The sequence below is a fragment of the Cibotium barometz genome, chromosome 36 (assembly GCF_041138505.1).
Source record: "Cibotium barometz isolate CiBa-2024 chromosome 36, ASM4113850v1, whole genome shotgun sequence".
Lineage (NCBI taxonomy): Eukaryota > Viridiplantae > Streptophyta > Polypodiopsida > Cyatheales > Cibotiaceae > Cibotium > Cibotium barometz.
In genome coordinates, this window is record NC_141081.1 from 32,258,717 (window position 1) to 32,402,895 (window position 144,179).

Genomic DNA, 144,179 nt, shown 5'->3' on the forward strand with positions numbered 1-144,179 from the left:
AACGCTCACCACACCTGTCCCTCAGGGGCCTTTTTCGATAGTTTCTAGCTCATAGTACCCGACAATATATTCACTTATAAAAATCAAGATGGAATCTCCGTTGAAGATGAGCAAGATCAACCAACAAATCCGTATAAAAGAGCCATGGACTCATCCGTTGAGGACCAGCAAGGTCAATGAACTAGATCCATGCCCGGTTTCAGAAAACAACTCTTACTCCTTGTTCCAATATCTTCCATGATGCACGTGTGGGTATCTTCGCCGACCGAGCACCGTATCCTTCGCAGGTCACCTAGCGCTTCACTCATAGGCCGCTTCCTTGGTCCCTCATCCAGCGTACCGGAAGCTCACCATTTAAATCAAACTGAGGCTGGTCAAGACCTCGGTCGACCTTGCTATGCGAGACGTCCTTCGTTGACTCCCGTCAGCTGTTGCAACTTTATCAGTTAGGTCTCCACATCCTCATTCTTAAGACGGTCAAAATGCTTCCCCAACATTATTGACATAAAACAGTAATTTAAAAACAGGTCATAAATACAGTTTCTATAATGAACTCTCATCTTTCACATTGTTCCACATCTGTCCACATTACTTAATCCGTATCCAATTCATAAGTATTCCTATTCTCATCCAATCACATCATTTTTCATCTCATCACATCTTTCCTCATTTATCCTCATCACATCTCTTCCACTCGCATCTACCCATATTCACATCCCATCACACATCATTCATTTACATCACATATCATTCATTCACATCTATCTCAATTTACATCACATTCATTTCATCTCATCTCGTTCATTCTTATCCCAATTCACATCACATCACATCTCATCCATTCACATCCCATATCATTCATTTACATCTGATTCACATCCCATATCATTCATTTACATCCGATTCACATGACATCACATCTCATTCATTCACATCCTGATTCACATCTCATCCATTCACTCACATCGACATCACATCCTTTCACATACATATCCACATCCATTCTTCCACATACACATCCACATCCATTCTTCCACATACACATCCACATCCACATCCATTTCCATTACATCACATCTTATTTTCATCTTATCACATCTCATACACATCTTATCGCATCCTATTTACATCTTATCACATCCATTTCATGCTATTCCCATTTAGTAGCTTTTTCTAGTTTGATTCCGATAATGGGACTTTTTCTAAATTTCTACCAATTGCTTGGCCTAATTAAAGGTTCCTTTTCTCGAACGACTATTTCTATATTCCTTCTCAATTCCTTAATTGAATTATATTCAATATTCCTCTTTTTAATAAAAGAATTCATGGGATTTACAGAAATCAATTCTACCCATATTTTCACTTTTGATAAATAATCATAAATTGAATTATACTAAAAATTCCTCTTCTTTCCATTTAATTTCTTGGATCTCAAATACCATGGGAATTCCTTTTTTTTGCATTTAATTATTTGCATTCCAATGTCATGGGAATTTCTCTTTTATCATCAATATTTCTCATAATAAAATACCCATTAATTCAATATACTAGGAGTTTCTCCATCTAAATGATGGAATTTCAAATGTCATAGGAATTCCTCTTTTACCATTTAAATATTTCTCATAGATAAAATAAATTTATCTAAAATTTATCTTTGAATTTAAATAAAATACCCATTAATTTTAATATGCTAGGAATTTCTCTTTTCCCATCTAAATGATGGAATTCCAAATGTCATAGGAATTCCTCTTTTACCATTTAAATATTTCTCATAGATAAAATAAATTTATCTAAAATTCATCTTTGAATTTAAATAAAATACCCATTAATTTCAATATGCTAGGAATTTCTCTTTTCCCATCTAAATGATGGGATTCCAAATGTCATAGGAATTCCTCTTTTACCATTTAAATATTTCTCATAGATAAAATAAATTTATCTAAAATTAATCTTTGAATTTAAATAAAATACCCATTAATTTCAATATGCTAAAAATTACACTTTCCTCATTTAAAGATTTGAATTCCAATATGGTGGGAATTTCTCTTTCATCATTTAAATTTATCTATGCATAAGGATAAATTTAACTAAAATCCTTCTTTCATTTTTAAATAAAATATACATTATTTTAGCATCCTAATTTTTCTCTTACTTCATTGGAATACATGGATTACTCTTTTAATATAAAAATAAATTACTAGAAATTTCTCTTTTTTTTATTAACTATTTATGCATAAACATAAAAATCAAATTTTCCATGATTATAATGAGAATCATTCAATTAATCTAGGATTATTAATCCTAGAATATGGTAGGAAGTCCTCTTTTCATATTATGAATGAAAGTGATTTATGTGTTAATTTTTTAAAAATTTTACCATAGCTTCGCTGCTATTACTGATAATTCTCAATAATTTTGAAAACATAAAGTTTAGTAATATCATATGATAGAATAACCATTAATTGGATGAGTATCCAATTATGGACTTGATTCCTAATTTTTCCATGAATTAAATAGCATAAAAGTATTAAAAAGCTACTTATTTGGCCTCAATTTGGCAAGAATAGAAATTACTTTAAGATTAGAGAATTGCTTCATGCGAAGCTTCATTTGAATATAGAATAGGTCATAGGAATGACCATTCTTTGGGGGAGAGAGAGACATGCTTTAAAAAAAACATTTAATTTAAGCATAAATAAAAATTTATGTGTTTTATCACTACAATTCATTAAAAAACTTCAATTGTATTAAAAAGCCATTCAATTGAATGCTTCTCAAGCTTGAGAGGGGTTGAGAAGAGAGAACATTTGGAGATTAAAAAAAAAAAGACCATAAACCACACTTTACCTCCTAGATTGCTTGATTCTTTAATCAATGTAGAGGCCCCCAACCAATCAATTGGGTTTGGTATGTTGATGAAGACTCCAAGAAAGATTGAAGAGAAAGAGAAACTCCAATCTCTCCAATTTGTAGAGGATTTTTAGAGGATAATAGAAAATATCATTATTTCAGTATAATACTGGCATGGTATAGTCCTCATATTTTTTTACAAAGAGCTAAGGATCTATTGATAGGTGAGGGAGGCCTCTAACCAAGTCCAACTAGTTTTTAGAATTTTCCAGGTTCAGTTTGGCTGAATTTGGACAAGATTTGGACCTAGTTTGGCTCCCTCCTGATTTGGTTTGATTTGATCCAGGAGAGAGGAGAGATAAAAATATCACAATATTTTTGAGTTTAAAACTCCACCACACATGTGAAATAGGTGCCTCCTTGAAGAGCCCCCTTCTCTCCAAGGTGTCAAAATTGAATCATTATACCCAAAATATCTCATTTTTTTAGTAATATTCATAGTTTTTTACTAATAAATCTTGTACTCAATCAACTCTTCATCTTAAGTGGGCATTTACTCATTTTTGGGTATTTTTCTTTTATAAATTGGATTTATCTCCTCCCCACACTTGGATTGATCCTATTGGCCCATAAGAACCTTAATTGGACCATAATCCAATTTTTTTTTAAAATCTAGACCCTTAGGCTAAGGTCCTTTATACTTATTTTCAATTAATTCCAAATGCACATTGGAAAGTTCTTTTTGAATTTCTGTTTCAGGGGAAACCATTGTAGACACTAGGAAGATTTTTATATCAAAAAATATCTCAATTTTGGATTACCTCTCTCTAGGTCAAAACAGGGTAAATTAAAATCTTTCTTTTATTTCAAAGAGGGGAATAATTACAAGATCAGAAGGGGAGGTTCTTACACCTGTACACCTCAAAAGCTGGAGGGAGGAATCTTACATCCTACCCCACTTAAAAAACGCGAGATGTCCTCATCTCGTAGGTGGAGTATGATCTCTTTCATCTTCGTCTTCTTCTTCAATCACTTCCAGCGTTACTGCCTTGGAAGTGGACGGCCGATTTGGGAAGATCTCTCTTTGACTTCCCTTATTCTGAGGCGGAGGTCTTGCATTACTTTGGATTAAAACTGCGGGTTAGTTGGAGGGTCTACCTCTGGGACTTCTCTGATTTTGGCAGAAACAAACTTGATTACTCTGGAAGGAAGGAGCTGGAGTCTCGAATCTTGATCCTCCCTGATTTTCGCGCTGCCCTGAAAACCTTGTTCTAAAAGGAGTTGGGCAATCCATACTGTGATGTCCAAATTCTTGACAATTATAGCATTTCACTCCCTTGTTCAAGGGTGGAACTTTTGAAGTTGAATTCTAAGGGATTGAGTTCCGGGAAAAGGACATTTCTTCCATTCTTCTAGAACTTCCCATATCCTGGGCTTGACCCTTATAGATCTCTTGTTGCTTCAATCTTTCGAAAAATCAGAGAGTGGGACTAAACGTTTTGGGCTATGGTGAATTCATCCGGCTTGAGCCTTATATATCTTAGATGGTGGAAGGTTGCGATCACCTTCTGGAGCTAAAAACCTTTTGAAAGGTGATGGTGCTGGCTTCGGTGGGACCTTGACATCAAAGGCCTTGGTAAAATCCTTCATCATCCGCATTGCTTCAGCCATGGAAATTGGCTTGGCATTCTTCACTAGGATATTCAAAGGTTCGTTCAGTCCCCAAATGAACCTGGCCATCAACTGTTCTTTATCCAGCGGTGGCGAGTATTTGAGGAGGAGAGCGAACGCTTGGTGATATACTTCAATAGTTCTGCTCCCCTAGGTTAACTCTAAGAATTCGTTCATCTTTGTTTCCAAAAGGTCGGGAGGACAGAATCTCTTCCTTAGGTAAATTTTGAGATCATTCCATGTCTGAGTGTTTCGATCCACACGGTTTGTCTCGCACTAGCTGTTTCTACTATCTTCAACCTTGCAAGAGCCATTTTGCTCTTCTTATTGTACCCGGTGACATCGAAGTACTCTTCCATTTCTTCAATCCACTTCTCCACAGTCTCACCCAAGTTTCCCCCTTCACCCTTGAAAGGTCCAGGCTATGATCTATGAAGAGTTTTATGAACATCCAAGTCGAGATCTTCCTCATTGAGTTGGGGGTTATCATTCCTACTCCACAACAACCTCGATCCATGATCCTATCAATACGAAAATTCTTGTTAAGTCCTTTTTTTTTTACAATTCAAATCCGACTTTAGATCTAACTAATTCTGGGGTTCTTTAGATTGGTCAGCTCTCCATAGAATCATGGGATAAAGATCCCTTATATAGCTCATTATCAGATAACAATTCATTCAAAACATATCATTCATATTCTTAACACAATAATGGTCCATCAGACCAAAAATTCCATCTGAACATTCCTCCATGGAAGCTTCAGTTATGCAGGTATTTAATTTGTCATCCCTTAACTGGATCCACTAGGTCAAGTGTTAACACTAGCAATCTATCAGCACAATCCACTAATCTGGTAGTGATTTGCTAAAGTCATTATCGTCATTCCAGTTATACGAACATCATCACAGGGACTCGTCCCATTCATCCTCATTGTGACTTTGTTCAACTGATCGCTTTTCAACCAAAATTCAAGAATCATCTTTTTTTTTTCTTTTCAAATCAGAATCCAAATCAACTCATCAATTCTCAACCAAAGTTTTAAAATCATATCAACCACATTCAAATTCATTATCTGGATAGCATTTTTACTTATAATTCATTCCGAATATCAATTTGTATGAATTTTATCACACAATTATAACCTTTTACTGTTACTTCACAAATTTTTGACATTTTTGGCTTTTCAGTTGATCCACTTTAGTCAATTCGCTTTGATACCAGCTGAAAGATCCCTGTCCCCTTCGCGCAACGGATTCGGGGGTGCTAGCAGCGGAAGTAGCACTTCTTGCGCGGGGCGCGATCCCTCACTCGAGGCCTTGCCCACGGATATCTGGACAAGAGACTAATCCCTTGGTTCTTCAAAAACTGAACCCGAAAAAACTTCCCCCTACCAAAAAGCACAGGCGATTGTTGGAATTAGGGTTGCAGGAATGCACACACAACTTCAAGAAGATGAGGAAGCTTGAGCACAACACAGTAATGTATTATGAGTGCCAAAAATGAAAGATAACAAGCCCTAGAAGATAATGGGCGTATATACAATGCACGGGGGAAAAAACCTCCTAGTGAGGGAAAAAGTGCCCCGGCGGTCCTAAGTGTGTTCACACACATCACTACTATAATATGGTAACAAATCCCCCCTGGAGTGATGCGGTGAACAAGAGCTAGCACTCATGTATAGGGAAGTGTCTAGCTATGTGGACGAATCCACAAAAGGGAGTAAGCCCAAAGCTTTGCGAAAAGCTTCGAACTTCTCACGAGGCAGAGCCTTTGTGAAAAGGTCTGCAAGGTTATCCTGTGTTGGCACATAAGCCAAATTGATCTCTCCTGCAGAGAGTCTCTCCCTGACATAATGGTAGTGCACCTCAATGTGCTTCGTACGAGCATGGAACACTGGGTTCCGCGCAACTGCCAATGCGCTCTGACTGTCAGTGAAGATGGTGGTGGCAGATGGCTGCCCAACACCCAAATCAGCCATAAGGCGTCTGAGCCACACACACTCAACCGTAGCTGTGAAAGCTGCCCTGTACTCAGCTTCACAACTAGAAGTGGCCACAGTAGGCTGCTTCTTGCTCAACCATGATATGCATGAGCTTCCAAGCATGAAGCAAAAACCACTCGTGGACACGCGTGTGTCATAACAACCAGCCCAGTCAGAATCTGAAAAAACATGTAAATCTGGCGGCAATGATCCCCCCTTGGGATAAAACAACCCAAGATGCCGAGTACCACTCAAATAGCGAAAGATACGCTTCACTGCCTGCCAATGCTTAATGCCTGGGCTATGCATAAATCTGCTCACCTGTGAGACTACAAACTGAATGTCTGGCCTCGTAATGCATACATAAATGAGGCAACCAACAGCTGTCTGATAGAGTGTGACATCAAAGTGATCTCCAGCATCATGAAGACTCAACTTCAAACCTGTCTCCATTGGAGTAGCAATAGGCTTGCAGTCTTCAAGGCCAAATCTCCGCAACAATGTTTCAATATACTTTGTCTGACACAAAGCAATACCTCCATCACACTGCTTAAATTGTATCCCCAAATAATGATGCAAATGCCCCAAATCTGACATCTCAAAAGAGGCATTCAAATCAGCCTTAAAATCAGCAATATGACTCTCATTTGGTCCTATGAGCAGCATGTCATCGACATAGAGAGCAATGATTAGATGTACACCATCCACACGTTTAACATACAAAGTGCTTTCTGTTGGACTATTCTGAAACCCATGTGCAGTCAAATATGCATGTATTTTTTCATACCAAGCTCGTGGAGCTTGCTTTAAACCATATAAAGCCTTTTTTAACCTGCACACTTTGTTTTCCTGCCCTCTTTGAACAAAACCACGAGGCTGCGATACATACACCTCCTCATGCAAATCTCCATTTAAGAACGCAGTCTTTATGTCCAGCTGATGTACATTCCAACCATTATGAGCTGCTAATGCACAGATGCTACGAACAGTGGTCATACGACATGTGGGAGCAAAAGTCTCATCAAAATCAATGCCCTTCTCTTGAGCATAACCTTTTGCAACAAGCCTAGCCTTATGGCGATCCACTGTGCCATCAGGCTTACGCTTCAATTTGTATACCCACTTAGTGCCAATGGCCTTCTTGCCAGGGGGCAAGTCACATAAAGACCATGTACTATTCTTCATAATAGCATCGTATTCTGCTTGCATAGCAGCCATCCAATTTTCTGAACTTTGTGCCTCATCAAATGAAACAGGCTCACTTTCATCGCACATACTAGAAACAGCCAATGCATAACAATCTGACGCATAAGAGGCACCATGAGAGCCAGAACGAGTGCGACTAGACAAAGGGGCATCCAACTTGCTGTCACGCAAAGTCTGCACCAGCCATCTAGGCATGTTCCTAGAGCCCTCAATCTCTTGTCTCTCATCCTCAAGTGCATCATGCACATCTGCATCAGATATAGGCTGATCTGTGCCATCATTTAAAACCTGCATAGGCTGAAAAACTGCCTCATGAGGTATTGCACTTGACTGTGCACCACTGAAAAGAGGCAACAATGTATCATAGACATCACGTGAGCTGATATCTGTCTCCTTAGGACATGAAACCAAGGGCTGAACTGCATCTTCCACAAATACAACATCACGGCTAACCAAAATGCGCTTTGTCTGTGGATGATACAAACGATAGCCTTTGCTCTCAGCACTATATCCAACAAAAATACATTTGACAGCTTTGTCATCCAATTTTCTGCGATGTTGCACAGGCACTAATGCATATGCCAGGCAACCAAAAACACGTAAATGGCCAACAGATGGCTTGCGGCTATGCCAAGCCTCATATGGAGTGACAACCTGTAATGCTTTGGTGGGACACCTGTTTAGTACATAAGTGGCACACATGACAGCCTCAAGCCAAAAACCATGTGGTAGACTTTGACTCTTAACCATACATCTTGCCATTTCCATGAGAGACCTGTTTTTTCTCTCAGCCACACCATTTTGCTGTGGTGTATACGGCACTGTACATTGGTGTTTTATCCCACGCTCAGCCAGAAATGCATTAAATTCTGAAGACATATACTCCCCCCCTCGATCTGAACGGAGGGTGCCCATCTTACTTTCTGACACATTTTCAGCCATAACCAAAAACTGTTTGAAGCACAAAAACACTTCGGACTTTGCCTTCAAAGGATATACCCATGCATGCCTGGTAAAATCATCAATGAAAGTCACGAAGTAAAGGTAGTTTCCAAATGATGGAGTTTGCATGGGACCACAAACATCACTGTGAACAAGCTGCAATCTGCGTTCAGCTCTCACTGATCCATCTTTGGGAAAGGAAGCACGCTGCATTTTACCCAATATGCAGCCCTCACAAACATGCTTGACAGGTGCCTCAAGCTTAGGCAAAGAAGACACCATTTCAGATTTCTGCAGGCGCAGCAAACTTGCAAAATTCAGATGACCAAAACGTGCATGCCACAGTTTTGCATTTGAAATAGCCTGCGTATCCATAATAGCACATGCTGAATCCTCTACACATTTGCCATCCATATTGAGCTTATACAGCCCTCGACATAGTGAACCAGATGCTACAATGATGTCACCACAAGAGAGATCATGAACAGTACATCTGTCATCCACAAATTTTACAACCAAACCTGTTTTGGCAAATGCGGAGACTGACAGCAGATTCTTCTTGATCCCTGGCACATACAATGCATCAAAAAGTGTAAAGGTGTTGCAATTTGCAACATTCAGCACAATCTGTCCAACTCCTTTAACGGGATAAGAGGAGTTATTGGCACAAGTGACAGTATTCCCTGTGGGAGCAGACTCAAGGAAAGTGAATAAACTGCGCTGCGAGGTGATATGCTTAGTGGCACCACTGTCAAAGTACCATACATCTGAATCTACTGCAGACATACATGTGTCATGCAAAGATGGGTCATAACTGCACTGCGCATTGAATGCCCATTCTGTATCTTGAACAACATTAGCAGATTCATTGTTAGAAGGAGAGGCATCTGCAACAGCCATACCAGCCTCTTTCTTCTTAGCCTCTTTCGCAGCCAGCTTAGGACACGCTTTGATGACATGATCATTTCCCTTACAGTACTTGCAAAATGTCTTCTGTTTGTCACTCTTCTTCTCATCTTTGTCTTCCTTCTTTGGTTGCGCAGCATTTGCAGATTTATGCTTACTAGAAGAAAAGCCAGCTTTACCTTTCCCGCTTCTCTGACTAGCAACGAAAGCTTGATCTGCGACACGCATAATATTCCTGTTTTGCCTTGACTGGTCTTCTTGCAGCAAAACAGAAACTAACTCCTCAAATGATAAGGCATTGGGATTGCCTTTCATCATCAAGCGAAGAGTGGAAGCAAAACCCTGATAAGAATCTGGTAGACCATTCAAAACAGTCTGCACAAGTGAACTGTCTGACAGGATTTCATCTGCAGAAATGAGCTGCTCTTTGAAATCCTTGATCTTTGTCAAAAAGCTATCCATAGAATCACCTTCGTTCATATGCTCACTCTCCAACTGTTTTCGGAGGTAAGCAACACGAGCCTCATTTCTTGCCTGATACAATGTGGCAAGTACATCCCAAGCATCCTTAGAAGTCCTGCAGGAGCGAATATGTGGGATAATGGTACGTTTGACAGACAGCGCAATCAAGGCATGAGCCTGCGCATCTCTACCATCCCAACGAATCTGCTCTGCTGAAAGTGGTGGTTCTCGAACAGCTGCTACAGCACTTGTGCCTGCACCATCATCAACAGTACCTGTTTCTGATGTGTTTGCAGCATTCCCAGCCACAATAGGACGTGCATCAATACCCTGCACAATGTTCCATAACCCCTTTGCTACCAATACATGTCGCATTATATATGCCCACAATGGATAGTTGGTGCCATCCAACTTATCCTCAGCAGCCAACATGCGGAATACATCATTGTTGTCAGCCATGGCCAATGACTGTACTACTAGATGTAAATGCTGTCTGTAAGAGGTAAACCTGTATAAAATCGACCTGTGCTATATAGCACAGCCCAAAACAGACGAATGGGCACCTGTCCTGCAGATTTTAATCTTGACAGAAAATCTGCACAGTAGGACGATTTTGCCTGCGCAGTACTTGGAATGCAAAAACGGAGGGCGAAATGACTTCAGATCAAAATTCTGAAACGAACGAGTCCTATGGGCTCTCCCACGGCATATACTAACCTGCAGACGCTCGTGAAACCTCGTCGCAATCGGAGGAGATGAAGCGGCAGGTGCCGGTGATGCTGCCCGGGAGGAGGAAGCCTGCTCTGATACCAATTGTTGGAATTAGGGTTGCAGGAATGCACACACAACTTCAAGAAGATGAGGAAGCTTGAGCACAACACAGTAATGTATTATGAGTGCCAAAAATGAAAGATAACAAGCCCTAGAAGATAATGGGCGTATATACAATGCACGGGGGAAAAAACCTCCTAGTGAGGGAAAAAGTGCCCCGGCGGTCCTAAGTGTGTTCACACACATCACTACTATAATATGGTAACAGCGATTCCTCCAAGATATTTGTACTCTAACGTAATCAGGGTCATTACTGACCAAACTGATCCAACCCTTGGTCAGATCAAGGAAGAAACTTGCACTTGGATCATAGAAACCAATGCTTTTTTCCCCATTGAGAGGCACAACCGTTGATTCTTTTTCCATAGAACAATTACTTTCCGAGATTTACTACATCTATCATACTATAACAGAATTGAGTCTCATTTTACGGATCCATCAGTCCAGCCTAACCCCATCCAGATGGGTTGGCCAACCGCCCAACCACTATATTGATGGGATCCAATTAGGAATTTGGTTAGGTTTAATCCCGAGTACTAGAGAAAAGAGTTCCCTGGCTCCCTAGCCGGATATTCATGCAAATTTAACGCTAGTCACACCACTTACACACCCAATATGAAATTGCCTTTTTCACAGATTCAGCTATCTTTAAAACAATCATTTAATGAAACCATAGTGTCACTGATCATAATCCCTCAAAATATCTGGTTAAATCCTAATTTCCAATCATTCCTTCATCGGTGTACCTATGGCATCATTGGCAACCAGAACGCTCACCACCTGTCCCTCTCAGGGGCCTTTTCTATAGTTCCTAGCTCATAGTACCCGACAATATATTCACTTATAAAAATCAAGATGGAATCTCCATTGAAGATCAGTAAGATCAACCAACAGATCCATATAAAAGAGCCATGGACTCATCCGTTGAGGACCAGCAAGGTCAATGAACCAGATCCATGCCCGGTTTCAAAAAACAGCTCTTACTTCTTGTTCCAATATCTTCCCCAATGCACGTGTGTCTCCTTCCCACACTTGGATTGATCCTATTGGCCTCCCATGGTGTAAGATTCCTCCCCCCTCCAGCTTTTGAGGTGTACAAGTGTAAGAACCTCCCCTTCAGATATTGTAATTATTCCCCCCCTTTGAATTAAAAGAAAGATTCTATTTTATCCTGTTTTGACCTAGAGAGAGAAAATATCTAGAGAGAGGTAGTCCAAAATTGAGATATTTTTGGATATAAAAATTCTCCTAGTGTCTAAAATGGTTTTCCCTGAAACAAAAATTCAAAAAGAATTTTTCAATGTACAATTTGAATTAATTAGAAATGGGTTTAAAGGACCGTAGCCTAAGGGTCTAGATTTTCAAAAAAATTTGGATTATGGTCCAATTAAGGTTCCTATGGGCCAATAGGAGGAGATAAATCCAACTTATAAAAGAAAAATACCCAAAAATGAGTAAATTCCCACATAAGATGAAGAGTTGACTGAGTACAAGGTTTATTAGTAAAAAAACTGAGTATTACTAAAAAAAATGAGATATTTTGGGTATAATGATTCATTTTTGACACGTGTAAGGAAAAGGGGAGCCCTTCAAGGAGGCACCTATTTCACATGTGTGGTAGAGTTTTAAACTCAAAAATATTGTGATATTTTTATCTCTCCTCTCTCTTGGATCAAACCAAATCAAAAGGGAACCAAACTAGGTCCAAATCTTGTCCAAATTCAATTGGTCCAAATCTTGTCCAAATTCAACCAAACTGAACCTAGAAAATTCTAGAAATTAGTTGGACCTGGTTAAAGTCCTCCCTCACCTATAAATAGATCCTTAGCCCTTTGTAAAAAAAATATGAGAACTATACTATGCCAGTATTATATGCTGAAATAATGATATTTTCTATTATCCTCTAAAAACCTCTACAAAATTGAGGAGATTGGAGCTTCTCTCTCTCTCTTCAATCTTCCTTGGTGACTCCTACAACATACCAAACCAATTGATTGGTTGGGGGCCTCTACTGTGATCAAAGAATCAAGTAAATTAGAAGGTAAAGTGTGGATTATTATCTTTTTCTTATTAAAACTCCAAATGCTTCTCTTCTCAACCCCTCTCAAGCTTGAGAAGCTTTAATTTGAATGGCTTTTGATTACTATTGAAGTTCTTTTATGAATTGTAATAAAGAAACACATAAATTTCTATTTATGCTTAATTTTAATGGTTTTTAAGCATTTCTCTGTCTCCCCCCAAAGAAAGGTCATTCCTATGACCTATTCTCAATCCAAATGAAGCTTCTCATGAAGCATTTCTCTAATCCAAAAGTAATTTTTATGCTTGTCTAATTGGAGGCTAAAATAATAGCTTTTTAATGCTTTTATGATATTTATTTCCTAGAGAAATTATGAATCAATCCATAATTGGATAATGATCCAATTAGTGGTCATTCTAATCATATCAATAATATTAAACTTTATTCTTTCAATTAAATTGAGAATTATCGGTAATAGCAGCAGAGCTATGGCAAAATTTTTGTAAAATGAACACATAAAACATTTTCATTCATAATATGAAAAGAGGACTTCCTACCATATTCTAGGAATTATCATCCTAGATTAATTGAATGATTCTCATTGAAATCATGGAGAAATTGATTCTTATGTTTATGCTTAATTTAATAAATTAGAAAAAAGAGAAATTTTAGTAATTTATTTTTATGTTAAAAGAGTAATCCCCATGATCATGGAAATCCATGTATTCCAAAAAGAATTAAGAGAAAAAATTAGAATACTAATATAATGTATATTTTATGTAAAAATTAAAGAAAGATTTTAGTTAAATTTATCTTTTTGCATAAAAGAGAAATTCCCACCATATTGGAATTCAAATAATTAAATAAGGAAAGTTTAATTCCTAGTGTAAAGGAATTAATGAAGATTTTTATTTAATTTTCAAGAGAAAATTTAGTTAAATTTATCTTTTTACATAGATAAGTTTAAATGATAAAAGTGAAATTCCCACTACATTTGGAATTCCATCAATTGGATGGGAAAAGAGAAATTCCTATCACATTGGAATTATTGGATAATTCATTTAAATTTAAAGATGAATTTTTAGATAAATTTATTTATCTATGAGAAATAATTAAATGTTAAAAGAGGAATTCCTATTACATTTGGAATTCCATCATTTGGATGGGAAAAGAGAAATTCCTAGTATATTGGAATTATGGGATAATTTATTTAAATTCAAAGATAAATTTTTTAGATAAATTTATTTATCTATGAGAAATATTTAAATGTCAAAAGAGGAATTCTTATGACATTTGGAATTCCATCATTTAGATGGGCAAAGAGAAATTTCTAGCATATCGAAATAATGGATATTTTAATTTAGATAAATTTATTTTATGAGAAATAATTGATGGGAAAAGAGGAATTCCCATGACATTGGAATGTAAATAATTAAATGCAAAAAGAGGAATTCCCATGGTAATCGGGATCCAATAAATTAAATGGGAAGAAGAGGAATTTTTAGTATAATTCCATTTATGATTATTTACCAAAAGTGAAAATATGGGTAGAATTGATTTCTACAAATCCCATGAATTCTTTTATTCAAAAGAAGAATATTGAATATAATTCAATTGAGGAATTGAGAAGCAATATGTGTTGTCAAAAAAAGAATCTTTAATTAGGCCAAGCAATTGGCATAAATTTAGAAAAAGTCTTATTATCGGTATCAATCTAGAAAAATCTATTAAATGGGAATAGCATGTGAATGGATGTGATAAGATGTGTATGAGATGTGATAGGATGAGAACGGATGTGATAAGATGAGTATGGGATGTGATTGGATGTGAATGCGGATGTATATGTGAAAGAAAGGGTATGCATGTGTATGAGAATGAATAAATGTGGATATGGATGTGGATGTGGATGTATGGATGTGGATGTGGATGTGATTGGATGTGAATGCGGATGTATATGTGAAAGAAAGGGTATGCATGTGTATGAGAATAAATAAATGTGGATGTGGATGTGGATGTATGGATGTGGATGTGGATATGGATGCGGATGCGGATGCGGACGTGGATGTGGATATGGATGTAGATGTGTATGTGAATGTATGGATGTGGATATGGATGTGGATGTATGGATCTGAATGTGGATGTGGATGTATGGATGTGGATGTGGATGTGTGTATGTGGATATGGATGTAGATGTATGGATGTGGATATGGATATGGATATGGATGTATGGATGTGGATATGGAGGTGGATGTATGGATGTGGATGTGGATGTGTACGTGGATATGGATGTAGATGTATGGATGTGGATGTGGATGTATGGATGTGGATGTGCATGTGGAAGAATGGATGTGGATGAATGGATGTGGATGTATGGATGCGGATGTGGATGTGGATGTATGGATATGGATATGGATGTGGATGTATGGATGTGGATGTGGATGTGGATGTATGGATGTGGATGAGTATGTGGAAGAATGAATGTAGATGTGTATGTGGAAGAATGAATGTGGATGTGTATGTGGAAGAATGGATGTGGATGTATAGATGTGGATGTGTATGTGGATGTATGAATGCGGATGTGTATGTGAAGAATGGATGTGGATGTGAATGTGTATGTGGAAGAGTGGATATGGATGTGTATGTGGAAGTACGAATGTGGATGTGAATGTGGAAGAATGAATGAGGATGTGTATGTGAAAGGATGTAATGTCGATGTGAGTGAATGGATGAGATGTAATGTGATGTGATATGGGATGAGAATGAATGAGATGTGATGTCATGTGAATCAGAATGTGAATGAATGGTATGGGATGTGAATGGATGATATGTGATGTGAATGAATCTGATATGATGAGATGGAAAATGATGTGATTGGATGAGAATGGGTACACATATGAATTGGACGTGGATTAAGTAATATGGATTGATGTGGAACAATGTGGAAAGACGAGAGTTCATTATAGAAACTGTATTTGTGACCTCTTTGTTGTAAATGACTATTTTATGTCAAGAATGCTAGGGAAGCATTTTGACCGTCTTGTGAATAAGGTCGTGGAGATCTAACTGATAAAGTTGCAACAGCTGACGAAGAGTCAACGGAGGACGTCTCGCGTAGCAAGGTCTCGGCCGAGGTCTTGACCAGCCTCAGTTCGATTTAAATGGTGAGCTTCCAGTATGTTGGATGAGAGACCAAGGAAGCGGCCTATGAGTGAAGCGCTAGGTGATCTGTGAAGGATCCTAGAGGGTGCTGACCATACGGTGCTCGGGCTCTGGGTCGCCAAAGATACCCTCACGTGCGTCGTGGAAGATATTGAAACAAGGAGTAAGAGTTATTTTCTGTAACCAGGCATGGATTTGGTCGATTGACCTTGCTGGTCCTCAACGGATGAGTCCATGGCTCTTTTATATGGATCTGTTGGTTGATCTTGCTGATCTTCAACGGAGATTCCATCTTGATTTTTTTTAAGTGAATATATTGCCGGGTACTATGAGCTAGGAACTATCGGAAAAGGCCCCTGAGTGGACAGGTGGTGAGCGTTCTAGTTGCCAATGACGCCATAGATACTCCGATGAAGGAATGATTAGAAATTAAGATTCAACCGGATATTTTGGAGGATTAAGATCAGTGATACTATGGCTTCATTAAATGATTGTTTGAAAGATAACTGAATTTGTGAAGAAAGCAATTTCATATTGGGTGTGTAAGTGGTGTGACTAGCTTTAAGTTTGCATGAACATCCGGCTAGGGGGCCTAGGAACTCTTTTCACTTGGTACCCAGGACAAAACCTAACCAAATTCTTAATTGGATCCCATCACTACAGGTAGTTGGCTAACCCATGGGGTTAGGCTGGACTGATGGATCCATCAGTCCAGCCTAGCCCCATCCAGTCCCATGGGTTAGCCAACCGCCCAACCACTGTAGTGATGGAATCCAATTAGGAATTTGGTTAGCTTTTTTCTCGGGTACCAGGGAAAAGAGTTCCCAGGTTCCTAGCTGGATATTCATGCAAATTTAACACCAATCACACCACTTACACACCCAATATGAAATTGCCTTTTTCACAGATTCAGCTATCTTATAAACAATCATTTAATGAAACCATAGTGTCACTGATCATAATCCCTCAAAATATCCGATTGAATCCTAATTTTCAATCATTCCTTCATCGGTGTACCTATGGCATCATTGGCAACAACCAAAACGCTCACCACCTGTCCCTCAACAGGGACCTTTTCAATAGTTCCTAGCTCATAGTACCCGATAATATATTCACTTATAAAAATCAAGATGGAATCTCCGTTGAAGATCAGCAAAATCAACCAACAGATCCATATAAAAGAGCCATGGACTCATCCGTTGAGGACCAGCAAGGTCAATCAACCAGACCCATGCCCGGTTTCAAAAGACAACTCTTACTCCTTATTCCAATATCTTTCCCGATGCACGTGTGGGTATCTTCGGCGACCCAGAGCGCGAGCACTATATGGTCAGCACCCTCTAGGATCCTTTGTAGGTCACCTAGCGCTTCACTCATAGGCTGCTTCCTTGGTCCCTCATCCACCGTACTACCGAAAGCTCACCATTTAAATCGAACTGAGGCTGATCAAGACCTCGGCCGACCTTGCTACGCGAGAAGTCCTCCGTTGACTCTCCGTCAGCTGTTGCAACGTTATCAGTTAGGTTTCCACGACCTCATTCTCAAGACGGTCAAAATGCTTCCCCAGCATTATTGACATAAAACAGTCATTTAAAAACAGGTCATAAATACAGTTTCTATAATGAACTCTCATCTTTCACATTGTTCCACATCTGTCCACACACATCTGTCCACATTACTTAATCCATATCCAATTCATAAGTATTCCTATTCTCATCCAATCACATCATTTTTCATCTCATCACATCTTTCCTCATTTATCCTCATCTCATCCACTCGCATCTACCCATATTCACATCCCATCACACCTCATTTATTTACATCACGTATCATTCATTCACATCTATCTCAATTTACATCACATCTCATCACATTCATTTCACATCTCATCTCGTTCATTCTTATCCCGATTCACATATATCTCAATTTACATCACATCTCATCACATTCATTTCACATCTCATCTTGTTCATTCTTATCCCGATTCACATCACATCACATCTCATCCATTCACATCCCATATCATTCACTTACATCCGATTCACATGACATCACATCTCATTCATTCACATCGTGATTCACATCACATTACATCTCATCCATTCACTCATTCCAACATCACATCCTTTCACATACACATCCACATCCATTCTTTCACATACACATCCACATCCATTCTTCCACATACACATCCACATCCATTCTTCCACATAAACATTCATTCTTTCATATACACATCCACATCCATTCTTTCACATACATATCCACATCCATTTCCATTACATCACATCTTATTTTCATCTTATCACATCCATTTCATTCACATCCTATCACATCTCATACACATCTTATCACATCCTATTTACATCTTATCACATCTTATCGCATCTCATAAACATCTTATCGCATCCTATTTACATCTTATCACATCCATTTCACATGCTATTCCTATTTAGTAGCGTTTTCTAGTTTGATTCTGATAATGGGACTTTTTCTAAATTTCTACCAATTGCTTGGCCTAATTAAAGGTTCCTTTGCTTGGCCTAATTAAAGGTTCCTTTTCTCGAACGACTATTTCTATATTCCTTCTCAATTCCTCAATTGAATTATATTTAATATTTCTCTTTGGAATAAAAGAATTCATGGGATTTACAGAAATCAATTCTACCCATATTTTCACTTTTGATAAATAATCATAAATTGAATTATACTAAAATTCCTCTTCTTTCCATTTAATTTCTTGGATCTCAAATACCATGGGAATTCCTCTTTTTTTGCATTTAATTATTTGCATTCCAATGTCATGGGAATTTCTCTTTTATCATCAATATTTCTCATAATAAAATACCCATAAATTCAATATGCTAGGAATTTCTCTTTTTCCATCTAAATGATGGAATTCCAAATGTCATAGGAATTCCTCTTTTACCATTTAAATATTTCTCCTAGATAAAATAAATTTATATGAAATTCATCTTTGAATTTTATTTATACCCATTCATTTCAATATGCTAGGAATTTCTCTTTTCCCATCTAAATGATGGAATTCCAAATGTCATAGGAATTCCTCTTTTACCATTTAAATATTTCTCATAGATAAAAATAAATTTATCTAAAATTTATCTTTGAATTTAAATAAAATACCCATTAATTTCAATATGCTAGGAATTTCTCTTTTCCCATCTAAATGATGGAATTCCAAATGTCATAGGAATTTCTCTTTTACCATTTAAATATTTCTCATAGATAAAATAAATTTATCTAAAATTTATCTTCAAATTTAAATAAACTACCCATTAATTTCAATATGCTAGGAATTTCTCTTTTCCCATCTAAATGATGGAATTCCAAATGTCATAAGAGTTCCTCTTTTACCATTTAAATATTTCTCATAGATAAAATAAATTTATCTAAAATTCATCTTTGAATTTAAATAAATATCCATTAATTTCAATATGCTAAAAATTACACTTTTCTCATTTAAATATTTGAATTTGAATATGGTGGGAATTTCTCTTTCATCATTTAAATTTATCTATGCAAAAAGATAAATTTAACTAAAATCGTTCTTTAATTTTTAAATAAAATATACATTATTTTAGCATCCCAATTTTTCTCTTACTTCATTGGAATACATGGATTCCCAGTGTCATGGGCATTACTCTTTTAACATAAAAATGAATTACTAGAAATTCCTCTTTTTCCTAATTAACTATTTATGCAAAAAACATAAAAATCAATTTTTCTATGATTATAATGAGAATCATTCAATTAATCTAAGATGATTAATCCTAGCATATGGTAGGAAGTCCTCTTTTCATATTATGAATAAAAATGATTTATGTGTTAATTTTTTAAAAATTTTGCCATAGCTTTGCTGCTATTACTGATAATTCTCAATAATTTTGAAAACATAAAGTTTAGTAATATCACATGATAGAATAACCATTAATTGGATCAATATCCAATTATGGACTTAATTCCTAATTTTTTCATAAATTAAATAGCATAAAAGCATTAAAATGTCACTTATTTGGCCTCAATTTGACAAGCATAGAAATTACTTTTAGATTAGAGAATTGCTTCATGAGAAGCTTTATTTGAATATAGAATAGGTCATAGGAATGACCATTCTTTGGGGGAGAGAGAGACATGCTTTAAAAAAAACATTTAATTTAAGTATAAATGGAAATTTATGTGTTTTATCACTACAATTTATTAAAAAACTTCAATTGTATTAAAAGCCATTCAATTGAATGCTTCTCAAGCTTGAGAGGGGTTGAGAAGAGAGAACATTTGGAGATTTTAAAAAAAAAAGACCATAAACCACACTTTACCTCCTAGATTGCTTGATTCTTTAATCAATGTAGAGGCCCCCAACCAATCAATTGGTTTGGTATGTTGATGAAGACTCCAAGGAAGATTGGAGAGAGAGAAACTCCAATCTCTCCAATTTGTAGAGGATTTTTAGAGGATAATAGAAAATATCATTATTTCAGTATAATACTGGCATGGTATAGTTCTCATATTTTTTTACAAAGAGCTAAGGATCTATTTATAGGTGAGGGAGGCCTCTAACCAAGTTCAGCTAGTTTCTAGAATTTTCCAGGTTTAGTTTGGCTGAATTTGGACAAGATTTGTACCTAGTTTGGCTCCCTTTTGATTTGGTTTGATTTGATCCAGGAGAGAGGAGAGATAGAAATATCACAATATTTTTGAGTTTAAAACTCCACCACACGTGAAATAGGCGCCTCCTTGAAGAACCCCCTTCTCTCATTTTTTTACTAATATTCATAGTTTTTTACTAATAAACCTTGTACTCAGTCAACTCTTCATCTTAAGTGGGCATTTACTCAGTCAACTCTTCATCTTAAGTAGGCATTTACTCATTTTTGGGTATATTTCTTTTATAAATTGGATTTATCTCCTCCCCACACTTGGATTGATCCTATTTGCCTATAGGAACCTTAATTGGACCATAATCCAAAAATTTCTAAAAATCTAGACCCTTAGACTAAGGTCCTTTATACTTATTTTTAATTAATTCCAAATGCACATTGGAAAGTTCTTTTTGAATTTTTATTTTAGGGAAAACTAGGAGGATTTTTATATCCAAAAATATCTCAATTTTGAAATACCTCTCTCTAGACATTTTCTCTCTCTAGGTCAAAACAGGGTAAAACATAATATTTCTTTTATTTCAAAGAGGGGAATAATTACAAGATCAAAAGAGGAGGTTCTTACACCTATACACCTCAAAAGCTGGAGGGAGAAACCCCACTTAAAAAACGCGAGATGTCCTCATCTCGTAGGTATAGTATGATCTCTTTCATCTTCTTCTTCTTCTTCAATCACTTCCAGCGTTACTGCCTTGGAAGTGGACGGCTAATTTGGGAAGATCTCTTTTTGACTTCCCCTATTCTGAGGAGGCAGAGGTCTTGCATTACCTTGGATTAAAACTGCGGGTTGGCTAGACGGTCTACCTCTGGAATTTCTCTGATTTTGGCGGAAAGAAACCTGATTACTCTGAAAGGAAGGAGTTGGAGTCTGGAATCTTGATCCCTGATTTTCTTGCCCTAAAAACCTTGTTCCAAAAGGAGTTGGGCAATCCATACTGTGATGTCCAAATCCTTGACAGTTATAGCATTTCACTCCCTTGTTCAAGGGTGGAACTTCTAAAGTTGAATTCCAAGGGATTGAGTTCCGAGAAAAGGACATTTCTTCCATTCTGGAACTTCCCATATCTTGGGATTAACCCTTATATCTCTCTTAGACTGTGGATGGTTGGGATCACCTTCTGGAGCTAAAAACCTTTTGAAAGATGATGGTGCTGGCTTCGAGCGGGACCTTGACATCAAAGGCCTTGGCGAAATCCTTCGCCATCCGCACTGCTTCAGCCATGGAAATTGACTTGCCATTCTTCACTAGGATATTCAAAGGTTCGTTCAGTCCCCGAATGAACTTGGCCTCAACTATTTTTCATCCAGCGGTGGCGAGTATTTGAGGAGGAGAGCGAACGCTTGGTGATATACTTCAATAGTTCTGCTCCCTGGGGGGGTTAACTCTAAGAATTCGTTCATCTTTGTTTCCAAAAAGCCGGGAGGACAGAATCTCTTCCTTAGGTAAATTTTGAGATCATTCTATGTCTGAGTGTTTCGATCCACACGGTTTGTCTCGGAGTGGTTTCTCCATGCTACTCTAGCTGTTTCTACTATCTTCAGCCTTGCAAGAGCCATTTTGCTCTTCTCATTGTACCCGGTGACATCGAAGTACTCTTCCATTGCTTCGATCCACTTCTCCACAGTCTCGCCCAAGTTTCCCCCTTCACCCTTGAAAGGTCCAGGCTGCTGCGATCTATGAAGAGTTTTACAAACATCCAAGTCCAGCTCTTCCTCATTGAGTTGGGGGTTATCATTCCTACCACAACGACCTCGATCCATGGTCCTATCAATACGAAAATTCTTGTTAAGTCCTTTTATTTTCAATTCAAATGCGAGCGACTTTAGATCCAACTGATTTTGGGGTTCTTTAGATTGGTCAGCTCTCCATAAAATCATGGGATAAAGATCCCTTATACAGCTCATTATCAGATAACAATTCATTTAGAACATATCATTCATATTCTTAACACAATAATGGTCCATCAGACCAAAAATTCCATCTGAACATTCCTCCATGGAAGTTTCAGTTATGCAGGTATTTAATTTGTCATCCCTTAACTGGATCCACTAGGTCAAGTGTTAACACTAGCAATCTATCAGCACAATCCACTAATCTCGTAGTGATTTGCTGAAGTCATTATCGTCATTCCAGTTATACGAACATCATCACAAGGACTCGTCCCATTCATCCTCATTGTGGCTTTGTTCAACTAATCGCTTTTCAACCAAAATTCAGGAATCATCTTTTTTTTTCTTTTCAAATCAGAATCCAAATCAACTCATCAATTCTTAACCAAAGTTTTAAAATTATAGCAACCACATTCAAATTCATCATCTGGATAGCATTTTTAATTATAATTTCAAGGTCTTAGATTTACTCGTATATACTGCCAGTAAAGAGCTACAGTTATACCCTTGGTATATACGGGTAGTCACGGTCCTTGGAATTATAAGGTAAATACCATCATGACTAGGTCTCAAGCAAGTTAGGGATTTTCATACAATTGTGGTACATCTAAAGACCCACTTTCAATTTTATGAATTTTCACATAATTACAACCTTTTACTATTACTTCACAAATTTTTGACATTTTTGGCTTTTCAGTTGATCCACTTTAGTCAATTCGCTCTGATACCAGCTGAAAGATCCCTACCCCCTCCGCGCAACGGATTCGGGGGTGCTAGCACAGCGGAAGTAGCACTTCTTGTGCAGGGCACGATCCTTCACTCCGGGCCTCGCCCACCACAGATATCCAGACAAGAGACTAATCCCTTGGTTCTTCAAAAACTAAACCCGGAAAGACTTTCCCCCTACCGTAAAGCACGGGCGATTCCTCAAGGATATTTGTACTCTAACGTAGTCAGAGTACAAATATTTGTACTCTAACGTAGTCAGGGTCATTATTACTGACCAAACTGATCCGACCGAACCTGTGAGTCACTTGGTCAGATCAAGAAAGAAACTTGCACTTGGATCATAGAAACCAACGCTTTTTTACCCATTGAGAGGCACAACCATTGATTCTTTTTCCATAGAACAATTACTCTCCGCGATTTACTACATCTATCGTACTATAACAGAATTGAGTCTCATTTTACGGATACATTAGTCCAGCCTAACCCCATCCAGTCCCATGGGATAGCCAACCGCCCAACCACTGTAGTGATGGGATCCAATTAGGAATTTAGTTAGGTTTTGTCCCGGGTACCAGGGAAAAGAGTTCCCAAGCCCCCTAGCTGGATATTCATGCAAATTTAACGCCAGTCACACACTTACACACCCAATATGAAATTGTCTTTTTCACAGATTCAACTATCTTTAAAACAATCATTTAATAAAACCATAGTGTCACTGATCATAATCCCTCAAAATATCCGATTGAATCCTAATTTCCAATCATTTCTTCATCGGTGTACCTATGGTCTCATTGGCAACCAAAACGCTCACCACCTGTCCCTCAGGGGCCTTTTCGATAATTCCTAGCTCATAGTACCCGACAATATATTCACTTATAAAAATCAAGATGGAATCTCCGTTGAAGATTACCAAGATCAACCAGTAGATCCATATAAAAGAGCCATGGACTCATCCATTGAGGACCAACAAGGTCAATCAACCAGATCCATGCCCGGTTTCAGAAAACAACTCTTACTCCTTGTTCCAATGTCTTCCCCGACGCACGTGTGGATATCTAAAATACCCATTAATTTCAATATGCTAGGAATTTCTCTTTTCCCATCTAAATGATGGAATTCCAAATGTCATAGAAATTCCTCTTTTACCATTTAAATATTTCTCATAGGTAGAATAAATTTATCTAAAATTCATCTTTGAATTCAAATAAAATATCCATTAATTTCAATATGCTAAAAATTACACTTTCCTCATTTATATATTTGAATTCCAATATGGTGGGAATTCCTCTTTCATAATTTAAATTTAACTAAAATCCTTCTTTAATTTTTAAATAAAATATATATTATTTTAGCATCCCAATTTTTCTTACTTTATTGGAATACATGGATTTCTGGGGATTACTCTTTTAACATAAAAATAAATTACTAGAAACTCCTCTTTTTTCTAATTAACTATTTATGCATAAACAATTAAAATCAATTTTTCCATGATTATAATGAGAATCATTGAATTAATCTAGGATGATTAATCCTAGAATATGGTAGGAAGTCATCTTTTCATATTATGAATGAAAATGATTTATGTGTTAATTTTTTAAAAATTTTACCATAGCTTCGCTGCTATTACTGATAATTCTCAATAATTTTGAAAACATAAACTTTAGTAATATCATATGATAGAATAACCATTAATTGGATGAGTATCCAATTATGGACTTGATTCCTAATTTTTTCATGAATTAAATAGCATAAAGCATTAAAAATGCCACTTATTTGGCCTCAATTTGACAAGCATAGAAATTACTTTTAGATTAGAGAATTGCTTCATGAGAAGCTTCATTTGAATATAGAATAGGTCATAGGAATGACCATTATTTGGGGGAGAGAGAGACATGCTTTAAAAAAAATATTTAATTTAAGCATAAATAAAAATTTGTGTGTTATCACTACAATTCATTAAAGAACTTCAATTGTATTAAAAAGCCATTCAATTGAATGCTTCTCAAGCTTGAGAGGGGTTGAGAAGAGAGAACATTTGGAGATTTAAAAAAAAAAGACCATAAACCACACTTTACCTCCTAGATTGCTTGATTCTTTAATCAATGTAGAGGCCCCCAACCAATCAATTGGTTTGGTATGTTGATGAAGACTCCAAGGAAGATTGAAGAGAGAGAGAAACTCCAATCTCTCCAATTTGTAGAGGATTTTTAGAGGATAATAGAAAATATCATTATTTCAGTATAATACTGGCATGGTATAGTTCTCATATTTTTTTACAAAGGGCTAAGGATCTATTTATAGGTGAGGGAGGCCTCTAACCAATTCCAACTAGTTTCTAGAATTTTCCAGGTTCAGTTTGGCTGAATTTGGACAAGATTTGGACCTAGTTTGGCTCCCTTTTGATTTGGTTGGATTTGATCCAGGAGAGAGGAGAGATAAAAATATCACAATATTTTTGAGTTTAAAACTCCACCACACATGTGAAATAGGCACCTCCTTGAAGAGCCCCCTTCTCCTTACCAAGGTGTCAAAATTGAATCATTATACCCAAAATATCTCATTTTTTTAGTAATATTCATAGTTTTTTACTAATAAACCTTGTACTCAGTCAACTCTTCATCTTAAGTGGGTATTTACTCATTTTTGGGTATTTTTGTTTTATAAATTGGATTTATCTCCTCCCCACACTTGGATTGATCCTATTGGCCCCATAGGAACCTTAATTGGACCATAATCTAATTTTTTTTTAAATCTAGACCCTTAGGCTAAGGTCCTTTATACTTATTTTCAATTAATTCCAAATGCACATTGGAAAGTTCTTTTTGAATTTCTGTTTCAGGGGAAACCATTTTAGACACTAGGAGGATTTTTATATCCAAAAATATCTCAATTTTGGATTACCTCTCTCTCTAGATATTTTCTCTCTAGGTCAAAACAGGGTAAATCAGAATCTTTCTTTTATTTCAAAGAGGGGAATAATTACAAGATCAGAAGGGGAGGTTCTTACACCTGTACACCTCAAAAGTTGGAGGGAGAAATCTTACAGCATATAAAATAGTCCTTTTTGCGTTGCATTCCATTCTAGGCAATAGGTGCTCTTTTTCATGCACTTTTGGATTAGGTAAAAGGGATTATCTCTTAATCTCCTTTTTAATTATTTTTTCTACAAGCCTATAAATAGGTTGGCTACGCATTGAATAAATATATATGAGATTTGTCTCTCCACTCTCTCTACCTTTAAAGTGTGTTGAGCTCTTTGTTTTCTCTCTCTCTCTCATTCACCATGAATTCCAACAATCACTAGTGCACACCCATCGGCGGATGTAAGCACGGAATAGTCTCAAGGCCTCAAGTCTAGGTTTGAGAAGCTCGCCCTCAAACTGACTCATAAAGTTACTTATATAGGCCTCTTATAAACCATGAGCCAAATATAGCACGTGCCTCATAAAATTTAGTAACCCTTGATGGCCCACCTATAGATCCCTCATCTGAGAGGAGATAATGCAAACCAAGGCAGAGTCGCTAATTTGGCACCCATACCAATGTAAAGCCCCCAACCTAACAAAACCTATGATCAAGTATAAATGAAAAGGAAAACACACATACACTAGGCATCTAGGTCACCTCCCAACCATAGGGTCATTTAGGCTCTATGGTTGGGCTAAGAGGCCTTGCAACCAAGAATAAGCAAAAAGGAAAACAGACATAGACTAGGCATCTTGCTCACCGCCCAACACCATAGAGCCATTCATCAGGCTTACCTTTGAGCACAAGGGGATAGTAGCATCTGAGACATGGCTCCACACGCAAAATCCTTGGCATCCCATACCACTAGTACACACTCATCAAAATGTAAGCATGGATTAGTCTCAAAACCTCAAATCTAGGTCTAAGGAGCTCTTCCTCAAATTGACTCATAAATTTACTTATATGTACCTCCTATAAACTAGGAGCCAAATATAACACATGACATGTCTCATAAAAGCTACTAACCCCCACTTAAGATGCCTTACCCATATGCTATGGTTAACCTAACGTGAAGGTCTTAACCTTGATTTGCCTTGGGATGTAACAACCTTCCTTACTATTTGATCAAGTGTTGTGCCAAGATTGTCTAGCACGTTGATCTAGAACCAACTCAAAATACATGGTATGCTGAGACCATCTAGTACGTTGATCCATAACCAACTTGGGCTCCTCCATAGGAATATATCATCATGTCCTCAAGGTTATGGATATGCTCCACTAGCATAACCTCATCACCTTCACCAAGATGTTCTTTCAAACGACTAATGTGAAATACAGGGTGAATCTTCATTTCAGGAGGTAATGCTAATTGGTAAAGCCACATAACTAATCTTCTTTGTGATCTAGTAATAAGGACCACAACATCGAGAAGATAATTTGTAATGGTTGGCCAGTCCTCATCGTCCTCGTAGAGTCCTTTAGGACTCCTTTGGGACTTTAATATACACTCACATGCCTTCTTGTAAAACCCTCTTGTAATGGTTACCTATCCTTATCGTCTTAGAGTTCTTTGGAACTTCTTGCCCTCTTGTAAAAACTCAACATGCCAAAAAGGTCAAAGCAATGCCGCACACCCAGGGTCGGCATTGCCTAGCAATCCATAATTTCATCCCCAAGCCGCGGAAGCTTTGTATTACTTCTGTTCTTCTAGCTAACATCGCCATCCTTCTAGCAAGAAGACCAAAGAGCCACCAACACTTCAAAAAGAGGCTCACAATGCACCCAGATCCATTTGGCTATGTCCAAAAAGCCACTCATAGTTCGCAGCTTACCAAGGTTCCAGCCAACCTGGGTGTCTTAAAATTCTTCCATTCTCATGAACAACCCAACCTCAGCACACTTGTTTTATCGACCAGCCTCATTACACATCAACTACCGATTTCCTATCTCAAACCATATGTAAGTTGAAGAAAACAAAATGAAAACTGTCGAATAGAGTTTTCATCATTAGAAGCTTCTACATAGGCCCACCTTTTGCCCAATGCCCATGCATACCACCTCTAATATCCACGGGCTCTGCATGTAAGAGACACATAGGCACTATTCCTTCATGGACTTACATTGAATCTCATCATCGGCAACCCTCTAGGTACATTTTTGGATGGGGGACCATGGCGAATGCAAGCCCATGGTAGGACCCACCACTGACCATCCTACAATCAGCAGCAGCAGGAACCTTCCATGCCTTTGTCTTTGACCACCCCACCCATTCAATCCACCCTGTCTAGCCTGAGCGCTCGATAACGCCAAGTCTATCGAGCCACAAAGGCTGCTTAGCTCCATTATAGCTATAGGTGAAGCTTGCGCAAACGCACTACCATGCCTTTAACACACTACGGATCTCAACTCCCCAAGAATAGAGATGTCAACTAAATGTCGAAGAAAGCAATAAAGAGAGTCCAAGAAAGCATGTGTGTTGGAGAGGAGAAGTGCACACATTGACTCACCTCGTTGCCCATGCACGTCACCCGCATATCTCATGATGGAAAGCATATCTCATGATGGAAAGCATAATTTTTTCACTCTCGCATCTCATGTCACACACCAACACATGCACTTGCAACTAACCTCGTCAACGCCAACCTTCCAAATACATCTCTAGATGGGGGGACTATGGCGAGCGCAAGCTTGACCCATTGTACGACCCATTGCCTAGAGAACCCTCAATCTTCTAGATACCTCCAACAAGCTCTCATGCCTCTATCTGTTGTTTCGACCCTAATTCAATAACCAACATAACCTCACCCTGGCCGACGTATTTGTAAGCAAAAGCCCCATCTGGGCATACTACCGTGTCGCACACCAAGATGCCATGTCTACCTATGCTAATCATTTCATGGGATCTTAGCACTCACTTTGCCCAACACAGGGTGTGGATCGCTTCTCCTAACTCCCTCACATTATTGAATGGTCCACATCACTTTCACGACCCACAAAGACCTAGCCTAAGGCACCTCTACATTGCTTATCACTTCACATGCTGCCTCGACAAGCTGTATGCCATCAGGGCTACCCAAAGCTACCCTTCGCTTTTCATTGGATTTGGCTGCGGATCGGTCTTGAACTAACCACATAACCTCGACCACCAACTCCATGGCGTATCCTAGACCATCCACACCATCCCAGCAGCTTCACCACCGACTTGGACGATGTGAGAGCGTGGTCACCATTAGGAAGGAGAGTATGTTAACCACTCTGTTGGTTAACATGGTTTCACCCACATGACCTACCGTAAGACGCTTTCCCATCTTACTCGCGTGAACGGACACTTATCTGTCGTAAGACATCGCTAGAGCATATAAAGTGGCCTTACCATATGCTTAATGTCAAATGGGAAAAGTCTACGAACTTAGTTGCTTAAGACTAATAATAGAGATCGGATCATTTTTAAGTTTGGCTAGCCTAGTATAAAAAATTTTACAATAAGCAAGAGACAATCATTCCCTTACAATAGTTTTCTTGTGAGCTCTCCTTCTTCCCTCTTCTTGTTTGCTTGCATGCTATTGTGTTCTTACTTGCTTGATGGATGCTTGTTTGGATAGATGTGATTGTAGGTTTCCCTCTTGCATTAGCTTCTTCTTTTTCCACCTTTTGTGAGAGAGAACCATTACAAAGGACCATCTCTTCTTGCCACTATCTAGGCACTAAGAGTCCTCTCTTCATCCCTTGGACAAGGCGCATTCTGATGTGACAATGAAGTGAGGACACGATAGATGAGCTAGCACACGCACACGAAAAGTTACGGATTGCAACTCTAAGGCAAGGCCCAACGACAAATGCTTTAATAAGGCCGAGGTAAGCTCTCGACTTGAACAATGATGATGATCTTTAGCTTTCGAAAAAACGAAGCCTTTCTCTATTCTTTCCATATATGCTTGATTTTTTACGAGTACCCTTCTCCTTTAAAATTGACGAGTTTAGTGATATATAGCAAGTTTTTTTGTTTTTTTTTGTGTAATTTTTTACAAGCATTTTATAATTTTACAAATATTTTACAACCAAAATGCTCGAAAACATGGGTGACGCCTATCAAAAAGCAAATATGTTTCCATGCTTCTCCTTCCACACAAAAAAAAAAAAAGAAACTATTGTTCTATTACGAATACAAGATAAGGCTTTGAGTAGACTTAGTCTCCACCCAACTTTAACTTTGTAAGTGTAATTTTTTTGTTCTACCACACCATGAGCAATGATTAAGTGTCTCTTCATTCCATGCTCTTTGCAATCGGCATTGTATTCACCTAATGTAAACTCTCCACCTCGGCCTACCTATGACCTTATTAGAGATGTAGTGCAATTTACCTTCCAAATAAGTTAAATTGTGCAAATGATGGTTGTCCTCCTTAACTCTTGAAAAAAGTACCTAAATATTTTTTAACCATGTGGATTGTTAAATTATACAATCTAACCAACCATGTACTCGGATCAATGGAGGTAATGTGACTTGGATCAAAAAGAAAAGCAATTAACACCCACTTTCCCAAAGGGCATGCCCATAAAACCCAAGGGCCCGCCAAATGTCATAGTCACTTGTTACTGTTGAAGAACAATTGTCCACCACCATGCCTTTTTTCACCATCATTGCAGATTCTTGACAAAGTTTGTATATACCGATAGGAATTCAACTTGCTACCTCAGATTTCCAACCTGCCAACGTACCAACTGGGCTAAGTCGACAGCATATGAAGTGTCATGACCAATGCTCTATTTCCCTTAGCCTACTGCCTTTTGTGTTGCTATTTCTTTAGTGCTATTCTCACCAAGATAGGTTTTGCCAACAACAAGATCTAGTACGAACGGTAGCACCCAAGCCTCCAAGCTATTGCAAAATAGTAATCATAATAATAGTAATAAAATTTCCCTCAGATCAAACAAGATTTCAACAGACTAATGACCAATTGTCTTTCCTGATAGCTAACCAAGGCTTAGTCTATGTTTTTTATTTTTTTACAGCTTGTGAACAGCCAATGCACACGACTAGGAAATAGTTTTTTTTGCCAAAGTTGCTTGGGAGATGAGGACAACTGACAGAGAGTGCTAGGACACGGAATTTAACCCATGGTGATGATTGGTTGGGACACTGATCGTTTGGGCTATGCACATTTTCTCAAGAGCATTGCTTAATTAAATTATTATTATTGCTTTGTGAACGGGAGTAGACCCCCCCCCATCCAGCTGCCCAAGGGGGTCTGCATCAGCTGGAGGCATCTGCCCTGTTTTGAGCCCATGACATCTTGCCTCTGGACTCGTACAACCCTTCATAATTTAAAAGAAAGGAAAAACAAAATTTTCAATCATGCTCATCAGACGGGCTTCACAATCAAGGCAGGTCACGACAGCGCCCCATGTTCTATTGAAATGATGAAATTATGTACATTCTCATACATGAAGGTCACGGTGCATGCTAGTGCATCTCTATGACTCTTGGGTGCAGCACCTTAAAAACGGTCAGTCAATTGTGGGAATTTCCTTAAAAGCGCAGCTACAGCTTTGATGGCTACCTGTCCACGAGTAAGAAAACTTTGAGAGAGAGGATACCATTGTAACAACAAAAGTGAAACATGATAGCTGAAGAAAGATGCCACACTTGGAAACACTTCAATGATGCGAGTACACATACCAATGCAGCATCACCGGGCTTTACTACAGGCTCCACACTGTCCCGCCCATAACTGCACTCAAAAGTGCACGTCTGAGGACTTTAACAAATCCTAGTGAAAAAAACGAAAGAAAGATATCCAGATTATGGTTACTACTCAATCTCTAAACAAGCACCAATACATTCAATCAAATGTGTGGAGAATCGATGTACATTTTAAAGGTTTACAAATTGACATAGCACTATTGGTCCGTGGCACTATTATTTGGGCATTGAGTTTTTGCAACGTAATGATGGCATTATTATGCTGCACACACATTCAATTTGATCCACATGACTGTTCTCAAGAGGCAGACGTGAAAAAAACCCTGCAATAAATTTCAACAGATCCTGGTAGGGCAGCTGGAAAGATAAGTGACTGTCAGCATGCTGCTTGACAAAACCAAATTTTGCCAGATGTCTGCTCTCCACACAGCTTGTCCAGGCCAAACACAGTATCAGGCTTGTGCATCTTTGAGTTAGCATCGTGCCTTTGTGAGCACAGGTTCCAACTGACCAACATTTTTGTCTAATATTGTGCTGACGCAATCTCCTAGAGGGACAGGTGCCCCTTTGTGAACCTGACCTTAGCTATGCTAGATTATCAAAGGGATAGACTTACTGTGTACAAAGAACATTAATGGAAACTCTACCATTGACCTACACTACTGTCAAGAGATTCAGGTACGGCCCTATCAAAAATGTTGGGAATAATGCCCAATTACACTTCATTTAGTTAAGTCACAGGTATAGCCTCAACAAGAGCTTTAAGATGATAAATGTTTAGTCCTTGCATGTGTCCATGTAGCCATGATAACTGTGTCATGAATCATGCACACTACACAATGATATCACATAGGTTAGAGGCATGTGTCTATCGTTAGAACCGACGGCCCAAGTTCTAATTGTCATGTGCATGCCATGGACATGTCCTGCCAGTGCAGCTGCCTTTTGGGGAGGATCAGAAGCTGTGTTTGTGCCGATGGACTGCAGTTTTGGGCAGCCAGATACTTGACAGAAGGGTGCCCACGTGTGGAAAGCCCACCACACTTTTTGGGGCCTACTATCAAAGGGAACTCTAGGGTCATTTGTAGGGCATTCAAAGACTAGAGAGCTAAACCATGTGGATCATCAGATTTGCCGTCTTCATTCTCAGCTGGAGGACAGCATGACTTGCATAGCATGGTCGATATGCACAGATGTGCACGACCAATCTTAGTATAGATCTGGTACTATTTGTATATATTCATGTTTTGGCAATATATAGTAGTTTAGGTCTTCTTGGTCTTCTCTATTGTGTGCTTGCTACGAAGGATTAGCATTAGCCTCAGCTTTGCTTAGTGTTAATCCGAATAAGCTTCTGTAGCATGTTAGACTAATGCCAACCTAGCATTTATCCATGAGTTCTATCATATCCAAAATTTTGTGGCAAATGTCAAGAGCAAAGGCAAATCGGTGTTAGAAGTCATCTCCTGTCTATACATATACATCAGGGCCTCTGCTGTGGGTGTGCCCACCCGGATTAGGTGTTCTCTCATTTTTCCCCCCTCACCATATTTTTTCCCTATTTTTCCATGGTGTGGGAGGCTGCCCTGTGCTGGCAGGATGGTCCAGATGCAGGCTGACTCCACACATGTGCATGCTGTCCATTTGGGGCTGGCCGACTGGAGCAGATGCTGGTCGGGTGACTTCAGCAGGCTGTCGGCTCCCTCTTCTACAGGCCGACTGCATATATTGGGCCATATAAAATGGCCCCATGGCCCCCCACTTCTTTGTATCTTGTTTCGGGATTTTATCTTGTGTATAGAGTTACACGCCTCTCTCTCTCCCTCTCCATTGCTGTGTTTTTCTGCAGTGCACTTGCTCTCGTGTTCTCAGATTTTGTCATCATCTCCGCTGCATATTCTGACATGGTATCAGAGCTCTAGGCTCTTTGATAGATCTTGGGAATTGTGTGAGCACGAGGGGGACTGTTGTGTTGCTGATTGGTGGACTGTTTTGGACTGTTCGGGAAGAGAAGAAGCAAGAGGAAGGCGGGCTGATTTGCTGGACAGCCACTTGCAGGTTTAAGTTTTTTTTTTTCCCACCCACCCACCCTTTTCAGTTACATCCCCGCAATGGCAGATTTACTTGAGATGGCTGAGAAGCATGTGAAGATCCCGACACTCCCCACATTCCCAGTGGACCGTCAGTTGGACGGGAATAACAATGGCATCTGGAAGGTAATGATGGAATCTGTTCTAGAGTCTTATGACCTTGCTGATTTCATTGTTGTTGGGGTTCCCGGCCCGAGGTAGAGGAAGGGGAGTTACCCTCGATTCGGAAGGACCGCAAGGCACAGGCACAGGCACAGTCGTGGGATCGTGTCAATGCCAAGGTCCGTTCATTCATCTTCCTCAACTGCACACCGCAGGTAATCAATCATATAAAGCATATGACGCTGGCCAGAGGTATATGACAGCATTTGCCTTCTCTTTATAACAGGGTATCGCCCATGAAGAGGATTTCCTTGGAAGTACAGATGTGGGTTATGAACCCTGCAAAGTCATTGACGATGCGGGAGCACATTAACAAGCTACAGGCTCTTCAGCAAGAAGTTCTTCAGGCTGGGAAGGAGATATCATCGGAGAATATGGCCATCACATTGCTATCGCATTTGCCCTCTCAGTACTCAACTTTCTACTCTTCTTTGATTACCAGTGGTGGCAGGCTCAACACCATTACATGGGAGGAGCTTGTGCCCATGGTCTTGGACCAAGAGAAAAGATTCACAAACCCTCCACAGGGCAGAGGTTCGGAGGCCTTAACTGGCCAACGGTCGAAAGGCCGGAATAACAACAAGGGCAAAGGCAAAGGTAAGGCTTCATCGAAGAAGTCTTCTGAGAAGATGTCCGACTTAGACCGCGAGAAACTCAAGGCAGAAAGGACCTGTAATGATTGTGGCGAGAAAGGCCACTATTGGAGGCAGTGTCCCAAGCGGAGCACCGAGAAGGGTGCAGAATCCTCAGCAGCAACTGTGAAGACTCCAACTTTTGTGCACATGGAGGTTATGGACACCGGTGTTTCATTTTCTTCGTGCAAGGAGGAGGTTGGAGGACTCTCCACTACGGATACTCGGGAGTGGATTCTAGACAGTGGTGCTTCCAGGCACATGACTCCTTCCCGTTCGGATTTACAAGATCTCTGTAGGTATTCTGGTCACATTCTTACTGGGGATACATCCACTATCCCAATTCACAGTGAGGACAGATTGGAGACACTTCCCGATGGCAGAGGGGGGAAGCATTCCTCCCCGGTGTTGTATGTTCCATCACTTGGTTTTCATCTGTTGTCAGTGCATCAGGTTTGCAAGACTGGCATACGGGTGGAGTTTGATGAGCATTTTGTTGCTCTCCGGGACAAAGCAACAGGCCAGGTAGTTTGGGAAGGTGGAGTGGAGAATGGAATTTACAAACTTTCAGCACTCTCTCTCCCAAGTCCTCAGTTTTGTGATAAGTGGCAGTCTGGTGATGGCCACTTAAGTGTGGATACGCTGCAGGTGCAGGTTTTTCCGGACCAGATGGTGGATGGCTTACCAGTTGATGTGGCAGCAGTTGGCAGGAACTTTCCAGTACAGATGTTGGTAGTTCTTGTGTTCATCAATCAGAGGAAACTTTACAGGTAACCTATGCTCTGATGTCTCGTAGTATTCGGGACAAAGAAACCCTATAGATGAGGAAGTTCTTTCCACGGGGACGTATCGGAAGGCCAGGCAGGTGGCAGGTGGTTACTTGCAGGTGGAGGTGGATGTTGCACATTCTCCATGCTTTATGGTTCCGGTTTCAAAGGGATTGGTTACAAGTTTCCGAAGGCCTTGAGTGGTCTTCAGCAGGTTTCCAAGACTTGGCATCCCACCGTAATAGGTGTTGATCTTTGACTCGGAAGCAGAATGGTTCATTGATTTGGTTGATGCATACCAGACCGGACGGGAGCTTCCTGATGAGGCTGTTGAGCTCATGTTTGCAGAGGACTCTTTGGGAGGCAAGATTGCGTATCTTGTGGTTTCTGCAGCATGCGAAGGATCTTGGACTCTTTTACATAGGAGAGGGATTGATGGATGGAGTCAGACTCCACGGAGGGAGTGACTCAGATTGGGGAGGAGAGCCAGACATGAGGACCTTGACATTAGGCTATAGTTTTTCCCTTGGCTTAGGAGCAGTTTTATGGAGCAATAAGAGGCACCCATCTTTTGCCTTGTCGTCGACAGAGGCAGAGTATCGGGCTCCTCGTGGTGCTGCTTGCAAGGTGGTGAGGATGCAGAGGTTACTTGGCAGGATTGTGTTTCCACTGGTGGAACCCACGGTCATCCAGAGGCATTTTGTTCGTGAAAAGATCGTGGCTGGTGACATCTTGCTACTTTACTGTTCGACGGAGGACAATGCGGCCGACCTTCTCACAAGGTCTCTACCTCATGCTATGCTCCGACGGCACTCCAGCTCCCTGGGGTTGGTTCCACATCCAAGAGCTGAGAGGAGGTGTTAGAAGTCATCTCATATACACCAGGGCCTCTATTGTGGGTGTGCCTGCCCGAATTAGGTGTTTTCTCAGTTTTCCCCACTCACCATATTTTTTCCCCATTTTTTTCCTATTTTTCCATGGTGTGGGAGGCTGCCCTGTGTTGGCAAGATGGTCCAGATGCAGGTCGACTCCACATGTGTGCATGCTGTCCATTTGGGGCTGGCCGACTGGAGCAGATGCTGATCGGGTGACTTCAACAGGCTGTCGGCTGCCTCTTCTACAGGCCGACTGCATATATCGGGCCATATCAAATAACACCATGGCCCCCCACTTCTTTGTATCTTGTTTCGGGATTTTATCTTGTGTATATAGCAGAGTTACACGCCTCTCTCTCCATTGCTGCGTTTTTCTGCAATGCACTTGCTCGTGTTCTCAGATTTTGTCATCATCACCGTTGCATATTCTGACAATTGGGTGGCTATAAGCCTAGGGCTGATTCCAGACAGCCATCAAACAAAGACAAGAATGATGTATGCAAGCCCAAGATATAGGAAAAGTGTCACTATTGCAAGAAGCCACGGCATTACATTGATGAATGTAGAAAAAGGATTGCCAAGGAGTGTTGGGGTAAAGGCACTATGCCCACCCTTATAGTGTGTACAAGCCCATAAGTTATAGTACATAGTACACTTAGTACTTTTAATGTACTAAGTGCACTATGTGTACTAGTGCAATATACATGTGTGATAGGGGAGTCACACACTCACTTGATGAGTTGACTTATCCCCACAACTCTCTCTCTCTCTCTCCCTTGCTTCTCTGTGTATGTCTCCCATGAATGAACTCTAAACCCTAATTCAGGTTTCTCCCCATCAACTGGTATCAGAGCTCGGTGCCCGTCGAATCTCTGTGCAAGCAGGCTTGCTCGTGTGAATGTGGTGAGGCGCCTACATCAACTGGTCGTGCTGAATTCTGGTCGCCTTTCTCTTCCCTGTCCAAAGCAAGCAGCATGTCGACCTCAAACGTGTAGAAGGCGCACTAAGCAACAAGCGATTGACTTCAGGCGTGTGAGGCGAGTCAGCGCACAGCAAGGCGCTAGTCGCTAGTCGGCTGGCTACTAGGCGTGAGCAAATCACTCAAACACGGCAACTTTGAGTCGGCGACAACAGTCGCACGTCGTGTTAGCGTTGGTAGCCACAAAAAGCGTAGGCGCCAAAGGAAACGTCAATCTACGCCAAGCGTTTTGCAAAGATCTTGTATGCCTTCTTGCGCGCATCTGCGCGAGCATTGGGTCGTAGAGACATGGCTATGGCGGAAGATACAGGGCGCACAACAGCTACGCAAAAGGCAGGCGAGAGACCGGCTTCGTGTCTTTGAGTGTGAATGCATAGCCTGGGTCACCTTGAGTCGTGTTGGCCAGCAACATTGCTCTGTCAAATGAACACGCCTCATAAGCTTTCAAGCTATGGAGGCGGTGCACGTTGTGATTCAAGTACAAGCCCTCTGATAAATCTGAGAGCTGGCCAGAATTGAAATGGGTTTGTCACAGGAAAAGCGAGTCCCTTATCTGCATCAGTTTTCTGCAGAATAGCACCAAATCATCAACCTGCAAATCAGAGAAATTCAGAAATTTCAGAGGTATTTGCCTTCAATTTTTTGCGAATTTTTTATCAATTAAATCAATTGAGCAGGTACAGGTGCCCAATTGCTCAATTTTTGAGCAAAATTGGCAAAATTGGGTGACATTGGTCACAATCAGGATAAATTTGCAGGAAATTGGTCAAATCAGGATCAATTTGCAGGAAATTGGATGTCGAAATTTGGGGCTTTTGATGTAATTGTGCAATTAAGCACTCATACATGCTGTATGATGTGAAAAATCGCACATTTGGGCAAAATCGCAGCAAATTGCAGCATATTGCAGTGCAAATCAAGGGGCTTTTGTGCCGATTGAGTTGATTTGCATGCAGGCAATCGCATTTGATGCTGTGGTTAATGTGCTGATGCCTTACAAGCACTCAATGTGCCTGTAAATCAAGGGGCTTTCATGTATTTGATGTATATGTGGCCAGGGGGAAGCATCGTGAACACTTTGGATGCCTTCATGTGCGTCAATGTACCATGCATGATCAGAAATTGATCTCAAATCAAGGGGCTTTTCAAGTTCGTATGCTTGTTGAGCTTGGCAAAGCAGCAGGCAAGACTTTTATGCCTTGAATCCTCAGAAATCAGCTTGCAGTCAAGGGGCTTTTGCCCAATTTCTGTTCGGAACTGTTGTATGCAGTGTACAGGACTGTAAAAGTCTGATTTTCACTCATTTGGACAGCCAGGAGAGCATTTATTGCTATTGTACCTGCTGGTACAGATTTGGCACAGCTTTGTGCATGTTTTGACATGGCTGTACACTGTTTTGAGTGATCAAAAGGTTCAAATTCAGCTGCTGAAATTGCCGGTACAGGTTTGGTACATCATTTGGTGAGCGCTTAGTACTGCTGTACAGTACTTTGGAAGGGCAAAAGAGCACATTTAAGGTGCTGTCCAAAATCTGCAGCAACCAGATTTTGGTGTTTTCATCACAAAAAGTGGGAGAAAAGTTGCATTCTTGCTTCCGCAGTGGGAGATAAAGCTTGGGAGAACATTTGTGAGCACTTTGTGTGCTTTGGGTGCAGTGTTTGCACATCTTTTGGTGCAGTGTTTGCACATTTGCAGGGAGTCAGGCATTTACAGGTTGCATATTGCTATGGCAACCACAGGTGAGAGCTCTTCACTGCTTCACATCAAGAAGCTTGAAGGCTCGCAGAATTATGACATTTGGCAAACCCAGTGCTACAATGTGTTGCTTCAGAAAAAGCAGCACAAGCCTATCAAAGAAAGGGGTGTGATGCCCGCTTCTCTTACGGCTGAAGAGTGGGAAGATATGGATGAGCTGGCAAGATCTACTATCATGTTATCTGTGTCAGACTCATTACTTTTCAGCATTCGTGAAGAGAAGACAGCTTGGGGAATGTGGCAGAGATTGCAGGACTTGTATGCCCAACAAAGTGCCTCAAGCAAAGTGTATTGGTTGAAGAAACTCATAGGCCTTCAGATGAAGGAAGGGGCGTCTATGACAGCCCATTTAAATGAGTTTAATGGTATTGTCAGCCAGGTCATCAATCAAAAGTTGGCAATGGACGATGAGTTTAAAGCCACTTTTTTGTTATGCACTTTGCCAGAGAGTTGGGACACATTCAGGACAGCCACTAGCAATTCGAATGCTATGCTGTCATATGCAGATGTTGAGGGTGCTCTTCTTCAAGAAGAGATGAACAGGAAAAACAACTCTGTTGGCAAGTCAAATGCAATGAATGCACGTGGGAGATCCCAGCAAAGGGGGAAAAGCCAAGAAAGGGGAAGGAGCAAGTCTCGCTCCAAAAAGGATTTGGAATGCCATTATTGTGGCAAGAAGGGACACATCAAAAAGCAATGCTACAAATGGAAAAATGATCAAAAGGAAAAGGGAAAAGGCAAAGACAAAGAGAAGGATGAAGCCAAAGATGTAAAGCCGAAGGGCAAAAGTGGAGTCAAGATCGAAGAAATCAATGTGTCACATGCAGGTGGCAGTGAGGATGAGGTCCTCTTTACGTCTTCACTTGATGCCCATTCACTTCTTACAGGTGGTCATGGTATGCACTCATGGATCATTGATTCAGGTGCCTCCTTTCATGTCACAGGTTGCAAAGACTTGTTTGTCAGGTACACTGCTGGCAATGAAGGAGTGGTTTATTTGGGTGATAACCATGCATGCAAGATACTTGGCAGAGGTGATGTAAGGCTTGTATTTTCAGATGGCTCACAGCTTATGCTCCATGATGTCAGGCATGTGCCTGAGATCAAGAAGAATCTGCTTTCTACTGGACAGCTTGATGATGCTGATTATGTTACCACATTTGGTAGTGGAAAGTGGAAGATTAGTAAGGGCTCACTGGTTGTTGCCAGAGGCTCTAAGGTGGACACTCTTTATTTCATGCATGCAGGTGTTTGTCACCATGCTAATGTAAATGCAACCGAGCTGCCGGAAATTTCTATGTGGCATAGCCGGTTGGGACACATGAGTGTCAAGGGAATGGAGCAATTGTCTCGTTTGGGTTACTTGCCTTCTCTAAAGTTTTCAAGTTTTCAGTTTTGTGAGCATTGTATATATGGTAGGCAACTACAGTGCCCCCATAAGAAAGCTCTTGGACAGAAAGATGCTCAGTTAGAGCTTGTGCATACAGATGTATGTGAGATGCCTCAGCTTTCTTTGGGAGGTGCAAAATATTTTGTGTCTTTTATTGATGATGCCACACGCAAGGTGTGGGTTTATCCTCTTCGTTTGAAGAGTGATACATTCTCAGTGTTTCAGAAGTTTGTTGCTCTTGTTGAGAATCAAACTGGCAAAACACTGAAGGCTTTGCGTTCCGACAATGGTGGAGAGTATACGTCCAAACAGTTTCAGGACTTTTGTGATGCTAAAGGCATCAAGAGGGAGCTCTCTACTCCTTATGATCCTCCACAAAACGGGACAGCAGAGAGGATGAACAGGACCATTCAGGAGAAGGTCCGTTCTATGTTGTCACATGCTGCATTACCTCATGGTTTTTGGGCTGAAGCTGTTATGACAGCCGTTCACCTTATAAACAGGTCACCTAACACGAGGCTTGGTGGGAAAGTGCCAGAAGAAGTATGGACAGGGAAGCCTCCGTCATACAAGCACTTAAGAGTGTTTGGTTGCGTTGCGTACGTGCACATACGCAGGGAAATGCGCACCAAACTTGATCCTAAGTCTCATAAATGCATATTCCTAGGATATGGTGACAGAGGTGAAATGGGGTATAGACTTTGGGATCCCATAAATAGAAAGATCATACGCAGCAATGATGTCATTTTTGATGAAACATGCATGTATAAGGAGCCTGCAAGGCAACAGGAGCCTAGCAGAGTCATCTTTGATGATGATGGACATCATGGACAACAACAAAGGGCTGTAAATCAGCCATTACAGCAGGAAAACCAGCCCTTAAATGGTGCTGAAAATGGTCCAAATGGACAGCCAGATATGGCAGAAGATATCCCTATGGATATACCACAGTTGGAGGAGATACCGGGCATGATATTTCAGCCTTATGGCATGGAACAGGAGCCACCAATGGGTGATATGCAGGCTGGACAGCAACCTGCAAATGATGGTCATTGGGTACGGAGGTCCACAAGACCCTCCAGAGCCCCTGACAGGTTTGTTCCAGGGGTTGACTATTTGATGCTTACTGACTGTGGGGAGCCCTCATGTTATAAAGAGGCTTTACAGAGGGCAGACAAAGCTCTATGGGAGCGTGCCATGAAGTCAGAGATGGATTCTCTGCATAAAAATGGAACATGGAAGTTGGTGCCTTTGCCTGCAGGCAAGAAGGTTTTGCCATGCAAGTGGGTATACAGGCTCAAAGTTGCATCAGATGCTAAGCCAAGATACAAAGCCAGGTTAGTGGCTAAGGGCTTCAAGCAAGAATATGGTGTGGACTTTGATGAGATCTTCTCTCCAGTGGTCAAAATGACCACACTTAGAGCTGTATTGGCTTTGGTTGCGCATGATGATCTGGACTTGATTCAGATGGATGTGAAGACTGCTTTTCTTCATGGTGATCTCCATGAGGAGATATATATGCAGCAGCCAGAGGGTTATGCAGTGAGTGGAAAAGAGAAGCTTGTATGCAAGCTGAAAAAGAGTCTTTATGGGCTCAAACAGGCACCAAGAGAATGGTATCATAAATTTGATACATTCATGAAATCTCAGAAATTCAGGAGAAGTGACATAGATCACTGCTTGTACACCAAGAAAGCTTTGGATGGCAGTCTCTTGATTCTCATTTTGTATGTTGATGATATGTTGATTGCCGGGAAATCTCGTAAAGAGATGGATGCATTGAAAAAGAGGCTGCATGAGACCTTTGACATGAAGGATCTGGGTGATGCAAATCACATTTTGGGTATGCGGATACTTCGGGACAGAAATCAGCATGTGTTGTATTTGTCTCAGAAAGAATACATTGGCAAAGTCTTGCAGAGGTTCAATATGGACGGGGGGAAGAAAGCTAGTACTCCTTTGCCTCCATATGTGAAACTCAGTGCTATGGACAGCCCACAGTCAGATAGTGACAGGGCTGATATGGCCAAGATTCCGTATGCTTCAGCTTGTGGCAGTCTCATGTATGCCATGGTTGCTACTAGGCCGGACATTGCATTTGCAGTGGGAGTGGTTTCTAGATACATGGCCAACCCTGGCAAGAAGCATTGGGAAGCAGTGAAAGGTGTCATGAGATACCTGAAGGGCACACAGGATTTGTGCATTTGCTTTGGCAAACAGGATGCATTAGTGCATGGTTACACGGATTCGGATTATGCCGGTCATCCAGATAACCGGAAGTCTACTACCGGTTATGTATTTACATTCACAGGAGGTGCTGTGTCATGGATATCCAGGATGCAGAAGTGCACAGCCTTATCTACTACAGAGGCCGAGTATATTGCAGCCACAGAGGCTTGCAAAGAGGCATTATGGCTATCTCGGTTAGTGGTTGATTTGGGCTATACAGGGGATATTCCATTGTTGCATTGTGACAGTCAGAGTGCCATTCAGTTGGCAAAGAACCCTGTCTTTCATGCAAAGACAAAGCATGTGGATGTGAAGTATCACTTCATCAGAGAGGTGATAGAGAACAAGCAAATTCAGCTTGTTAAGATTCACACGGATGACAACCCGGCTGATCTGTTGACGAAGAGTTTGCCTCCGGAGCGGTTTGCTCATTGCAGACACTTGATGGGCATTGGATGAGGCCATTTTCAGCCTTGATATGGCCTTGTATATTATCATGTACATGCTGATTTTTTTTTCTTTTCCTTTACTTAAGGGCACTTTGCCTTTAAGTGGGAGGTTGTTGGGGTAAAGGCACTATGCCCACCCTTATAGTGTGTACAAGCCCATAAGTTATAGTACATAGTACACTTAGTACTTTTAATGTACTAAGTGCACTATGTGTACTAGTGCAATATACATGTGTGATAGGGGAGTCACACACTCACTTGATGAGTTGACTTATCCCCACAACTCTCTCTCTCTCTCTCCCTTGCTTCTCTGTGTATGTCTCCCATGAATGAACTCTAAACCCTAATTCAGGTTTCTCCCCATCAAGGAGAAGAAGAAAGAGTCCGATATGTCTGTTGCAAACTCCTCGGTTTAACAAGGCTAGGGGCTGCCCCAAAGGGAAAAAGAGTCTCATGTGCTAATAACTCTTCTTATCCCAAGTGACATTGTGCTCACCACAGTGGATGGGTCGGATCTATGCCTTCTTGATGTGGTGTATATGTTCCATGGATAGAGAAGAATCTCTCATCTCCTTACTCTTTTGCTAGAAGAGGCCATGCTGTTAGTTTTGTCACCGTGAGCGAAGGACTCTGTATCATCTTGACAGTTGTGATAGTCACTTCTGGGACTCTGTATCATCTTGACAGCTATGAGAAGAAGATGCATGATGCATGTATGGTAACACTATTCCAACCATGCATGCACGCTTTGGGCATGTAAGTTCGATGCTTTTGCAGGAACATCATATGGTGATGGATATGCCTCATGTGAAGTTGCCATGAGGGATGCATTTTAGGCAAGATGCATCGAATGCCTTTCCCAAGGATGGTTCAGTAAGAGCTGTCAAGAAATTGCAGCTCTTTCACAGTGATGTATGTGGTCCCATGCCGACAGCTTCCTTGGGAAAGCATCATTTGTTGATGACTATTCCAGATTTGCATGGGTTTACCCCATAAAGGCAAAATCTGAGGTCTTAATGTGTTTTTAGCATTATGTTGCCATGGCTGAAAATGAGACAGGATGTAAAGTGTAGACACTTGGGGGAGTATATGTGTGACACCTTCAAGGCATATGGGCATAAAGCATCAATGTACGGTGCCATATACACCGCACCCTCAAGCCCACATGTTGTGCTTCAGCCCCACGAAAGCAACATTAGCATAAATGCAAGCACATGAGGACAACAAGAGCATACCATTTTCAGCCAGCCATGTTGGTGAAGAAAAGTTAAAACACACATCAACACAGGTCAACAACAGATATCTCGTTGCCAACTTGCAAGCATTGTACGCCTCAACCTAGGCAGCCAAATTGTCAAGGAAAGAGGGAAACTCGAATTCCCCATGGGAAAACCTTAATTTCAGGTCAATCTCTGTTGGGACAACAAACAACCTTCTCTTTGTACTCATTCTCTTGGCAATTCAAGCAAAATACTCTCTTCGGAGGGAGAGGCCTTAAGTGCATGTTCCATTCTATGAGAAAAAGAGGAAAGACAATGGTTAGAAAGTTCCTCTTGGAAATGGATGCAAAATGGATGCCAGAGAAGCACTTCAAGGACTATCCAGATATACTACAAGCTTATGAGGAAGTGGTTGGTCCAGATGTATTTGAAGTACAGATATGGACGTCTTGCGATCAAGACAGATTCAAGAGGAAGGGATGGTGCCTCTAGCCCTCTTCATTATATATATATTGGACTGGAATTAATCATTATTCTACTTATTTGGAGGAGGACATGCTCTAGTTTGGGTGGCAACGATGCCCGATAGCCCAAGGAACGAGATTTGTATATGGGAGGCAACGATGCCAGATGACCCATTGGACGGCAACGATGCCAAATATCTTGGACTTCACAGTCGGGCGGTCATTGCGACCACATGGCTATTGATGAACTCTCGGGTGGTCTTAGTGACCAGATGGCCTTGAGCCAACTCTTATGTGGTCCTTGAAACCGGCCTCTAGTAGAAACCAAAGTGCGGTGGACTAGCAGTCACCCTTCCACTTGTAGTCTAGATATGAAAACAAAATAGATTGGAGCTAGAGTGCCCCAAATCTGAAAATGAAACGACACTTGTTGGCCCCAAAGCTTGGAGCCCCTTGCGGTATTTCTTTATTCAATTTCAAAAATATGCAAGGCTGAGTACAACAAAACCAGCCAAGAGATTACACCTAGATGGCCAATCTGGCAGCCCACAATACCTCTTAGCACAGAGGATTCACACACACAGATCTCTGTCTCAAAGCAACACTCTGTGCCTCCCTCTAATCAGCCAAGACCATTTAGCAGGACAGCCTTGGGCATACATCTGGCATATCTCATGCACATGGTTCAACAACTCAGCACAACATACATTCACTGTTCAATCTCTGTCTCCACCCTTTTCAATCTGCCATACCCCTCCTCTCACAAGGGGCCAGATAGCTCAAATCTGCAACAAACATAAGCCAATGGAAAGAGAGATAGATGAACAAATTCAGAGCTTACCAAAATCAGCTCGTGGATCTGCACCGGAGGAAGCGGTTGTACCAGTCTGTACTTGCACACTTGTTTCAACAACTCTGCTTCACACGTGTGAGTGTACCTGTCTGTACCTTCCTCTCTGCATCCACTTCAGTGCTGTACCTGACTCTACAGACCTGAAAATCTGCACTGTACCAGTCCGTACTTGCCACGTGTCATTGTACTTGCATGCGCCGCCTGCCAATCTCTGTATCCGACTGTACCTGCTCAGCCAGTTCAGCGCCGCCAGCACCTGCACTGTCCAACGCCGCCAGCTCCTGCTCTATCCGTACAACTGTACCTGCAGCAAAACCTGCAGCAACAGCTCTGTACCTGTGCGCAGCCTGTACCAGTAGATGCACTTGCAGCAGCCTGTCCGTACAGAGATGTACGGCTGGATTGTACGGCCTGTTTTGCACAGAAATCAGCAGCAAAACCAGTCGACTTGCTTCCTCCTCCTCTCCACGCTTGCAACATGCACCCATGTTACACGCCTCCCAAAAGCAAGAGAGAGAGTGAAGTGAGAGAGGCATGCAACTCCAAAAGTGGAGTGGCCTCTCTCCAAACTTATCCTAGGGCCCCAACTTTAATAAACATTAAAGTTCCCTAGGGGCCACTAAGGCCTAAGGGCAACCATTCATAAAACATTAAAATATTAATGTTCTAGTTCCCCCCTTCACACCTGGAGATGTCCACACATCATTATCTCTGTCCGGGCACCCCAAATGTGAATCATTTAATATTTTGGCTCAGCAACCACCATGTCCACACTTGTGCTGTTCCATTTTCACAGGGCCATGACAGTCCTAGTGACCAAATGGCCTGAGCGAACTCTTGAGCGGTCCTAATGACCAAATGGCCTTGAGCAATCGTCTGAGCGGTTTCCCTCGAGAGCCAAATAGCTCAACACGGTTTTCAATGAAACCAGACAAGACAGTCCATGAACAGGAGGATCATTACTTGTGTATTGCATACTGATGTATGTTTGAATTTTTTGACTTTGTGTGTTGTTTTTGATGCGTGGACAATGCTTGGATTTATGGCATGTGATAGTCCACTGGGCTCCAAACTACCTGGCCAATACCTAGAGCACCCAGTAGACGCGAATGATGCATACTTGGCTTCTGTCTAGTTTTTGCAAAGGGTAAGTATGCATTTATTATATCTAACACATGTGACAAGCCCTAAAGAAGTACCATGAAGAACAAAGACATTGGTCAAAGATAAGGCATAGAGATATTGCCAGATGAGTGTTGGGATAAAGGCATTATGCCCACCCTTATAGTGTGTACTAGCCCATAAGTTATAGTACATAGTACACTTGGTACATTAAAAGTACTAAGTGCACTATGTGTACTAGTGCAATATACAACTCATCATATCATGAGTTGACTTATCCCCACATATGTCTCTCTCTCTCTCTCTCTCTCTCCCCCCCTTCTTCTCTGTGTATGTCTCCCACATGAATAACCCTAATTAATTCTCCCATTCAACTGGTATCAAAGCCAGCCTGCAGCTCTCTGCATGTGCAGTTTCCTTCCAACAAGTTTCATTGCAGTCCGTCCGTCAACCTGCTTACGTTGCTGCACTTGTCGCCTGAACTTCCAACAAGCTTCATTGCAGTCCGTCCGTCAACAGCACGACTCTCTACGCTGGCCGTTGAGAACGTTGGTGTCAACACGTTGATTGTAGAACTGGTTGTTGGTCAACGAGCTGCAGTGCTGGAAGTCGCCTGTGCGCAGAACCAGTCGCTGGTCGCCTGTGCGCAGAGTTATTGAGCCGTAGTCGCCTACAAGCGAGCCGTCGTAGCATCTGAAACTGGCCGAGGCACAACCGTGTGAACGGAGCATACAACAGCAGAGGTCGGGGCCGACGAAACTGGCGGACGATTTTGGACCGACCACGGTACAGATGTCTGTTTTCTTCATCTGTTGCTGGCGCAGATAACGAAACCCTAACGCAGAAAGCAAGCAACAGAAGCTAACGCCATGATCACTCGATCCAACCTTGCGGAGCAGCTCAGAGACTACCAGCTCCGATCGCAGCAAAACTGGGCCTCCCTCACCTTCTTTTCCTCTACGGCAAACATCACCAGGAGAAGCCTTGTACGCCTGCACTTGCCTGACTACAACAGTAGTATACAACAGCAGCATCATCTATACAACAGCAGCAAATTCGACAACCCCTTTCTGCAACAGCATCAACACAAAGAAATTCAGCCTGCAAATTGTAGAAAATCAGAAAATTAAGAGGTATTTGCCTTCAATTTTGGGATTTTCCTTGTCAATTATCATCAATTGAGCAGGTACAGGTTGCAATGGCTCAATTTTGAGCAAAATTGGCAAAATTGGGTGACATTGGTCACAATCAGGATCAATTTGCAGGAAATTGGATGTCAAAATTTGGGGCTTTTGATGTAATTGTGCAATTGGGCATTCATACATGCTATATGATGTGAGCAATCTCACGTTCGGGCCAAAATTGCAAGAAATTGCAGGGCAAATCAAGGGGCTTTTGTGCCGATTGGGTTGATTTGCATGCAGGCACTCGCATTTGATGCTTTAGGCAATGTGTTGATGCCTGTCAAGCACTCAATGTGCCTGTAAATCAAGGGGCTTTTATGTATTGGATGTATATGTGGCCAGGGGGAAGCATCGTGAAGACTCTGGATGCCTTCATGTGCGTTAATGTACCATGTATGATCAGAAATTGATCTTAAATCAAAGGGCTTTTCAAGATTTTATGCTTGTTGAGCTTGGCAAAGCAGCAAACAAGACTTTTATGCTTTGAATCCTCAGAAATCCACTTGCAGTCAAGGGGCTTTTGCTCAATTTCTGTTCGGGACTGTTGTATGCAGTGGTCGGGATTGTAAAAGTCTGATTTTCACTCATTTGGACAGCCAGGAGAGCATTTATTGCTACTGTACCTGTTGGTACAGATTTGGTACAGCTTTGTACAAGTTTTGGCATGGCTGCACATTGATTTGAGTGAGAAAAAATCTCAATTTCAGTTGCTGTACTTGCCGGTACAGGTTTGGTACATCATTGGTGAGCACTTGGTACTGTTGTACAGTACTTTGGAAGGGCAACAGAGCACATTTAAGGTGCTGTCCTAAATCTGCAGCAACCAGATTTTGGTGATTTCATCACATACAGTGGGAGAAAAGTTGCATTCTTGCTTCCGCAGTGGGAGATAAAGCTTGGGAGAACAACTGTGAGCACTTTGTGTGCTTTTGGTGCAATGTTTGCACATTTTGCAAGGAGTCAGGCATTGACAGGTTGCATATTGCTATGGCAACCACAAGTGAGCGCTCTTCATTGCTTCACATCAAGAAGCTTGAAGGCTCACATAACTATGATATTTGGCAAACCCAGTGCTATAATGTGTTGCTCCAGAAGAAGCAACACAGGCCTATCAAAGAAAGGGGTGTAAAGCCCGCTTCTCATACTGCTGAAGAGTGGGAAGATATGGATGAGCTGGCAAGATCTACTATCATGTTGTCTGTGTCAGACTCTTTACTTTTCAGCATTCGTGAAGAGAAGATAGCTTGGGGAATGTGGCAGAGATTGCAAGACTTGTATGCCCAGCAAAGTGCCTCAAGCAAAGTGTATTGGTTGAAGAAACTCATAGGTCTTCAAATGAAGGAAGGGGCGTCTATGGCAGAAGGGGCGTCTATGGCAGCCCATCTAAATGAGTTTAATGGTATTGTCAGCCAGGTTATTAATCAAAAGTTGGCAATGGACGATGAGTTCAAAGCCACTTTTCTCTTATGCACTTTGCCAGAGAGTTGGGACACATTCAGGACAGCCACTAGCAATTCAAATGCTATGCTGTCATATGCAGATGTGGAAGGTGCTCTTCTTCAAGAAGAGATGAACAGGAAGAACAATTCTGTTGGAAAGTCCAATGCAATGAATGCACGTGGGAGATCCCAGCAAAGGGGTAAAAGCCAAGAACAAGGAAGGAGCAAGTCCCGCTCCAAAAAGGACTTGGAATGCCATTATTGTGGCAAAAAGGGACACATCAAAAAGCAATGCTACAAATGGAAAAATGATCAAAAGGAAAAGGGAAAAGGCAAAGACAAAGACAAAGATGAAGCCAAAGATGTAAAGCCAAAGGGCAAAAGTGGAGTCAAGATTGAAGAAATCAATGTGTCACATGCAGGTGACAGTGAGGATGAGGTCCTATTCACGTCTTCACTTGATGCCCATTCACTTCTTACAGGAGATGGTCATGGTATGCACTCATGGATCATTGATTCAGGTGCCTCCTTTCATGTCACAGGTTGCAGAGACTTGTTTGTCAGGTATACTGCTGGCAATGAAGGAGTAGTTTATTTGGGTGACAACCATGCATGCAAGATTCTTGGCAGAGGTGATGTGAGGCTTGTGTTTTCAGATGGCTCACAGCTTATGCTCCATGATGTCAGGCATGTGCCTGAGATCAAGAAGAACCTGCTTTCTACTCGACAGCTTGATGATGCTGATTATGTTACCACATTTGGTCGTGGAAAGTGGAAGATTAGTAAGGGCTCACTGGTTGTTGCCAGAGGCTCTAAGGTGGACACTATTTACTTCATGCATGCAGGTGTTTGTCACCATGCTAATGTAAATGCAACCGAGCTGCCGGAAATCTCTATGTGGCATAGCCGGTTGGGACACATGAGTGTCAAAGGAATGGAGCAATTGTCTCGTTTTGGTTACTTGCCTTCTCTAAAGTTTTCAAGTTTTCACTTTTGTGAGCATTGTATATATGGCAGGCAACTCCAGTGCCCCCACAAGAAAGCTCTTGGACAGAAAGATGCTCAGTTAGAGTTGTGCATACAGATGTGAGATGCCTCAGCTTTCTTTGGGAGGGGCAAAATATTTCGTGTCTTTTATTGATGATGCCACACGCAAGGTGTGGGTTTATCCTCTTCGTTTGAAGAGTGATACATTCTCAGTGTTTGAGAAGTTTGTTGCTCTTGTTGAGAATCAAACTGGCAAAACACTGAAGGCTTTGCGTTCCGACAATGGTGGAGAGTATATGTCCAAACAGTTTCAGGACTTTTGTGATGCTAAAGGCATCAAGAGGGAGCTCTCTACTCCTTATGATCCTCCACAAAACGGGACAGTAGAGAGGATGATCAGGACCATTCAGGAGAAGATCCGTTCTATGTTGTCACATGCTGCGTTACCTCATGGTTTTTGGGCTGAAGCTGTTATGACAGCCGTTCATCTTATAAACAGGTCACCTAACACGAGGCTTGGTGGGAAAGTGCCAGAGGAAGTATGGACAGGGAAGCCTCCGTCATACAAGCACTTGAGAGTGTTTGGTTGCGTTGCGTACGTGCACATACGCAGGGAAATGCGCACCAAACTTGATCCTAAGTCTCACAAATGCATATTCCTAGGATATGGTGACAAAGGTGAAATGGGGTATAGACTTTGGGATCCAGTGAATAGAAAGATTATACGCAGCAATGATGTCATTTTTGATGAAACATGCATGTATAAGGAGCCTGCAAGGCAACAGGAGCCTAGCAGAGTCATCTTTGATGATGATGGACATCATGGACAACAACCAAGGGCTGTAAATCAGCCATTACAGCAGCAAAACCAGCCCTTAAATGGTGCTGAAAATGGTCCAAATGGACAGCCAGAGATGGCAAAAGATACCCTATGGATATACCACAGTTAGAGGAGATACCGGGCATGATTTTTCAACCTTATGGCATGGAACAGGAGCCACCAATAGGTGATATGCAGGCTGGACAGCAACCTGCAAATGATGGTCATTGGGTACGGAGGTCCACAAGACCCTCCAGAGCCCCTGACAGGTTTGTTCCAGGGGTTGACTACTTGATGCTCACTGACTGTGGGGAGCCCTCATGTTATAAGGAGGCTTTACAGAGGGCAGACAAGGCTCTTTGGGAGCGTGCCATGAAGTCAGAGATGGATTCTCTGCACAAAAATGGAACATGGAAGTTGGTGCATTTACCTGCAGGCAAGAAGGTTTTGCCATGCAAGTGGGTTTACAGGCTCAAAGTTGCACCTGATGCAAAGCCAAGATACAAAGCCAAGTTAGTGGCTAAGGGCTTCAAGCAGGAATATGGTGTGGACTTTGATGAGATCTTCTCTCCAGTGGTCAAAATGACCACACTTAGAGCTGTATTAGCTTTGGTTGCTCGTGATGATCTGGATTTGATTCAGATGGATGTGAAGACTGCTTTTCTTCACGGTGATCTCCATGAGGAGATATATATGCAACAGCCAGAGGGTTATGCAGTAAATGGAAAGGAGAAGCTTGTATGCAAGCTGAAAAAGAGTCTTTATGGGCTCAAACAGGCACCAAGGGAATGGTATCATAAATTTGATACATTCATGAAATCCCAAGATTTTAGGAGAAGTGACATAGATCATTGCTTATACACCAAGAAAGCTTTGGATGGCAGTCTATTGATCCTCATCTTGTATGTTGATGATATGTTGATTGCCGGAAAATCTCGTAAAGAGATGGATGCCTTGAAGAAGAGGCTGCATCAAACCTTTGATATGAAGGATTTGGGTGTGATGCAAATCACATTTTGGGTATGCGGATACTTCGGGCCAGAAATCAGCATGTGTTGTATTTGTCTCAGAAGGAATACATTGGCAAAGTTTTGCAGAGGTCAATATGGACGGGGGGAAGAAGACTAGTACTCCTTTGCCTCCATATGTGAAACTCAGTGCTATGGACAGCCCACAGTCAGATAGTGGCAGGGCTGATATGGCCAAGATTCCGTATGCTTCAGCTTGTGGCAATCTCATGTATGCCATGGTTGCTACTAGGCCGGACATTGCATTTGCAGTGGGAGTGGTTTCTAGATACATGGCCAACCTTGGCAAGAAGCATTGGGAAGCAGTGAAAGGTGTCATGAGATACCTGAAGGGCACACAGGATATGTGCATTTGCTTTGGCAAACAGGATGCATTAGTGCATGGTTACACGGATTCGGATTATGCCGGTCATCCAGATAACCGGAAGTCTACTACCGGTTATGTGTTTACATTCACAGGAGGTGCTGTGTCATGGATATCCAGGATGCAGAAGTGCACAGCCTTATCTACTACAGAGGCCGAGTATATTGCAGCCACAGAGGCTTGCAAGGAGGCATTATGGCTATCTCGGTTAGTGGTTGATTTGGGTTATACAGGGGATATTCCATTGTTGCATTGTAACAGTCAGAGTGCCATCCAGTTGGCAAAGAACCCTGTCTTTCATGCAAAGACGAAGCATGTGGATGTGAAGTATCACTTCATCAAAGAGGTGATAGAGAACAAGCAAATTCAGCTTGTTAAGATTCATATGGATGACAACCCGGCTGATCTGTTGACAAAGAGTTTGCCTCCGGAGCGGTTTGCTCATTGCAGACACTTGATGGGCATTGGATGAGGCCAATTTCAGCCTTGATATGGCCTTGTATATTATCATGTACATGCTGATTTTTCTTTTCCTTCATTTAAGGGCACTTTGCCTTTAAGTGGGAGGTTGTTGGGGTAAAGGCATTATGCCCACCCTTATAGTGTGTACTAGCCCATAAGTTATAGTACATAGTACACTTAGTACATTAAAAGTACTAAGTGCACTATGTGTACTAGTGCAATATACATGTGTGATAGGGGAGTCACACACTCATCATATCATGAGTTGACTTATCCCCACATATGTCTCTCTCTCTCTCTCTCTCTCTCTCTCTCTCTCTCTCTCCCTTCTTCTCTGTGTATGTCTCCCACATGAATAACCCTAATTAATTCTCCCATTCAGATGAGCAGATGACACCACAGATATGGGGAAAGACCAGATGCACAAGCTCACCCGACAGGACTAGTACTAGGAAATATTTAAAACATATGGATATACTTGATGTACTTGGAACACATGGATATCAATGGAACATATGGATGTGGTTGGAATACTTGCAATCTGCAGTTGAGGACAGCAATGATATAAGAGAAAGGGATGTAAGTATTTGGTCCTCCTACCTCTTTTTCACATAATGGAACTTATGCCCGGACACATGGACAGATTGATGAAAGCATGGAAACAGGCTTCATGAAGCTTGCACAAGAAAAAGCACCAATTTTGGTTAAGAGCATGGAAAAGCAAAAAAGTCAAACTGAGTTGACCGCGAGCCAATGGCCCCATTGGAAAGAGGAGACTGAGCTGAACCAAAAAACTAAAGGCCGCTTTTCCAAAAAGCAACTCCGGGGCCAAAAAGCAAGGCCCTAAGCTAGAAAAGCATAAATCAAGAACTTTGGCAAAAGATCAGTAATACTTTATTATTATTAAAATATAAAAACAAAGAGACAAAAGCAAAGCTTGGTTAGAGCTTTTTGGCAAAAAGCAAGCCTCTCCCCAAGTATAAAAAGACACTTTGAGTCTCTCTATTGGATCAAGTGCATAAAGTTGTGGAGATCATCATCTTCATCATCTACCTTACCTCCAGCTACACCTCCTTGTGCCCGGCCACCGCCCATCTTTGAGATTCAAGATTTGGACTCCGAACTTGGACTTGGGATTTAGACTTGGATTTGGATTTTGGATCTGGTGAGAGATTCTTGTGGGCCATCCCCGTGGTGTGCTCGGCATCAAAGATCTTGTGCCTAGACATTGACATCGACTTGGATATCCTACATCAGCATATTTGTTTGTTTTGTATTCATTGATTGTATTGATCTTGGCTAGCATGCCCATGGATTGTTCTTGAATAAATTCAAGAAAGGGCCACGGCGGGGCTTGTTCCCCGCCCAGTGTGGTGTACTATGCAAGATCCCTATACCCTTCTCTCTCTACCTCTTGGACACGTGGTTGAATCTCTCACGGCACGCCCCACTCGGCTTTCAGTATGCAATTAGGGTTTGCTCTCCACACAGCCCAAGCACTGAAAAATCAATCCCAAAACATAAAATACAGCCCTCAACAAGCTTCCAAGCACTGCCGTCTTTCCATACATGCGTCTAGGCATCACTGTAGCAACCCTACCAGCCTCAGGATGCTGTAAAAGCCAGCCAACCAACCTTGGAGAGCTTAAAACAGCAGTCGACCAGCTCTAGAGAGAGAAAGAAAGAAAGAAAGAAAGAAAGATTTTATTAACATCTTCCAAAAGACAGAACTCGGCCTATGAGACAAACCGGAGTACCTCTATGGGGTATCCTCTGTCATCCCAACAAAATGAAAAAGTACTGAACAAAAAAGCTCAATCTGGGTGTGCAGGGGATGGAGCTCTACTACTAGGAGAATGCAAAGCTATATGCATGAAGTATACAATCATGATATGCAACCTAGCTAGCTCCATCCTGTACCATACTGGGGGTATAAAATGGTATACATCAGTGAAGGGGGTGTCCACAGCTTCCTGAAGAACATGCCTAGGTGTGCTCTAAAGCGAGCCAGTCGTTCCGCACCCTCTGTGTGAAACTGAGCTCTGATCTCTGTCATCTCTCTCTGGTATAGGCGTGGTGTCCGAAAGCCAGGTGTCCTCTATCTCCTGCGGGCTCTAAGTGTCTCTGCTCTCTGGAGAGTAATTCCCTGCTGTGTAGGGGCTGGGAGGGGGATGGATCTCTGAAAAATGTAGTAATCTGTGTCTCTCGCCCCCCCTCTGGAGCTATCTAAGCCTGTAATAATGTCTCTCTGTGGCGCTGTATTTCTAGAATGTATCTCCCCAGTATGCGCTGGTCTGCTGCCTCAAAGATCTGGCGTAGGGAATGTGGCTCTCTGAATAAAATGGGATATCTCTCTCTGATGGCTGTATATGCTCTGCATCTGCATACATAATGCTCCTCACTCTCCACCTCCTCTCTGCACGATCTGCATACCCTCTCCTCTCGGGGGATCCGTGCTGCTCTGCCAGTCTCAATCTCCAATCGGTGTGATGAAACTCTGAGCTGACCAATAGCCACTCGAGAGCCGTGTGGTAAAAAGCCCTCCATGTATCTAGGGCTCTCTATAAATCCATCATCAGTGATACTCATGAAGTGATCTCTGTAGTATAGCATCTTCGGTGGAAGAGGCTGTGTAGGCGATATCCATGTCTCTCGTGTATAGAGCTGCCATAGATCCTGTCTCAATACTCTGTTCCTCTCACTATGAGAGAGACGGATATGTGGTGCATCCCTGTCATACTGGAATGGTGGTAGATGATCCATGTCTAGGCCATGCTGTGAGAACCAATGTGTGACCTGTGCATACCATGATCCTCTGTCTCCTGCCTCAGCCAACTGTCTAGATGCCTCAAAAGCTCTGTATGATAATCTGTCGTGTGGCATCTCTCTGAATCTGTCTAGCAAGCATATAGTCTGAAATATGGCCTCTACCATCATAGGAGGCGCAGCAAACTCTGCTCGGATAATGTCATGAGGTACTGACGGTTTGCTGCGTATCATGCGTGCCATCATGAGGGCCTGTGGTCTCTCTATCTGTGTCCACCAATGGGTAGCAAGGCCTGGCGCCCATACTGCTGCTCCATACATCAATGCCGGTGTGACTAATGTGTCAAATAGCCACCCCTTCGTCCGGGGCTCCTGAAAATGCGCCTGGTGGCACTGTCTCTCTAGCATAGCCAATGCTGCATATCCCCGTGTCAATCTAGCTCTGGCTGCTGAACCCATGGTGAAGCATGTGGCTGCTGCAGAGAAGGTAACCCCCAGGTACACATATGATGTCACCACCTCCACCTGGCATTCTGCGAGAGTGAATGTCAGCTGACTCCTGCCCTGTCTCGATGTATGAAAGACCATAACCTTGGTTTTCCCAAGGTTCACAGTAAGACCCCTCTGTGTGCAGAAATCATCGAGTGCATGTAGATGCTGCTGTAGACCACCTGGAGACTCAGACACTAATACAATATCATCAGCATAGAGCATAATATGTACTGAGGTACCACCATAACATGCTCCAGTCGTCCAAGCTGCACCCATAGTGAACCATTATAGTTCCATACTGCTATGTGTATCTCTGTCAGTGACCTGGTCTGTGTCCCATAGGCCCCAAACCGCTAATCCATGGGCCGGCCATCGATGATGACCCGACCATCTCGATAGAAGGCCTTCTTGCCTTCTCTCCTCGCGTGTAAGACTCGTGGCATGCAAGTTCTCCTATGCTCAAGCTGCATCCTCGTGAGATCATCATCCAAGAAAATAGGAGCTCCCTCTAAACCCCATAGCATGACCCTCTTCCTCATGAAGGTGACCCTCTCCGTCTCTCCTGCAAACTGTAGGATGAGGGCTCGTTTGCGTGTTGAGTCTTTCCCGGCTCTCCATGCTTTGGTGAAGGGGAGAGGGTGCTCTTCCTTGTAGCCGAGCTTCATGCATAGAAGCTGTCCATCTTTCTCGGGAGTGGAGTCGGGTGTCTCGGCTATACCTGTGACTCGAATGTTGAGGCGACGGGCATGCCTCATCTTCTCCTCCTCAATGGTGGTGTGAATGATTTGGTGTTCCTCCCTTTGAGTCTCCTCCCTCACTTCTTTACGGATGTTCTTCTTCACCACCTCGACCCATCCTGACTACTTGGCTTCGAGCTTTCCCTCCATGTCCTTTGTGATCTCCTTGGAGATCTCTTCTTTGATGGCCGTGAGAGTGTGGTCATTGATCTCCCCTTCTTCCTTCTCAACATTCTTGATGGCTACCATTTCCACTTTCAATGCACTCACCTCCTCCTTGAGTGCCGTGTTCTCTTGTTCGAGGTTCATGAGCCGTGCTTCGAGAGCTATGATGTGCTTGTGTAGTTTGTTTTCCACCTCATCGAGGTTGGAATCGGATGTCTTCTTGTTCTCCTTGATTAGTGCCTTCATTGCTATCTCGAGGGCCTCGAGTTTCTCTTGGAGACTCGGGGCCATTCCTCCAGATCACTCTGCAGTCCTTCCCACAGGCAGGGAAGAGAGAGAGAGAGAGAGAGAGAGAGAGAGAGAGAGAGAGAGAGAGTTATGTTGCTGCCTTGGGGGCCTGAGCAAGGGTGGGTGGGGAAAGGGGACAAGACAGAGGCGAAACGGTGGGCAGAACAGACAGAGGCGAAATGGCGGGGGCCAGGACAGAGGCGAAATGGCGGGCAAAACAAGACAGAGGCGAAATGGCGGGGGCCAGGACAGAGGCGAAATGGTGGGCAGAGCAGAGGCGAAATGGCGGGCAGAACAGACACAGGCGAAATGGCGGGGGCCAGGACAGAGGCGAAATGGCGGGGGCCAGGACAGAGGCGAAATGGTGGGCAGAACAGACTGAGGCGAAATGGCGGGGGCCAGGACAGAGGCGAAATGGTGGGCAGAGCAGAGGCGAAATGGCGAGCAGAACAGACAGAGGCGAAATGGCGGGCAGAACAGACAGAGGCGAAATGGTGGGCAGAGCAGAGGAGAGAGAGAGAGAGAGAGAGAGAGAGAGAGAGAGAGAGAGAGAGAGAGAGAGAGAGAGAGAGAGAGGAACAAGTCAACCAGCCTTGAGTATGCGTATTTTCAGAAAATCAGCCACAAAACCAACAGTTCTCGCGGCAAAATTGCTCCAGAGTCAAAAATCAGCCCCAAAACTGGCACTTCTCGCGACACAAGTGCTCTGAATACACCACAGAGAGTAGTCAACCAGCTTTGGAAACACATCTTGCATCAAGAAACAAGCTCTGGAAATAGTAGAGAAGAAGTCACCCAACTCTGTAGCTTCAAAATCAGCCACCGACTCTCAATTCTGAGCAAAAGAGCCATTAAAAGCACACATTGAGTGCCAAGCAAGCCAAGGTTTGCTTCTTTTAGCTAGGTGCCTCCAGACCCAAAATAAGGGGCTTGTCCAAGTACCCATAATTGAGTTTTGGCCTCGGCACATTAAAATAAGTCCAATCTAGTGTGTATTCACTTACAGATTATTAACTGTTGGCCGCCCAACTTGAGCAAGTGTGTACACACACACTTATAAACCTTATAAACCATATAAATGATTAAATCCTTCGAATCCAAGACTTTAAACCATAATTCTGGCGTGTCCATGCTATAGCATAATTCACCCTGAAGCTCCTGCTTCAGTTTTTGGCCATCCATAGTTCTTCAAGGTGTTGTATGAAATCCACATATCCTGTGTGACAGCCATGTATGAGCAAATCACGATCCATATGAGTTCCAGAGTATCTAGCAACCCATCATAACTTAGATAAATTCCCCATTCACATCCTTTATGTAATAAGTCCAAGCTCACCGAACATTGTCCAGAACGTGAGGGTGGACCAATTGGTGACAACAAAAGGCACCAGGATTGCTTCAGCCGTTGCATGTTCCCACGCAGCCATGGGAAAGTCACGAACCCAACAAGGCAATGATGCCATTTGGACAGGTTTAGCAAGCAAGCTCACTTCTTGTCGGTCAAGAAGACCATCAAAGCTGAGCATATGGTTAAGATATATCTTGCACAAGTGTTCAAGCATCATGGAATGCCGAAGTCCATTGTAGGAGATAGAGATCCCTGGACTACAAGTCTCTTTTGGCAAGCCTTATTTGATAATATGGGCAACAAATTGGACTTCTCATCAGCTTATCACCCTCAAATGGATGGGCAAAGTGAGGCTGCAAATTCAGACGTGTTGGATCTCTTGAAATGTTATGTGGCGGATCAAAAGCCTTCTTGGAAGAAGTACTTACCGCTTGTGAAATTTGCATACAACAGCAGGGTGCATGCATCTACGAGAAAGGCCCCGTTTGAGATTTTATATGGTAAGGTGGTTTTGCCACCCATCCTTCACACAAAGAATGAGATATTTACAGCTGATAAGTACGTAAGAGACTTGGATATTGCCTTTGCTCAAGTGCGGACAGCCATTGCAAAGTCACAAGACAAACATAAAAGGACTACCAACAAGCATAGACGGCAATTTGATCTCAAAGAGAATGATTGGGTATTGCTAAAATTCGAGAAAGCAAGACTTGCAAAGAGACCTGGCAAAGACGGTGTATACCCTAAGCTTGCAACCAAAAACTATGGGCCTTTTCGAGCAATCAAGAAGATCAATTAAGTGGCTTTTAGGTTAGCATTGCCTAGTCATTGACATATACACAATGCTTTTCATGTAAGTTTCCTTTACGAGAATGTAGAGCCCGAGCCCAGTGAACCATCCACCAGAAGTGGATGAGCTTGTGGAGATTTTGTAGCTAGAACAGATTGTATATCACAAGGAACGCAAGCTTGCTCTAGAGGCAAAGTTGTCACGCATTACCTTGTGAAGTTTAAGAACTATCTTCCCATTGATACTAAATGGGTAGATGAAGAGTTCTTTAGTGATTTCCCGCACTTGCTTCAAACGTATATGGATGCTTTTCAATTGCGGACAACTGTTTAGAAGCCAGGGGAACATCACCATTTGGCAACCCAACAGGTCCACCCATGCTTTCTCATTATGTATATACATTAGACTGGCGTCCATGGCAATTGCATATATCGGAAATTGATGCCACTCATGTGATACTATGGACTTGGCTTTCCGTTGGAATTTGTGCATGTGAGTACATGCCCGGAAATACCTAGAGGATTGGTGTTCCATTGGAACACGTCTATTTTGATATAGTCTCATGAACGGAGATTGTCCACACCAATGTTGCTTGCCTGCAAATTGCATTTACATGTTGTTTTGAAGCTTGCTTGACCAATGTGTAGTTTTGGGTGAGGGGATGCCCGCCCATGAACTGTGCATGTGAAATTGTCTACTGACATGGTTATGTGGCATGAGACAAGTGGTAAGTATTGGTCATAATTGAGCCTTAAGATCTATCACTGATTTATAAGTGAGTGTGTACACACTTCATTGTAGTCCAAACTCACTTATAAATTATGACCAGCCCTGTGTTTGCACACACTGATGTCCCGAGACAGACAAAGCTCAATGCCCACCACCCAGACCTTATCCCCATGTGTCCATCCCAACTTGCACCACAAGTCACTTTCCCTCTCTGCCCGACACCCAAGGTATACATCTCTTCATCTCTCTCTTCCTTCTCTCTCTAGAAGTTGGCGCCCACCTTCATAAGGCCTTTTGGCTGTATTTTCTGCACTTTCTCCTTTGCAACACCATATCCAAGCTTGCTAGGGTGTTTTCAAAGCTTCCAAGAGTATTTCTAGGTGGTATTCACTCTCCTACACACTCCCAATGACTAAAATTCAGCAAAACAATCCTTATATTTGCTGTAATTTCTGGTCTTTTGGCTGAAAAACCTAATCTCAACCCTCTTTTCTCAAGTTGAACCATAGGGGAAGCTTTCCCAAGGTTCCCTTCATCCTCTTGAAGACTTTTGTCGCAAAGGATCACAACAAATTGAAGATTTCAACACTCTAGATGCTTCCATCGACGCTACTTGCAATTGGTAAGCTTTAATACTCAATTATGGAAGCAAGTAGCACGAGGAAGGAGCAAGAGTCCCTATGTGGTGTTCTCCTGTCCTACGTGCTCTCTTGTAGACTGTCTTTACCATGTTTTCGTGGAACAATAGAGAGCTGATGGTAGAGAACATAGGCACTTGAGAGGGTAGTGTGAGTTGCAAATCTTAGCAGACAACCATATTGTTTGCAATATTGTATTCATATGAATTGGTATGGAAATCTGGTCAGAAATGCCCATGACACTATGTACTTGATTCTCCCAAGATTAATATACACTACTATTTGAGGGAGAGGCTGGCCGTCCCAGCTCATTGTGCATCTCTTGTCAATTCAGCAAATTACATCTTGTATTGTGCTTGTTGTCCATTAAATCTCAGCGTATTTAGGTGTATTGATAACCAGTGTTCAACCAAGCATTCCACACTGCCCGGTGGAATTACACTTTGTCTTTTCCTCCTCCTTGTTTACGGACTTAAATATGTCGTGACAACACTAATTCTTGTAGGTTAGGGTTAGGGTTAGGGTTTGCACAGGTACAAGCCTAAGCTATGGAGGATCCTATAAGACAAATCTGTATACAACAAGTCCATGTCCTGAGTATCATGGAAAGAAAAACTAAAATGAAAAGCTAATCCTAGTCATATGCAGCTCACTATGCAGTCACTGTCTAGCATGCTATAGATGTACAATCATGATAAGTGGTATACTACTAATTCCACCCAATGGAGATGGTGGGGTGTAGAACATCATACATGGAGCATGGGACGAGGAGGACTCTCACATCTGTTGTGCCCTGCTCTAGCCTCTAGACTCTCTCCTCCATAGCTCTATGGTATCGTGCCTGGATCTGGGCAAACCGAGCCTAATGTAGTGGTGGTCAGCGTCCAAGTAGTCGCGGTCTCGTGGCAGCTCTGATCTCCGAGGCTCTCTGTAGTGTGAGCCCTCGTCGAGAGGTAGATGATATAGGGGGAGGGGGATGTGGCTCGATGATAGGCCTAAAGAAGCTGGTGATCTGTGGCTAGGATCGCTGGCTCTACACCTATAGAAGCCTCACTCTATGTCGGTGTAGCTCAAGGAGGAAAAGGCCTAGGCATCTTTGATCACGATACTCCACCACCCGGCTAAGTGGGCCAAAACCCTCTCTGAACAAGCAATGGTATCTCCCGTTGATCTCATACTATACAAGGCATCTGCATATGTAATGCGCCTCCGACTCTACCTCTCTGTGGCATAATCTGCATACTCTGTCCTCTCTAGGGGTCCGTGCTACTCTCCCTACCTCAATCTCCATAGGGTGAGAGGAAACTCTGATCTGACCAATAGTCACCCTCATAGCGTGAGACGTGTGTCTAACATATCCATCCTCTATGAATCTAAGGAAATGATCTCTGTAGTACTGCATCTTGGTGGGAAGGGGACATGACCAAGTCTCCCTGGTGTGCATATATATACATATATATATATACATACATATACATATATACATACATATATATATACATATATACATACATATATATATACATATACATACATATATATATACATATACATACATACATATATATATATATATACATACACACACACACACACACACACACATATATATATATATATATATATAGAGAGAGAGAGAGAGAGAGAATGCTAAAAGAGAGAGAGTATTGCAAGACTCAATGATATGATTAGATTGATAGAAGTCATGTTCACTCACCAATTACAATGCTTTTGTAAGCTTGCAACCTTATCTTTTGACCCATACAAATATCAAAGTGTATGCCACATGGCACACTTATCTAATCCACTTATAAGAGTGTGTTCACACACTGCTAGAACAATAACCCTTTTAGGGGCTGTTCACACAAAAAAACAACAACCGTTCACACACAAGGAAAAACACACACATGAGGCTCCAAATCCCTACAAATCCCCCTTCGGAGTGAAGGTGGAGATGTTTGAGAAGACCTTCAATAGCCATGGTGATTTGGGCTCTAACCAACAGGTGATACAAAAGAACATAGTGTGTCAACACCTGGAACCCTCCCGTCAGGCATGATGGAAGAGCTTGACCACACACGACTGTGATTGTGCCTACATGAGGCTACCCAAAGACAAACCCCCCTTGCTATAAGCAAGGTATGACACGAAATGATGGAGACTTTTATAAGATTCAGGCTTATTACAAAGATGGAAAGGCTGACACATTCACACAACGTTTATTGCAATCAATTTTGGGAGACCACCTGGGTAGAGAACCCATGACTCAAACATAATAGAAATTAGATAAACCTTTGGAAGTATAAAAACTTCCTGAGGATATATCAATGAAGAACGGTCTCTTTCGGCAATGCTTCCATGCCATTGCTCCTTCTATGGCACTACGAGAACTTCAATTTGATGTAGGAAACTTCAATTTGGAAAAGTTACAAATTTTGGATGCTACAGGTGCTCCTATTGATGCAAAGGGCTAATTTTTGCAAAATCCCCAAAGTTTTGTGATTGCACGAGCTCGAATGTGATAATTTCTACCTGATTACTGAAAAAACCTAATTTTTGCTTGTGTAGCAACTTGCAGGTACATCAACAACGAGCGGCGGCGGCGGCGGCGCGCTCAAGGGCAATAGGTCAGAATCTGCTCTGCAGACAGGTGAAAAGTGACAGCAGTTATGAGGCAGCAGACGGAAGGCAAATGATGGTGATTGTAGCATTGTTGGCGATGGCTGTAGCAGTATAGCAGCAGTAGTGGTGCAGCGCTGCAGCGGCGACACACATGTTGTGCAGAGACAGCTGCTGCTCAAGCAACGGCACACAGGTGGTTTCTACAGAGAACAGCGCAGGGCAGCACAGAATGGTGGAGATGGGCAGCCAGGTGAGCGGACAAAGGCGTGCCGACGCTGGAGATGATGCACCAGCAGGTGCAGATCGTTGCGGCAACGCGTCAACAACGATGCACGGCAGCTGGGCGACTGCGAGACACAGGCAGCAGCAAATCTACAAGTGACGGCTGGCAGCTGAAACCCTAACAACACTCTGATACCAATTGTAGGTTAGGGTTAGGCTTTGCAAAGGTACAAGCCTAGGCCTTAAGCTATGGAAGATCAAAGAGATCCATGGTGTGACTGTGCGCGCAGAGAGAGAGACAGAGAGATTATGCTCAAAGAGAGTATTGCAGGAGTTATGTTCACTCACCAAGGCTTGCAACCTTATCTTTTGACCCATACAAATAACACACTCTAATAAGTGTACGCCACATGGCCACTTATCTTATCCAAGTGTGTTCACAAACTACTAGAACAATAACCCTTTTAGAGGTCGTTCACACACACACACACAAACAGGGGTTCACACAAGGGGACACACACACGAAACTCCAAATCCCAACAATTCTCACAGTTAGCAATATGGTTAGCTAAAGGAAAATGAGTACTACTAGAAACAAGCACACTATTGATACTATTAACAAACTGTGATTGAAATGGAGGATGAAACCTAGCAAACGAGACTCTACGTGTTTCTTCCCATTGCAAACTAGAAATGAAAGGAACTCATGGGGTACCAATTATGCCTTGGATGAGGATTAGATCCTGAACAGTCTTTGTGATGCTCAATAGATGCTTGCTCCAGTCAATATAAGGATGGTACTAAACAAACCACCTCATGCCTAAAATCACGCCGGCACCTATTAAGGGTGCGACTATGAAATTAGGCATGAAACCGACCTTCTAGATCACTAGTCCAGCACTCTGTGCTACTGACTTAACTCTAAGACTCGTGCCTACACCAAACCCTGACTACTGGAGTCAAGAGTTTGTTGGGCAACTCACTTGGAGATAACATCCTCTATACTATCACAATCAAACAAGACTACGACCTACTATGAAACCATGACACTTGAGGACCTCGGGGAACTCCTTGCCTTGGATGGAACTCTGATCTTTTTGATTCACAGAATAACTTGTGGAGTTCCCTTCCTCTATAATGGCAGGCACTATGAGGCTGGTGGGGGAGGCTCTTCTAGATTGGAGTCTGGTCAACAAATGATGCAGTAGCTAGCAGGAGCTCTCTCTCTCTCTCTGCTCTCTCTTCTGCATGCATTTTTGCATCAGCATGTTCCAGGATGTGTTCAGGGCTGAAAGAAGACTCCCAGAGCTTCCGCATGTAACAAAAAGCATGAGATACAAATCATGCATTTATGACTATGCTATGATACACCTAAATCAATACAAAACAAATGTAGACCAGATGCTTTGTTTACAACAAACCATAATGCAAGTAATTTGAGATCATACATGATTTGTTGCTTTCCGTTTGAGGTTGTAAGGCGATAAAAACTGCACCCTTTGCTGAATGGAAACGGTTTCCCTCTCCACTCTACAAGTATGATTTATATCAGCAAAAAGCGTAACACAACAAAATAGACCTCTTAACATATCCAGAGTAAAGCATGTCACCAAAGAGACCTTGCAAGAAGGCACATTTTGGTAGATAAAAAGACTCATGTAATCATTAAAATTCATCTGTTCATAGTCTTCCAAAGTAGTCATCAACTTAAAAGACTTTGGCAATTACACTAAGATTTGCACCCTGGAAGTTTTACACATTCAAAACCTCAAATGGAAAGTGTTAAAAAGGTGAAAAATAACTTGATGTGGAGATTTAAAGCACTTAAAATTACCCATTTGGAGTTTTTTAATACTAAAAAATAAAATGTAAATTTTTAAAATAAAACTCGCTATGTTCACCACTTGTTCATGCTCTCTACCTCTCTTTCCAATTCTCCACGGAACTTCTCAACTCTAACTATGGCCTTTTTAGTTCTTCACAAATTTTTCTAGGTAGCTCCTCCCCCTCATCTTTGACTGTGGCAGGCAACTGCCTCTATCTTGAAGCTGTGAGTGTATACAAAATTCAAAGTTTAATGTTCACGGTACTCTATACATCTTAGGCTTCCTTAAAATCACAAGTTTTCAACATTGAACCCTTAAAATCATAAGTCTTCAACATTGAACCAACCTAAATTTGTGAGGTATTAGGCCCCATAGGTGTGCCACTTATTAGGTAGTGTTTGGTATGCCTTTTTCATCTCACCGCCGTAAGGATACTAAAGACGTGTTATAATTGCTGTAGTACATAATCATGTTCAAGTCAATCTGTGTCTACTCCTTGAAAAAGACATGACCCATTGGTTGCTGGTCTCCTTGCTTCATGGGATTAGTAACTGGATCAAGGAGTAGACACAGATTGACATGAACATGACTATGTACTACATGACATATCATGGCACAATTCATCTGATCCTACCTCAAAAGATGCATAGCTGCATCCACCCTAAGAACCGACAAAATAAGAAAAAATAAGCAATTAATCAATCAACCATAACTGATCAAAATGTAGAGTTCAAAGAACCTCCTTCACAATCTGCAGAGCTCCCAACACAAGCCCAGATTTCGCTTCTCATCTCTGTGAAAAGATGATAGAGAAGCAACCCCTCCATACCCATGACAGGTAAGAGGATGACAAGTGAATATGACTTGTGTTATTTATGCATTGAACTTTTGGCCTGGCATTTATGGATCACCCTCCAAAAAAAGACAAAATGTCTCTACCATCAGTGTCATATAGCAGACCACCTCTTCAAGACTCTATACAACATACATGGAACACTTGTCTTGGAAAGACATGATCTTCTTTTGGCTAAGAGTTCTAAATATGGTATGTTTCCATTAAAGAAGGCGGCACCCTTCACGAAAGACAACCGATTTTACACACGTATATAAAGCAGTCTTGGAGGCACACATGATCTTTTTGCTCAGTCCTAGATATGGTCAGAGTCTAGTGTGTCTTTCTAAAGAAGGTGACTATCCGTGATTATCCTTGATGAAATTTCTAACCAAAAGCAAGGCCCCAATATATTCTTGAGGATAACCATGTAATGTGATGCACATGGATTAAAGCAAAATGATGCAACAAGGTCTACATGATGCCTGTTGGGGTTAAAGGTCCCTGTGCCGTCTAGGCGGTCTCCCGTGTCCGGGCGCCCACATGTGTATACACTTATTCATTACATATAGTGAATAAGGGGAGGGCTCACAGTACCACTACTGGACTACTTTGGTACTCTCCCACCATATCGTCTCTCTCTCTCTCTCTCTCTCTCTCTCTCTCTCTCTCTCTCTCCTATGTGCGTGCTCCGCCCCGGTCCCCTTCAACTGGTATCAGAGCACGGTGTGTCGCCTGCGCGCGTGTGAGCTTGCGGGTGTGCGGAGTCGTCTTCATCGTCGCGAAGAAGAAGCTCGACTATGGAGTCTTGAGCTTGGTAGGAGGAGAAGAAGAACTTGCTTTGAGTTTGGGTCTCAGCAAGGAGGAAGGAGACACAGATCTGATTTGCAGATTTGGTGAGGAGCTTGCAGGAGGCGTGGAGGTCAACCACAGTGTGCAGGGCAGAGCCATGGGCTCGGGTCAACATTGTGGGGCGTGCAAGCAGTGCCCGCAGTGCCCCAGTGTTCGCAGGTGCAGATTTGAGACAAGTGGATAGTGTGTGTGGGCAGCCAGGAGCAAAACCGTGAGCAGCTCATACAAGAGGCAGTTCGCAGGTGCTAAGGAAATTCGCAGAGTCCACCTTGCTGCCGGATTTGGCTGTGCGTTGAGGATTCCGCACATGTTTGCTCTCTGGTGAGAGTGTTTTGGCAGCAGTTTGCTCTCGGATTAGAGAGTGTTTTGACCTCTTGCAGGACACAGCTTCTCAGCAGCTTGTGAGCTTGGTTTAGCTCAGGTTCGACACAGAGATTGTTACATGTATACTTACATGTGGTGCTGCTTGTGAGAGGAATTTGATCCTCGTTTATGCCCTCGCTTGGATGCTATGCACTGTTGCCTCGTATGCATCATTGGATGCGTCGTATGTGAATGCCATGTGCTTTGTTGTTGCATGCCCATTTATGCTCCTCGTATAGATCGAGGGTGAGCGGTTGTTGGTGCCTCGTATGCGCGATTGCTCCAGTGATTCCGGTCGAGAGTTCTCTCGAACAGTACCATTTGGATGCCCGATGGTGTGGGTGACAGTTTGAGAGGTGTGTGATCCTCCTGTCATTACCCACACTTGGATGCCAATTTTGGATGCCCGTTTGTGTGGATGCCTTTGTGAGAGGTGTGCGATCCTCTTGTTGATATTCACATTTGGATGCCCAGTTTTGGATGCCCATATGGATGCGCTTTATGTGTCCTTTGGATGACATGACAGGTAGTTGTTGATGCACTTTTGTATGCAGTTAAGGCAGGTTTGTGACACGGTTAGCTCGTGCTTGAGCTCAGTTACAGCGTGGGCATTTATTGGATGCCATGTATGCATTGTTGGATGCATGACCGCCTCTTGCATGTAAACAAAGTGTGACATTTGTACATGTAAACAAAGTGTGTGAGCTTTGTTGGAGCCATATTGGCATTGTTGGATGCACATTTGCGTCTAGTTCGTCGTGTAGACGAGTCGGGGGTTTCTCCTAGATACAGGGGGGACTCTGTCGAATTTTTTGCAAAATCCGTGCATGTGCATTGGATGCTCGGTTGAGCTAGCACACGCTAGTTGAGAGCATCTTACAGTTGTCTCTATACATTTGGACGCGTTTGGTTCAGGTGGGAGACATTGACAGCCACACTACTCTCTCGGGTAAGAGAGTATATTGTACTCGAGCAGTTTGTCTATCTTGTTTGTGGACAGTCATGGCTTCGGAGATTGCCCACCATGCTGTTGCCCGTTTAGATGGTACAAATGCTACAGGTACAGGGATGGCTGTGGTTGAGACGCCTCATGTGAGAGGCAGGTCTCATACTCATGAGAGACAGAGATCTAGATCACGCCGACAGCAGAGATGTTGGCATTGTGGTCATATGGGGCATATTAGACGTAGTTGCTTCAGGTGTATGAGGCAGCAGAGACGACGGAGTCTTGATGCTAGTTTGGCATTGACAGCAGTTGACAGTGAGATTGACTCAGCGGTTGAGTATCAGTGTGACGGTCAGGTCACCTTTCTCACTAGTGTTCCTTCATCGTATTTCATACATTATCTCCACGATGGTTACTAGATACGCATGCTACTTTTCATGTCACTCCGCAGCGTGACTGGTTTAGTAGTTTTTCTAGTGGGAGACTTGGTTGTGTGCAGCTGGCAGATGGCTCAGTGTATGACATTGAGGGTGCTGGAGATGTATGCATGTCTTTGCCTAGTGGTGCATCGTATACGCTTCGTCATGTACGTTATGTGCCGGGACTCATACAGAGTCTCATCTCAGTCTCACAGTTGAGTGACCAAGGATGCAAAGTTTTACTCGATGAGCATTCGTTTCGGATGCAGTGTGGCTCGCTAGTCATAGCGAGAGGTGCGAGGAGTCACCTAGTATACCCTTTGCATGTCACTCAGATACGAGATGGTCTGGTCTCAGTGATACTCCTTTCATGCAGACAGCGCGACTCTAGACGCATTTCTTTTGCAGATGAGGTGCATGGTTTGTCCAGCGTGGGACATGTTGAGAGCAGTGCTTGCTCTAGAGACGCACTACAGGGGCAGCAGTCGCGAGATGTGACACACGAGCCAGTGCATGAGATGTCTATTGATGGACATGTGGAGCATCTGTCCTCTATGGATGCACAGGGCGAGTCATCATGTGTGATGGCGGAGATGACTGGTTTAGATGCCGATGATGCTTCGGTAGTGCAGTCATTTCTTGACATGCTGATGTCAGACGAGATGCTACAGTCAGAGCATGACGATGGTTCCAGGACACTTGGATTATACGGGGACACTGGCCAGTACCCCGGAGCTAGCACATTCATATGTGGCAGAGTCCAGTCCTGATGCGTCAGCTATGGCTGACATGGTGAGGCTATGCAAGATAGCCAGAGTAGCATCAACGTTCGGGAGTCTCATGTATGAGATACTCATGTCGAGACCCGAGCTTGCATTTGCCGTGGGCGCATTTGCAGTGGGAGTTGTGAGCCGTGCGGTGGCTGCCTCCACGGACATTTAGCATGGGGGAGAGATGCAGGTCATTGCTACATACCTGCATGAGTGCATGAGCTCTCACAGACAGGATGCAGAGATGGGTGATATCTCTGCATGGCTTCCACCGCGCATTGGTCTGCTCGAGAGCCGGATGCACTACGACACAGTGAGCCCGTAGGTGTGGGATGAGATCCGTCGTATCTCGTCCATCTTGTACATACTAGTTGTAGGCTAGTAGGTAGTGGGTTCTCACTTGAAGGCACATTGGCCTTTAAGTGGGAGGTTGTTGGGGTTAAAGGTCCCTGTGCCGTCTAGGCGGTCTCCCGTGTCCGGGCGCCCACATGTGTATACACTTATTCATTACATATAGTGAATAAGGGGAGGGCTCACAGTACCACTACTGGACTACTTTGGTACTCTCCCCACCATATCATCTCTCTCTCTCTCTCTCTCTCTCTCTCTCTCTCTCTCTCTCTCTCTCTCTCTCCTATGTGCGTGCTCCGCCCCGGTCCCCTTCAATGCCAAGAAACTTCTCCTCTGCTTTCTCTCCGCTTATTTTACAAGAGCAGGCATCATCCGGCTGTACGACTTCGCCTGCGAGCTCCGCCTCTCCCCCCCCCCCGCTGCTTCTCGCCGTCGCGCCCCCCTCTCCCCCCCCCCCCCCCCCCCCCGCCAGTCCCCCGCATTCTCCTCCGTCCTCTCCCCCGCCTCCTTCATTGCGCCCTTCCTCGCCTTTTCTCCCCCGCCTTCTGCCTCGCATCCTCCCCCGCCATCGCTCCCCCGCCTCGTTACCTCTTCCGCCTTATCCTCCTCCGCCTCCTTCCACGCTGCCTCTCCCGCCATCCCCCCCCCCCCCCCCCCCCCGCTTGCCTCCTTCCCCCGACTTCTCTTCCCCCGCCTCTCTACCCCCCTCGCCTTCGTCTCCTCCGCCTCTCTTCTCTCCCCCGCCACCTCTCCCCCCTCCGCCTTCTCCTCCGCTGCGCGTTTTTTGTTTTTTTTTGTTTTTTTTTTGGGTTTTTTTTTTGTTTTTTTGTTTTGTTTTTTTTTTCCTCCGCCTTCTCGCTCTCCTCCCCTTCCGTCTCGCCCCTCCCCCCACCGCTAGCTCCCCCCCGCCTCAGCTCCCCCCTCCCCTCCCCCCCGCCCCCGCTATCCCGTAGCCCTCCGCCTCTCCTTTTCCTCGCAGGGCTGTGTCCCTCCCGTTGGTGACCCCGGTTTCTGGCCTTTTCCCTCTGGAGGACTCCATGGAAGCCGCTCCGACTACCCCTGCCGATTCCGGTCTCCGTCTGGAGTTCACAGCTGAAGATCTTCAGTTGTTTGTTTCCACAGTATCCGCTCTTGAGGCCTCCTCCTTGGTCTGCAAGATAGTGGGTAGCCGTCCGATGCGGAGAGAGCTTCGCGACCTTCTGCAAGGCAGCCTTGTTGGCGTGCCCGCCAAGATCGTCAGCATAGATTTTTTGGGACGTGGCTACTACCAGGTGGATTTCGAGCCCCCCCCCAGGCAGCTCAGATGGTGCTGGCTCGGAGCCCCATTGCCCTCCGCTCATCCCGGGCGTTCCTGGCGCGATGGACTCATGGTTTCGACCCCGCTTCTGACCCGCTAGCAGGCGCGACAGGTTTCCCCGTCACTATCTGCTTTCCTGGACTCCGTAGGGAGTACTTGCCCCTCTTGTCATCCATTGGCAAGGCGTTCGGGCAGGTGGTGGAGACGCCTCAGACAGCGGCTTCAGTGATTGCTCGGGCAGCAGGACTCCCGGCCATTCGTGTTGTGGTTCCGTCACCGGAGTCCCTCCCGAAGACGATCCTCCTCCCTTGTCTTTCTGGAGGACATCTGATACAGCGCGTGGAGTATTCGGGCCTCCCCGGCCAGTGTTACACATGTCGGGAGATGGGCCATCTCGCACGCGCCTGTCCCCGCAAGGGGGTTCATCCTTCACGCTATGCCGCCTCTGGACCCCCTGCAGGAGACCCGAGTGGTGGCCATCCACCTCAGAGACCGGACATCCCTGGCTCGCCACAGCAGGCGCCATCATCTGACGAGCAGGCCCCGGCGGAGGATGTCGCGCAGACCCAGGAGGCTGGCGGATGGCAAGAGGTTCGCCGGCGGAAACGCCCGGCCCGCAGGGACTGTCGCAGACGCCAGCAGGCAGCACAGGCTGGCGGACAGGCTCGACTCCGGCTGGCGTACAGGCACCTACCCGCACTTATGCTCCAGTCAGGGATAGGCGGCCAGCAGGTCCCACCCCGATGGACGAGGATTCAGACTCAGTGCCCGTTGAGGCCGCTGGTGGAGCCTCCCACGTGGAGACCCCGCTCCCGCCTCCCCCCGCGGGGGGCCCCGCCCCCTCCTTGGAGCATATTCCTGAGGGTCCCGGGCCGCACTCTGCGACCCCCGGCTCCCCTTCCCCTCACCCGGAGAGCACTCCTTCCACCCCCCCCTCTCCCCCCCCAGCCCCCCCCCTCCCGCCTCCCCCAGCGGCCCCCCCTGACACCTATCCTCTGGCAGATGCCTCTCCATCCTCTCCTCGCTCTCCCCCCTCCTCGCCGCGAGCCCCCATCCCTCCCTCGGCCTCTCCAGGATACTTCGCCAGACCACCCACTGCCCCGGGGCAGTAGGCCAGAGTTCAGTCCAGCGGCTGTTCCACCGCCACTCCGGGCCGGTGGAGATGGCGATCCTAGCTTCGCCCGCCACAGAGTTCTCTCCAGCCTCCCCTGGGGGGCCCCCGCGAGTGATGGGGCTACCAGTGGATTACGGTTTTTTCAGGTGCCTCCAACTGGATGCTGGCCCGTTCGAGACACTGGTCGCGCCCTTGCGAGTTTGCGTGGTGTGCCATCCCTCTCGTTCTCCTTCAGTGGTGAGCAGCATGGTGGCCTTCTCCTTTCCTCTCAGTGTTGCCCCAGACGCAGCATGGGATTGCAACTCTGTAGAGGAAGTTTTGCGTGATCAGATACTGGAGTTTTCTCACCACTTCAGCGACTTGGGGCTCACAGACCTATTGCAGACCCGATTACACTCAGCCCGCATGAGCTTGTTTGGTATAGGAGATTGGCGGGCGGATCCGGTCCACACCTCAGTTGAGGCGGTGCTACTGATTCTCCTCCATGCCGCCCCGAGGGTGCAGCCGACCTTTAGATACATATATGCAGAGGATTGGTCTCACGCCTATGCCCTGGACAGGGCGAAGGCGGAGTGGGGCTGGACACAGAGACAGGTCACCCTCTTTTTGGAGAGACTCCGCACCCGGACAGACAGTGACTATTCTCCCTCCAAGCCGGCGCCCAAGACTCACAGAGTGGAGGGCAGATCATCCGGGCCGGCTGAGAGGGGTATGCCAGTGGCGGCTGCTTCACTTGCCATAGCTCATCCATGAGGATCCTCTCATGGAACATCCAGGGTCTCGATGGACATCGCTGCTACATTGGTCGGGGCAGACTTCGCCAGGAGATATCCTTTTCATCCAGGAGCACCACCTTTCTGCCGGGCGTACCCGCACCTGCGGGAAGATCTTGCCAGGCAGGAGTCACACTTTTTGGTCACCGGCATATGGCTCCCAGGGGAACCAGGGTGGAGTATGCATCTCAGTCAGCGAGAGCAGCTTCTATCCGAGGTTGTGGACTCTGGCACTCTGGTCCAGGGTCGAGCGCAGTGGATCATCCTTCGGGTTGGGGAAGACCGCATTGGCTTCCTCAACTTCTATGCCCCTAATGGGGCGACCGGGAGAGCCGAGTTCTGGAGCACCATTAGGCAGTCCCTCCCCTTGGCAGACCACTGGTGCCTAGGAGGGGATTGCAACATGCTGGAGGATGCAGAGGACAGGATGGGGGGCAGCCAGGAGACCATTCATGGGCCGGAGCTCGTTGCCTGGGAGGAACTAGTGCTGCAGGTGAGAGCCCAGGATCCGTGGACTCTCCCGGAGTTTGGCAGGTTGCAGGGGAGTCTATCTTTTTCGCGCTCGGATAGACGGGCCACAGGAGTTAACCTTTCCCACATCGACAGGTTTTACATTGATGAGTGGGCTTGTGATAGAGGTGGCACTGTGGGCATACTTGCAGGCTCCTCGTTTTCAGACCACTTTCCAGTGCTTCTCCAGATCGAGGACCCTACGAGAGGAGAGCGGGGCCAGAGCGTCCGGATTCCAGATTGTCTCATAGAGGAGCCCGAGATTGCGATCAGAGTTGAGCAGGTCTGGCAGGAGCTGCAGTTCAGGAGAGGAACGGCAGCCAGCGATCTTGCCAGTGGCTTGCAGGAGATCAGTCGGATGCTCAGACAGGCTGCCTTGGACCGTCTGGAGGCCTTCAGAGAGCAGGAGAGGAGCCTACGGAGGAGTCTAGCGTCCCTCCAGAGACTCCAGGAGAGGGATCCTACGAGCCCTTGGATCTCAGAGCAGATGGAGTCAGCTCGCACTGAGATCAGATCCATCGAGGAGAGGAGGGTGGAGTTCCGATTCCATGCTCGGGCTTCTTTTTGGACACAGGCTGGAGACAGAGTGACTCGAGATTTCTTTGAGGCGACAGGGCCTCGCTTCAGACGAGAGGGTCTCAGGCGTCTTCGGCAGGCTGATGGCCAGGTTGTGGTGGATCCCCCTAGGGTTCGGGCGATAGCCACAGATTTTTACAGGGATCTTCTCTCTGCTGAGCCAGCAGATGACAGGGTGAGAGAGGCTCGGGAGGCAGTCTGGAGCTTCACGAGACCGGTTGTGCCGGCCCATTTGCAGCACTCCCTTCTCTCCCCCTTCTTGGATACGGAACTGGAGGAGGCTCTTCAGGCATTACCTCGGGGCAAATGCCCAGGAGAGGACGGTCTCTCAGTGGCTTTCTTCTAGAGGTATTGGGGCCTATTACATAGGGGCTTCAGATTGGCATTCCAGGAGATTATGGAGTCGGGAGTCATGCCGGACAGCATGGCAGAGGGGTTGATTCACTTGATCCCCAAAGAGGGAGGAGACAGACTGGAGATTAGACAGTGGAGACCGATCACCTTGCTAGGCACGGCCTACAAGGTCCTAGCTAAGGCGATCAGCAGGCGGCTTCAGCCTCACCTTCCGGACATCATCCACTCCACGCAGACAGGCTTCATCCAGGATAGGAGCATTCTGGATAACATTTTCTCTTTCTGGGAGGCTACGGCTTTGGCTAGATTTCGGCAGGAGGATCTGGCAGTGCTCCTTCTCGACTTCGAGAAGGCATATGATCGGGTGGACTGGGCCTTCTTGGAAGGCACTATGGAGAGGATGGGCTTCCCCCCTTAGTGGATCCGTGGGGTCTCTGCACTCTACACATCGGCTCATAGCCGGGTGCTGATACAGGGCGTGCGCGGAGAGAGGTTCCAGCTCTCGCGCTCGGTGCGGCAGGGGTGCCCCTTGGCGCCCTTTCTTTTTCTTTTTGTGGCGGAGGCCATGAGCACTTTTTTGACGGCACAGGATACAGGTTTGCGGGGCCTCCAGCTTCCCATCCGCACCTCGGAGGAGCTCCTAGACTCGGAGTTTGCGGATGACACTGCTGTCTATCTTCAGGGAGGTGAGGAGAACCTCCGCCGCTTCGCCTCAGCCATGGACAGGTTTTGCAGAGCTTCGGGTGCTTTGATCAACTGGCACAAGTCGTGTGGGTTGTGGGTCAGTTCTATGCCCCCCCCCGACTTGGAGGCCAGTTGATGGTTTTCAGTGGCTGCCCCCCGGCACTACAGTGTGTTATTTGGGATGCTACGTGGGCATTGACATATCTCCGAAGCAGCAGATAGCCCCCCTTCTTTTGAGCATTCGGAAGAAGCTTCTGTATTGGAGTACCACTCGTTTATCTCTGGCTGGCCGAGTAGTTGTGGCCAACCAAGTTCTGCTTGCTACCATGTGGTACATCACTTCTTGCTGGGCCTTCTCGCGGGCGTGCATTGGCCAGGTGCAGAGGCTCATCAGGAACTTTCTTTGGTCCGGTGGCGACGGGCGGCCCGCCAAGGCCAAGGTGGCATGGGCTGTGATCACTCAGCCGAGGGAGAGAGGCGGCCTGGGCATTGTTGATCCTATTTGCCAAAGCCGAGCTTTGCTTGGCAAGTTGGTAGTTCGTGGCCTCCTGCCAGGCGCTGAGCCGTGGAAGGAGTTTCTTGTTTCCAGGATGCTCAGCCGCACTCCTTCTCTTAGCGGCCCCTGGACCCCCAGCATCAGGTGGATCTTTACAGAGCAGCGATCCAAAGGAGTAGGCCTTGGCTTTGAGGAGCGTTTTGCAGCTAGCCTTCTGAGGGCCTGGGCGCATCTGAGGCCGTCACTCTTCCAGACTCCCCCGGGCACCGATGAGGAGCGCCTGAGGCAGCCATTGATCTGGAACCCCTTGATTAGACTTCCCAGCGGCCATATGGTTGGATCGCGGCCTCACGTGTCGTGGGGCCCGTTGAGCTCCGGCCCAGCCCAGTCCCTAGACGACTGGATATGTTTTCAACAGCTGCCTCTAGAGGCTCAGGAGAGGAGACTCAGTGGGATGAGGGACAGAGAGTCGATGAGACAGGACATTGAGGCGGCCATCCCCCGGGAGTGGCGGACCCCAGTACAGGACCCTCCACCTCCACAGTGGATGGGTGTCTTTACTCGGCATGAGATCCTTCTAGCGGTCTGCGGCACAGCGCAGAGAGTCGCCCCACTCACTTTCGAGGTGGGAGAGGGTGGCCAGCTTCAGAGGACACGACTGGATTTGGATGGGCTCCAGGGTTGTATTCTTCAGAGGGTGCGGGTGGTCGGCTTTCATCAGAGACAGTGGCATGTAGACCCCTCACCGGCCTCGATAGGGGAGGACTGTTCTTGGAGATTATGGGCTTGGGACAGCAGGCCTCTTATTCGCCTTCAGTGGGATCCAGGTGAGTGGTTTTGGCGAGATCCCTACTCGGCCCCCACCAGCCCAGGCATCCCCTTTTTTCAGTACACAGCGAGGCTGGGGCGGCGGATTCAGAGGCACAGGATAGCGAGCACCCCGGCGGCGGCCGAGCATTGGCGGCGACAGGGGCTCTCCCCTGCCTTTCTTAGGGACTTCTGGCAGCGCCTTTGGGCCAGCTTCCGGCCCCGGAAGGTGACGCTTTTTCTCTGGCTCACAGCGCATAGAGGACTGGCTGTGGGGGCTTGGCTAGCTTTTGGCAGACACCCAGCGTCCTGCCCTCGGTGCGGCCATGCACAGGAGTCGCAGCGGCACTGCTTATGGGATTGCCCACAGGCACAGCAGGTATGGCAGTGCGCTCTCAGGATGGTTTTTGCAGGCTCACCAGGTGAGATGCTGGTGACGTGGGGTGCGGTGGCTTGGGCCACGGACAGCGGCCCGGCCCTTGGATATGAGGACGTCCCTGGCAGTGCGACCATCCAGGTCTCTGACAGGGCGATGGCGGTGGTTCCGACGCCAGACTTCTCTTCGGCAGCCCCTCAGGAGGGGGTCGGGCACAGATGGGAGATGATCAGCAGCATGACGGCTTGGCACATATGGAGAGCCCGATGCAGGGAGGCCATTGACCGCCAGGCGACTCCACCGGCGGAGGTCATACAGGCCCTCTGGGTGGACATCATTCACACCTTGAGAGGACACTGGGGGAAACTCCAGGGCGACTCGGACCGCATGAGAGGGCGCCGCAAGGCCTTCCTCCGCACGTGGCAGCCTGGCCCTTTCCTCACCGCGAGGGGCGAGGATGTCACTTGGCACTATAGGCCTCCAGTTTGGCTTTTCTCACCTCCCACATGTACTACTAGGTAGCCCCCCCCCCAGAGAGCGGCCACGGGGGTGGAGCTCAGGTGTTCACTGTGTTTTTATCCCTCCTTGCGAGGTGAGCTTTGTAGCCTTATGGCGTTTTCTCATTAACTAATAGAAGGATCGTTTTTCCCAAAAAAAAAAAACAAAAAAAAAAAAAGGAGAGCAGGCATCATCCATGACCATGGAAGAAAATCATCCTTTTATCATTGAACTCATACATTGTTCAAGGCTTATAATGAAGCCTTCAAGAAGGAAACAACAGCAAAATGAAGAGGTAACTCTCCATGCCTAGACCGCCTCGGTAGGGAGAATATACATCCTTGGGAGGGGGGAAGAGTCCAATAACATCATCAAACTCAATTGGAGCCCTTATCAAGAAGGGACTTGGGCTCGATATGCAAAAAAATGCCACCTTGCACTCCTGCACAGAGTGGGAGTTGCTTATGTAGTTGCTTATGTACTAAAAGCTTGTGATGATATGGATAGCAAGGAAGGTAACTAACACGAGAAGAGCATCTGTTGCAAAAAGTACAGCATGCTTAGCTTCTCAAACGCATGTGAAAGATGCATGGTTATTAAACTGGGGTGCAATCAGGCACATGACACGTAATCAAGATTGGGTTTCTCCTTGGAAGGTGGCAGGCAGTATATCCTGTAAGATAGGAGGGAATGGTGCCCTGCCAATGAAATAACACAAAATAAGCACACCAAATACCAAGTACAAAACTAAGTGTTTCAACTCTCACCAAGATGCCAAGTCACGCCAACACACAAAGGATCATCTCTACTTAGGTCATCGATTGCAAATTGCAAGTCTGAGCCTACGGCCCCTGTGAACTTGCTGAAAAACTCAAGAATTGCCTGCAAAAAATGACAGTTCAGTGTCTCATTAAGCACAAGCATGTAAAAAGGATGGAAGCTTTAATAATCAAAACTTCAAGAGTCCTGCATTCTCACAGCATAGTGATCATTACTACTCACTTCTAATATACATTCTTTTTGTTTTTTTGTGGGATACAAATTATTAACTTACAGATATACTGCATACACCACTGGGTATGGGCAAGCAGGTATCAAACCAAGGTCCTTACCCTACCGGCCGAAATACTTCAACACCAGGTTACATGCCCATGGACAAGCAATACCTTGTTGCAACAAAGTAGCCAGGAAAGAGAGAAGAAATTGTAACAAGTTATAGCAAGGCCAGTCAAAAGCAGGTTTTTTAAAACATACTTGAGTGTCAAGTGGAAACTAAGAAAATCCAATTCCATGCCTCAATGGCTATAAATACTAGCTCAGCTTTTCGATTGGACCTCATGGCAGATTAGTGAGATCAAAGCCCCCGTTGGAGGACTTCAGGGGATGCACGTTACAAAGGGTGAGGGTGATCGGATTCCATGCACATGAGTGGCACATTGACCCACCTCCGGCCAAGGTGGCCAAGGAGGGACTCTGGCGTTTATGGATTTGTTAGAGCCGGCCCATCACGCACCTCCAGTGGGACCCAGGGGAGTGGACTTGGTGTGATCCTGCAGACAAGGAGGAGCCTCCGGGTAACCGATTTTTTGCATGCACCGCACGGCTTGGCCGTAGGATCCAGATGCCCGAGGTCAAGGGTACTCCGGCAACAGCAAGACAATGGCATTATGGCAGTATTGACATTTAGGCTTAGGGCAAATACACCTTATGCCAAATATGATGCCAAGTGTCCTCAGTAAGTGTCATATGCTCACGTAATATCTTAAGAGGGTATTCACACACAACACACACTTTATACAAATCTCCTTTAACATTGACTTTCCCTAACAATCCCTCCCTCAATTAAAAGGAGGCATGAGCCAAAGATAGGCTAACAAAGTGATGGCAACTACTAGATGTCAAGTCGCACGAACAATCTCCAAGAGTAGCCTTGAACAGAATCTTCCTTTTGCACTGATCTTCGAATGTGCCATCGATGAAGATGAGGCCGTGAACAAAGCCCTCCCATAACTGCATCTTCTTGCTCCATCAAAAGAAAGGGAAATTACATGGAGTGATAATAGAAAATATGTGTACAAACTTGGCCCTTGCAAAGTATAAAAGCATACTAGATAAGCCTAAAACCCAATGAAACCTTAACCTGTGAAGCTCAACCTCAAATCTCAAAAGCATTTACACAGCTAGCAGTGATAATGGACAAGTTCTCCAGGTGAGTATTCGGGACCAGTGTACAAGAGTGGCGGGATTCCACAGCCAACAAACTGGTAGAGGTACGAGATCTAGATCAAAACAAGAACTGGATCATCAAATCAAGGCTGGTTGCTTCCCATTACCTCAAGACCAAGGATTGAGGCAGTTTAGCAAGACTGCAACTGAACCAAGTAGAAGAACAAGACTGCTATGTGGTGGCAGGAGCCAGTTGTCTTTGTGATGCCCGGAAAGCCACTGATGTGATCACTGAGCCATTGTCATGGTGCTACAGACAATCGAGAACGAGACAGAGCTACTGTAAACAAGAGTGCTGAGAGCACAGTGCAGACCACTATGAGCAGCATAACCAAACAGGAGTCCCGTAGACAAAATGGCTTAGCAGAGCCGGTGCATGGCCAAGAAATGGGACTGCAAAGCAAGAGGAGCACAAACGCTGAAGGCTAGCTAGGAGAGCCCGGGAAACTTGAAGGAGGAAAGTAAGAGCATGAAGGCTGTCTAGATTGAGCAGATTGAAAAAAATGCCCATGTACATAGAACTGAGCCCTCGTCGAGAAGGACACCAACATGAAGGCCACCCAACAGGTTCAGAGCGTGGCTGCGGCGGATGTGCAAAATTGGCAACGCATGGGGCTGAGGGGTCGACCACAAGGCTGCTCGGGACGTCCACACATAGAGGAATGGTGGAGATGCCACTTAAAGGAGGAGTTCGCCAGGCAAGGTCTCACCTACTTGAGCCATGAAGTGAAGGCCGGAATGCATGGACAAGAACCTAAGGGGAATTCACAATACACGGCCACGAGCTCTAGAGCCACCAGGCGGAAGGCAGTGTTACTCGACTAAAGGCGGCAAGACGTGTTGGAGCCGGTCGCAATGACGTAGTCCCGGAGCGCGCCGGTGGAGCAGCAGGCTGACAGGCACGAACCTCAAGCGTGGACTCAAGTAGAAGTCGGGCGTTGGCAGTGCAGGACAACCACCCCGATGTCGAGGTGTGGCGGTAGCGCGGGTGTCTCCAGAGGAACGAGCAGGCAGGGCAGAAGTGCAAGGACGTGGTGGCCGACGACAGAGCTCGTGGCTGATTGCATGGGTTGGTCCGACATGGGCTACAGCCGGAACACACACAGATGGACGGCTGCATGTGCACTGACAGCAGAAACCAGGAGCCACGGAAACCAGAAACAAGAGGGCTCTAATACCAATTATTGACATTTACGCTTAGGGAAAAACTAGAAACAGAAAGCATAATGACACAATGATTAATGAACAGCCTAATCTACAAGCGCAATGCACCATAGACTACATCTTAGCTTAATGTGTTATATTAAACATAAAATGATATATAGGAGACAACCCCTTTACATATTCTAAAGCATATACTGCCACCACATATGCCTTATGCCAAATATGATGCCAAGTGTCCTCAATAGGTGTCACATGCTCACGTAATATATAAGGAGTTGTTCCCACACACAAAGGAACCTACACAATAGATATCTTTACAAGGGGTTGTTCCCACACAACACACACTTTATACAAATCTCCTTTAACATTCACTTTCCCTAACAATGACAGTCTCAAGGCCTCTCACCACACACTCTGTCAGATTTCTGGAGGGGCTCTGGGACAATTTTCCACCTTGGAAGATCACTCTCTTTTTGTGGCTACTAGCACATAGTCGGTGGACATGTGGTTCGCCATTGGAGGTAGACCAACACCATGTCCGAGATTTGGCAATCCTCAAGAGTCTCCATGACATTGTCTTTGGAATTGCCCGAAGGCTCAACAGGTTTGGTGGAGGATTCTCCGCATCTTCATTTGGACAAGGCCTCTTCCCATACTATTACATGGGACACTGTCGCTTGGGCCACTTAGGCCGAGGTTGTCATGCTTATGAGGAAGGTGGGCGGCTAGCCCTTCACGTCTCTCGCCTTCGCATTTCGATAGTGCCAGTCCTAGCCCCATCTACTGGCCACTGGACTCCTATTTCGAGTCCGAGATGGGAGATTTGTAGTAGCATTGCCACATGGCACATCTGGAGAGCTCGATGCATCGAAGCCAACAAAGGCACCCAATGTGAGAACAAAAGGATGAAAGGACCAGATGTGCGAGAGATCAGAGCAAATCAACACAACATGAAATGGATGAATGAGTGTATGTATGATGGTGAATGTAATCATGTACAAGAGGCCCTCACATGTGAGGAGACTCTGAGTAGTAGACCGTCGAAGAAGCAAAGATGAGGTCAGAACTGAAGCATGGTCAGTGACAAAGGCTCGCGTCGATGGATGCGGAGGCACTCCGAGGTGGTAGATGTATGTAGTGGGCAACGGAAAGTGTAGTGGTGAAACCGGCCTTCAGAAATTTGACAGGCGGTGAAACAAACACTCGCACACAAAACAATTCATCACCCATGGGGACACCGATTGGCCCCAAAACGCAGTGACGTCCCTTGCGGTATTTCTTTACTTGATTGAATTTGAGTACAAAGTACCACTTGTAGAATCCTCTAGCAATAGGATCCCTTATAGTTTCACCAAGGACTTCCAAATAAGAACTCTCGTTATTACAGCACTGCATACCATAGAGAAGGCACACCTGTACAACACCTCCCTACTTTCCAAAGGTCTTCTCCATCTCAACTATGGATCCTTCAAACCTTTTCCCAAACAGCAGTAGGACTGTACCGTACCACATGTCCTTCCCTATAGCCATAGCTTGCATGTAGCCTCGAGAAAACTAGAACCTGTTCACATGAATCCAAAGACATGTTTTCCATCTGAAACCAAAGACCTGCATCTGATAAACCATAAACCTGTATCCATAAACCATAGACCTGTTTCCTCGATACCAAAGTCCTGTTTCTTCTCAAAAGACCAATGTCTTGTTTCCATGAGAAACCCAAAGATACACCATCCAATCACGGTGCCTAGAGAGAGAAAGATAGAGGACGTGTCAAGCAACAATACACATACGTCCAAGACGAAGAGCAACACACATCTCTTCCAAGAACATCTTCCTGTGCATATGTAGCTTGATCCTCTGCATCCTCTTCTCATAAACAAAACCTGCTTGCGAAGAGAGAGAGAGAAACCCCTTGGCTGTTGGCCCCTCGGTGCCTCCTTCAGCTCGCCTTCTTCCAAGAGAGAGATAGAGTCGTGCTGTCCAATCCAACAATCACCTGTAGATGTCTCTGCTGGCTGCTTCCACACATGCAACCTGCCTCCATCCGCCTGGCTCCTGTTGCTAGCTGCAGCCCATATGCGCAGCCACTTGGTCTTCCACACATGCAGCCGCTACCTAAAACCCGACTAACAGCAGCCCATAGATGGAGTCACCTGGTCGCTTTTTGCTGGCAGTAGCCCATGCTCAGCCACCTGGTACCTGCATGGCTGCCCGACTGGATGCAGTCCACCTGGCGCCGTTAACTGACTGTAGCCTGCCTGCGTGTAGCCCATGCGCGCAGCAGCACGCTGAAGTCATGTGCGCAGCAGCACCCTGTAATCATGTGCGCAGCAGCGCCCTGTAGCCATGTGCGCAGTTGCCCTGCCTGAAGCCCATGCACAGCACTTGCCTGTCCTCCCTATGTGCAACAGCCTGCAACCCATGCGCAGCAGCAGCACTCTGTAGTCTATGGGCAGCAGCCTGTAGTCTATGCGCAGCAGCCTGTAGTCCATGCGCAGCAGCCTCAGCTATGGCCCATGTGCGCAGCAGAGCCGTGGTCACCCGCCTAGTAGCCATACGCTCAACAGCACCTGCCGTGGCCCATGCGCAGCAACAGCACACGCCGCCTGGTAGCCCATCTGGTAGCCGCCTATTCCACGCGTAGCGGCGCTATCCCACACGGCGACCACCTCCACGATTCCGCCAACCTTCACCTTTTATAAACATGCGATTCAAATCGCTTTTCTCAAAAAGCCAAAAGCAAGGATTAAAAACGCATGCCTCTAAAAACAATATTTTAATCATCAAAGGTTATTAAGCCTTATAAATTTTAAAGTCCCTTTTGTCCCCTTTCACGCTTGGGCTGGCCACCATATATGGGTTTCGTTTTCATATCCAACTTGATGCCATTCACACTGTCCATCCCGTGCCCGTGCCCACCTGCTTGTTGTCCAGAGGGAAAAACACACGGTCGTAACACGTGGTGCAGGCTCTAGTGACAAGAGTGCTTCAGTACCTGATGGGTGCAGGCTCTAGTGACAAGGGTGCTATGATATCTGAGGGGTGGTGAAGAGGAGAGAGGGCTTTTTGTTCATTTTCAGGATAGTATAGTGCTAGAAAGTCTAGATTTCAACCTAGCATGATTCTAGGGAGTGGGAGTTTAGAAAGCATGTAGAACTCTAGGGTTAGGATTTTTGGGCTAATTACAAGGAGCGGAATTATGCGTAGATGAAGGATCCCGTCACACAAAGTCTCACACCGCCTTCCTTATCCTGAGTTTCGCGAGTCTTCAACAATCCACTTTATCACTTCACACTTTAAGAGATGAAAGAGAGAGAGAGAGAGAGAGAGAGAGAGAGAGATCTATACACCTTATTGGGTTCCAAATTACCCAATGAACAGCCCCCTTCTATTGCTAGGAGTATTTACTTTATTATCTTTGAAGAGAATGAATGTATGACTGACTTTGGACTGTAGATAAGCCAAACACAAGACCTTCAAAAGACCAAGAGTCAGGCTGAACTATACCCGGCTGTTGAATCACCAATGATGATGGATCTCAATGCCAATGCACTCTTCCAATGGAATGTAGAAAGGCAGCAAACTGCGGCTGAGACATGGGCTGCTTTGGGACTGTTCTAGGCTGAAATTATGCACTATGAATGAATGAATATGTTGCGTTTACATTGTGCTTGAATGATGAGATGCTAAGAATGATGCAAACGATGGCTATTTATATGAGCATGTGGCTACTCGGCTGGCTGTAAAGCTGGCTGACTAGCATATTATGCTACACGCCTTGCTCAAGGTGATAAATGCTGAAATAATGTTAATAATGCTTATAAATATGGTAAAAATATGCTAAAAATGCTGAATAATATTCTAAGGCTTCTGCAATGGTCTATGTGCATATGGGATGAATGATATGCAAATGCAATCATGATCTGATGCAAACCCTAAGGCTTCTACTGAGTCTACATGCATGAATGACTCTCTCCAAGTGGGTTAAGGGCCTTGATTGACTGACTGACACTCTAAGGTTGAGGAATGACCTACGTAGCTGGTGCCTAACATATCCTGGGCTGAGGATTACAATGGGGCCACGGCATACCACATTATCATCCTAAAGGGTCCTACTGTTGTACAATGAAGCACTGATGATGTGCCATCCTGTCACCATGCACTACAGTGCAGAGTGCATGTGACATTCTCTCCTGCTTAGCTTGGCGACATGTTCAAGGCTTCCAAGTAGTTCACCAATAACTGGGAGTACTCTTAAAAGAACTCCTTATCTAGCCAAACGGCTTCGTGGGTACCTCGATCTCAGAACCTCGTGTAGAACTAACGGAGTCTTTGATCGGAACCATGCTTCCAATGATGAAGAAGGATCTCCTCAGGCTCAATGGCTTCTGCTTCGTCAACCACGTCTGGCTGATGTTCATCTAAAACATCGAACACTTCTTGTCCAACATATGGTTTTAGCCAAGAAACATGGAAAACATCATGCATCGTCCAACTATTAGGCAACTTCAACTTCATGGAGACATCACTTAACTTTTTAACTATAGGAAAAGGTCCAAAACTACGAAAAGAAAGCTTGCGACAACATTTGGCGACTTGTTTCAATCTCTGTTTTGTGATATGCAAATAGACCCTACCCCCGTCCTTGAAGTGGACATCTCGTCTAGTCGTATTTGCCTCTCTGTGAACTGAATAATGACCAAGCTCAGAATTGAGGGTCAAACTGGATTGAGTACCAAACTCTGTGGAATCGACATGCTAATCATTCATGCTATCCAAAACTTTTCCAAAAATTTTAAGAATGATAGACTCTTGCATGGTCTAGATGTTGGTCTTTCTACTAAGAGCATCTGCCACCATTGGGTTATGCTGACCAGGGATGTACTTGATCATTCCTCCAAACTGGTGGAACCTTGAAGAGGCACGTCAAGGCCACCTTCTGGATGAGCAAAGATGAGCACAGCTCAAGGAGACATGGACGCAATTCATGGCAGCATCAACAAAGGCCAAGAAGGAATCACCTAGGGTTGTGAAGCAACCCATGACTGAGAGCATTTACCCAACGAAAAGAGAGCTTCTAAGACGAGTTCTCGGGAGACGTGATCAAAAAAAGAGGTGTTTCCAAGGAGGTGCCATTACCTGGGATGCATGTGCCAGAACCAGAACCAGAGCCAAAGCTAGAGCCAAAAGCCAAACCAGAACCACAGATCGAGCAGGTGGATCTTTCCAAATCCTATTTGGAGGAGGATAAGGTCAACCCCATAGTTTCCAAGGAGATGGATCTTATTTGGAGAAGGAGGAAGTCGTCTCAACAGTTTCAGAGGAGTTTTTAGAAGATCCAAAGACCTCGCCAGAAAACTTGAAGACCAAGTCAGACAGCTTGGGGATTGAGCCGATGAATATGAAGTGCAGTCTTCAATTGGATCGGAACGAAATTGGAGCAAAGGTGTATGGATTACCCCCGTGCTCCAAGCTTAACAGGAGAGGATGTCATGTGCATCCGTTAATCCCAATGCTCATAGACATGGATATTCTCATTAGCAAATATATGGGCAGATTTTACAGCCCTACAGGCTCTCTCGAGTGCCCAAGACATAGCCCAATGGTTGGGACACCTTTTGGGCATAGTTTGGACACAAAATATGACTTTTTGGACAATGTTTTGTGGAAAAAATAGGCAAAACCGACTTGATTACAAATTCATACCTTTTTCCTATAAATAGGATCATTAGTCATTCATTAGGATCATCATTTAAGATCAAGAGGATCCATTTGTCAGAGTCTGCAAGGCAACAAAGGACACGATGGTGGATTAGTAGGAGCTTCTCTTGTCCGATTGCAAGTAGAGGGCTGCAAGGATCTTTGGTATGCATCATGAAGCTGTCAATCAGCACGATCATTGTATATTACTATATATTACATGTTTTGGCAATATACAGTAGATTAGGTTTCTCTCCTTCTCTTATGTGTCTTTGCTAAAAATAGGATTACGTTATTCTTTGCTTAGTGTTAATCATGAACACGCTTCCACAACGCATGTTACAATTGTGCTTAGCAAAAAAACACTGATGTCATGAATGCAAAGAGGGCTACTATCCCAAGATGTGCTGCAGTAGAAAAACGCAGATATGGTGAAGATCTAGGCTGCTGCAGTGGTAGGCCGACAACAACAACAAAAGATCGAGTATGATGTCGATTATGATGTGGTTGTTGCTGAACGATGAAGCAATTCATATATATATGGTTTGGGCTGCTAGTCAGCCCAAAGCAGGGGAAGTCAACCAACAGCACAAGACCAAAATCCAAAAATAAATCAAATAAAAACCCCTTTTAGGACTCGGAAAAATACCATTTTCACACCCCCTCTCAAGCCAAAAGGGGACCATGAGAGAAGATGACGGATACCAGGGTCCCATACTAACACATTGGCAGAAGAAATGTATCCCTCTCCACAAGCGAAGTCTGATAGTTCCGAGAGGAAGATCATGATAGCAAAGGTGTAGAGGGTGAGTAGCTGTAGACAGGCTGATCGTCTCCCAATGTAAGACCTTGAACGGGGCCCTCCAAAGAGTAAGAAGTCCCATCCCTGTGTGGTCCAGATTAGAGTAAGGAGAATCTGTCAGAATACGCAGCGGAGATGATGACCAGATCTGGGAACACGATCAAAAACGCAGGCAAAAAAACAGCACAAGAGAGAGAGAGAAGTAGGCGTGTAACTCTGCTCTGATATACACAAGAAGATCCCGAATATGATACAAATATGGTATGGGGGCTGGGGGCCTATATATATGCCCCCACATCAACAGTCGGCCTACTGTAGGGCAGCCGACTGGACACAGAAATCCTCCACAACTGATAAATACAGCAGCAGAGGAGTCCCACGACTCATACAGTGCAGTCGGCCATGTCACAGATGCAGTCGGCCAGGCTCTGGGTCCACCTGCCACTACTAGACTGCCTCCCAAGCCACAAAAAAAATGGGAAAAATAGGGGAAAAATACGGAGTGTGGGGAAAAATGATAAAACACCTCATAAGGGCGGGCACACCCACAACAAAGGCCCTGGTGTATAAATCTAGATAGGAGATGACTTCTAACACCCCCTCTCAGCTCCTGGCTGTGTAACCAACCACTGGGAGCTGGGGTGCCGCCTGAGCAAATCCTAAGATAGCGACTTTGTGAAGAGGTCCACCGTACTATCCTCCGTCGAACAGAACTCCAACAAGATGTCATCAGCAACGATCTGTTCACGAACAAAGTGCCTCTGGATGACCATGGGTTCCTCCAGTGGAAGCCCAAACCTGCCATGCAACCTCTGCATCTTCACCACCTCACAAACAGCCCGGTACTCTGCCTCTGTTCTCGACAAGGCAAAAGATGACTGTCTCCAACTGCTCCGGAAAACTGCTCTTGGACCTGAAGTAGATCCCCTCGTGTCCGGATCTCCTCCCCAAACCGAGTCACTCCAACCGCGGAGTCGGACTCCATCCAACAATCCCCCTCTTGTGTACAAGAGTCCATGATCCTTCGCATGCCGCAGAAACCACAGGAAACGCAATCCTGCCTCCCAAAGAGACATCTGCAACCATGAGCTCAACCGCCTCATCAGGAAGCTCCCGTCCAATCTGGTGTCCATCAACCAGATCAATGAACCATACAGCTTCTGAGTAAAAAAGGCATCACACTGCTCACAAGGATCAACACCTGTTACGGTGCACAAACAAGTCCTGGAAACTTGATGAAACCTATCAACCACCCCCTCTGAATCCGGAACCACAAAGCCTGGAGAAACCACCTCCTTCTGCAAGTAAGCACCTGCCACATGCCTGGCTTTCCGAAAGGTCCCCGTGGAAAGAACATCCTCATCTACTAGAGGTTCTTTGTCCCGAACACTACGAGACATCAGAGCAAAAGTGACCTGTTCAGCTTCCTCTCACTCACGAACACAAGAACTACCAACATCAGTACTGGAAAGTTCCTGCCAACTGCTGCCATCTACTGGCAAGCTATCCACCACCTGGTCTCGGAAAGCCCGCACCTGCAGCGTATCCACGCTTAAGTGGCCATTACCAGACTGCCACTCATCACAATCCTGAGGACCTGGGAGAGAGAGTGCTGAAAGCCTATAAACTCCATTCTCCACTCCGCCTTCCCAAACCACTTGGCCTGTTGCTTTGTCCCAGAGAGCAACAAAATGCTCATCAAACTCCACCCGTACGCCAGTCTTGCAAACCTGATGCACTGACAACAGATGAAAACCAAGTGCCAAAACATACAACACCTGGGAGGAATGCTTCCTCCCTCTGCCATCGGGAACTATCTCCATCCTGCCCTCACTGTGAACTAGGATAGTGGACGTATCCCCAGTAAGAATATGACCAGAACACCTGCAGAGATCCTGTAAACCGAATCGGGAAGGAGTCATGTGCCTGGTAGCACCACTATCGAGAATCCACTCCCGAGTATCCGTTGCGGAGAGTCCTCCAATCTCCTCCCTGCCTGAAGAAAATGAAGCATCGGTGTCCATCACCTCCAGGTGCACAAAAGCCGGAGTCTTCATGATTGCTGCTGAGGAATCTTCACCCTTCTCGGTCTTCCGCTTGGGACACTGCCTCCAATAGTGGCCTTTCTCGCCACAATCATTACAGGTCCTCTCTGCCTTCAGTTTCTCGCGGTCAGCGTCGGACTTCTTCTCAGAAGACTTCTCCGATGAAGCCTTCCCTTTGCCCGAGTTACGGCCTTTCGACCGTTGGCCAGTAAAGGCCTCCGAACCTCCACCCTGAGGAGGGTTCGTGAATCATTCCTCCTGGTCCAAGACCATGGGCACAAGCTCCTCCCACGTGATGGTGCTGAGCCTGCCACTGGTAATCAAAGACGAGTAAAATGCTGAGTACGAAGAGGGCAAATGTGACAGCAACGTGATGGCCATGTCCTCTGACGATATCTCCTTCCCAGCCTGAAGAACTTCCTGCTGAAGAGCCTGCAGCTTGTTAATATGCTCCCGCATCGTCGATGACTTTGCAGGGCTCATAACCCGCATCTGTACTTCCAAGGAAATCCTCTTCATGGGCGATACCCTGTTGTAAAGTGAGGCCAAATGTTGCCATATACCTCTGGCCAGCGTCATGTGCTTTACATGATTGATTACCTGTGGTGTGCAGTTGAGAAAGATAAACGAACGGACCCTGGCGTTGACACGATCCCACATCTGTGTCTGGGCCTCCCGGTCCTTTCGGATCGACGGTAACTCCCCTTCCTCTACTTCCGGCCGTGGAACACCAACAACGACGAAATCGGTAGGTCGTAGGACTCCAGAGCAGATTCCATCATCACCTTCCATATGCCGTAGTTGCTCCCGTCCAACTGACGGTCCATCGGGAACGAGGGGAGCGTCGGGATCTTCACATGTCTCTCGGCCATCTCTAACAGATCTACCATTGCGGGGATGTACTCTGAAAAGGGTGGGTGGGTGGGAACAAAGAAGAATTAATACCTGCAAGTGGCTGTCCAGCAAATCAGCCCGCCTTCCTCTGGCTTCTCCTCTTCCCGAACAGTCCAAAACAGTCCACCAATCAGCCACAAAACAATCCCCCTCTTGCTCACACAAATCCCAAGACCTATCTAGAGCCTAGGCTCTGATACCATGTCAGAATACGCAGCAGAGATGATGACCAGATCTGGGAACACAAGAGCAAAAACGCAGGCAGAAAAACAGCACAAGAGAGAGAGAGAAGTAGGCGTGTAACTCTGCTCTGATATACACAAGAAGATCCCGAATATGATACAAATATGGTATGGGGGCTGGGGGCCTATATATATGCCCCCACATCAACAGTCGGCCTGCTGTAGGGCAGCCGACTGGACACAGAAATCCTCCACGACTGATAAATACAGTCGGCCAGCATCACAATAGGTCAGCCAGCAGCAGAGGAGTCCCACGACTCATACAGTGCAGTCGGCCATGTCACAGATGCAGTCGGCCAGGCTCTGGGTCCACCTGCCACTACTAGACTGCCTCCCAAGCCACAGAAAAAATGGGAAAAATAGGGAAAAAATACGGAGTGTGGGGAAAAATGATAAAACACCTCATAAGGGCGGACACACCCACAACAAAGGCCCTGGTGTATAAATCTAGACAGGAGATGACTTCTAACAGAATCAACTTCTTGTGAGAAAGGTTGGTCCTCCGGAATCGTGGATAGACGATCCATGCTGTGTGCTCTCGAGGTCTTCAAAGTTCAATCCCTTTGCTCACGATAGCTCTGATACCATGTGAGGGCAGAAGGACGAAAGAACCAGATGTGTGCGAGAGATCAGAGCAAATCAACACAGTATGAAATGGATGAATGAGCGTATCTATGATGGTGAATGTAATCCTATACAAGAGGCCCTCACATGTAAGGAGAGGGAGTAATAGACCATTGAAGAAGCAAAGACGAGGTGGGAGCTGAAGCACGGTCGGTGACAAAGGCTCGTGTCGGTGGATGCGAAGGCACTCCGAGGTGGTAGATGTCTTGTTAGCGGGCAGCAGCAGGTGTAGTGGTGCAGGCTCTGGTGACAAGGGTGCTACGGTACTTGAGCAGATCTTGGCTCTGGAAGAGCGTACCCGTTCTCCAGCATCGCGTTTTCCATCTCCTCCCTCCCTCTCCTTCCGTATCCCAGATTCCAGATCCTCAACACAGGGACCCTCTCGCAGGGTCACGACCGCAACCGAGCTCTTTGCTTGAGTTGCAAATGCGTGCATTGGAGATCCGACAATGTGAAGACGAAGCCATGCGACGCGTGGAACACGAGCGTTACCTAGCAGCTTTGGATGCCAGATTGACACCGGCCGCGCCCTCGAATAATTTTCCCGAGAAAATGAACTTCAGTAAGTATAATGGTAAACTCGACCCCACAACTCTCTATTCATGGTTGCATCAGTTTGAAGCTTACTTTGCCGCAGTTAGAAAGACAAATACTGACAGAGTGATCTTAGCCAACAGTTGGTACTTGGAAGGTGAGGCCATTCCTTGGTGGACTCAGTGGGCTCATGCCCACACCAGATTAGGTATGGCAGCTTATGTGTGGGACGAGTTTGTCCGCAACCTTAAGCGGCGATATCTACCGCCACACTACCTTGAGCGACTCGAAGACGAGTTCAGGGGAGCGTGACGCAAATCCAATGGGAGGTGCATATGTTTAGGCCAACCACCTTCGAAGATACACTCTCGCTTGCACAGAGTGCAAAAATGAAGCATAATGGTGGCAAGCCCAAGACTTCCTAGCCTGTTGCTCCCAAGGCGGTGCCTTTTTTTTTTTGGGGGAGGGGGGGGGTGCTAGAACCAAACGGGGTCTTCCCTAGGACAGAGCACGGGAGCCTCTGGCTCCAAGAACTCGAACAATGCATCTAAGCTTACTCCAAACCAGAAAGCGGAGGCAGGCAAGACAAGTGTCAAGTTGAGTGCTGAGGAGCTTTCTCAATACAAGGAGAGTAGATGTTTCTTTTGTCATACAAAAGGACATACTTCTCGGGAGTTTCCTAAGAAGACTCCAAAGACCGCCACCGCTACCTCCACAACTTCCATGGTGAGCCCAACACCCACACAGACCCCAGTGGCTACCCCTAGTTCTTCAAATCCCAGTGCTTTAGTTGGAGCAATTATTAGCCGGGAACTCGAAGATAAGCAGAAGGGCGCCCATGACCAAGGAGTATGAGCGCAACGAATTGCTCAAGTCCTTTGGCTGCATAGGTGGCCAAAGAGGAGTCGTCTTGTTTGACAGCGGCAGCACGGAGGATGTGGTCACAGAACACGCTGCTAGGCATGCCCGTTTCGTCCCGACTTCGGTGGACAAACAGGTTGAGGGTTTTAGCAAGCGTCAAGTATGAAGCTCTAGGTGCTAAGTTAGTTATTCAGGCCATAGAATTTGTGCGTGATTTTATGGTTGCCCCTCTTGTAGGAGCAGACATAATTTTGGGTATTCAGTGGTTTCACAAGTTTCTTCCTGATGTCAAGTGGGACAAGCACACGTTCCAGATCAATCGGAATGTGTCAAACGCCCCAGTGACCATTAAGTGTGAACCAAGAATTCCGAACTTTTCGCTCATAAGCCACTTGCACGCTAAGCGAGCAGTCAGAAAGGCGCACATTGTGCGATGATATACATCCAGAAAACCCAAACAATGGCCAGTACTTCCGAGAAGTACTTGGCTCTCCATGAAAAGTTCTAGAAGATTTTTCTTTGGGACAATCTCCCTCCCCAGCTCCCCCCATCCAGACTGGAGGACCACAAGATTGACCTCCTCCCACGCTCAGAACCCCCGAGCAAGTTTTCGTATCGCCTTTCCAAGGCAATGGAATCGGAGTTGGACCGCCAACTCCAAGAATTGTTGCAATCTGGCTTCATCCGCCCCAGCGTGTCGCCATTTGCAGCACCGATCTTATTTGTCAAGAAGAAAGATGGGTCTTCTCGATTGTGTGTCGATTATCGTGCACTCAATAAGCTGACTATCAAGAGTAGATTCCCAATGCCTCGAAGAGATTATATTCTTGAGAGGCCGAATGGAGCAAAGGTGTTCTCGAAACTTAATTTAAAGAGTGGGTACCACCAGGTGAGGATTGTGTTAGAAGTCATCTCCTGTCTTTCTGTAGACACCAGGGCCTTTGTTGTGGGTGTGCCCGCCCTTGTAGGTGTTGTTCTCATTTTTCCTCACTCCCCGTATTTTTCCCCCATTTTTCCCATTTTTTCTGTGGCTTGGGAGGCAGCCCTGAGGTGGCAGGATGTCCTTGTTTGTAGCCGACTGCATCAGTCCTCTTAGTGGTGCTGGCCGACTATATGTGGACAAGTCGTGGACCTTGGTGGTGCTGGCCGACATGCCTATGAGCTGACCAACTGGTGATTAATATCGTGGGCACTTCTAGAGTCCCGTCGGTTGCCTACAGCAGGCCGACTGCTGTATGGGGGCCATATAAAATGGCCGCACAGCCCTTGCCACATGGTGTATCATATTCGAGATCTTCTTTGGGTATATAGAGCATAGTTACACGCCTCTATCTCTCTCCCTCTCTTGTGTTGTTTTCTTTTTGCATTGCGTTTGCTCGTGTTCCCAAATTTGGTCATCATCTCCATTGCGCATTCTGACATGGTATCAGAGCCCTAGGCTCTAGATAGTTGTTGGGATTTGAGTGAGCAAGAGGGGGACTGTTGTGTTGCTGATTGGTGGACTGTACAGGACTGTTTGGGAAGAGGAGAAGCAAGAGGACGGTGGGCTGATTTGCTGGACAGCCACTTGCAGGTGTACGTTCTTCTTTGTTCCCACCCACCCACCCTTTTTCAAAGTACATCCCCGCAGTGGCAGATCTGTTAGAGATGGCCGAGAGGCATGTGAAGATCCCTATACTCCCCACGTTCCCGATGGACCGTCAATTGGACGGGAACAACTACGGCATATGGAAGGTTATGACGGAATCTATTCTGGAGTCTTACGACCTTGCTGATTTCATCGTTGTTGGGGTTCCACGGCCGGAAGTAGAGGAAGGGGAGTTACCGTCAATCCGAAAGGACCGGGAGGCACAAGCACAGACGTGGGATCGTGTCAACGCCAGGGTCCGTTCGTTTATCTTCCTCAACTACACACCGCAGGTAATCAATCATGTAAAGCATATGACGCTGGCCAGAGGTATATGGCAGCATTTGGCTTCTCTTTACAACAGGGTATCGAACATGCAGAGGATTTAGGTTTGTGATGAGTGGCAGTCTGCTAATGGCCACTTAAGTGTGGATACGCTGCAGGTGTAGGCTTTCCAGGACCAGATGGTGGATAGCTTGCAGTTGATGGCAGTAGTTGGCAGGAACTTTCCAGTACTGATGTTGGTGGTTCTTGTGTTCGTCAGTAAGAGGAAACTGAACAGGTGACTTATGCTCTGATGTCTCGCAGTATTCGGGACAAAGAAACTCCTGTAGATGAGGATGTTCTTTCCACAGGGACCTCTCGGAAAACCAGGCAGGTGGCAGTTGATTACTTGCAGAAGGAGGTGCATACTCCAGGCTTTGTGGTTCCGAATTCAGAGGGGGTGGTTGACAAGTTTCAGAAGGCCTTGCGTGGTCTTCAGCAGGTTTCCAGGACTTGGCTTTCCTCCGTAACAGGTGTTGATCCTTGTGAGCAATGTGATGTCTCTTTGACTCAGAAGCAGAATGGTTCATTGATTTGGTTGATGGACACCAGATTGGATGGGAGCTTCCGGATGAGGCAATTGAGCTCATGGTTGCATATGACTCTTTCGGAGGCAGGATTGCGTATCTTGTGGTTTCTGCAACATGCGAAGGATCATGGACTCTTTTACACAGGAGGGGGATTGATTGATGGAGTCCGACTCCACGGTTGGAGTGACTCAGTTTGGGGAGGAGTGTCAGAATACGCAGCGGAGATGATGACCAGATCCGGGGACACGAGCGAAACGCAATGCAGAAAAATAACAGCACAAGAGATAAGAGTGGTAGAGGCGTGAAACTCTGCTCTATATACACAAGAAGATCCCGGGAATGATGCAAAAATGACGAGGACTGGGGGCCATTTTATATGGCCCCCCATCAGCAGTCGGGGCCTCCTGTAGGGCAGCCGACAGGACACATAAAATCCCCACGACTGAAAATACTCAGTCAGCCAGCAAAGGGGGTCAGCCACCATCAGGGAAGTCCACGACCCATGCAAATCAGTCGGCCACCTCCAGAGACTCCACAGATGCAGTCGGCCAGGTTCAAGGTCCTCCTGCCACTACAAGACTGCCTCCCATGCCACAGAAAAATAGGGAAAAATGGGGGAAAAATACAGTGAGTGGGGAAAAATGAGAAAAACACCTCATAAGGGCAGGCACACCCACAACAAAGGCCCTGGTGTATAAAAATAGACAAGAGATGACTTCTAACAACCCCTCTCAGCTCCTAACTATGAAACCAACCACAGGGAGCTGCGGTGCCGCCTGAGCAAATCCTGAGATAGCGACTTCGTGAAGAGGTCCACCGTACTGTCCTCCGTCGAACAGAACTCTAGCAAGATGTCATCAGCAACGATCTGTTCACGAACAAAGTGCCTCTGGATGACCATGGTTCCTCCAATGGAAGCCCAAACCTGCAATGCAACCTCTGCATCCTCACTACCTCACAAGCAGCATCACAAACAGCCCGGTATTCTGCCTCGTCCTCGACAAGGTAAAAGATGACTGCCTCTTACTGCTCCGTAAAACTGCTCTTGGGCCTGAAGTAGATCTCCTCGTGTCCGGATCTCCTCCCCAAACTGAGTCACTCCAATCAATCCCCCTCCTGTGTAAATGAGTCCATGATCCTTCGCATGCCGAAGAAACCACAGGAAACGCAATCCTGCCTCCCAAAGAGTCATCTGCAACCATGAGCTCAACTGCCTCACCAGGAAGCTCCCGTCCAATCTGGTGTCCATCAACCAGATCAATGAACCATTCTGCTTCTGAGTCAAAGAGGCATCACACTGCTCACAAGGATCAACACCTGTTACGGTGCAAAAACAAGTCCTAAAAACCTGTTGAAGACCACGCAAGGCCTTCGGAAACCTGTCAACCACCCCCTCTGAATCCAGAACCACAAAGCTTGGTGTATGCACCTCCTTCTGCAAGTAATCAACTACCAAGGGCAAGTGTGACAGCAACGTTATGGCCATGTCCTCTAACGATATCTCCTTCCCAGCCTGAAGAACTTCCTGCTGAAGAGCCTGCAGCTTGTTAATATGCTCCCGCATCGTCGACGACTTTGCAGGGCTCATAACCCACATCTGTACTTCCAAGGAAATCCTCTTCATGGGCGATATCCTGTTGTAAAGAGAGGCCAAATGCTGCCCTATACCTCTGGCCAGCGTCATATGCTTTACATGATTGATTACCTGCGGTGGGCAATTGAGAAAGATAAACGAACAGACCCTGGCGTTGACACGATCCCACATCTGTGCCTGTGCCTCCCGGTCCTTTTGGATCGACGGTAACTCCCCTTCCTCTACTTCCGGCCGTGGAACCCCAACAACGACGAAATCAGCAAGGTCGTAAGACTCCAGAACAGATTCCATCATAACCTTCCATATGCCGTAGTTGTTCCCGTCCAACTAACGGTCCACCGGGAAGAACGTGGGGAGTGTCGGGATCTTCACATGCCTCTCGGCCATCTCAAACAGATCTGCCATTGCAGGGATGTACTCTGAAAAGGGTGGGTGGCTGGGAACAAAGAAGAACTAACACTTGCAAGTGGCTGTCCAGCAAATCAGCCTGCCGTCCTCTTGCTTCTCCTCTTCCCGAACAGTCCACCCCCTCTTGCTCACACTGTCATGGCCCTGCGAAAATGGAGCAGGACAAGTGTGGGCATGGTGGTTGCAGAGTCAGAATATTTTATGATTCACATGGGGGGTGCCCGGACAGTGTTTAAGATGTGTGGACATCCCTAGGTGTGAAGGGGGAACATTAAAACATTAAGTTTGAATGTTTATTGAAGTTTGCCCCTAGGCCTTAGTGGCCCTAGGAACTTATTAAGTTGGGGCCCTAGGGATTAAATTGGAAAAGGAGTTTTCTCTCTCTTCTCTCTCTCTCTTCCCTTTTTGGGGAATCGTGTAGCAAAAGGAGAACTCCCCTCATGCGCTTGAGAAAAAAACGTGGAAAAGCAAGAGAAGGAGGCGACTGCTGAAGACCAGATTTGTTGCTGTTTTTCTGAGTGAAACCAGCCGTACAGCACTGTACGGCCAGTACTGGACACACTCTCTCTCTCTCTTTCTCCTCTGTTGCTGGCGGCGCACAGGACAGCTGCTGGATTGGCTGCGCAGAAGACCAGTACAGGCTGATTTTGTGTGTTTTCCAGCAAGTACACCCTGTACGACTGCCGTACAGTGTACGGGCAGTCAGGTACAGCAAGTACAGTGCTGCAGGTGGTGCAGACAGGTGCTGGACAGGCCTGTGTACTCTGATTCAGGCAGGTACAGAAGTGGACAGCAGGTTGTTTATGCAAGTACAACGCCTGGCACGTATCCCGAGGCGGTACAGACGGGTACTGTGCTGATTTTCAGATCTGTACTTTCAAGGACAGCATAGGAGTGAGCATCAGGAGGAGGATACAGGCAAGAGAAAGCACACGTGTGAAGCAGGATTGTGGATTCAAGTGCCTGCAGGCACAGATTAGTGCTGTTGCTTCCTCCAGTGTTGTTTCACGAGCTGAACTTGGTAAGCCTTGACTCTGTTCATCTATCTCTCTTTCTATTGCTTGATGTCTGCTACAGGTATGTGTTATCTGGCTCCTTGTGAGAGGAGGAGTATAGCAGATTGACAAGGGATTAAGACAGAGATTGAACAGCACATGTATGTTGAGCTGAGAAAATGTATCAAGCTCTTGAGTTATGCCAGATGTATGCCCATGGCTGGCCTGCTTTGTGAACTTGGCTGATCAGAGGGAGGCACAGTGTGTTGCTTGAGGACACAGATCTGTGTGCATAGATCCTCTGTGCTGAGAAGGATTTGTGGGCAGTCAGATTGGACTTACAGGTGTAAACTCTTGGCTGGTTTTTGTGTTGTACTCAGCCATACATATTATTTTAATGGAATAAAGAAATACCGCAAGGGGCGCCAAGCTTTGGGGCCAACAGGTGTCGCTGTGTTTTCAGATTTGGGCACTCTAGCCCCAATCTGTGTTTTGTTTATCATCTAGACTACAAGTGGACGGGTGATTGCTCTTACCGCACTCTGGTTTTCTATCAGAGGCCGGTTTCAAGGTTCCGTTGCCGGGACCAATCATCAACTTTCTGAAGGGGGTGAGCTCGTGGTTGCTTTGGAGAAAGCCATCGCTGAAAATTCAGCAATCATGTCTGATACAGAGGAAGAGTACTTCTATCAAGAAGAAGAAGAGCAAGAGTCTTCTCCTGAAAGAGATGTATCTGAGGATATTTTTGCAGGAGAACAGGCTGCAGATGTTGAGCCTTATGAGGATGTAACACAGCCAGAAGATGTGCATGGTAAAGAGGATGATGATGCTCGGTTCAAAGATCGCTTGGCTAGTGTTATGGATACTTTTATGCGGCTCACACAGAGTGAGAGATTTGCTGAATTTTTGAGATCTCGCTCAGAGCCCCGCACAGAGCCCCAGAAAAAGAAGAAGAAGGTTCGTTCGAAGAATCTTTCTCAAGGTCATAGTGGTACCACTCCACAGGATCCATCTCCTGCACAGTTTCCGAACATGCAGCATGCTTTTGGTGCTAACCCACAGAGTTCCTTCTATGGACAGCCACCTATTCCTCAGCAGAACATGCATCCAGGTTATTTTGGTGGTGGCTCGGTGTTCCAATCCATGACTGGGGGTTATCCTCAGGGAGGCATGGGTATGTATGGGCCTTTTGGAGCCAATTTTCAGCCTGGCATGCAAGGGAATATGTATGGTGGTATGCAGTCCGGTATGCAAGGAAATGTGTTTGGAAGCATGCAACCTGGGATGCAAGGCAATATGTTTGGTGGCATGCAGCCAGGTATGCAGCATGGAATGTTTGGAAACATGGCTGGGATGTATGGTATGCCTGGTGTTGGAATGGGAAATGTTGACCCAATGATGGGTATGAATGTTGGGGGCAGCAATCTTACAAAACCACTTCCATATGATAATCTAACGCCTATGGGCAAGGCGAAGGATTACAAGGAAGGGGGAGCTGCAGTGAAGTTTGACACTTTCAGTGGGGCCAAGGATAAATTGAAGGCACTTACCTTTTTACAGCAGTTTGATGCTGCTTTTTCTGGTGGGAATTACACAGAGTCCTCGAAGGTGAGGAAAGCTGCCACTTTTCTCAAGGGCAATGCTTTGCAGTGGTGGTCTACTCTTCTTTTGCAGGGCATAGCACCCACCACATGGGTCCAATTCAAACAGGTTTTCTCTTCCATTTGGCTCACATCTACATTTGAGGTGGATGTTATGACAGCATGGCACAAGCTGGATGCTTCAAAGTGTGATAGTTTGGAGGATTATAACAAGAAGTTTTGGGAAGCTCTACTCCCAGTGACTTCTTATCGTGCCGTGCCATTATCTGAGCAGGTTGAGAAGTATTGTTGTGGGCTGCCCAAGGAGGTACGAGATTACTGTATAAAGACAAGAGTAACGAACATGTCACAGATGATTGAAAATGCTATGACAGCTAATGCGTTACTCACAGGTGGTTCATCTGGGTTTAAAGGCAGTAAGAAATTGGGCAAGAAAGCTGAAAAATTTGGGCATGCTTCTCGTGATGCTAAAGGGTCTTCAGAGACAAAGTATAAGAAGTTGCCAATGCCCAAGAGGACTTCTGAGGAAAGACAGGCTTTGAGAGATGCTCAAAAGTGTTTTTACTGTATTGAAGAGGGGCATATGTCATTCAATTGTCCCAAAAGAACGTCCAAGAAGGACCCTGACAATAAAGGAGAGCCCAAGCCAAAGAAACAAAAGCCTTCTGCAGGCTTAGTTCCTGATCTTGTGGGTGAGCAGCTAAGTGGTGAAGCTACAGAGTTGTGCAGGGCATGGGACAAAGTGAGAGATCAGAATGCTTTGATCTTCTTTGACACAGGTGCTAGAGCCAACTTCATTTCACCAGATTTGGCTGGCCGATTGGGGATTCGCGCAGAGGAGATGGGGCCGTTACATGAGGCAAATATGGCTTGTCCAGGGTATGCAGAACCCGTTACTCCTATCATTGGGAAGCTTCGGCTTCATTTGCAGGGTTATGTGGACAGCGAGGAGTTCTTCATCATGCCTTTGGATGGCTGTGATGTTTTGTTGGGGATGCCATGGTGCCACAGGGTACATGCGGTGGTGGATACTTACAATAGGAAAATTACTCTGACTCATAGAGGGAAAGAGCATGTATTGGATGTAAAACTCAAAGGGGAATCTGTTCCTATTGTATCCGCTTCGGCGATTTCATCAGTAATGAAAAAGCATCTTTCCGCGTACTTGATTTATGTAAAGGATGCACAGGATGATGAGTCTAAGTCTAATTTGTCAATGTTAGATAAGGACAGGGCTGATTTCTTAAGTGGGTTTCAAGACTGTTTTTCCGAGTCATTGCCAGGAGAATTACCTCCTGAGAGGCCAGAAGATCATGCCATAGATCTGATTCCTGGTAGTACTCCACCAAATAGACCGCCGTATCGTGTTAGTGCAGCCCAACAGGAAGAGATTATGAGTCAGGTGCAGGAGCTATTAAATAAGGGGTTGATTCAGCCTAGCTCATCACCCTTTTGCTCACCTGTGCTCTTAGTGCAGAAGAAGGATGGTTCTTGGCGCATGTGTATTGATTACAGGGCGCTGAACAAGAATACCATCAAGAATCGATTCCCCATACCGAGGATCGATGACATCTTGGACCGCTTACAGGGCTCCACAGTTTTTAGTTGTATTGACTTGAAAAGCGGGTATCATCAGATACGCATTAGACCCGAGGATGTGCATAAGACAGCATTCCGAACCACGTTTGGGTTGTATGAGTTCTTGGTTATGCCCTTTGGTTTGACAAATGCGCCTGCCACATTTAACAGAATGATGGACAGGATTTTCAGGCCTCATAGAGAGTTTGTGGGCACATTCTTTGATGATATGATTGTGCATTCACGAACTGAGGAAGAGCATAGAAGGCATTTGGCCATTGTGTTTGCAGAACTCAGAAACCATAGATTGGTGGTTAATGGCAAGAAGAGTGAGTTTTTCTTGCAGGATATACATTTCTTGGGGCATATTGTGTCTGGTCATGGAGTCCGTATGGATCCAGCAAAGGTGGAAGCAATACTTAATTGGCCAGCTTTGAGGACCGTGCATGATGTACGCAGCTTTCTAGGATTGTGTTCCTATTATAGGCGTTACATACGGCACTTTGCTGAAATTGCTTCACCTCTTCATGCTTTGACAAAGAAAGCAACTCCGTTTAGATGGGCTGATCGGGAAATTACAACATTCAAAAAGCTCAAAGAAAAGCTTACTTCGGACCCAGTATTGGTGTTACCGGACCTCCGAAAGGCTTTTGTTGTCCAGTGTGATGCATGTGGAAGTAGCATTGGTGCAGTTCTCATGCAAGAGGGACATGTGATAGCCTATGAGAGTAGAGTTTTGCAAGATGCCGAGAAGCATTTACAGGTGTATGAGAAAGAGATGTTGGCTGTAATTCACGCTCTTTCTACATGGAAACACTACTTGCTTGGGGCTGATTTCACTGTGCAGACAGATCATCAGACCTTGCGATATTTCCTCACGCAGACTAAGCTTTCAGAGAAGCATATGCGTTGGGCAAACTTTTTGTCAATGTTTCACTTCCAGATTGTGCATGTGGAAGGCAAAAAGAATGTAGTGGCAGATGCTTTGTCACGTAAGCCACAGGTTTCTGCTGTTTCACTTGCTTATCATCATGAGCTTGATGAAATGAAAGAGCAGTATGCCCATGATGAGGACTTTGAAAGGTTGTATGATCAGATGTCTGAGGGTCAGCGGCATGAGCATTACACTCTCAGAGATGGGTTTTTATTGATGCATGGCAGACTGTGTGTTACCAGGCCATTGCGACTCAAGGTTATGATTGAAAGTCATGCTCCACCGTATGCAGGTCATAGAGGAATTGACGCCACGGTTAAAGCAGTGGAGACTTTCTTTTATTGGCCAACCTTGAGAAGAGATGTTGATGCCTTTGTGAGGCAATGCATCGTATGTCAGAAGGTAAAGTTTGACCGTCAGAAGACACCAGGGTTATTACAGCCTTTACCTATTCCGGATAGACCTTGGGAGAGCATTGCCATGGATTTTGTATTTGATCTTCCACGGACACAAACGGGAAATGATGGCATCTGGACTATCATATGCAGGTTCAGTAAGCAGGCTCATTTCATTCCCGTGCGGAAGACAATTAAAGTGGATCATATGGTGAAGTTGTTCATGGCGAACATCTTCAAGTATCATGGCTTGCCTACGTCTATCATTAGTGACCGTGATCCACGGATGACGAGTTTGTTTTGGAGAGGGTTGTTTGACAACATGGGCACAACTCTCAAGTTTTCATCGTCATTTCATCCACAGACAGATGGTCAGTCAGAAGAGGCTAACTCTACACTGTTGGATCTTCTCAAGTGTTATGTGTCAGAGCACAAGCAACAATGGGAAAAGTATCTTCCTTTGGTGGAGTTTGCATATAACAACACTGTACATAGCTCGACAGGCAAGGCGCCTTTTGAGATTGTAGAAGGAGGGAAAAAGGTACCGCCCATTTTGCATACAAAGGATAAGATCTTTGAAGCTGATCAGTATGTGGAGAGCTTGGATGAAGCTTATCGGAGAGTTAAGTTGGCCCTCCAGAAAACTCAGCAGAAGCAAAAGAAAGCCGCAGACCGTCACAGACGTGATTTACAGTTTGCATTGGGTGATTGGGTTCTTTTGCGTTTTGAAAAGGCTAGACTCAAGAAGATGAAGGGTAAAGAGCGCTTATTCCCTAAATTGAGCATGCGATATTATGGGCCTTTTCAGGTTTTGGAAAAGATTGGTGAGGTAACCTATCGTTTGAAGTTACCAGATCACTGGAGGATTCACAATGCTTTTCACGTGAGTCTTCTTAGACCTTTCCGTGGGGATGTGCCTGAGGATGTATCAGATGAGGCTCAGCCGGAGGTTGAGGAACTTGATGAGGTTCTGATTCCAGAGCAGATACTGGCACATAAAGAAAGGAAGGTACGAGGTAAAGTTTCCCGTCGCTATCTTGTGAAGTTCAAGAACTATTCACCGATGGATGCGAAGTGGATGGAGGAAGGTGACTTAACAGATTCACCTCAGGTTTTGCAGCTTTATCTCGATGCCTTTGAGTTAGAGCCGACTCTTGTTGTGGCTCATTCAGGTTCAGCAGAGCATGGGTCTGTAGCATTACCTGATGCTCAAGAGGGGGGTAGCACCTCCACTCCCTTGATACAGACAGGCTCAGATGACATCTAGAGGTCGCTTGGTGCAGATTTTATCTCATCCGAAGGTACTGAGGCTGACAGTACATCTGTTTATGGGACTTCTATGATATATGTGTACTAGTCACATGGAGATTTTTGTGGATATGTATGGTTCACAGTGGTATACAACTTGGACTATTACTATGCCATTGGTTTGCAGTGAATGTTGATACATGTGTATGGCTCAGAGAGATTGGGACGCTGATCTTGCCATATTGTATATTTCACTTTGGATATTTTGATGCATCACCAGAATGCAATCGAGGACGCTTGCCATCTTTCAAGAGGGGGGTATGTCATGGCCCTGTGAAAATGGAGCAGGACAAGTGTGGGCATGGTGGTTGCAGAGTCAGAATATTTTATGATTCACATGGGGGGTGCCCGGACAGTGTTTAAGATGTGTGGACATCCCTAGGTGTGAAGGGGGAACATTAAAACATTAAGTTTGAATGTTTATTGAAGTTTGCCCCTAGGCCTTAGTGGCCCTAGGAACTTATTAAGTTGGGGCCCTAGGGATTAAATTGGAAAAGGAGTTTTCTCTCTCTTCTCTCTCTCTCTTCCCTTTTTGGGGAATCGTGTAGCAAAAGGAGAACTCCCCTCATGCGCTTGAGAAAAAAACGTGGAAAAGCAAGAGAAGGAGGCGACTGCTGAAGACCAGATTTGTTGCTGTTTTTCTGAGTGAAACCAGCCGTACAGCACTGTACGGCCAGTACTGGACACACTCTCTCTCTCTCTTTCTCCTCTGTTGCTGGCGGCGCACAGGACAGCTGCTGGATTGGCTGCGCAGAAGACCAGTACAGGCTGATTTTGTGTGTTTTCCAGCAAGTACACCCTGTACGACTGCCGTACAGTGTACGGGCAGTCAGGTACAGCAAGTACAGTGCTGCAGGTGGTGCAGACAGGTGCTGGACAGGCCTGTGTACTCTGATTCAGGCAGGTACAGAAGTGGACAGCAGGTTGTTTATGCAAGTACAACGCCTGGCACGTATCCCGAGGCGGTACAGACGGGTACTGTGCTGATTTTCAGATCTGTACTTTCAAGGACAGCATAGGAGTGAGCATCAGGAGGAGGATACAGGCAAGAGAAAGCACACGTGTGAAGCAGGATTGTGGATTCAAGTGCCTGCAGGCACAGATTAGTGCTGTTGCTTCCTCCAGTGTTGTTTCACGAGCTGAACTTGGTAAGCCTTGACTCTGTTCATCTATCTCTCTTTCTATTGCTTGATGTCTGCTACAGGTATGTGTTATCTGGCTCCTTGTGAGAGGAGGAGTATAGCAGATTGACAAGGGATTAAGACAGAGATTGAACAGCACATGTATGTTGAGCTGAGAAAATGTATCAAGCTCTTGAGTTATGCCAGATGTATGCCCATGGCTGGCCTGCTTTGTGAACTTGGCTGATCAGAGGGAGGCACAGTGTGTTGCTTGAGGACACAGATCTGTGTGCATAGATCCTCTGTGCTGAGAAGGATTTGTGGGCAGTCAGATTGGACTTACAGGTGTAAACTCTTGGCTGGTTTTTGTGTTGTACTCAGCCATACATATTATTTTAATGGAATAAAGAAATACCGCAAGGGGCGCCAAGCTTTGGGGCCAACAGGTGTCGCTGTGTTTTCAGATTTGGGCACTCTAGCCCCAATCTGTGTTTTATTTATCATCTAGACTACAAGTGGACGGGTGATTGCTCTTACCGCACTCTGGTTTTCTATCAGAGGCCGGTTTCACACACAAATCCCAAGAACTATTTAGAGCCTAGGCTCTGATACCATGTCAGAATACGCAGCGGAGATCTGGGAACACAAGAGCAAAACGCAATGCAGAAAAATAACAGCACAAGAGATAAGAGTGGTAGAGGCGTGTAACTCTGCTCTATATACACAAGAAGATCCCAGGAATGATGCAAAAAATGACAAGGGGGTTGGGGGGCATTTTATATGGCCCCCCATCAGCAGTCGGCCTGCTGTAGGGCAGCCGACAGGACACATAAAATCCCCACGACTGAAAATACTCAATCGGCCAGCAGCAGAGGGGGTCGGCCAGCACCAGGGAAGTCCACGACCCATGCAAATCAATCGGACACCTCCAGAGACTCCACAGATGCAGTCGGCCAGGTTCAAGGTCCTCCTGCCACTACAAGACTGCCTCCCATGCCACAGAAAAATAGGGAAAAATGGGGGAAAAATACGGGGAGAGGGGAAAAATGAGAAAACACCTCATGAGGGCGGGCACACCCACAACAAAGGCCCTGGTGTATAAAAATAGACAGGAGATGACTTCTAACAAGGAGATCTGGACACAAGGAGATCTACTTCAAGCCCACGAGCAGTTTTATGGAGCAATAAGAGGTAGTCATCTTTTGCCTTGTCGTCGCAGAGGCAAAGTACCGGGCTGCTTGTGAGGTGGTGAGGTTGCAGAGGTTGCATTGCAGGATTGGTCTTCCACTGGAGGAACCCATGCACTTTGTTCGTGAACAGATCGTTGCTGATGACATCTTGCTAGAGTTCTGTTCGACGGAGGACAATACGGTGGACCTCTTCACGAAGTCGCTATCTCAGGATTTGCTCAGGCGGCACCCTAGTTCCCTGTGGTTGGTTTCACAGCCAGGAGCTGAGAGGGGGTGTTAGAAGTCATCTCCTGTCTTTCTGTAGACACCAGGGCCTTTGTTGTGGGTGTGCCCGCCCTTGTAGGTGTTGTTCTCATTTTTCCTCACTCCCCGTATTTTCCCCCATTTTTCCCATTTTTTATGTGGCTTGGGAGGCAGCCTTGAGGTGGCAGCTTGTCCTTGTTTGTAGCCAACTGCATCAGTCCTCTTAGTGGTGCTGGCCGACTGTATGTGGACCTTCTTGGTGCTGGCCGACACCCCTATGAGCTGGCCAACTAGTGATTACAGTCGTGGGCACTTCTGGAGTCCTGTCGGCTGCCTACAACAACAGGGCAACTGCTGTATGGGGGCCATATAAAATGTGTTAGCACTTTCATCCCCAATTTCTGCCCTTTTATGGTGCCCATTTGGTCCCCTTTTTAATGGCCCTTGCTTGTGGGCTGGCCACCCCTTTTTCACTATTTTTCTAGGATTTTTCCCAACCATTCTGGCATTTTTCCAGTCGGCCATGTCCAACAGCTCCAATCGGCCTGTTTATGAACTCCAGTCGGCCAGCACTTCCCCACTATAAATAGTGGGTGCTGGCCTCTCATTGTTCATTCAATCTTGTACATATTTGCTCCCTCACTTATGAGACTAACAGTGTCTCTTGCTTGGGACTATTTTGGTTCAGTACATTCAGCATAGTTTGCCCCATATCTCTCTCTCTTGCACTCTCTGTTCAGCACATTCTAGTGCCACTCCGTTGTTCATTTCCGGATTTTTGGATGTACGGCGTATGTTCATGTGCCTAAGGAGCACCGCTCCAAGTTGGACTCGAAGTCTCAGCGCATGACTTTTCTCGGATACAGCACTGTGTCCAAGGCATATCATCTTTATGATCCTCAGGCCGGTAAAGTTGTTGTGAGCCGTGATGTGGTGTTCGACGAGACTCCTACATCTTCAGAGGGGGGTGGTGAGCTTCTTCTTCCTGCACCTCCTTCTCCTCCTCCTCCTCCTCCTCCTCCTCCTCCCGTTGTTTCAGTACACCTCCAGCTAAGGATTCTCAATCAGATGATGATGACCCTGCTCCTCCGGCGAGTTCGAGCAGATCTGTACCTAGTTGGTATCATCAGACAGTTCGTGACTCTGGGTTACGTGAGCTTCCTTCTGCTTCTCCGCCTGGTTCTCTTCGGCGTTCTTCCAGAGTTACAGGGAAACAAATTCATGAGGGCAACATGTTTATTAATTATGCTCTTATGTCTACAATCATTAATGGTCCTTCTGATCCCACTTCTGTAGACAAGGCTCTTTCACATGAGTCTTGGCGTCATGCTATGTAGACAGAGCTGGATGCTATCGAACTGAATGGCACTTGGATTTTGGTGCCTCGGCCTCTGCAGCATAAGGTGATTGGTGCGCGTTGGATTTTCAAAACAAAGTTCCGAGCTGATGGCAGCTTGGACAAGCACAAGGCGAGGTTGGTTGCCTGGGTTATGCTCAACGCCCTGGTGTCGACTTTGATGAGACCTTCACTCCGACGGCCCGGATGACTACCATTCGCACCGTTCTTGCACTTGCAGGACATCATAGATTGCCCGTTTTCCAGATGGACATCAAGTCGGCTTTCTTGAATGGAGAGCTTACACAGGAGGTTTATATTGATCAGTCGTAGGATTTGTTGTTCCGGGCAAACAGGATCATGTGTACCGGCTGAAGAAGGCTTTAAATGGTCTAAAGCAAGCTCCGCAGGCTTGGTACCAGCGGATTGATGAGTTCTTTCAGAAGCTCGGCCTGCGCCGTTCTCATGCAGATTCGAACCTTTATATCCTCCTTGAGAGGGGGTTGATTGTTATCATTGTGGTCTATGTTGACGACCTCATCTTTACAGGTTCTTATTCTGTGCGGATTCGTTCTGTTATGGATGCTTTGGAGACAGAGTTTGAGATGACGGATCTTGGCCTCTTGCATTATTTTCTTGGCTTTGAGATTTGGCAAACCTCGAAGGGCATTTTCTTCTCTAAGCAGAAGTACACTCCGGAGATTCTCGACAGATTTCAAATGACTGGGTGCAAACCAGTATCTTCTCCTATGGATATTGGTGAGAAGCTTTCTTCACTTGATGCGTCTCCAAGGACTGATCACGGACAGTATCGGGTTCTCGTCGGTTGTTTGGTATGGTTGACCTACTCCCGATTGGACATATGCTTCGCAGTCAGCTTATTGAGTTCCTTCTCATCCAAACCCCATCAGCAGCATTGGCTGTGTGCTCTCAGAGTTCTTCGGTACTTGCGTGGCACTCTGGATTTTGACATCTTTTATGGCCAAGGACGCACTCTTGTTGGATGGTCTGACTCAAACTGGGCTGGAGATCCAAATACACGGCGTTCGACCACTGATTGTGTTTTTTCACTTGGGTCTGGAGCCATTTCTTGGAGCAATAAAAAGCAACCTGCTGTGGCGCTTTCCTCTACCGAGGCGGAGTACCATGCAGTTTGTTCTGCTGCATGTGAGGCGATATGGTTGCGGAGATTATTGGAGGAGCTCGGCTGTCCTCCTACCGGATCTACTCTTCTTTGGTGTGACAATCAGAGTTGCATCGCCATCGCCAAGAACCCTATGTTTCATGCTCGTACGAAACACATTGAGATTCAGTATCACTATGTTCGTGAACGGGTTCTTGCTGGAGATTTGCGTTTGGAGTATTGTCCTTCCGTGGAGAATGCTGCAGATTTGTTCACCAAGCCGGTTTCTCAGGCTTCCTTGGCTCCTCATCTTCGGATTCTCAGAGTTTGTTCAGCATCTCGTGCTAAGAGGGGATGTTAGCACTTTCATCCCCAGTTTCTGCCCTTTTATGGTGCCCATTTGGTCCCCTTTTGTATGGCCCTTGCTTGTGGGCTGGCCACCCCTTTTTCACTATTTCTCTAGGATTTTTCCCAGCCATTCTGGCATTTTTCCAGTCAGCCATGTCCAACAGCTCCAGTCGGCCTGTTTATGAACTCCAGTCGGCCAACACTTCCCCACTATAAATAGTGGGTGCTGGCCTCTCATTGTTCATTCAGTCTTGTACATATTTGCTCCCTCACTTATGAGACTAACAGTGTCTCTTGCTTGGGATTGTTTTGGTTCAGTATATTCAGCATAGTTTGCTCTCTCTCTCTCTCTCTCTCTCTCTCTCTCTCTCTCTCTCTCTCTCTCTCTCTCTCTCTCTTGCACTCTCTGTTCAGCACATTCTAGTGCCACTCTGCTTCCGCTCTGTGCACTCTTTCAAAATGGCCCCATAGCCCTTGCCACATGGTATATCATATTCGGGATCTTCTTTGTGTATATAGAGCAGAGTTACACGCCTCTATCTCTCTCCCTCTCTTGTGTTGTTTTCTTTCTACATTGCGTTTGCTCTTGTGTTCCGAGATCTGGTCATTATCTCTGCTGCGCATTCTGACAGATTGTGGAGGGGGACATCCCCAAGACAGCCTTCGGTACGGAACGGGCCCACTATGAATTTGTGGTCATTGCATTTGGCTTGACAAACGCCTCAGCTACATTTAACCACATGATGATGCATGTTTTCCGGGATTTGATTGGAAAGTGTGTTCATATTTCTGGACGACATACTGGTATTTTCAGCTACGGTTGAGCAACATGACATTGATGTGGAGAAAGTCCTTAAGTTGCTGGAAAGCAATGAGCTCTATGTCAATGAAAAGAAGTCGGAATTTATCTGTTCCAGGTGCATTACTTGGGATACATAATTAGTGCCGAAGGCATTCAACTTGATCCGGCTAAAGTGGCCAAGATTGTCAATTGGGAAATATCTCAGACAGCCTATGACATCAAATCCTTTGTGGGTATATGCCAGGCATACTCCACCCACACAGACAAGTTTTCTGACCTCTCCACAAATCTCACCGATCTGCTGAAGGGCGTGAAGACAAGAAGGCAACAGATTCGAATGACTCCACGAGCGTTGGAGGCATTCAAGAACCTCAAGGTGGCTTTATCAGAAGCGCCTTGTTTAACACTTGCCTCGTGGGACGAGCCATTTCAGGTGATCACTGATGCGAGTAATATTGCAATTGGAGGTGTGTTACAACAGAATGGTCATCCAGTAGCTTACATGTCTCATAAGTTACTGCCCGCAGAGAAAAATTACTCGGTCTACAATCGTGAACTCCTAGCAGTTATACAGGCCTTGAAACATTGGAAACATTTTCTGTATGGCCGTGACTTTTGAGGTTCTCACTGACCATCAAGCATTACGCTTGATTCAGACAATGCCAAGTGCACAATGGAGTGACCGACAACACCGCTGGAGCTAGATATTCCAGCAATTCGGTGGTATGATTGAGTACCTTCCAGGAAAGGCCAATCCAGTGGTCGATGCTTTGAGTAGAAAGAGATAGGTGACTTCGATTCAAAAGACAAGACTCGATCTTGTTGGTACAGGACTAGATGACATGAAGCACACGTACGCGGATTCCGAGGAATTCAGTACACAATGGGAACAAGCATTGGATGCCACAGGACCATGCCACTTTCTGATACGCGATGGTTGGCTTTTCTACAAAGGCCGACTGTGTGTCATGAAGTCGTTCAGGGCTGCTCTTCTCCATGATGCCCATTACGCCATTACTTGTGGTCATAAGGGCATGAATTCGACTCTGGAGAAATTGGAATGGCCATATTATTGGCCAAGGATGAGGCGAGATGTGTTTACATATGTACAACGCTGTGATATTTGTCAAAAGGTGAAAGCTCCTCGTGGAAAGATAGGGTTGCTTCAGCCCTTGCCAATTCCTGAGGGTCCTTTCCAAGATATTTCAATGGAATTTGTCACGAATCTGCCTCCCAGTCCGAGTAAGCGTAATACGCAGTGCTTAACTATTGTTGATAGATTTAGCAAATTTGTTATGCTTATTCCTTGCAGGGCCAATGTGACCGCCGAGGATGTTGCCCAGTTGTTCATTCGGCATTGGTACCCGATTGCCGGGATTCCTAGGACCATAGTGTCAGACCGAGATGCTGAGTTTACCGGTCATTTTTGGAGGGTATTGTTTGATAACTTTGGTACTAAATTGAATTTTTCCAGTGCATTCCATCCACAGACGGACGGCCAGACAGAGATATACAACCAGTTGGCCTTTGATGTGCTGAAGTGTTATATCCACGATCAGCAAGGTAAGTGCGAATCTTATTTGCCTTTAGTTCAAGCTGTTTTGAATGATTCTTTTTCCTCAGCTATTGGCAGGACTCCATATGAGGCAGCGTTTGGAAGACCTTTCCAGTCGTTGTTGACCAGGACTTCGTCTTTAGTACCTGAAGCGAACAGAGTGACAGAGTCTTACCAGGAGATTTTAGAGTCAGTTAAAGACAGGTTGGCTAATGCACAAGAGGCCTACACTCGACAAGCCAATAAAGACCGAAGGGATATGAAGTTTTCGGAAGGGGATTTGGTTTATCTTCGGATTATGAAGCAAAGGTTGAAGCAGGTGCGCAAGCGATGCCCAAAGTTGTCTTTGAAGAGCTTCAAACCGTTTCCCATCCAGAAGAAGATTTATGAGGTGTCTATGCAGTTAAAGATACATCCGAGTTAGACTATGCATGATGTATTTCACGTCAATTGATTAAAGCCATATGCAAGTCCGATCCCTTCAGAAGTTAAAGACGAGACGAGACCAAATATTGTTGACAAAGTACAAGTTATGGTTCCAAAACAGATCCTTCTGCATCATTTCAAGCATGGCTCAAGCCGAAGACAAAGACAGTTCCTCGCAAAGTTTCAAGACCGAGGGACCCACGAAGCGGTATCGCTTGACAAAGAGTTTTTCAAGGACTATCCGACGTTATTGACGGATTATTTGGAGGCTATGCAGCTTCCGTCAAGTTAAGCAGAAGGGGATGTCACGTGCATCCCGCACTTGGGTGCCACGTAGACATATCTGTATAGAAGGTGCAGGACCTGGGATGGTAAACTGGTCCCATGTGAGCCTAGTCCGGGACGAGTCAACCAGGGATCCATCCTGGTCGTTCAAGGTCAGGTGTGCATTGTCCTGCACATGAGTCCAAGGTCAAGTGTGCACTATCCTGCACATGAAACAATGCCAGTCCGCGCTGTGAGTCTCCCTTTGGAATCATGTCAGTGATTTTGTGTATCTGGTATGGTACTGGATGCCAGATCATTGTGTAGATAGTTAGGGTTTGCTTTTAGGAAAGGGGCCAGCCCATAGGGCTACCCCAAGTACTTGTGTGGACATGGGGATAGTGTAAAACCACCCCCATGAGGGCCAAGAAGGCCCTGGCTGTACCCACCAACCATGAATAGGTCATGAAGGACTGTAGGAACAGCCCTAGGGGCAGACCAAGGGAAGCATACAGGTTGTACAGCTTATTTATGGCTGTAAGGGCAAGTATGGGGTAGCCCATATAGGCTGTTCAGTCCCCAAACAGCCTGTAAACAGTGCCTAGCCCTATCTTGCACAGGCGCCTAGTACCCAGTCATCAAGGGAGTGATGCGCATATATTTTCAGCATTTAATAGCATATTTATTGCTATTTTCTAGTCGTGGGAAGAATTAAAGACAGCCGCCTTGTTTAGAGCTGGCCGACTGCCTTTATGGAGTAGTATAAATACCAAAGCCCACAAGCCATTGTGTTATCTCATAATTCACCAAGTGCTAAGACAATCAAGGGCCAGGACAGCCAAGGAGTGCTAACGCAAAGGGGTGAAGGACTGCAGGTCAAGGGCAGAGTTATCTCAGCCAAGAAAGGTCAAGTTTTTTGTATTTTCTTTTCAGATTTGCATCATTCTAATGAAGCAAATACACCATTCGTGGTGGGGGCCCTACAAAGGGTATTCGGGACCCAATACTGTGTCCTCTCCTCTCCCCCTCTCTCTCTCTATTTTCTGCACATCTTCATTCAGTTTTGTGCGTTAACTCCATCGCGAAAAGTGTGCTGATTTCTGAGCATTGACGTTACCGATCTCCCCCAAAGCTTCTGCATGTTGCAGGTGTCGACTCTCTATCTATCTCTTGTATAGAAAGATTAAAGTATATTGCTTAACTAAAAGAAAAGGTATAAAGAAGGCCTTCTACGTGTTACACGATCATACCGGTTGCATGCTATGAGGCCCCTATGTTTTTTTTGAAGTTTGCACCTTGCTTGAGGGATGTATTTTTTGCTCCACACAAGAGTTGCTTTGTAGTTCACTTTCGCGAATGTTTTCTTTTAAGACTAATGAAGATCTCTTCTTGGAAAAGAAAACTAGGCAATGATCTCCTTGACTCGGGAGGGAGACAATCCCCTTGTTGTTTTGGAGCTACCCGTTTGCTTGTCTTTGAGAAATTAATTAACCATCAGGTTGGGGGGAGCCTGGCCGGTTTGCTTGTCCTCCGAAACCTAAGAGCAATGCTACTGGTATAACTCACCTCATGGCATGCTTTCTTTGACATGGCAATCCATTTCCTCCCTCTCTTAGGTCTCATTTTGTAGTGAAGCATAATGCAACTCTTTAAGCTCTCATTTTCAGAATATTAATCCTCAAATCAAGTGCATTCTATGCATGAGCAGAGAGAGTGAGGGTACCTTCCGGCCGACGAAGGGCTGTGGGAAGACAAGGTCTTCGTAGATGCAGTCCTCTGCGATGAGGTCGCGCACGGAGTCGAGGTCACGTCGGTTTATGCCGGCATAAAACTCTTCGACGACGGTACAGCCAGGCTGATGGTGATGATCGGCAGTACGACCGGGGCCATCATCTGCGCTTGTATGGTCGGAGGAGGGGCTGTCTGGCGACGTGAGAGGAGGCAAGGCAAACAATGGCGAGCAGCCATGGGCTTGTGAGGGAAGCCTCTTCGGTGCACGTAGATGCAGGAGATGGGTAGGGAGAGACTGGTGACCTAGACGATGGTAGCATAGAAGCGGAGAAACACCCATCGTGGCCGTGGCCATGGCCATGGCCATTATCTTCCTTTTTTTAGTTCTCATTTTTTTTAAATAGCCCTCCATTCTGTATTTGAAAAGCCTTTATTTTAGCCCAAAAAATGGATAATTTAAACATTGCCCCTTAACAGTAATGTGCATGGATTATAACTATCCACAATGAGCAATTAATAAACTGGCCGACCTACTGTTGGTCAGTTCCATGGACATGCATAAATCTATTTGCTTAGATGCTCAATTGCTGGCCGATAGGGTCCTCATCCACCACATTAAAACAAGAATGCACACGTGGCAAATCTAGTTCAGTAGTGTGTAATGTCAAATTTGCAATATGGAAGTGTTGTTTCGTTTCAACAAACTCAATTCAGAGCGTTGCTTATATGCAAATTCCAATAATAATAGGTAGCAAAAGTGCATTTTGTGTTCAAAGCTATGTAATATAAATTTCAAAAACTTGAGTACTTTGTACAAAGGATATGAGATATACTTTGGTACTAAGCATATACTTTGGTACTAAGCATATGAGATGTGTTCTTGGAACTTTTAGAAACTTGAGTACTTTGTACAAAGGATATGAGATATACTTTCGTATACTGAGCATATGAGATGTGTTTTTGGAACTTTGATGTATGATTTTAGAAATGGATTTCCTTGAAAACACACGAATAATATTCTTATGTATATTTATATATAAATTAATATAGTGATGTGTAATGTCAAATTTAATATGGAAGTGTTGTTTCATTTCAGCAAACTAAATTCATAGCTTTGTAATATGCAGATTCTAATAAAAGGTAATTAAAGCACATTTTGTGTTCAAAGCAAGCTACAATTTGATGTGGGAGGAGAGTTGGCACACTTCTCTCCAAAAATTACAAGAGCAAAGTAATGCTCAAGGGACCCAAGGTCCATGTTCCTAGGCCCAAACCTATACATGTGCGTGTGCATATGTAATTGCTTCGTTACAAACCATCCCCTCCTACAATGATTTCGTCCTCGAAATCAAAGGGTGGTTGTGCACAAAAGACACATACAAAGGCTATATACAAAAGCCAAAAATCACTTCCAAAACTGAATGTCAATGTCGTTGAAAGACCAACACATGATTCATATGACCCCCAGGGTCAAATGGAAAGGATATGGGACTCCCGGATGATGAAGCTAATGATGCAATTGTTTAGATCAAATGGAAGTCCAAGCCATGTGAAATTCAAGACAATGGCTCTCCATTTACCTGGGTCAAATGGAAACTGTAGAGAACCAATGTTGATGATGAAGCTAGCTATGCCTCCACCTGGATCAAAATTAAATCCAAAGCGTGCAAAATCCAAGATAGTGGCTCTATGGCAATCTCGATCAAATAGAGAAAAAAAAAGGGAACCACTGTCGATGATGAAGCTAGCTATGTATCAAATGGATGTGCATGTCATATCTTGGACCTCTGAAGCTAACGTAGATGTATCTCTCGGGTCGAAAGGAAACCTCAAATATAAGGGAAAGCTATCAAGCCCATCCTCAAACAATCAAAGTGTGAATCTGACATTGAAGAGATTCACCAAATGAGCTCGAAACTCCTGGTGGTCGAAATGTCAAACAGTCCTAGCACAAAAGAACCATTATGTAGACCAAGACTATGATATGACACAAGTGCATCTGAATGTCAAACCACATAATCATCCACCATACATCTTAGGTGGCATGGAATGCACCCAAAGAGAAATGTCCTAGCTCCAAAGAACCTAGGATCATGTGGAGACCAAATGAACACAACTCAAGGTTAGCATCATATAAGATCAAATGTGAACCAATACCATCATCCCATGTAATGGCACTTGAACAATTGACTGCATGATCCACTGCATCTATATGTGTATAAACATGATCCAAACCATGCAACGTAACCTCTACTAGGTCAATCTCTCTAATAACTAGAACTAGGGAAAAATCTGAGTCAAATGAGAAACTCTCTAGATCTGTATGCGTCAACCTGCCTCTCCTATGAAGCATCTCATTAAAGTCCACACTACTCTCATACACAATGCCTGACTGCTCTACTATGTATACTACATCCACCCAAATGTTGCCAAGTAAGCTATGAGAACTAGGAGTAGTGGTAGTGGTCGAATCGTGAATGTCCCCACATGTGAACATCCTAGAAGAATAGCTTATCCTATCTAGCACAAGGAACATAGGCCTATGCCCATAAGTATCCCATGAACCCATATGTGAATTATCACTAAACTTATGTGCTATAATGGATGTATCATTAGTTGAACGCACACTATCCTAATGTATATACAAGATCCGTAGGAAGGAAGATAGACGTAGAAGTATCAATGCTTAGTGTGTTCGTTGCCATCTCTTGCCTTGAGATCACGCCCACATGATCCAACTCACACACATCACTATCACATACATCATGATCATGTACATAGGTAGTAATCGCATCATGTGTATGTGTATCATCACATGATACACATCATTTGTGTGTGTATGAGATACATCATCACAGGTATGTGGGTGTGATACATCAATATCATCATCATCATATAAATCTATGTCAATGTAGTCTACATCCTCAGGGACATAATCATAACGTTTCAACAGTGTAGGGTAGTCATGTAAAATGCTCAAGGAAGAATCATCCCATGCGAACAATATCGTGTGGAGGTAGTCAAGCAACAAAACAATGAAATCCCCGTGTGCAGGCCATCTAGATCATCTGGCACAAACATCCACCTCATCAAAAAAAATGTCTCAAGTGACTAGGCATCAATCCCTCGAGCTTGAAAAACCAAACATAGCATGATGTTGAGGTCTAAACCTCAAAGTGCCAAAAGTATGTGTGAATGCATAAAAAGAAATATAATCAGTGACATGAAATGGTAGCTCGTGATAACGAGCGTAGAGCCATGAAGACAATGCATGAGCAACCCTCCTAAGATTAGGATCTAAGATGGTAGCATGGTGATATTGATGACGATGATGGGGTGTAGGGTGTCGATCGAATGAGGGGCAAAATAGTAAGAAGAACTAATAATTGTGCATGAACACTATCCACAAGGTACCCCTAAATGTGTGAACACTCCACAATGCACAAAAAAATGTGAAAACATGCTCACAAAGCACTGAGCGTGTGAACAATCCCAAATAAAGTGCCAATGCACGTGAACAATCACGCTTGAACAGACTCAAAATCACTCCTGATGAGAATAAACTCATAATCACACTCAAGGATGTGAACATCCCCAAGAAGTATGTAGGTGTGTGAAACATGATGTGTAAACAAGCCCAACAATCACTCAAGGATGTGAACATCCCCAAGAAGTATGTAGGCGTGTGAAACATGATGTGTAAACAAGCCCAACAATCACTCACATCCTCTCCAAGTGTACATATGCACAAGCTCCATGAAAAAAAACTTTTTACAATGCTAGTGTAGGGGAGGTGTGAAAGCAAGAAAATGGGATGGGTTAATGGTGAAGATAAAGGGCTTGGGCAAATGATTATAGAGTGTGGAATAGCAGAAGGCTTGAGTGGACAAGTGGGGGCACCAACTTTGGCAAGGGTGTGAATGGTATGAATGGTCCAAAATTTGAATAGACCCAAGTATGAAAGAGAAGGTCAAAAGTTTAACCTCCTTCCTCTCACTCAAGCTGCTGTGGTGGTAGCTAAATGTTGAAACAACTAAGAGCTCTCTTGAGAGCTCGAGGATGCTAGCATTGATTAAAGGTTATCTCTTCCTCTCTCCTGAGCCTTCCTCAAGGCAATGATGATGTGTGATTGTTGTGGTGTTCGTTTTTTTAATTTATTAGAGAAAATTTTACTTGCTCTTGTTTGCCAACAGCTCCAAAGCTTACACTGTTGTTTCATACTATCACCATCTCCTTGCAACGTTTTCTGATGGAAGATGGTGCTAAAAGCTTCGTGTTATCGAACCATGCAAGCAAGGTGAGCTAGGATCCTGAAGGCAGGGATGGAGGAGGCGGTGGAGCCGGTGGCAAGCGGCGGTGATGGCTCCCTCGACCATTGCAAAGGGGACGATACACCTCTGAAATCTCTGTTCTCATGGTATTTTCTACTGCTTAACAACCATCAAGTTGATACCAACCAAATAGTCGAGCTCCTTCTACAAAAGGAAGCTTGCCACCATAGATGGCCACAAATACTTGGTCACACCTTCTATTGAGGCATGTGATTTGTGAGCAATGCCAAAAGCATCATTCACATAAAGGTCATCACAATGAAAATCGGGGGAGGCATTGAAGACGGTGTCTATGAGACGAGGGTCTACTTGAGCTCCTCATTCAATGATGGAACCTTTGCCTAGCTCTTCAAGAGTGATGGTGGTTAGCTTTCTTCTTTGTGGTGAGTTAACTGGTTGTTGAGACCATAGCCTCTTCTCCTCACCAACCTAACGATGATGATGACTCCACCACCTTAAGCACTCGCATGAAGCCAAAACACGCAATCGCTTCTCTCAGCGGAGCTCAAAGAAAGGCGATAAAGCTTTCTACATGCTGTTAAGATTGATCTCCCACACTGTCTATCACAAAAGAAGAACAATTGAATGTGGTTATGAGTGATGCACTCGAATTAGCGAGCTACTTTGCAAAGTTGGGGAAAGGATTGGATGATCTTCATAACAAGGATGCACACTCTCTTGTGTGATGATTCTCCACTCTACGAGTGGTTGAGCTTGAATACAAGCAATGATGCTCACTCAAAATAGCTCTAGCAATTGCTCTTGGACTATGTATGCTAACGTTGAGATTAGTACACATCTCTATGTTTGTTGTCTATATAGTGGCTTATCCTACAATGTCTTTTAGTTGTTTACTTCCGAAGCAATGATGTCCTGAGCTGTTTATTGAAGCTTTACACCTATTGTGCCAATATTGAATCCTGTATACTTGTCTTGTGTGCTTTGCTGAGAGCTTTTGCAAAGCTCAATAATGGAGTACACACATGTCCCACTCATCCTAGGGAGTAGCACCTAGACATGGAAAGACTACCACATGAGTTAACCATGAAGCTTGGGCATAAGCTCCAAGAAGACAAGATGTCTATCATAAAGAAGATATCAAAAGGGTAGTTGAAAGGAACAATAGCCTAGACCAAGGTCACTTATATAGTGCCTAGCCATTTCACAGTGCCTAACAATATGCCCATGCCCCAAATCTATGCTCAAGGGACCCAAGGTCCATGTGCCTAGGCCCAAACCCATACATGTGCATGTGCATATATAATTGCTTCATTACCGGAGAGTTGGCACACTTCTCTCCAAAAATTTCGAGAGCCAAGGAACGTATCCTTTCTTGGAAGAATATATGATTTTAAAAATGAAAATTTAATTGAGTACATTGGTATTGAGCATATGAGATCTATTTTTAGAACTTTGATTGAGTATTTTAATGTGGCATCAATTGATCAACATGATAAAAAGTCGTCAAGAATATATATATATATATATATATATATATATAATATTATATATATATATATATATATATATATATATATATATAGAGAGAGAGAGAGAGAGAGAGAGAGAGAGAGAGAGAGGTATGCAATCTTAGCAAAGTAAGGTGTGTAAGGGGAGACTTGCTTTGATTTAGGATGATTTTCTTTTATTGCTTGTGTAGAAATTATATTTTAGGACTACAATAATTTATATTGTAATTTGTTGCTTTTGTAAAAATATATATCATGAAAACACACGTATCATATATATTATAATTTGCTTTGCTTTCATTTAGGATAAATTTTCTTGACAACACACAAATAGTATTTATGTATATTTATACATATATATTAATATTTAACTCTTAAAACCACAATTGGATGTGGTTGGAGAGTTTGCACACTTCTCTTCAAAAAAATTAAGAGCCAACATTTCATTGAGCACATTGAGCATGTGAGATCTATTTTGGAACTTTGATTTGAGTATTTTAACATGGCATCAAAAAAGTCAAGTCAATAAGAGAGAGAGAGAGAGAGAGAGAGAGAGAGAGAGAGAGAGAGAGAGAGAAACGAGGAAATGTGTAGTCTAGCAGAGGGAGGTGTGTAAGGGGAGACTTGCTTTGATTTAGGATGTTATTTTCTTTTGTTTTGCTTGTAAAAAATGATATCTTAGGATTACTAATTTACATTGTAATTTGTTGCTTCTACAAAAATATATATCACAAAAACAAATGAATCATATATATTGTAATTTGTTTTGCTTTGATTTAGGATGAATTTTCTAAAAAATGATATATATTTATATATAAGTTAATATTTAACTATTAAAGCCACAATTTGATGTGGTTGGAGAGTTGGCACACTTCTCTTTAAAAATTTCAAGAGCTAAGTAATGACATGTGTCCTTCCCCCTAGAAGAATATATGATTTTAGAAATGAAAATTTGATTAAGTACGTTGGGATTGAGCATATGAAATTTGTTTTTGGAACTTTGATTTGAGTATTTTAATGTGGCATCAATTGATCAACGTAATACAAATACATTGAAGTACATCAAAAGGCATGACAATGAAATTCAATTTGTCTATTTTCTTCAAGATTTTTAACTTTTGTGAAGTTGTCACATGTGAGAACATCATGTATATTAGTCCTAGTGCAAATGAGTCCCTAATGACTAATATAGCTTTTCTTGCTATATTACATCTTTGTGATTTTTGACCAATGATTGTGTATGCGAGAGTGGCTATTGCAAAAGTATTTTTATGATACCATTTTTAATTTAAAACCTTGCATTTGTGTTTTATGTTGGTCATTGTTTCATTTGTGGATTGTATATCACATGGATTTTCACTAGTATGTTTGTTTTTGTGTCCATTTTAAGAGATGTCACCATTGCAATCGCATCATTTGTTGCTCTGATTGTGAGGTCAATGTTCTTAGTGATCATTACTCTTGTTATTGTCTGCTTATCTATGAATCTATATGCTTCTTTTGTGGAAATAATTATATCACCTAAGTAGAAATTGATTTCTTAATTAGTGTGCTTACGTGTTGTTTTGACAATACTTAAAGATAGGGTCTTAAAGGTGGCATATAGATGTTCATAGGAACTTGAATTTAGCACATGATAAAAATCTAGAATACTTATGTGGCATTTGCGATAGTACTCAGTTGTAAGGGCTTTGTATTTACATATTGTCGTTCCATACTCATTTGCAATATTGTACTCCTTTGTAAGGACTTTGTGGTTACATGTGGCATTCCAAGAAATATGATTTTGTTTTATTTTCTTTTGATATAATCCCTCTTGAATCATTTCTAAAATGCACATTCTTAAGTAGAAAATTACAGAGGAATCATTGTAGAAGCACAAGTTGATAATACGTAAATCGTAATATTCGTGATGTCGTGTAAACAAAGTTTACAAAATAATTAGAAAGGAATTGTGTTTTTGTCTTTAGGCCTTTTTTTTCAACCACATACCCTCTCAGGTAATCATAGAATCTTTGCATAATTACTTCAAAAAATAGTACGATAATCCTATATTTGTCACCTTTGAGTATTCATGTCTGGTTGCCACAATAGAAATATTGTAGCATGGTAAGCCACAATATTTCTATGCTCTTTTCGTGGTCTAGAATATAGCAATCTATGTGTGGTTTCATCTAGTATTGGATTTGTATCTATATGGACTGCAAATGGAAAACTATATTTACACTTATGTGGGCCACTTGAGTCATAGATGTTGCATCTTGTTGTGTAACATGTTTTGTGTAAAGTTTGCAAGGTACCCAAGTTATAAAAGTATGGTATTGATATGTTTTGTTACCATATCGATGTCATATTCATCAATCCAAATCATCATGATGTGTGTAGTTGTGAATCCATGATTATGTATCTCATGCCTAATTGAATAATGATTTGCTTTTCCCATTTGTTTTTACATTACCACATAATTGATAGTTAGATTTATTTTTACCACATAATATATAGTTAGATTTAGACTTACATGAAAATAGGACTATACACTCTACTCGACAATCCATTCATATGAATGCAGGGTTTATTAGTGTTTGTGCTATTGATTCTCATTTCTCTATCTTGATACTTTATGAGCTGTCAAAGTCAAGAACATATACTGGTAGACCATTTCCATAAGATCTTTCAAGTTCTTGCGATTCTCCTCTTATTGATCCAAGAATCTTAAACTTTATTAAATGTCTCATAATTTATTATTTTGAGATACTAGGATATGTTTTTTTTTAATTTGGTCAATGTCCTTTTATAATCCTCTCATTTTTGTTGAGTTTGCAATCATCAAAGTTTAGAGTATACATCAACAGTATGTAAGGTTTATATATGTAAATACAAATAGTAATGCACTTATTTCATCTTTAAATATGCATTGAAATAAAGTTTTCCATCATGTAGAAATAGAAACAATGTAGTTTTTATAGTTCAATGCATATTCATTTGAAAGACCCTCAATGGATGTTCGTAGAACACACTCAATAACAGAGGTACAATGTCTCAACACCATTGTGCCAACTATTTGTATTGTAATCTTTTAGAATGGTTGCATGGTGGGGATTGGGTCAAAGCACTCAATTAATGAGAGGAAGTTGTGTTCATGTGTAACCTCATGAGGTCAAATGGCGAGTCTACACAATGCTTCTCAAGAATACAATTCATAGTTTTTGGGGAAAGTATATTGACTCCTAGTTTTGAGTGTGGCCACTCATACATGGTCAAGTATTTTTGCACTATTGGAGTCTTTAGTTATTGGCAAATGGTGTTACCACATAGACATGCATGTTTGTCCCAGTATATCAATGGGTTGACAAGTAAAGACCTATATAATCTAGTCTACCCATTTCTATGGTTCTTATTGTTTAGATGCATTTTAATGAGAGGTCAATGATTGAAAACATTTAAAGCTAGAATATGTTTACTTAATTACTGTAACTAGAATATGACATGCTGAATACACAATGGCGAGTCTACACAATGCTTCTCAAGAATACAATTCATAGTTTTTGGGGAAAGTATATTGACTCCTAGTTTTAAGTGTGGCCACTCATACATGGTCAAGTATTTTTGCATAAATGGAGTGGTTCATAGTATGTTATTTAAAGGTAGAATATGTTTACCAACTACTAGTGGGTCATGTGGTAAAATGAAAAGAACATCTCACATGTAAATTGGTAAAAGTTTTATATGGTTTGATGCAAGCTGCTCCAAGAGCTTGCTACTCAAGGATTGATTAATATCTTCTCAAAAATGAATTTTAAGGCTATATAAAACTTTTCTTGACTTGCATACTCTAGACTCTTTTCCCCTTTCAACAAAACCATGAGGCTAAGATACATATACCTCCTCATGCAAATCACCATTGAAGAAGACAGTATTGATATCCAACTGATGCACTTGATCGTAGTCATACAAGACGTGGGTGCAAAAGTCATCATAATCTATGTGCTTCTCTTGAGCATAACCCTGTACAACAAGCCTTGCATCCAACACTACCATAAGCTTTACGCTTAAGCTTATAAACCCACTTTGTACTAAAGGCCTTTTTCCATAAAGTAAATTTGCTAAATAGTAAGTGTCATTTTTTAGGATTGAATCGTACACTCATCCTACATGGCCTACATCCAATCAATCATTTTCACGTGCTTCCTCGGAGGAAATAGGTTCCTCTTCATTGCATATAAATGGCAATGAGAGTTTTACCCACAAAAGAATAAGATGCATGATGAGAACCTGCACGTGTCTTGCTAAGTAAAGGAGTAGCTAATTTGCTATCCTACAATGCCTACACCACCCATTTTGGCATACTCTTAGATACATGTATGGATGCCCTTTCCTCATTACATCATCCACAATTACATCATTAATAGGTTGATGTGTGGGCTAAAATTTGTGTTGATTTTCAGTCGATATGGGTTGATTTGCAGCACCTTATTGAGTATTCAATTGCTCCACATATGGATGCTTGGTAATGTACAAAGGTAGGAGTGTATCAAAGATGTCATGTGTGCATACATTTTGTTGTTGTTTTACATAAAAGCATGGACAGAAGCAGAGTAACAGTGCATAAACACCACTAAGCTTTTACAAAGGGGGAGGCTTTTATCTATAGGAAAAAGTGAGCCTCTAACCAAGCAAACTGATTCTAGAATTTTCCAGATCAGTTTGGTCACTTTTTGACCATTTTTAGGTTAGTTTAGCTTACTTTTTGGATCTAGTTGAAGCAAGAGAGAGATGAAAATATCTCATTATTTGTGAGTTTAAAACTCATCCACACATGTGAAATAGGTGCCTCCTTCATGAGGGGAATTCCCCACACTGAGGTGTCAAAAATGCATCATTTCCTCTAAATATCTCTTCTTTTTTTAACTAATAAACGTTGTCCTTAGTCAACTCTTCATCTTATGTGAGTATTTACTCATTTTTGGGGGATTTTCTTTTATTCTTCAATTTATCTCCTCCCTACATTTGGATTAATCTTATTGGTCCATAGGAACCTTAATCCAAAATTTTTAGAAAATCTGGACCCTCAGGATAAGGTCCTTTTTACCTATTTTCAATTAATTCCAATTGCACATTGGAAAGTTCTTTTTGAATTTCTGTTTTAGGGGAAATCATTTTAAACACTAGGAGGATTTTTATATCCAAAAATATCTCAATTTTGAATTACCTCTCTCTAGATATTTTCTCTCTCTAGGCCAAAACAAGGTAAAACAGGATCTTTCTTTTATTTCAGAGAGGGGAATAATTATAAGATCAAAAGGGGAGGTTCTTACACCTGTACACCTCAAAAGCTGGAGGGAGGAATCTTACATCTAGTGTGTACCAAAAATAATAGTGATGCTCTAGTTCACACGCAATACACCCGTGCACATCGGTGTACATAAATATTCGAGTATAATAAATGGCACGTGGCCAACCAAAAATAATGAAGTATAACTCATAAATGTCGAGGCGATGTAAACGCCCATGCACATGACAAAACCCACACGATACCTCGTTCAGTGACCCTCTCACGTGCAACACCTCGTTCGATGACCCTTGCACACTCATGCCTGTGCGACACCTCATTCGATGACCCTCGCACAAGTACAAACCTCATTCGCACAAGTACAAACCTCATTCGGCATCCTCATACTCATCACCTATACTCAACAAGTCAACATGTTAGGTGAGGCAATCAAACACCAATATCAACAACACTAGCATGCGTACACATGGCATCACCCAATCACAACATACATAGCATAGGACCCGCAAAGCATATGCCAATCACATCTTACAACGTAGTATTTATTATGATATCACTCACGATACTAATTGTAAGCATGGCACAATGGTCAGACCCCAATAGACCATAGAGGGCCAATAATGTAACACACAAACCTCGGTAAGGTTGTCAAGATTCCATAGGTCTCACAAATTTGCTTAGATGTTTCCAAATGTTGGATGGGGCCCACCATCACCTGTGAATTTGGTCATTAGTTTGGTATTGTGAACTGGTTTCACTTGAATAGTTCTCAAATCTCTTGCTATGCTGCAAGTTCAATAGCTACCCCCTTACTACTTCTCTCAGCATTCCCAAAGGATCATTACGCATTGTCTCTATGGGAAATATTATTGGAGTTGTCCCTTGGTGGCACATCATAATGATAGCAAAGTGTTGGAACACTGTGATCCATTACTCGCCTCATTGTGCAAGAGGCATGCATGGATTTTGGGAATTGGTCTTGCATGGTCAACATAGGGGTTTATATAAGGTGGTTTCTGTATCCCTCCTCCCCTTTATCCTCTTCCTAAGAGACGATTGTCCATGGTACCCTTACAATGATAGTTACTTGAGGTACATGAGTTGCTAGAGGAATGCCTTGGATTTTGGGCTTTCCCTTGCTTGTCAACCCTCTTGCTTCCAGCTATGCATGCCGTCAAGCCACTTTTGTTGTTGCTAGGAACCCTAGAGATCCCAACAAGTTTTCTACATCCACCATGGAATATACGGCTCTCATTTGACTAATTTCTTCTGCTCTCGTGGAGGGTTTGCTAGACTCAAAATGTTATTGATCTCCGCTAGCATGTACATCTGGTGCTAAGTTTTTTTCCATGTATTGTGCCCCTTAGTTTAGAGGCTATTGGAACTTCAAATTCCCTTCCTTGAGAGCTTAGATTTATTGGGAGAAGAAGTAGGCTTATGCATGTGAGAACGCACGTATGCCCGCACTTGAGGGTTTAGTTTTGAATTTCCTCCCATCTCTTGTAGTGTCAAAGTAGCATATTAAATTCTAGAAATGAGGGCAATGTTGCCTCAGTGTCAGTGTCTAGACGTGTGTGACATTCCACCGGCTTCAAGATCTTCTTCATTCTTTGTGATACGAATTAAGCTCTTCAACCACTCTACTTTATAGAGGGCTTGGCAAGAACTGATGAAGGTTCTCTTATCATGATTATTTTAGGTTCATGGATGAACCACACAATTCTAGACTGGGGAGTGTGATTTATCAAGAGCCCCTCTTCTACATTAATCATTATGTGAATGTAAGGGTCCGATACTCTTGGTGATTATAAATCCCTGCTTGTGTGTCCTCACAAGGCATTGGATTATGTCTGAATAATCGAGTGCTTGATGGATTGTAAATCCCTACTTGTGTTTCCTCACACGAGGCACTCGATTATGTCTAAATAATCATGTACTTGGTGGATTATAAATCCATGCTTGCGTTTCCTCATCACAAGACATTAGATTATGTCTGAATAATCCAATTGCAAAATCCTATCGTACTCTTGGACATAGTAATGGGGTATTCAGCTTAGTGGCCTCTTCCATTTCTTTCTTTCTCCATGGACTCCTCACTTTGATGATGTACCTGTGGATTCACTATTCACCCACACATGTGATCACTTAGTTGTGCTTCCCAAGAGTGGAAGCACTGATCCTACACTTTGATAGTGAAGATCTAGGGTGATTTGAAGCACTATCTTTTGGGTCAATCTCGTCCCCTATAATGTGTCATGACCTTAGGAGCATCAAAAGGCGAAACCCCCTTGGTCACAACACTATACACAACAGCTCAAATTTCTTCTCATCCCTCTATTGTTTTTTGATTTTCCTTGTTTTGTTGCTATTTTTGTGGCTTTCACCAAGCTCATTAAGCTTCCTTCTCTTGGTCGTCTTGTTTCCACTACTTATATTCACCATTGCGAGGGGCCGGTTGTTGCCAAGGTTTTTAAAGTGAGAAGAGATCATAGTTTCCACTAAGGGGATCACACAAAATCGTATTAAGTAGGAGAGGTCACACCACATAGTACCCTCTACACACACTAGAGTAAGTGAGAGCTAGCTGAATTTATACGACTCCATTAGGTGCCTAGATCCACTTTCTTCTCCACCTTCCCTAAATCTACTCCACCTCTCCTATCAATAGGGAGGTGCCTTGATTAGTGGAGATTCATGCCACCTAAGGAGTCACACCCAACCCTTGACATGTCACCATTCTACTCTAACACACTAGAACCTTAGACTAAGACCTTTATCTAATGTGACCTTACACAATAATAATCCACTAAGGACTAATGTGACCTTCCATAATAAGGTATGGATGTAGATCACCTAAAATAACAACCTCTCTCGATCTACATACATATCATGCAGGATGTGTAGATTAGAGAACACACGCACACACACACACACACACTATATAATGAAAATGTCTAATGGCCAAAAAGATATCCACTAAGGATTACAAAAAAGGGTATCCACAAAGGATAATAAGGTAGAAACACATGCTATATGAAGTTGAGCAACACATGCTTTAAAATACATAATCAACACATGCTTTAAACCACATAATCAATTTCAATGATAGTGTACATCCTTCTCTTTGGTCTTCTCTTTGCCTTGGTCCTTACCCTTCTTCCTTTTGTAATAATCTTTGATTACGTGCCTCTTCTCTTTACAACAAAAACATGTTCTTGGAGCCTTCTTCTTCTTGTTTCATGATGCATAACCTTGCTTGTCCACACCTAGAGAGCTAGAGGATTTTCTAGCCTCTGTTCTAGTCTCCTCCATGATGAGTGATGAAGAGACTGCGTTGAGAGTGACATTTGGTTGATTGAATACTATGATGGAAACACATTGTTCATATGAATAGGGCATGCTAGAGAGGAGTATAAACGCTACTTCCTCCTCATTAATTACAACACTAGATCCACTAAGGTGATCTATAAATCAACTAATGTCATTAAGGTGGGTAGCCAGTTTTATCATCTTTCTCTAGCATATATGTAGGTTCTACCTCCTTAGGAATAACCTAGTGTGACTACATTAGTTTGACCAAAGATTGGTTTTAATTTGCCCAACCTTCATTTGATCAACTAGTTGAACTCACTTTTGGTGTATCTAATTATCATTAAAGGTAAAGCCATTGAATATGATGTGTCACACTTAGACACCAAGTTTGGAATTCTTGCAAATGGCTTCTCGGTCCCATCCATAATATTCTAAAGATCTCTATCAATTAGACCCATTCTCATCTTAATACACTAGGTATGGTATCTAGTACCATCAAACTTTTCTCTCCAAAGGACCCTATGATATTGGCCATTTTCACATAACTAGCTAAACACACTGGGATTTCCTTTAAAACAACATGAATATAATAGAGATGATGGAGTTCTTACACACACAAAGGGAAAAGCTTAAACTTCTCTCATACTTAATGAAAAACAATTCTTACTGCTCATCATAACACCTTTCTGCATATAAGTGCATGATTTTACTTATGAAATTCGAGAACCCAAGTGCTTTTCTATAGTGAAAATAATGAGATGTAGATGATACTAGGATGTCCTTTAAAACAACATGAATACAATAGGGATGATGGAGTTCTTACACACATAAAGGGAAAAGCTTGAACTTCTCTCATACAAAATGGAAAACACTTCTTACTACCTCGTATAACACCCTTGTCCATATAAGTGCATGATTTTACTTATGAAGTTCAAGAACCCAACTACTTTTTTATAGTGGAAATAATGAGATTTAGATTATTTTTTAGTGATGTTTTATGGGGGTTAAAGGTGGATAATGATTTACGTAATCAATAACTTCATTTGGCTTAGGCATTTTTCCACATGTCCATTAAGGTTTTTGCACCAAAAAACCTTATGGGGGGTAAAGGTGGATAATGATTTACGTAATCAATAACTTCATTTGGCTTAGGCATTTTTTCACATGTCCACTAAGGTTTTTGCACCAAAAAACTAGTGCTTGTAAGACAATCTGACATTGTAGATAAATAGGCTCTTAGCTCATTAAGCTTGTTAACCTTAATACCACAAACATAGGAACCTTTCAAGGGTTCTCCACCTTAAACAAATTTTTAAAGAAACATTGTGAGATAGCTGCCTCCACTACAACACCGTCATGAGATGTTGTTGTTACCATATTATAGTAGTGATGTGTGTGAACACACTTAGGACCGCCGGGGCACTTTTTCCCTCACTAGGAGGTTTTTTCCCCCGTGCATTGTATATACGCCCATTATCTTCTAGGGCTAGTTATCTTTCATTTTTGGCACTCATAATACACTACTGTGTTGTGCTCAAGCTTCCTCATCTTCTTGAAGTTGTGTGTGCATTCCTGCAACCCTAATTCCAACAATTGGTATCAGAGCAGGCTTCCTCCTCCCGGGCAGCATCACCGGCACCTGCCGCTTCATCTCCTCCGATTGCAACGAGGTTTCACGAGCGTCTGCAGGTTAGTATATGCCGTGGGATAGCCCGTAGGGCTCGGTCGTTTCAGAATTTTGATCTGAAGTCATTTCGCCCTCCGTTTTTGCATTCCAAGTACTGCGCAGGCAAAATCGTCCTACTGTGCAGATTTTCTGTCAAGATTAAAATCTGCAGGACAGGTGCCCATTCGTCTGTTTTGGGCTGTGCTATATAGCACAGGTCGATTTTATACAGGTTTACCTCTTGCAGACAGCATTTACATCTAGTAGTACAGTCATTGGCCATGGCTGACAACAATGATGTATTCCGCATGTTGGCTGCTGAGGATAAGTTGGATGGCACCAACTATCCATTGTGGGCATATATGATGCGACATGTATTGGTAGCAAAGGGGTTATGGAATATTGTGCAGGGTATTGATGCACGTCCTATTGTGACTGGGAATGCTGCAAACACATCAGAAACAGGTACTGTTGATGATGGTGCAGGCACAAGTGCTGTAGCAGCTGTTCGAGAACCACCACTTTCAGCAGAGCAGATTCGTTGGGATGGTAGAGATGCGCAGGCTCATGCCTTGATTGCGCTGTCTGTCAAACGTACCATTATCCCACATATTCGCTCCTGCAGGACTTCTAAGGATGCTTGGGATGTACTTGCCACATTGTATCAGGCAAGAAATGAGGCTCGTGTTGCTTATCTCCGAAAACAGTTGGAGAATGAGCATATGAACGAAGGTGATTCTATGGATAGCTTTTTGACAAAGATCAAGGATTTCAAAGAGCAGCTCATTTCTGCAGATGAAATCCTGTCAGACAGTTCACTTGTGCAGACTGTTTTGAATGGTCTACCAGATTCTTATCAGGGTTTTGCTTCCACTCTTCGCTTGATGATGAAAGGCAATCCCAATGCCTTATCATTTGAGGAGTTAGTTTCTGTTTTGCTGCAAGAAGACCAGTCAAGGCAAAACAGGAATAGTATGCGTGTCGCAGATCAAGCTTTCGGTGCTAGTCAGAGAAGCGGGAAAGGTAAAGCTGGCTTTTCTTCTAGTAAGCAGAAATCTGCAAATGCTGCGCAACCAAAGAAGGAAGACAAAGATGAGAAGAAGGGTGACAAACAGAAGACATTTTGCAAGTACTGTAAGGGAAATGATCATGTCATCAAAGCGTGTCCTAAGCTGGCTGCGAAAGAGGCTAAGAAGAAAGAGGCTGGTATGGCTGTTGCAGATGCCTCTCCTTCTAACAATGAATCTGCTAATGTTGTGCTAGATACAGAATGGGCATTCAATGCGCAGTGCAGTTATGACCCATCTTTGCATGACACATGTATGTCTGCAGTAGATTCAGATGTATGGTACTTTGACAGTGGTGCCACTAAGCATATCACCTCGCAGCGCAGTTTATTCACTTTCCTTGAGTCTGCTCCCACAGGGAATACTGTCACTTGTGCCAATAACTCCTCTTATCCCGTTAAAGGAGTTGGACAGATTGTGCTGAATGTTGCAAATGGCAACACCTTTACACTTTTTGATGCATTGTATGTGCCAGGGATCAAAAAGAATCTGCTGTCAGTCTCCGCATTTGCCAAAACAGGTTTGGTTGTAAAATTTGTGGATGACAGATGTACTGTTCATGATCTCTCTTGTGGTGACATCATTGTAGCATCTGGTTCACTATGTCGAGGGCTGTATAAGCTCAATATGGATGGCAAATGTGTAGAGGATTCAGCATGTGCTATTATGGATACGCAGGCTATTTCAAATGCAAAACTGTGGCATGCACGTTTTGGTCATCTGAATTTTGCAAGTTTGCTGCGCCTGCAGAAATCTGAAATGGTGTCTTCTTTGCCTAAGCTTGAGGCACCTGTCAAGCATGTTTGTGAGGGCTGCATATTGGGTAAAATGCAGCGTGCTTCCTTTCCCAAAGATGGATCAGTGAGAGCTGAACGCAGATTGCAGCTTGTTCACAGTGATGTTTGTGGTCCCATGCAAACTCCATCATTTGGAAACTACCTTTACTTCGTGACTTTCATTGATGATTTTACCAGGCATGCATGGGTATATCCTTTGAAGGCAAAGTCCGAAGTGTTTTTGTGCTTCAAACAGTTTTTGGTTATGGCTGAAAATGTGTCAGAAAGTAAGATGGGCACCCTCCGTTCAGATCGAGGGGGGGAGTATATGTCTTCAGAATTTAATGCATTTCTGGCTGAGCGTGGGATAAAACACCAATGTACAGTGCCGTATACACCACAGCAAAATGGTGTGGCTGAGAGAAAAAACAGGTCTCTCATGGAAATGGCAAGATGTATGGTTAAGAGTCAAAGTCTACCACATGGTTTTTGGCTTGAGGCTGTCATGTGTGCCACTTATGTACTAAACAGGTGTCCCACCAAAGCATTACAGGTTGTCACTCCATATGAGGCTTGGCATGGCCGCAAGCCATCTGTTGGCCATTTACGTGTTTTTGGTTGCCTGGCATATGCATTAGTGCCTGTGCAACATCGCAGAAAATTGGATGACAAAGCTGTCAAATGTATTTTTGTTGGATATAGTGCTGAGAGCAAAGGCTATCGTTTGTATCATCCACAGACAAAGCGCATTTTGATTAGCCGTGATGTTGTATTTGTGGAAGATGCAGTTCAGCCCTTGGTTTCATGTACTAAGGAGACAGATATCAGCTCACGTGATGTCTATGATACATTGTTGCCTCTTTTCAGTGGTGCACAGTCAAGTGCAATACCTCATGAGGCAGTTTTTCAGCCTATGCAGGTTTTAAATGATGGCACAGATCAGCCTATATCTGATGCAGATGTGCATGATGCACTTGAGGATGAGAGACAAGAGATTGAGGGCTCTAGGAATATGCCTAGATGGCTGGTGCAGACTTTGCGTGACAGCAAGTTGGATGCCCCTTTGTCTAGTCGCACTCGTTCTGGCTCTCATGGTGCCTCTTATGCGTCAGATTGTTATGCATTGGCTGTTTCTAGTATGTGCGATGAAAGTGAGCCTGTTTCATTTGATGAGGCACAAAGTTCAGAAAATTGGATGGCTGCTATGCAAGCAGAATATGATGCTATTATGAAGAATGGTACATGGTCTTTATGTGACTTGCCCCCTGGCAAGAAGGCCATTGGCACTAAGTGGGTATACAAATTGAAGCGTAAGCCTGATGGCACAGTGGATCGCCATAAGGCTAGGCTTGTTGCAAAAGGTTATGCTCAAGAGAAGGGCATTGATTTTGATGAGACTTTTGCTCCCACATGTCGTATGACCACTGTTCGTAGCATCTGTGCATTAGCAGCTCATAATGGTTGGAATGTACATCAGCTGGACATAAAGACTGCGTTCTTAAATGGAGATTTGCATGAGGAGGTGTATGTATCGCAGCCTCGTGGTTTTCTTCAAAGAGAGCAGGAAAACAAAGTGTGCAGGTTAAAAAAGGCTTTATATGGTTTAAAGCAAGCTCCACGAGCTTGGTATGAAAAAATACATGCATATTTGACTGCACATGGGTTTCAGAATAGTCCAACAGAAAGCACTTTGTATGCTAAACGTGTGGATGGTGTACATCTAATCATTGCTCTCTATGTCGATGACATGCTGCTCACAGGACCAAATGAGAGTCATATTGCTGATTTTAAGGCTGATTTGAATGCCTCTTTTGAGATGTCAGATTTGGGGCATTTGCATCATTATTTGGGGATACAATTTAAGCAGTGTGATGGAGGTATTGCTTTGTGTCAGACAAAGTATATTGAAACATTGTTGCGGAGATTTGGCCTTGAAGACTGCAAGCCTATTGCTACTCCAATGGAGACAGGTTTGAAGTTGAGTCTTCATGATGCTGGAGATCACTTTGATGTCACACTCTATCAGACAGCTGTTGGTTGCCTCATTTATGTATGCATTACGAGGCCAGACATTCAGTTTGCAGTCTCACAGGTGAGCAGATTTATGCATAGCCCAGGCATTAAGCATTGGCAGGCAGTGAAGCGTATCTTTCGCTATTTGAGTGGTACTCGGCATCTTGGGTTGTTTTATCCCAAGGGGGGATCATTGCCGCCAGATTTACATGCTTTTTCAGATTCTGACTGGGCTGGTTGTTATGACACACGCGTGTCCACGAGTGGTTTTTGCTTCATGCTTGGAAGCTCATGCATATCATGGTTGAGCAAGAAGCAGCCTACTGTGGCCACTTCTAGTTGTGAAGCTGAGTACAGGGCAGCTTTCACAGCTACGGTTGAGTGTGTGTGGCTCAGACGCCTTATGACTGATTTGGGTGTTGGGCAGCCATCTGCCACCACCATCTTCACTGACAGTCAGAGCGCATTGGCAGTTGCGCGGAACCCAGTGTTCCATGCTCGTACGAAGCACATTGAGGTGCACTACCATTATGTCAGGGAGAGACTCTCTGCAGGAGAGATCAGTTTGGCTTATGTGCCAACACAGGATAACCTTGCAGACCTTTTCACAAAGGCTCTGCCTCGTGAGAAGTTCGAAGCTTTTCGCAAAGCTTTGGGCTTACTCCCTTTTGTGGATTCGTCCACATAGCTAGACACTTCCCTATACATGAGTGCTAGCTCTTGTTCACCGCATCACTCCAGGGGGGATTTGTTACCATATTATAGTAGTGATGTGTGTGAACACACTTAGGACCGCCGGGGCACTTTTTCCCTCACTAGGAGGTTTTTTCCCCCGTGCATTGTATATACGCCCATTATCTTCTAGGGCTAGTTATCTTTCATTTTTGGCACTCATAATACACTACTGTGTTGTGCTCAAGCTTCCTCATCTTCTTGAAGTTGTGTGTGCATTGTTACCATATTATAGTAGTGATGTGTGTGAACACACTTAGGACCGCCGGGGCACTTTTTCCCTCACTAGGAGGTTTTTTCCCCCGTGCATTGTATATACGCCCATTATCTTCTAGGGCTAGTTATCTTTCATTTTTGGCACTCATAATACACTACTGTGTTGTGCTCAAGCTTCCTCATCTTCTTGAAGTTGTGTGTGCATTCCTGCAACCCTAATTCCAACAGTTGTTGTGAAGTATGGAGCTACATCACCACTAGAACTAGGAGATCATTGCTACCTAGTTGAACCTCCTCTAATGGTCACCACTACCAAGACAACTTCCATAGTATGTCATTGTGGATTTAACCACACAGAAGCACATGTGCCTTGCAAACTTGGTACTACACAAAAATGTCTCTTGTCATCACAAAACTGCCATTGATGAGACAACTACTCAAATACATATGCAAAGAAATCTCTCTCTCAAAATAAGTAAAGGAGCAGCTGAACTTTAAATGGAAAATCCCTCTCTCATTCACATAGAGCAAATAAAACCTTTCTCTCAAATTCAACATTCACATAGAATTTATAGATCTCTCAAACTCAACATTCACACAGAATTTAGAGATCTCTCTTCTAATACCAAATGAAACCTCTCTTTCTCTCAAACTCATATTCACATAGAATTTATAGATCTCTCTTATTACCAAATGAACTTAGCACTAAGCAATCATTATCATGCCAATATCAATGGTATTTCCATGTTGGATATGTTATGAGTTTCTTGATGCTTAAATAAGATGGATTATCAAGGACAATGTCATGGTTCAACCATGTTTAGACTAGTGTGATCAACTTGTGGTGATAATAAACATGATTGATAATTTGAGTGGTTGGTGTCTCAGGGGGACCAAGTCCCATGTTTGGTTTAGAATGTTAGCATGGACATATGATGAATTGTAGCCATTTATATGGTAGTGATGTGTGGATAGGGCATTTTTCCCTCTTTAGGAGGTTTTTCCTCCTTAGATGGAGAAGGTATACCCTATAGTGTGTCGTTAACTATGTTAATAGAGTTTTTGTATGTTTCAAAGCATGTTGGGCACACTTCGGGGCTTGTTCGCATGCTCTAAGGTTTTTGCACGCATCTTGAGGAGTGTCAATAGTTTTTGCACTATTTTTGTTCAATTTTGGGTTTTTTGCACAATAGTAGCAGCATTTGGTGTGTAGATAGGGCCGTACTCATCTTTGACATCGCATCTTCAACATCACCATTAACTTATCATCGATTTTTGCATTCCTACTAAGTTCATTTTCACGCTCTATAATCTGGAATTTTTAATACACTTTGTAGGTTTCATTTGTCATTAGTGATTTATTGGGCCGCCATATCAGTTTCATTCAATGGGCATTGAGATACCTGCAAGTAGTTAGGATATTTGCATTCTATGTCAGAGATTAGTTATTTGTAGTGACGTATTTGGGATGCTATCCGCTGCACTGAGGATAAGCTTGATAGGACCACACTACTGTTTGCAGTCCTATATGATGTGACATGTATTGGTCATCGCCAAAGGGCTTTGGAATATTGTTATTGGCATTGAGGGTACATGCAAGTGGTTGGGATGTTTGCATTCTATGTTAGAGATTAGTTATTTGTAGTGACGTTTTTGGGATGTTGCCCCACTGAGGGATAAGCTTGATAGGACCAACTACCTATTTGCAATCCTATATGATGCGACATGTATTGGTCATTGCCAAAGGGCTTTGGAATATTGTTATTAGCACTGAGGCACGACTTGTCTCATTGGCACAATAGCATAGTACAAGTACTTTGGTTGGTAATATAAGTTATAATGTAACTGGGGCATCTGTCTCTACACTGCTCCCATAGTAAAACAAGCCAGGTGGGATACTTAGATGTGATACTTTCGCTTGGAAATAAGCATTGCTTTTAGAAATTGATTTGCTAATAAGATTATGTGCAAAACTGATGCCAGAGTCTGCATCACTTTCGTTGAAGTTTATTAGCTTAAGACTTGATATTATGGCAAAGGGTGGCATAATTTGAGTTGAAGAGCTTTGGAGCTCTCAGAGTTTTACAATGTTCACAAGATTGGAAGTAGCCTTGCACTTTAAGAAGACCATTTTTTGTGTCCACGTTGTCTAGTCCTTGAACTTTAAAGTCTAAGAGTATTCTAGGTATTACAACCCTATCATGAAAAATGGGAGGCTTGGTATATTTCCAACTATATAAATGCATACTGAAAGTTTTGAAATTTTAGAAAGTTTTTAGTAGAAAATCCTTCATAACTCCTAAATTTTGTAATTACTAACTTTATATACATTAAATGAAAGTCTTGGAGAGTGAAAGTTTGTCACTGTTTGGGTGGAAACTTCTTTTGCAAAGTATTATGAAATCTCTCTCTCTCTCTCTCTCTCTCTCTCTCTCTCTCTCTCTCTCAGCAGTAGCGCCCTTGTCTCGAAAGGGAGGTACATGGTCCAAATTTACCCACTCCTATAGAGGAAAGTGATGGCATCAAATGGAAAAAAAAAGCTAGATTCTACCAAGCAATGGCATAAAATTTGAGTATCATTCCAAAACGAAAAAGAAAAAGAGTAGATTCTACCAAGTAATGGCATCAAATTTGAGTACCCTTCCAACCCAAAAAGATAAAAATAATAACTAAAAAAACCAAGAAATGGCATCAAATTTGAGTACCCTTCCAACCCAAGAAGATAAAATAATAATAATAAAAACCAAGTAATGGCATTAAATTTGAGTACCCTTCCAACCCAAAAAGATAAAAATAATAAAAATTAGCAAGTAATGGCATCAAATTTGACCCAAAAAGATTAAAAAAAACAAGAAATGGCATCAAATTTGAGTACCCTTCCAACCCTAAAAGATAAAACAATAATAAAATAATAAAAATTACCAAGCAATGGCATCAAATTACCAAGCAATGGCATCAAATTTGAGTAACCTTCCAACCCAAAAAGATAAAAACAAAAAATCTAGAATATTCTTTCTACGTCTGAACTTTGAAGATGATAATAAACAAATTAGGTTCAAAGTCCACCTTCGGACATACGCCATGTCTTCTTGTGGGCTGACGAGATCCACGCGCTCGCTAGCTTCACGATTCTGCTGCGACAGTGAAGCGCCACGTTGACCAATCAGAGACGGAGGATAGTGACCTCGAAGTAGCCCACACATCGCCACTTGGCAGCCTGCTGTCCAATAGTCTCAGTCCACACTCTATCCAACCTTGAAAATTCAAACCTTAATCCTTGCCTCTTTAAAAAAAAACCCTCTCAAAATTGGAACCTTGGAGGTAATTCTTTACTAATTATTTGGATTAATTTGATGGTTCTTTTACTACAGCCTCCCAAATTTTGATATATTCAACTATGAACTTTTGCAAGTTCTATCAAAATTCAAAGGTGCAAATTGAAACCTTGGAGGTAATTCTTTACTAATTTGGATTAATTTGATGATATTTATACTAAAACCTCCCAAAATCTGATATATTCAACCATGAACTTTTGCCATTACTATCAAAATTCAAAGGTGCAAACTGCATCACATCTCCATTTTTTTTTCACACTCACCTTGATGTGACAGTGTGGGCCCTATATAAGTGAGCTTACTATACCAAGCTTGATTTCTAGCTACTCCAATTTTTTTTCACACTCTCCTTGATGTCGCAAAGTGTGGGCTTAGGTAAGTGAGCTTACCTACGAAGCTTAATTTCTGACTATTGCCATGTTTGTCGTTTTGGGCATTTGGGTCATCAAATGCTTGTAAAATTTGAGGACGGTTGTTGAAAATTGCATTGAAGAAAAAACACACACAATATTTAATGAAATTTTTCTACTTTGTAGGGTAGGGCTTCCTAATGCCCATAAAACCATAGATTTAGTCTAAACAAGGGTAGTTTATTACCTCCAATTTATAAAATGGGTGTATTTAAAATGCCAAAATTTACAGATAATGGGTTTAATTTTTTAATCTTAAACACAATCATTCGATGCCTAGTGGAGAAATAATTGTTTCTTTAATGATTCATGGAGAGGTTCATGTGAATGATAATAGTCTTTATCATGGAGGGGGATTGTATGACTTGATTGGGGGCTGGGGATAAAGCAAGGGTGTGCAACAAGTGACAAGGGGGTGCATATGGGAGATAGAGACGAAAGCCCCTTGTCTTCCTTGCAAATTTAAAGAGAGAGGAAAAAGCCATGTCTTCATCAAGGAACCAAAAAACACTTCTAGAAGCATGAAGTCTCCGCCTAAGAAAAGAAGACTTGGCTACCCTTCCAAGTGGCAAAAGGACATGCAATGGCTAAAAGCTAGGTATATAGAAGTAGATGTGAATTGAAGGCATAACAGAAGGACAAAGCTACAAAATTAGCATGTAAGCCCCACATAGGAACTCCGACTTTAAAGGGTAACACTGTTTCTACTTAAGGTTGGCTTTGGTGGCATTACTTGGTGAAAGGAGGATATAACTAGGTTATGGATGTGCTAATAAGGAATTGGAAAAAGGGTGTCTCAAGGTTTGCAAATGTGATCATAAGGTGAAAAGATGCTTGTTAAAATACTTTTGTCCAAGGATAAATTACTTTAGAGTGAAGGTTGATGACAAGGAAGTGCAATAAACTTTCCTTGACCTTAAAATAACAAGTTATAGGGGAGGGGTGTGACATGCACGTATTGATTGGACAACAAGGGGCGAGCTTATAAATGCCACATGAGAGGAAAGAAGCCAAAGAGAGCCTTAAGCTTCATGAATCATAGTCCCCATAGCTTGCCCACCATGTGGATTCAATCAATGCACTAATGCTTGCATTTATGTGAACAAAGGCTTCAATACATCTTCTCATAGCTTGATAGGTAGAATTTGGCAACAACCACCCGCATGCCCATTCTTACCTAAATATACTCACCCACAAGATAGTGTGACCCATTTGCTGTGTGCAGCAACATGGTAGCTGGCCGAGAAGCTTCATATCCATGGTAATGGGGCGCCTGCATCCCCATCATCTTTCGATCAATCCAAGTTGCGCACAATGAAGAGAGCAAGGCTAGCTTGTTGCAGCAATGGGGAGTGCCCGGACCCTTTCAACTGGGTTCAAGCTTCTGCACAGATGCAAGGGAGCCATTTGGAAGAGGTGAAGGCGATGGTGAGAGCTTTCTTTGAGCCAGAGGAGGTCAAGATAGAGGGCGACTCTCTTACTGTTGCACAAGTGGCCGCCATAGCCAGAAGGCCATGCAAGATCAGAGTGATCCTTGATGAAGAGACTGCAAAAGGGAGAGTTGATGAGAGCTCGAATTGGATCAACAATCATATCGCCAAAGGTTTGGATACCTATGGTGTTACTACCGGATTTGGGGCCACGTCACACCGGAGAACCAACCGAGGCATGGAGCTGCAGAAGGAGCTCATCCGATTCCTCAACGCCGGGATCTTTGGCACGTGCCAACATTCCAAGTGTCGCACGTGCCAGCAATGCTCTAACGTGCTTCCCCCCGATGTGGCTCGTGCGGCCATGCTGGTCAGAACCAACACCCTCATGCAGGGCTACTCTGGCATCAGGTGGGAGATCCTGCAGGCTATGGAGAGCTTGATTAATGCTGGGATTAGTGCTAAGCTCCCTCTTAGAGGCACGATTACTGCATCAGGTGATCTAGTGCCTCTCTCTTACATTGCAGGGCTTTTAACCGCAAGGCCTAATGCTAGAGCTTATACGAATGAAGGTGAAGAGATTAGTGCTAATGAAGCATTATTAATGGTAGGGTTAGAGGAGCCATTTGAGCTGAAGCCTAAGGAGGGGCTGGCGATAGTGAATGGGACTGCAGTGGGGGCGGCGTTAGGGTCAATGGTGTGCTATGATGCAAATATATTATCTCTGTTAGCAGTGGTGTTATCTGCATTGTTTTGTGAGGTCATGCAAGGCAAGCCTGAGTTTACTGATCCATTAACGCACAGATTAAAGCACCATCCAGGACAGATTGAAGCTGCTGCAGTGATGGAGTGGGTGCTAGCAGGGAGCTCTTACATGAAAGCTGCTGCAAAGCTGCATGAAACTGAGCCATTGAAGAAACCCAAGCAAGATAGATATGCCCTCAGAACCTCACCCCAATGGTTAGGCCCCCAGATTGAAGTCATTAGGTTTGCCACCCACTCCATTCAAAGAGAGATTAACTCTGTTAATGATAACCCCATCATTGATGTTGTCAGAGATAAAGCCATCCATGGTGGTAACTTCCAAGGCACCCCCATTGGCGTCTCCATGGATAATGTCAGATTAGCGTTGGCCGCCATTGGCAAGCTCATGTTTGCTCAATTCTCAGAGCTTGTTAATGATTTTTATAATAATGGGTTGCCGTCTAATCTCAGCGGTGGCCCTAATCCAAGCTTGGATTATGGGCTGAAAGGGGCTGAGATAGCCATGGCGTCATACACATCGGAGCTGCAGTATATGGCTAATCCGGTTACTAATCACGTGCAGAGTGCTGAGCAGCACAATCAAGATGTTAATTCACTAGGGTTAATATCAGCAAGGAAGACAGCTGAGGCAGTGCATGTGCTGATGATGATGAGCGCAACGTACATGGTGGGGTTATGCCAAGCTATTGATTTGAGGCATTTAGAGGAGAATTTGCTAATCACGGTTAAGCATACGATATCAACTGCATGCAAGCATGTATTAAGCACCTCAATTAGCGATGGGCTGCTGCTAGCCTCGAGGTCCTGTGAGAAGGAGATGCTTTGCGTGGTGGATAATTTGCCTGTTTTCTCTTATGCTGATGACCCCGTCAACCCTTCTTACCCTTTGCTTGCCAAGCTTCGCCATGTCTTAGTGGAGCATGCAATCAAGCACCCCTGCGTCACCTCAGTCATCGCCAACAAGATACCCTTGTTTGAAGATGAACTCAGCTTGCTCCTTCCCCCGGCTCTTGTAAATGCCCGCGTTGCATTACGTAAAGGAGACCCTTGTGTGCCCAACAAGATCTACGAATGCAGGTCAGTGATCTAAATTCACTTGATCCACACATATATATATATATATATATATATGTGTGTGTGTGTGTGTGTGTGTGTGTGTGTGTGTGTGTGTCCAGATCGAACAATTTTTGTGTGCGCGCGCGCGTGTAGAGGAGAGAGAGAGAGAGAGAGGGAGAGGGGGGGGGTATGTATGTGAGAGAGAGAGAGAGAGAGAACGAGAGACAGATGTGCATGCGCGTGTAGAGGAGAGAGAGGCGTGTGTAGAGGCGTGTGTAGAGGGGGGAGAGAGAGAGAGAGAGAGTGTAGAGGAGAGAGAGAGAGGGGGGGTGTGTGTGTGTGAGAGAGAGAGAGAGAGAGAGAGAGAGGTGTGCATGTGTGTGTGTGTGAGAGAGAGAGAGAGAGAGAGAATGAGAGAGGTGTGCATGTGTGTGTGCGTGTGTGTGAGAGAGAGAGAGAGAGAGAGAGAGAGGTGCATGTGTGTGTGCGTGTGTGTGTGTGTGTGTGTGTGTGTGTGAGAGAGAGAGAGAGAGAGAGAGAGAGTTCATGAAAATAGGAATATTGCAATCTCAAATCAAAAGGTGCATGTGTGTGTGCGTGTGTGTGTGTGTGTGTGTGTGTGTGTGTGAGAGAGAGAGAGAGAGAGAGAGAGAGAGAGAGAGAGAGTTCATGAAAATAGGAATATTGCAATCTCAAATCAAAAGGTGCATGTGTGTGTGCGTGTGTGTGTGTGTGTGTGAGAGAGAGAGAGAGAGAGAGAGTTCATGAAAATAGGAATATTGCAATCTCAAATCAAAATCACGTCTCGACCTTATTTCACACATACACACCCTCCCAAGTGTTTATTCAATGGCATGGTTTCTTTTGCACCTTGTTGTTGTTGCAGGTCTCTTCCTCTTTATGAATTTGTTAGAAAAGAGCTTGGAACTCAGCTTCTAACTGGCACCCACACTAGATCACCAGGCCAAGATTTTGAGATTGTGTTCGATGCCATCTTCGATGGACGAATTATCCATCCCTTGTTGGAATGCTTGGAAGGTTGGCATGGAAAGCCAAGCACCTTCTAACAAACATTTGTGCACAAGTCCATTATGCAAGGGGAAAATGTGTAGCTTGACTGAACATCATCTATGTTGTATGTTGTACCTCATTCATTCTAATAAATCTCAAAAAAGGAGACTTGGAAAAGGACCCTACTCCATTATGTAAGTTACAAAGGTGTAGCTTAACTATACCTCATCCATGTTGTATCCCATTTATTTAAATAAATCAACTCATGTTGAACATAATTATGTTTCTATTAGTTTAAAAGCTATGTATCAATGAGTTTTTAGTACATTAGGAAAAATTCGAGCTCCAAATAGGTCTTTAAAGGGCTTTCTCTCTCCTCTTAGAATTTTGAAAAAGTATAAAAATATTAATATTATTATATTGGGTTTCTCTTTCTTCTTTTCGAATCTAAATTCTCTTTTTTTTTAATTTTCTAAAGAGATTCAATGTTTATTTTATTCTAATGTTCTTAAATTTTACGTAACTTCAACCACTGTGAATAGACATTCATAAATGTGAAAAGTTAGTACTTTATAAAGTAAGAAAACAAGTACAATGATATTTGACATATGTAATTATGCAACTATATTTCTGACATAAGTACAACATGGAATTAGAAGATATTGATTGGAAATAGGAAATTTTTTTAAAAGAACTTGAATATATCTTCGGAAGCGAACTTAGTATTATGAAAAGCTCTTTTTTTTCAACGCAATTAACCACACTTAAGTTTTATTCTAGTACATTTTCATAAGTTATGGTGATTGTCATTGGGCGAGTTTTCCTAATTTAATAGCTACTCTTCTCCATTTGAATTTTCCTCCATT

General features: G+C 43.9%; 2 protein-coding genes across 4 annotated transcripts; one reads left to right on the top strand and one right to left on the bottom strand.

The window, feature by feature from the left end:
* Positions 1-30,716: 30,716 nt before the first annotated feature.
* LOC147617809 (uncharacterized) lies at positions 30,717-114,831 on the bottom strand. Of its 3 annotated transcripts, XM_086776069.1 has the most exons (6): positions 114,427-114,830; positions 78,677-78,791; positions 65,514-65,595; positions 31,974-32,025; positions 31,791-31,854; positions 30,717-31,000 (listed from the first exon to the last, which is right to left on the bottom strand). In XM_086776069.1, exons 1-5 carry the CDS (start codon positions 114,823-114,825, stop codon positions 31,792-31,794), a joined length of 711 nt encoding a protein of 236 aa, XP_086632195.1. In that variant the 5' UTR covers positions 114,826-114,830; the 3' UTR covers positions 30,717-31,000; position 31,791. The 3 variants fall into 3 exon arrangements, 2 of the variants coding, with proteins under 2 accessions (XP_086632195.1, XP_086632192.1); XM_086776066.1 differs by lacking the exon at positions 30,717-31,000 and having other exon boundaries at positions 31,664-31,854; positions 114,427-114,829; XR_015262260.1 differs by lacking the exon at positions 30,717-31,000 and having other exon boundaries at positions 31,826-31,854; positions 31,974-32,064; positions 114,427-114,831.
* A 25,257-nt stretch (positions 114,832-140,088) lies between these two features.
* On the top strand, positions 140,089-143,488 carry LOC147617810 (phenylalanine ammonia-lyase-like). Its single transcript, XM_086775582.1, has 2 exons — positions 140,089-142,323; positions 143,189-143,488. Exons 1-2 carry the CDS (start codon positions 140,366-140,368, stop codon positions 143,367-143,369), a joined length of 2,139 nt encoding a protein of 712 aa, XP_086631708.1. The 5' UTR covers positions 140,089-140,365; the 3' UTR covers positions 143,370-143,488.
* The last annotated feature ends 691 nt before the right edge of the window (positions 143,489-144,179 follow it).

What these genes read in the sequence shown, in the direction of transcription:
- LOC147617810 (XM_086775582.1), top strand. Translation starts at nt 140,366, where the DNA reads ATGAAGAGAGCAAGGCTAGCTTGTTGCAGCAATGGGGAGTGCCCGGAC. An exon ending in AACAAGATCTACGAATGCAG is followed by an intron (nt 142,324 to 143,188) that starts GTCAGTGATCTA and finishes TTGTTGTTGCAG; the next exon opens with GTCTCTTCCTCTTTATGAAT.
- LOC147617809 (XM_086776069.1), bottom strand. Translation starts at nt 114,825, where the DNA reads ATGAGAACTAAAAAAAGGAAGATAATGGCCATGGCCATGGCCACGGCC. An exon ending in AACGGAAAGCAACAAATCAT is followed by an intron (nt 32,026 to 65,513) that starts GTATGATCTCAA and finishes TTTTGAGTGCAG; the next exon opens with TTATGGGCGGGACAGTGTGG. An exon ending in AGCCCGGTGATGCTGCATTG is followed by an intron (nt 31,855 to 31,973) that starts GTATGTGTACTC and finishes ACTCGTGGACAG; the next exon opens with GTAGCCATCAAAGCTGTAGC.